The sequence below is a fragment of the Tachypleus tridentatus genome, chromosome 13, assembly GCF_004210375.1.
Source record: "Tachypleus tridentatus isolate NWPU-2018 chromosome 13, ASM421037v1, whole genome shotgun sequence".
NCBI classification, from domain to species: domain Eukaryota; kingdom Metazoa; phylum Arthropoda; class Merostomata; order Xiphosura; family Limulidae; genus Tachypleus; species Tachypleus tridentatus.
Genome location: NC_134837.1, coordinates 202,349,760 through 202,493,938, shown reverse-complemented (window position 1 = coordinate 202,493,938; position 144,179 = coordinate 202,349,760). Strand labels below are relative to the sequence as shown.

Here is a 144,179-nt window from a genome sequence, read left to right as displayed (position 1 = left end):
TGTTAGTATTTAAGTAAGGAACTTGTTTGATTGTTAGTATTTAAGTAAGGAACTTGTTTGATTGTTAGTATTTAAGTAAGGAACTTGTTTGATTGTTAGTATTTAAGTAAGGAACTTGTTTGATTGTTAGTATTTAAGTAAGGAACTTGTTTGATTGTTAGTATTTAAGTAAGGAATTTGTTTGATTGTTAGTATTTAAGTAAAGAACTTGTTTGATTGTTAGTATTTAAGTAAGGAACTTGTTTGATTGTTAGTATTTAAGTAAGGAACTTGTTTGATTTGATTGAACTTGTTTGATTGTTAGTATTTAAGTAAGGAACTTGTTTGATTGTTAGTATTTAAGTAAGGAACTTGTTTGATTGTTAGTATTTAAGTAAGGAACTTGTTTGATTGTTAGTATTTAAGTAAGGAACTTGTTTGATTGTTAGTATTTAAGTAAGGAACTTGTTTGATTGTTAGTATTTAAGTAAGGAACTTGTTTGATTGTTGTATTAAGTATTTAACTAAAGAACTTGTTTGATTGTTAGTATTTAAGTAAAGAACTTGTTTGATTGTTAGTATTTAAGTAAAGAACTTGTTTGATTGTTAGTATTTAAGTAAGGAACTTGTTTGATTGTTAGTATTTAAGTAAGGAACTTGTTTGATTGTTAGTATTTAAGTAAGGAACTTGTTTGATTGTTAGTATTTAAGTAAGGAACTTGTTTGATTGTTAGTATTTAAGTAAGGAACTTGTTTGATTGTTAGTATTTAAGTAAGGAACTTGTTTGATTGTTAGTATTTAAGTAACTTGAACTTGTTTGATTGTTAGTATTTAAGTAAGGAACTTGTTTGATTGTTAGTATTTAAGTAAGGAACTTGTTTGATTGTTAGTATTTAAATAAAGAACTTGTTTGATTGTTAGTATTTAAGTAAGGAACTTGTTTGATTGTTAGTATTTAAGTAAGGAACTTGTTTGATTGTTAGTATTTAAGTAAGGAACTTGTTTGATTGTTAGTATTTAAGTAAGGAACTTGTTTGATTGTTAGTATTTAAGTAAGGAACTTGTTTGATTGTTAGTATTTAAGTAAGGAACTTGTTTGATTGTTAGTATTTAAGTAAGGAACTTGTTTGATTGTTAGTATTTAAGTAAGGAACTTGTTTGATTGTTAGTATTTAAGTAAGGAACTTGTTTGATTGTTAGTATTTAAGTAAAGAACTTGTTTGATTAAGTAAGGAACTTGTTTGATTGTTAGTATTTAAGTAAGTAAAGAACTTGTTTGATTGTTAGTATTTAAGTAAAGAACTTGTTTGATTGTTAGTATTTAAGTAAGGAACTTGTTTGATTGTTAGTATTTAAGTAAGGAACTTGTTTGATTGTTAGTATTTAAGTAAAGAACTTGTTTGATTGTTAGTATTTAAGTAAGGAACTTGTTTGATTGTTAGTATTTAAGTAAGGAACTTGTTTGATTGTTAGTATTTAAGTAAGGAACTTGTTTGATTGTTAGTATTTAAGTAAGGAACTTGTTTGATTGTTAGTATTTAAGTAAGGAACTTGTTTGATTGTTAGTATTTAAGTAAAGAACTTGTTTGATTGTTAGTATTTAAGTAAGGAACTTGTTTGATTGTTAGTATTTAAGTAAGGAACTTGTTTGATTGTTAGTATTTTAGAACTTATTTATTGTTAGTAAGGGAACTTGTTTGATTGTTAGTATTTAAGTAAGGAACTTGTTTGATTGTTAGTATTTAAGTAAGGAACTTGTTTGATTGTTAGTATTTAAGTAAGGAACTTGTTTGATTGTTAGTATTTAAGTAAGGAACTTGTTTGATTGTTAGTATTTAAGTAAGGAACTTGTTTGATTGTTAGTATTTAAGTAAGGAACTTGTTTGATTGTTAGTATTTAAGTAAGGAACTTGTTTGATTGTTAGTATTTAAGTAAGGAACTTGTTTGATTGTTAGTATTTAAGTAAGGAACTTGTTTGATTGTTAGTATTTAAGTAAGGAACTTGTTTGATTGTTAGTATTTAAGTAAGGAACTTGTTTGATTGTTAGTAAGGAACTTGTTTGATTGTTAGTATTTAAGGAACTTGTTTGATTGTTAGTATTTAAGTAAGGAACTTGTTTGATTGTTAGTATTTAAGTAAGGAACTTGTTTGATTGTTAGTATTTAAGTAAGGAACTTGTTTGATTGTTAGTATTTAAGTAAGGAACTTGTTTGATTGTTAGTATTTAAGTAAGGAACTTGTTTGATTGTTAGTATTTAAGTAAGGAACTTGTTTGATTGTTAGTATTTAAGTAAGGAACTTGTTTGATTGTTAGTATTTAAGTAAGGAAGAACTTGAAGTATTTTGTTTGATTGTTAGTATTTAAGTAAGGAACTTGTTTGATTGTTAGTATTTAAGTAAGGAACTTGTTTGATTGTTAGTATTTAAGTAAGGAACTTGTTTGATTGTTAGTATTTAAGTAAGGAACTTGTTTGATTGTTAGTATTTAAGTAAGGAACTTGTTTGATTGTTAGTATTTAAGTAAGGAACTTGTTTGATTGTTAGTATTTAAGTAAGGAACTTGTTTGATTGTTAGTATTTAAGTAAGGAACTTGTTTGATTGTTAGTATTTAAGTAAGGAACTTGTTTGATTGTTAGTATTTAAGTAAGGAACTTGTTTGATTGTTAGTATTTAAGTAAGGAACTTGTTTGATTGTTAGTATTTAAGTAAAGAACTTGTTTGATTGTTAGTATTTAAGTAAGGAACTTGTTTGATTGTTAGTATTTAAGTAAGGAACTTGTTTGATTGTTAGTATTTAAGTTTGTTTGATTGTTAGTATTTAAGTAAGGAACTTGTTTGATTGTTAGTATTTAAGTAAGGAACTTGTTTGATTGTTAGTATTTAAGTAAGGAACTTGTTTGATTGTTAGTATTTAAGTAAGGAACTTGTTTGATTGTTAGTATTTAAGTAAGGAACTTGTTTGATTGTTAGTATTTAAATAAAGAACTTGTTTGATTGTTAGTATTTAAGTAAGGAACTTGTTTGATTGTTAGTATTTAAGTAAGGAACTTGTTTGATTGTTAGTATTTAAGTAAGGAACTTGTTTGATTGTTAGTATTTAAGTAAGGAACTTGTTTGATTGTTAGTATTTAAGTAAGGAACTTGTTTGATTGTTAGTATTTAAGTAAGGAACTTGTTTGATTGTTAGTATTTAAGTAAGGAACTTGTTTGATTGTTAGTATTTAAGTAAGGAACTTGTTTGATTGTTAGTATTTTGTTTGTTTGATTGTTAGTATTTAAGTAAGGAACTTGTTTGATTGTTAGTATTTAAGTAACTTGTTTGAACTTGTTTGATTGTTAGTATTTAAGTAAAGAACTTGTTTGATTGTTAGTATTTAAGTAAGGAACTTGTTTGATTGTTAGTATTTAAGTAAGGAACTTGTTTGATTGTTAGTATTTAAGTAAGGAACTTGTTTGATTGTTAGTATTTAAGTAAGGAACTTGTTTGATTGTTAGTATTTAAGTAAGGAACTTGTTTGATTGTTAGTATTTAAGTAAGGAACTTGTTTGATTGTAAGGAACTTGTTTGATTGTTAGTATTTAAGTAAGGAACTTGTTTGATTGTTAGTATTTAAGTAAGGAACTTGTTTGATTGTTAGTATTTAAGTAAGGAACTTGTTTGATTGTTAGTATTTAAGTAAGGAACTTGTTTGATTGTTAGTATTTAAGTAAGGAACTTGTTTGATTGTTAGTATTTAAGTAAGGAACTTGTTTGATTGTTAGTATTTAAGTAAGGAACTTGTTTGATTGTTAGTATTTAAGTAAGGAACTTGTTTGATTGTTAGTATTTAAGTAAGGAATTTTGTTTGATTGTTAGTATTTAAGTAAGGAACTTGTTTGATTATTTTAAGAACTTGTTTGATTGTTAGTATTTAAGTAAGAACTTGAACTTGTTTGATTGTTAGTATTTTAAGGAACTTGTTTGATTGTTAGTATTTAAGGAACTTGTTTGATTGTTAGTATTTAAGTAAGGAACTTGTTTGATTGTTAGTATTTAAGTAAGGAACTTGTTTGATTGTTGTATTTTGAACTTGTTTGATTGTTATTATTTAAGTAAGGAACTTGTTTGATTGTTAGTATTTAAGTAAGGAACTTGTTTGATTGTTAGTATTTAAGTAAGGAACTTGTTTGATTGTTAGTATTTAAGTAAGGAACTTGTTTGATTGTTAGTATTTAAGTGAACTTGTTTGATTGTTAGTATTTAAGTAAAGAACTTGTTTGATTGTTAGTATTTAAGTAAGGAACTTGTTTGATTGTTAGTATTTAAGTAAGGAACTTGTTTGATTGTTAGTATTTAAGTAAGGAACTTGTTTGATTGTTAGTATTTAAGTAAGGAACTTGTTTGATTGTTAGTATTTAAGTAAGGAACTTGTTTGATTGTTAGTATTTAAGTAAGGAACTTGTTTGATTGTTAGTATTTAAGTTAGTATTTAAGTAAGAACTTGTTTGATTGTTAGTATTTAAGTAAAGAACTTGTTTGATTGTTAGTATTTAAGTAAAGAACTTGTTTGATTGTTAGTATTTAAGTAAGGAACTTGTTTGATTGTTAGTATTTAAGTAAGGAACTTGTTTGATTGTTAGTATTTAAGTAAGGAACTTGTTTGATTGTTAGTATTTAAGTAAGGAACTTGTTTGATTGTTAGTATTTAAGTAAGGAACTTGTTTGATTGTTAGTATTTAAGTAAGGAACTTGTTTGATTGTTAGTATTTAAGTAAGGAACTTGTTTGATTGTTAGTATTTAAGTAAGGAACTTGTTTGATTGTTAGTATTTAAGTAAGGAACTTGTTTGATTGTTAGTATTTAAGTAAGGAACTTGTTTGATTGTTAGTATTTAAGTAAGGAACTTGTTTGATTGTTAGTATTTAAGTAAGGAACTTGTTTGATTGTTAGTATTTAAGTAAGGAACTTGTTTGATTGTTAGTATTTAAGTAAGGAACTTGTTTGATTGTTAGTATTTTTAAGTAAAGAACTTGTTTGATTGTTAGTATTTAAGTAAGGAACTTGTTTGATTGTTAGTATTTAAGTAAGGAACTTGTTTGATTGTTAGTATTTAAGTAAAGGAACTTGTTTGATTGTTAGTATTTAAGTAAGGAACTTGTTTGATTGTTAGTATTTAAGTAAGGAACTTGTTTGATTGTTAGTATTTAAGTAAGGAACTTGTTTGATTGTTAGTATTTAAGTAAGGAACTTGTTTGATTGTTAGTATTTAAGTAAGGAACTTGTTTGATTGTTAGTATTTAAGTAAGGAACTTGTTTGATTGTTAGTATTTAAGTAAGGAACTTGTTTGATTGTTTGAACTTGTTTGATTGTTAGTATTTAAGTAAGGAACTTGTTTGATTGTTAGTATTTAAGTAAGGAACTTGTTTGATTGTTAGTATTTAAGTAAGGAACTTGTTTGATTGTTAGTATTTAAGTAAGAACTTGAACTTGTTTGATTGTTAGTATTTAAGTAAGGAACTTGTTTGATTGTTAGTATTTAAGTAAGGAACTTGTTTGATTGTTAGTATTTAAGTAAGGAACTTGTTTGATTGTTAGTATTTAAGTAAGGAACTTGTTTGATTGTTAGTATTTAAGTAAGGAACTTGTTTGATTGTTAGTATTTAAGTAAGGAACTTGTTTGATTGTTAGTATTTAAGTAAAGAACTTGTTTGATTGTTAGTATTTAAGTAAGGAACTTGTTTGATTGTTAGTATTTAAGTAAGGAACTTGTTTGATTGTTAGTAAGGAACTTGTTTGATTGTTAGTATTTAAGTAAGGAACTTGTTTGATTGTTAGTATTTAAGTAAGGAACTTGTTTGATTGTTAGTATTTAAGTAAGAACTTGTTTGATTGTTAGTATTTAAGTAAGGAACTTGTTTGATTGTTAGTATTTAAGTAAGGAACTTGTTTGATTGTTAGTATTTAAGTAAGGAACTTGTTTGATTGTTAGTATTTAAGTAAGGAACTTGTTTGATTGTTAGTATTTAAGTAAGGAACTTGTTTGATTGTTAGTATTTAAGTAAGGAACTTGTTTGATTGTTAGTATTTAAGTATTTGATTGTTAGTAAGGAACTTGTTTGATTGTTAGTATTTAAGTAAGGAACTTGTTTGATTGTTAGTATTTAAGTAAGGAACTTGTTTGATTGTTAGTATTTAAGTAAGGAACTTGTTTGATTGTTAGTATTTAAGTAAGGAACTTGTTTGATTGTTAGTATTTAAGTAAGGAACTTGTTTGATTGTTAGTATTTAAGTAAGGAACTTGTTTGATTGTTAGTATTTAAGTAAGGAACTTGTTTGATTGTTAGTATTTAAGTAAGGAACTTGTTTGATTGTTAGTATTTAAGTAAGGAACTTGTTTGATTGTTAGTATTTAAGTAAGGAACTTGTTTGATTGTTAGTATTTAAGTAAGGAACTTGTTTGATTGTTAGTATTTAAGTAAGGAACTTGTTTGATTGTTAGTATTTAAGTAAGGAACTTGTTTGATTGTTAGTATTTAAGTAAGGAACTTGTTTGATTGTTAGTATTTAAGTAAGGAACTTGTTTGATTGTTAGTATTTAAGTAAGGAACTTGTTTGATTGTTAGTATTTAAGTAAGGAACTTGTTTGATTGTTAGTATTTAAGTAAGGAACTTGTTTGATTGTTAGTATTTAAGTAAGGAACTTGTTTGATTGTTAGTATTTAAGTAAGGAACTTGTTTGATTGTTAGTATTTAAGTAAGGAACTTGTTTGATTGTTAGTATTTAAGTAAGGAACTTGTTTGATTGTTAGTATTTAAGTAAGGAACTTGTTTGATTGTTAGTATTTAAGTAAGGAACTTGTTTGATTGTTAGTATTTAAGTAAGGAACTTGTTTGATTGTTAGTATTTAAGTAAGGAACTTGTTTGATTGTTAGTATTTAAGTAAGGAACTTGTTTGATTGTTAGTATTTAAGTAAGGAACTTGTTTGATTGTTAGTATTTAAGTAAGGAACTTGTTTGATTGTTAGTATTTAAGTAAGGAACTTGTTTGATTGTTAGTATTTAAGTAAGGAACTTGTTTGATTGTTATTATTTAAGTAAAGAACTTGTTTGATTGTTAGTATTTAAGTAAGGAACTTGTTTGATTGTTAGTATTTAAGTAAGGAACTTGTTTGATTGTTAGTATTTAAGTAAGGAACTTGTTTGATTGTTAGTATTTAAGTAAAGAACTTGTTTGATTGTTAGTATTTAAGTAAGTATTTAAGTAAGGAACTTGTTTGATTGTTAGTATTTAAGTAAGGAACTTGTTTGATTGTTAGTATTTAAGTAAGGAACTTGTTTGATTGTTTATTTAAGTAAAGAACTTGTTTGATTGTTAGTATTTAAGTAAGGAACTTGTTTGATTGTTAGTATTTAAGTAAGGAACTTGTTTGATTGTTAGTATTTAAGTAAGGAACTTGTTTGATTGTTAGTATTTAAGTAAGGAACTTGTTTGATTGTTAGTATTTAAGTAAGGAACTTGTTTGATTGTTAGTATTTAAGTAAGGAACTTGTTTGATTGTTAGTATTTAAGTAAGGAACTTGTTTGATTGTTAGTATTTAAGTAAGGAACTTGTTTGATTGTTAGTATTTAAGTAAGGAACTTGTTTGATTGTTAGTATTTAAGTAAGGAACTTGTTTGATTGTTAGTATTTAAGTAAGGAACTTGTTTGATTGTTAGTATTTTAAGGAACTTGTTTGATTGTTAGGAACTTGTTTGATTGTTAGTATTTAAGTAAGGAACTTGTTTGATTGTTAGTATTTAAGTAAGGAACTTGTTTGATTGTTAGTATTTAAGTAAGGAACTTGTTTGATTGTTAGTATTTAAGTAAAGAACTTGTTTGATTGTTAGTATTTAAGTAAAGAACTTGTTTGATTGTTAGTATTTAAGTAAATTGAACTTGTTTGATTGTTAGTATTTAAGTAAAGAACTTGTTTGATTGTTAGTATTTAAGTAAGGAACTTGTTTGATTGTTAGTATTTAAGTAAGGAACTTGTTTGATTGTTAGTATTTAAGTAAGGAACTTGTTTGATTGTTAGTATTTAAGTAAGGAACTTGTTTGATTGTTAGTATTTAAGTAAGGAACTTGTTTGATTGTTAGTATTTAAGTAAGGAACTTGTTTGATTGTTAGTATTTAAGTAAGGAACTTGTTTGATTGTTAGTATTTAAGTAAGGAACTTGTTTGATTGTTAGTATTTAAGTAAGGAACTTCTTTGATTGTTAGTATTTAAGTAAGGAACTTGTTTGATTGTTAGTATTTAAGTAAAGAACTTGTTTGATTGTTAGTATTTAAGTAAAGAACTTGTTTGATTGTTAGTATTTAAGTAAAGAACTTGTTTGATTGTTAGTATTTAAGTAAGGAACTTGTTTGATTGTTAGTATTTAAGTAAGGAACTTGTTTGATTGTTAGTATTTAAGTAAGGAACTTGTTTGATTGTTAGTATTTAAGTAAGGAACTTGTTTGATTGTTAGTATTTAAGTAAGGAACTTGTTTGATTGTTAGTATTTAAGTAAGGAACTTGTTTGATTGTTAGTATTTAAGTAAGGAACTTGTTTGATTGTTAGTATTTAAGTAAGGAACTTGTTTGATTGTTAGTATTTAAGTAAGGAACTTGTTTGATTGTTAGTATTTAAGTAAGGAACTTGTTTGATTGTTAGTATTTAAGTAAGGAACTTGTTTGATTGTTAGTATTTAAGTAAGGAACTTGTTTGATTGTTAGTATTTAAGTAAGGAACTTGTTTGATTGTTAGTATTTAAGTAAGGAACTTGTTTGATTGTTAGTATTTAAGTAAGAATCTTGTTTGATTGTTAGTATTTAAGTAAGGAACTTGTTTGATTGTTAGTATTTAAGTAAGGAACTTGTTTGATTGTTAGTATTTAAGTAAGGAACTTGTTTGATTGTTAGTATTTAAGTAAGGAACTTGTTTGATTGTTAGTATTTAAGTAAGGAACTTGTTTGATTGTTAGTATTTAATTTAAGGAACTTGTTTGATTGTTAGTATTTAAGTAAGGAACTTGTTTGATTGTTAGTATTTAAGTAAGGAACTTGTTTGATTGTTAGTATTTAAGTAAGGAACTTGTTTGATTGTTAGTATTTAAGTAAAGGAATTGTTGTTTGATTGTTAGTATTTAAGTAAGGAACTTGTTTGATTGTTAGTATTTAAGTAAGGAACTTGTTTGATTGTTAGTATTTAAGTAAGGAACTTGTTTGATTGTTAGTATTTAAGTAAGGAACTTGTTTGATTGTTAGTATTTAAGTAAGGAACTTGTTTGATTGTTAGTATTTAAGTAAGGAACTTGTTTGATTGTTAGTATTTAAGTAAGGAACTTGTTTGATTGTTAGTATTTAAGTAAGGAACTTGTTTGATTGTTAGTATTTTAAGGAACTTGTTTGATTGTTAGTATTTAACTTGTTTAAGGAACTTGTTTGATTGTTAGTATTTAAGTAAGGAACTTGTTTGATTGTTAGTATTTAAGTAAGGAACTTGTTTGATTGTTAGTATTTAAGTAAGGAACTTGTTTGATTGTTAGTATTTAAGTAAGGAACTTGTTTGATTGTTAGTATTTAAGTAAGGAACTTGTTTGATTGTTAGTATTTAAGTAAGGAACTTGTTTGATTGTTAGTATTTAAGTAAGGAACTTGTTTGATTGTTAGTATTTAAGTAAGGAACTTGTTTGATTGTTAGTATTTAAGTAAGGAACTTGTTTGATTGTTAGTATTTAAGTAAGGAACTTGTTTGATTGTTAGTATTTAAGTAAGGAACTTGTTTGATTGTTAGTATTTAAGTAAGGAACTTGTTTGATTGTTAGTATTTAAGTAAGGAACTTGTTTGATTGTTAGTATTTAAGTAATTGGAACTTGTTTGATTGTTAGTATTTAAGTAAGGAACTTGTTTGATTGTTAGTATTTAAGTAAGGAACTTGTTTGATTGTTAGTATTTAAGTAAGGAACTTGTTTGATTGTTAGTATTTAAGTAAGGAACTTGTTTGATTGTTAGTATTTAAGTAAGGAACTTGTTTGATTGTTAGTATTTAAGTAAGGAACTTGTTTGATTGTTAGTATTTAAGTAAGGAACTTGTTTGATTGTTAGTATTTAAGTAAGGAACTTGTTTGATTGTTAGTATTTAAGTAAGGAACTTGTTTGATTGTTAGTATTTAAGTAAGGAACTTGTTTGATTGTTAGTATTTAAGTAAGGAACTTGTTTGATTGTTTGATTGTTAGTATTTAAGTAAGGAACTTGTTTGATTGTTAGTATTTAAGTAAGGAACTTGTTTGATTGTTAGTATTTAAGTAAGGAACTTGTTTGATTGTTAGTATTTAAGTAAGGAACTTGTTTGATTGTTAGTATTTAAGTAAGGAACTTGTTTGATTGTTAGTATTTAAGTAAGGAACTTGTTTGATTGTTAGTATTTAAGTAAGGAACTTGTTTGATTGTTAGTATTTAAGTAAGGAACTTGTTTGATTGTTAGTATTTAAGTAAGGAACTTGTTTGATTGTTAGTATTTAAGTAAGGAACTTGTTTGATTGTTAGTATTTAAGTAAGGAACTTGTTTGATTGTTAGTATTTAAGTAAGGAACTTGTTTGATTGTTAGTATTTAAGTAAGGAACTTGTTTGATTGTTAGTATTTAAGTAAGGAACTTGTTTGATTGTTAGTATTTAAGTAAGGAACTTGTTTGATTGTTAGTATTTAAGTAAGGAACTTGTTTGATTGTTAGTATTTAAGTAAGGAACTTGTTTGATTGTTAGTATTTAAGTAAGGAACTTGTTTGATTGTTAGTATTTAAGTAAGGAACTTGTTTGATTGTTAGTATTTAAGTAAGGAACTTGTTTGATTGTTAGTATTTAAGTAAGGAACTTGTTTGATTGTTAGTATTTAAGTAAGGAACTTGTTTGATTGTTAGTATTTAAGTAAGGAACTTGTTTGATTGTTATTATTTATTTAAGTAAGGAACTTGTTTGATTGTTAGTATTTAACTAAGGAACTTGTTTGATTGTTAGTATTTAAGTAAGGAACTTGTTTGATTGTTAGTATTTAAGTAAGGAACTTGTTTGATTGTTAGTATTTAAGTAAGGAACTTGTTTGATTGTTAGTATTTAAGTAAGGAACTTGTTTGATTGTTAGTATTTAAGTAAGGAACTTGTTTGATTGTTGTTTGATTGTTTAGTATTTAAGTAAGGAACTTGTTTGATTGTTAGTATTTAAGTAAGGAACTTGTTTGATTGTTAGTATTTAAGTAAGGAACTTGTTTGATTGTTAGTATTTAACTAAATAACTTGTTTGATTGTTAGTATTTAACTAAATAACTTGTTTGATTGTTAGTATTTAAGTAAGGAACTTGTTTGATTGTTAGTATTTAAGTAAGGAACTTGTTTGATTGTTAGTATTTAAGTAAGGAACTTGTTTGATTGTTAGTATTTAAGTAAGGAACTTGTTTGATTGTTATTATTTAAGTAAAGGAACTTGTTTGATTGTTAGTATTTAAGTAAGGAACTTGTTTGATTGTTAGTATTTAAGTAAGGAACTTGTTTGATTGTTAGTATTTAAGTAAGGAACTTGTTTGATTGTTTATTTAAGTAAGGAACTTGTTTGATTGTTAGTATTTAAGTAAGGAATTTGTTTGATTGTTAGTATTTAAGTAAAGAACTTGTTTGATTGTTAGTATTTAAGTAAGGAACTTGTTTGATTGTTAGTATTTAAGTAAGGAATTTAATTTAAGTAAGGAACTTGTTTGATTGTTAGTATTTAAGTAAGGAACTTGTTTGATTGTTAGTATTTAAGTAAAGAACTTGTTTGATTGTTAGTATTTAAATAAAGAACTTGTTTGATTGTTAGTATTTAAGTAAGGAACTTGTTTGATTGTTAGTATTTAAGTAAGGAACTTGTTTGATTGTTAGTATTTAAGTAAGGAACTTGTTTGATTGTTAGTATTTAAGTAAGGAACTTGTTTGATTGTTAGTATTTAAGTAAGGAACTTGTTTGATTGTTAGTATTTAAGTAAGGAACTTGTTTGATTGTTAGTATTTAAGTAAGGAACTTGTTTGATTGTTAGTATTTAAGTAAGGAACTTGTTTGATTGTTAGTATTTAAGTAAGGAACTTGTTTGATTGTTAGTATTTAAGTAAGGAACTTGTTTGATTGTTAGTATTTAAGTAAGGAACTTGTTTGATTGTTAGTATTTAAGTAAGGAACTTGTTTGATTGTTAGTATTTAAGTAAGGAACTTGTTTGATTGTTAGTATTTAAGTAAGGAACTTGTTTGATTGTTAGTATTTAAGTAAGGAACTTGTTTGATTGTTAGTATTTAAGTAAAGAACTTGTTTGATTGTTAGTATTTTAAAAAACTTGTTTGATTGTTAGTATTTAAGTAAAGAACTTGTTTGATTGTTAGTATTTAAGTAAAGAACTTGTTTGATTGTTAGTATTTAAGTAAGGAACTTGTTTGATTGTTAGTATTTAAGTAAAGAACTTGTTTGATTGTTAGTATTTAAGTAAGGAACTTTTTTGATTGTTAGTATTTAAGTAAGGAACTTGTTTGATTGTTAGTATTTTAAGTAAGGAACTTGTTTGATTGTTAGTATTTAAGTAAGGAACTTGTTTGATTGTTAGTATTTAAGTAAGGAACTTGTTTGATTGTTAGTATTTAAGTAAGGAACTTGTTTGATTGTTAGTATTTAAGTAAGGAACTTGTTTGATTGTTAGTATTTAAGTAAGGAACTTGTTTGATTGTTAGTATTTAAGTAAGGAAACTTGTTTGATTGTTAGTATTTAAGTAAGGAACTTGTTTGATTGTTAGTATTTAAGTAAGGAACTTGTTTGATTGTTAGTATTTAAATAAAGAACTTGTTTGATTGTTAGTATTTAAGTAAGGAACTTGTTTGATTGTTAGTATTTAAGTAAGGAACTTGTTTGATTGTTAGTATTTAAGTAAGGAACTTGTTTGATTGTTAGTATTTAAGTAAGGAACTTGTTTGATTGTTAGTATTTAAGTAAGGAACTTGTTTGATTGTTAGTATTTAAGTAAGGAACTTGTTTGATTGTTAGTATTTAAGTAAGGAACTTGTTTGATTGTTAGTATTTAAGTAAGGAACTTGTTTGATTGTTAGTATTTAAGTAAGGAACTTGTTTGATTGTTAGTATTTAAGTAAGGAACTTGTTTGATTGTTAGTATTTAAGTAAGGAACTTGTTTGATTGTTAGTATTTAAGTAAGGAACTTGTTTGATTGTTAGTATTTAAGTAAGGAACTTGTTTGATTGTTAGTATTTAAGTAAGGAACTTGTTTGATTGTTAGTATTTAAGTAAGGAACTTGTTTGATTGTTAGTATTTAAGTAAGGAACTTGTTTGATTGTTAGTATTTAAGTAAGGAACTTGTTTGATTGTTAGTATTTAAGTAAGGAACTTGTTTGATTGTTAGTATTTAAGTAAGGAACTTGTTTGATTGTTAGTATTTAAGTAAGGAACTTGTTTGATTGTTAGTATTTAAGTAAGGAACTTGTTTGATTGTTAGTATTTAAGTAAGGAACTTGTTTGATTGTTAGTATTTAAGTAAGGAACTTGTTTGATTGTTAGTATTTAAGTAAGGAACTTGTTTGTTTGATTGTTTGATTAGTATTTAAGTAAGGAACTTGTTTGATTGTTAGTATTTAAGTAAGGAACGTGTTTGATTGTTATTATTTAAGTAAGGAACGTGTTTGATTGTTATTATTTAAGTAAGGAACGTGTTTGATTGTTATTATTTAAGTAAGGAACTTGTTTGATTGTTAGTATTTAAGTAAGGAACTTGTTTGATTGTTATTATTTAAGTAAGGAACTTGTTTGATTGTTAATATTTAAGTAAGGAACTTGTTTGATTGTTAATATTTAAGTAAGGAACTTGTTTGATTGTTAATATTTAAGTAAGGAACTTGTTTGATTGTTAATATTTAAGTAAGGAACTTGTTTGATTGTTAATACTTAAGTAAGGAACTTGTTTGATTGTTAATATTTAAGTAAGGAACTTGTTTGATTGTTAGTATTTAAATAAGGAACTTGTTTGATTATTATTATTGAACTAAAGATCTTGTTTGATTGTTAGTATTTAAGTAAGGAACTTGTTTGATTGTTAGTATTTAAGTAAGGAACTTGTTTGATTGTTAGTATTTAAGTAAGGAACTTGTTTGATTGTTAGTATTTAAGTAAGGAACTTGTTTGATTGTTAGTATTTAAGTAAGGAACTTGTTTGATTGTTAGTATTTAAGTAAGGAACTTGTTTGATTGTTCGTATTTACGTAAGGAATTTGTTTGATTGTTGTTATTTAAGTAAGGAACTTGTTTGATTGTTGTTATTTAAGTAAGGAACTTGTTTGATTGTTAGTATTTAAGTAAGGAACTTGTTTGATTGTTAGTATTTAAGTAAAGAATTGTTTGATTGTTGTTATTTAAGTAAAAAACTTGTTTGATTGTTGTTATTTAAGTAAAAAACTTGTTTGATTGTTAGTATTTAAATAAAGAAGATGTTTGATTGTTAGTATTTAAATAAAGAAGATGTTTGATTGTTAGTATTTAAATAAAGAAGATGTTTGATTGTTAGTATTTAAATAAAGAAGATGTTTGATTGTTAGTATTTCAATAAAGATGTTTGATTGTTAGTATTTCAATAAAGAAGATGTTTGATTGTTAGTATTTCAATAAAGAAGATGTTTGATTGTTAGTATTTAAGTAAGGAAATTGTTTGATTGTTATTATTTAAGTAAGGAAATTGTTTGATTGTTATTATTTAAGTAAGGAAATTGTTTGATTGTTATTATTTAAGTAAGGAACTTGTTTGATTGTTAGTATTTAATTAAGGAATTTGTTTAATTGTTAGTATTTAAGTAAGGAATTTGTTTAATTGTTAGTATTTAAGTAAGGAATTTGTTTAATTGTTAGTATTTAAGTAGGGAAATTGTTTGATTGTTAGTATTTAAGAAAGGAACTTTTTTTATTGTTAGTATTTAAGTAAGGAATTTGTTTGATTGTTAGTATTTAAGTAAGGAATTTGTTTAATTGTTAGTATTTAAGTAAGGAATTTGTTTAATTGTTAGTATTTAAGTAAGGAATTTGTTTAATTGTTAGTATTTAAGTAGGGAAATTGTTTGATTGTTAGTATTTAAGTAAGGAATTTGTTTGATTGTCAGTATTTAAGTAAGGAATTTGTTTAATTGTTAGTATTTAAGTAAGGAATTTGTTTAATTGTTAGTATTTAAGTAAGGAATTTGTTTAATTGTTAGTATTTAAGTAGGGAAATTGTTTGATTGTTAGTATTTAAGTAAGGAATTTGTTTGATTGTCAGTATTTAGGTAAGGAACTTGTTTGATTGTTAATATTTAAAAAAAGAAGATGTTTGATTGTTAGTATTTAAAAAAAGAAGATGTTTGATTGTTAGAATTTAAGTAAAGAACTTGTTTCATTGTTAGAATTTAAGTAAAGAACGTGTTTCATTGTTAGAATTTAAGTAAAGAACTTGTTTGATTGTTATAATTTAAATAAGGAACTTGTTTGATTGTTAGTATTTAAAAAAAGAAGTTGTTTGATTGTTAGAATTTAAGTAAAGAACTTGTTTGATTGTTAGAATTTAAGTAAGGTAATTGTTTGATTGTTAGAATTTAAGTAAGGTAATTGTTTGATTGTTAGAATTTAAGTAAGGATATTGTTTGATTGTTATTATTTAAGTAAGGAACTTGTTTGATTGTTAGTATTTAAGTAAGGAACTTGTTTGATTGTTAGTATTTAAGTAAGGAACTTGTTTGATTGTTAGTATTTAAGTAAGGAACTTGTTTGATTGTTAGTATTTAAGTAAGGAACTTGTTTGATTGTTAGTATTTAAGTAAGGAACTTGTTTGATTGTTAGTATTTAAGTAAGGAACTTGTTTGATTGTTAGTATTTAAGTAAGGAACTTGTTTGATTGTTAGTATTTAAGTAAGGAACTTGTTTGATTGTTAGTATTTAAGTAAAGACCTTGTTTCATTGTTAGTATTTAAGTAAGAAACTTGTTTGATTGTTAGTATTTAATTAAAAAACTTGTTTGATTGTTAATACTTAAGTAAGGAAGTTGTTTGATTGTTAGTATTTAAATAAAGAACTTGTTTGATTGTTAGTATTTAAGTAAGGAATTTGTTTGATTGTTAGTATTTAATTAAAGAAGATGTTTGATTGTTAGTATTTAAGTAAAGATCTTGTTTGATTGTTAGTATTTAAGTAAAGATCTTGTTTCATTGTTATTATTTAAGTAAGGAACTTGTTTGATTGTTATTATTTAAGTAAGGAACTTGTTTGATTGTTAGTATTTAAGTAAGGAACTTGTTTGATTGTTAGTATTTAAGTAAGGAACTTGTTTGATTGTTAGTATTTATGTAAGGAACTTGTTTGATTGTTAATACTTCAGTAAGGAACTTGTTTGATTGTTAATACTTAATAAGGAACTTGTTTGATTGTTAATACTTAAGTAAGGAACTTGTTTGATTGTTAATACTTAAGTAAGGAACTTGTTTGATTGTTAATACTTAAGTAAGGAACTTGTTTGATTGTTATTATTTAAGTAAGGAACTTGTTTGATTGTTAGTATTTAAGTAAGGAACTTGTTTGATTGTTAGTATTCAAGTAAGGAACTTGTTTGATTGTTAGTAATTAAGTAAGGAACTTGTTTGATTGTTAGTAATTAAGTAAGGAACTTGTTTGATTGTTAGTAATTAAGTAAGGAACTTGTTTGATTTTTGTAAGCACAAGTCTACAATGTGATCTATTAGTTCCCTGCCCACTGCAGACATCGAAACCCGATTTTCACCATTATAACTTCTCAGGCCCTACTGTAGGACTTAGGGTAGAATGATTTTATTGGGTTACCATTTTTAATCAGTTCTGAATCAATGTGGTACACTTCTAAAACTTCGAAGTCTACTAATGTGTGTCCACTATGACTGTGTAGATAACATAAGTGTTTACACGTGATCAATTCTGTAGAGAATTTCCATGTGTTTATCAACTTGAACAATTGTTTATTTGCTCCAGAGTTATAAGCTTGGTATCCACCAATAGTATTATAAGTAAGTGTTACAAGTGGGGATGGTGCGTGGTTCATAAACTGGTCATTCGCTCACGTAACTTGGTTACATTAGTAAAACCAAATAACATTTAACGACGTGTTTATAAAACCCAGTGCTATTTCGTTCTCTGAATTATCCACAGAACTGGTAACTGTGTATCATCTTCCTGTACTTATGTTATCAACAAACACTAACAAACTATTACAGAACTGGTCACTGTGTATCATCTTCCTGTACTTGTGTTATCAACAAACACTAACAAACTACTACAGAACTGGTCACTGTGTATCATCTTCCTGTATTTGTGTTGTCAACAAACACTAACAAACTACTACAGAACTGGTCACTGTGTATCATCTCCCTGTACTTATGTTATCAACAAACACTAACAAACTACTACAGAACTGGTCACTCTGTATCATCTCCCTGTACTTATGTTATCAACAAACACTAACAAACTATTACAGAACTGGTCACTGTGTATCATCTCCCTGTACTTATGTTATCAACAAACACTAGCAAACTATTAAAGAACTGGTAACTATGTATCATCTCCCTGTACTTATGTTATCAACAAACACTAACAAACTACTACAGAACTGGTCACTGTGTATCATCTCCCTGTACTTATGTTATCAACAAACACTAACAAACTATTAAAGAACTGGTAACTGTGTATCATCTGCCTGTACTTATGTTATCAACAAACACTAACAAACTACTACAGAACTGGTAACTGTGTATCATCTGCCTGTACTTATGTTATCAACAAACACTAACAAACTACTACAGAACTGGTCACTGTGTATCATCTCCCTGTACTTATGTTATCAACAAACACTAACAAACTATTAAAGAACTGGTAACTGTGTATCATCTCCCTGTACTTATGTTATCAACAAACACTAACAAACTATTAAAGAACTGGTCACTGTGTATCATCTCCCTGTACTTATGTTATCAACAAACACTAACAAGCTATTAAAGAACTGGTAACTGTGTATCATCTCCCTGTACTTATGTTATCAACAAACACTAACAAACTACTATAGAACTGGTCACTGTGTATCATCTTTCTGTACTTATGTTATCAACAAACACTAACCAACTACTATAGAACTGGTCACTGTGTATCATCTTTCTGTACTTATGTTATCAACAAACACTAACAAACTATTAAAGAACTGGTCACTGTGTATCATCTCCCTGTGTTTGAGTTATCAACAAACACTAACAAACTACTACAGAGCTGGTCACTGTGTATCATCTCCCTGTACTTATGTTATCAACAAACACTAACAAACTACTACAGAACTGGTCACTGTGTATCATCTCCCTGTAATTGTGTTATCAACAAACACTAACAAACTACTACAGAACTGGTCACTGTGTATTTTCGAGGAGTTCGTGTTTTTCTTATAGCAAAGCCACAAGGGGCTATCTTCTGTTTCCACCGAGAGGAATCGAACCCCTGATTTTAACGTTATAGATCCGAAGACTTACCGCTGATCTTGCGGAAGACAGCTTTTTGAGGAGTAATTGACTTGCGACACCTATACAATATGTACTATAACTTAAAAGATCAGGAAAATCGACAGACATATAAGTAGCATAAATATTAGTAGTCAAACAGACAGACAGATAAAAGGACAATTAAACAGTTTTACACCACAGTTCATTATGTAAAACTGGTCTCAACACGAGAAGTTCGTATTAAATAAAAGAATCGAGACTTGCGACTACGTTTTGGTTCCTGTTAAGAACAGGCTTATCTTAAAGACAGAAACAGTAAATCAAAACCAATACCTAACAAGAGAAGCTGTATCTGAGATGTTAAACAAATAAAATGTTTCTTATTTTCATATTACTATCGACATTTCAACTGTTTTGGACGTTAAAGATTTGACAAACGCTCTTAAAATATTTTTCCGTGATTCTTCCATCAATATATATAAAACAGAAGGCGATACCTTGGGTGTATAATTACATTTAAGGGGAGGTTGGTAGAGACAGGGATAAGTATTGTTTTTGAATTTCGCGCAAAGCTACACAAGGGCAATCTGTGCTAGCCGTCCCTAATTTAGCAGTGTAAGACAAGAGGGAAGGCAGCTAGTCATCACCAACCACCGCCAGCTCTTGCGGTACTCTTTTACAAATGAATAGTGGGATTGACCGTCACATTATAACGCCGCCACGGCTGAAAGGGCAAGCATGTTTGATGCGACGGGGATTCGAACCCGCGACCCTCGGATTACGAGTCGAACGCCTTACCCCACCTGGCCATGCCGGGGTCGTGGTAAGTAATAATATTAAACCGTCGGATATACACGTCCTTCACTTGTGACATTGGTGGCTTACAAAAATTATAACTATTGGCCGAAATTCCCTATTACGTTTCTCTGTTGTCAAAAGAACACGTTGACGCAACGTCACCAAATTTTGTCCAATCGTGACTATAGGCTACAACAACTTTATAATAACCCGCATGTTTTACCCGCAGCATATTTCAATTTGTTTGAAAATGTCAAAATTACACTTCTTGAGCCAGGCGGACTACTAAAACCAAAACCGTAAACAGACTAGAAAGAGAAAAAATTCGAAACTCGTTATGAAATTAATTGCCTTTCCTAAAACAGGAAATAATTTGAAAAGTTTTCACGTGTTTCAATCTATAACAATTTAGAAACAAAATTAAAATATAATCAAACGCTACTTAAACAAGTTAACCAAATGTACATAAAATATATTCATGAAATTCTAGAAATAGGATAGCAGCACATTGTATTATCAGTAGATTATATTTTAATTTTAGAACACATGTTCATAAAACATGTATTTATTTATTTCTAAACTTAAAAGAAACAAATTAATGTTCAACTTCCGTCATATAACAGTTATTCAACTTTTAACCAATAAGAGAATGAGTTTTTAAATATTTAAAAGTAAAACTTAATCGGAGAGGAATGTCCATCTTTTTATAAATATTAATATTAATTTTATTAATATTACGAATATTAATCACTTCTTAATTATGAAAAAAACAAACCCTTTAAAAAAATAATAAATCGATTTTCGTTCACTATATATATATATTGTTCTGATCTATATTAGTAGCTTGCTAACAAGTTGAAACCAGAATAATAAATATTAAAGTCGCACATACGTCAACTAAATAAAAGCCAAACTTTCAATATTTTACATAACATTAGTTTTATTCGTGGTTACAGCTACATGATACAAACAAACCGTTCTTTCTTTGTTGTTCATTAAATTAAATCATCTATTGTTAAAACTTTAGCTACATGTGACTATCAAACAGTTCTCACTTTGCTGTCCACTGAGATCCCGCTATTATACCTCTCGGTTTACGCAGCAGATAGAGTTATTATTCTGTGATAATTTAAATCAGGAGGTTGAATGACGCATTTTCGCCCTGTAATCGAAAGTGTATTGGCATAATATTCCCTGTGGAAAAGCACGCGTTTCGTCGTGAATATTTTGATAGAAAACTCCTGGTTCCTTGTTTTTTGTGACATTTTTTCAAGTAAGTTAATCTTAAAGAACATTTTCAATCCGAGAAAAATACACATTCGTGTGATAAATAGAGAACAATCCGATCAACTGAAAACGATAAACACGTTCTTGTTCATTTGGTTGGAGACCGAGTCGATTTTACAATTAGTAATATATTAAGTGATACATTAAGTGATATATGCCTAAGAAATAGGATAATGTTTTTATTGCTGTTCTTATTATAAATAGAAAAAAGTTTTGATCTAAATTTAGAAATGTACCACCAAATGAGCAGTTACAGGGTGTGCAGTGTACACTGGAGGTGCAGGGTGTTACATAAACACCAAATAATGTTCTTGCCAATCATATATAATGATTTGTCTACCCTAATTCGATATATTTATAACTGATGTTAAGCTTTTTAATTAAAATTAGCCTGAGGGCGAATTACAGCTATCTTATACCTAACGTTAGAGAACAGTTTGTTTTAACAGGTAATTCAGGAGTTCAAGGTTATCAACATGCCAGTCACAAAGATGTTCACTGCACTGCGCATGGGATACCAATACAGGGTAATCAGGGTCTTCATTAATGTATTTAATACTCAACACGAATTTCCTTATTAATTATGAGAAACTGGCCATAATATGAGTGTACTTACACTAGATGAATCATCTGTACACACTAATATTGAACACGAAACTGGTGTAACAGCTACAATTTATCAAAATGTTCATAACACTTGTTTATATGTACACGAACTTCGTATCACAGCTGTACATTATTATTAACGTTATCCTAATATCATTTCATTCTAGTGTTATAAAAATTAATTGAAGCTGTTTAATTAAGACTAAAAAACAATTATTTTCTATGATGTCTACCATCACACAAGAACTGTCATGTACATAAAATTGGCACCTACTGCGCTCTGTACTGTTTATTGTTACTTCTCATTGGCCCAGACATGTTGATTTTCTTTTTAGTTTGGAATTTAAACTGGTAATACTCTAGTCAACTTTTAAGTTTATTGTTGATAAACAATACATTTGTGGGATGTTAATTATATGAAAAACACTTAAAAACGGATATTTTTATAAACTTATAAATTCCTACCCTTAACTCGGTTTTAGAAGTAACTACACCAGACACATTAAAGTAAATATCACTTAAACATTGTACAGATTGTATTATATCAAATGAATGAAGATCGTTTTTATTAAATAGAAATGCATTCAGGCCACTTTATGATTTTATATTTCGGGCCAAGTTTTTATCGGTGAAAATCTTCAAATCAGTTAAGTGTTAGGTTTTGTTAGTATCTATATCCCAGGTTAACATATGTTACGACTATGGTTGCCTCCTTCAGTTATTTGTAGAACTCTGGTGTGTTAATATTATCTGTGGGTTTTATGCCCAATATAGACCTTTTCTCACCTGTTTAACAGTTTACTTTTTAACTTGTTTCTTTTCAATCACTGACACTTTGATAATATCTCCTTACTCCGAAAGGAGGCTGAATGCTACCTGAACGACTCATCTGTTTAAATTACTCCCACCAGAATACAGTAGTGTCAGCTGTCAGTGAGCGAGTAGACACTAAATTGAAGATACATAAAGAACGCTTAACGTCGCAATTTCTACTGTCAGCAAAACGGGTGCATGCCATGAATCATATGAATGATTATGCACGCGGTAGACTACAGATATGAAGTTCAAAAGCAAGAATCAAAAATACGTTAACCTCGGTTTTATTTACTCCCCGAAACAAAACAGTACAGAAGTGTATTAGGAATTGTTGTTTAATAAACATGTTACAGATTTATCATTTTATAACGTTAAACAGTAGCTAACATTAGCTTCTAGTGAGTTGTTTATTTTTTACTCTTCTTGTTGTGTTTAAACTTCACCTTCTTCTTAACATGAGCGGTTATTTTGGTTTTAGATAACGTTAGCCTCTGTAAATTTAACCTGTTGCTTTTATTGAAAACCTAAAGACCGCATAGTGAACCTATTTCTGTCATTACAAGAATTTACCAGAGGTGAAGTTGTTTGGTTTGTTTTTAATTTCGCGCAAAGCTACTCAAGGGCTATCTGCGCTAGCCGTCCCTAATTTAGCAGTGTAAGACTAGAGGGAAGGCTGATAGTCATCAACACCCACTGCCAACTTTTGAGCTACTCTTATTAACGAATAGTGGGATTGTCCGATACATTATAACGCCCCCACGGCTGAAAGGGAAAGCATGTTGGGTGAGGCGGGGATTCGAACCTGCGACCCTCGGACTACGAGTCGAGTGCCTTAACCACTTGAAGGAAAACCTTGATCACAATTTTGTTTAATCTTACTATGTTTCTGAAATGTAAAAATCCCAGTTCTTTGTTCACTTTTCAACGTCGAGGAGTGATTTCATGTATTTCTCTTGACGTCAATCAAAATGCTCGCGTGGAAATTAATCGTCATTTGTAGTTGTCACCGTGCGACGTGCTCTTCAAGATGAATTTAACGTCACTGACTTCACTTAACACTGCTTTCTTCTTCTGTTATTGTATAATTTTTTTGAAATATACCTCGTGTCCCGATTTCCAGGTAGAAGATAATGCACACAATTTTGTCATTTAGAAACAAATATTGGATTCGTCTATCGTGTAGCGAAATTCAACAGCAAAATAAAGATATGGCAGCACTTCGATTTTTGTTTACATTGAATATGCTCTAGAAACCCACACCTATGTACACCATTCCACCTTTAAATACTAGCAGTAACATTGTAACAGATGTTCTATACTAGGATCTGTCATCTAGTATTTAAAGCAGTGGTTTGTAACAGATGTGCAAAATATTTTTTATAATTCAGTTTTCTAAATTGTAGGTAAAAGACGGTTTACTGTTCTTAAGGTGGTGCACTTTATAATAGATTAATAAAGAGAGAAATTCATTGTAAAAGTTACTTTGAACAAATGTTTTAACGTGAAATAGAGTCCTATAATTTCCACCTCAATATATTAAAGGCTGTAATAATATGTGAACTGTATACCACGTTTTTGTGGTACTGTATGTTTAATTTCCTGAGAATTTTGTGTGTGTGTGTGTGTGTGTGTGTGTGTTTCGTATAGTAAAGCCACAAAGGGCTATCTGCTCAGCCCACCGCGGGGAATTGAACACCTGATTTTAGCGTTGTAAATCCGGAGACATACCGCTGTACTAGCGGGGGGCGGATTTTATTGAATAACCAATCAAACAACAGTTGTATACTATGTATATTTATTTCATAAAAGTTGGTAACAGAATATTGGATATTTGGACATTGCAGTTATCACATAATTTCAGTAAATATCTTTTATGTAGCGCTACTTTTACATAAATATATCCTGAGGTGTAACAAAACATACATTTACTCTCGAACATAACACAAATGAGGTAAAACTTATCTTCCTTCTCTCAAACACTGGAAACTTCAACCAAAGCGTTACGTTCAATGTATCCATTTTAAAGTTGGTTAAAACCGTTAAAAATACATTCTAATGAAGGATTTATTTCAACCAATTACTAGTATCATAACCATACTATCACTGTACTCTCTTTACAGATAATTACACAATTTATACAACAAGGTTCCTTTCGAACTTCCTACCAAACGGATTTCACGAGTTATCACAATATAAATACAAAGTGTAAACCTTAGTGTTTCAGCTTTTTTTCGTGTCTTTAAGGTTTGAAAACTAACAAAAGGAAAACCTTAGATACGGTCACGATAGAATGTCCTACTTAGTACATTTGTTATAGTTTGAAACAGCAAGAAGACTATGTTAAACCTTGTCTTGAGGCATTTAAATCGGTGATCGTGGCTTCACAATACTGGTCTAAAATTTGGCGATACAGAAATAAGACGCGTCACCATAACATAATGACTAAACCTCACAAAATAATTTTCAGTAAAGTCATTAGAACTCATCCGAAAGAACTGAATGCGGTATATGGAAATTTGCAAATATTTACAGTTGTACTAATTAACCAAAACGTTGAGAAAAGAAAAGACGCAAATTTCATGTAAACACTTATATAAATATTAAAGCCAGTAACTTCCGGGCTCTTCTGAAGAAATATAAAACGAACTTCAATTTGACTGTCTGGCAAAACACCGTCGTTGGTACAAACGATCCATAAAAAGCATAAAAAAACAAAACTAAACATACTTAAAACACAGTTTACATCACTAAACAATTATGACTTAACATATCAGTGCTCAAATTATGAAATTAATGTTTTACCGTTAGATGTCTCTAATGCTACAAATGAAACTGGTATTAACCAATTTCTCATTTTTACAAAGATACGTATTTAAAACATTAAATACAAATTCAGCAAACGTAAGTTTCGACTTCATACATTTGTTCGTCATTTCAAAAATAACTTTACTAATAATCAATCACCATCGTACGAAGTTCTATTCAATCAAAAGATAACGGGTTAGATAGCACACCGTACCTTTAACGAAAAATTATGGTTTTAGGGTCTAAGTTTCATATTTCTAAACATCAACGTTAAATAAAAACTAGTTAACCTTTCTTGACAACCTTCCATACAATTGCAATCCGTGCACCACAAGGATTATATTTACCTCACGTACTAATCGTATATAAAAAAAATCTAATTTCTTCTCTAATTCATACAAACCTATGTATGACAGCCGTACGTCAGTTAACACTAACGTACAAAACAATAATAAACCTATGCAACTATGCAGACTAGCGACATCTCAACAATACATTTGGGACAAAAAAAAGTAATTGAACTGTTTTACCAAAATATTTAAAAAATAAGCCTACAGAATTCAACAATGAAATTTCCAAGGCACAACTAACTATACGTATCACCTGTTTAAGAGGGTTCTAACGAGTCATTTATACAAAACCAATTCCAGCTTCTTACTGGAAGAGCAACCTCATCACACTTTAAAAACTAGATACGTCAACCTTTCAGTAAAACTAAATCGTTAAAGTGCTCTTCTGTAGTCGTTGTAACCTCCTCTGTAGTTTGCTTCTTCTACGAATTAAGGCTTGTACAGTCCTCTCGAGTTGTTCACCAGAACTAGTGAGTTTATTCGTATAGGCAGTTGCTCGTTTTAATATAACAACTTTCGGGGCTTTAGGGTTATCGCGGAGGTCGGGAACTTGTTCACGTAGGGACTGAAATGCTGACCTGAGCTCGTCTCTTCGCTTTCTCTCCATGCTATTGTGTTCCTTTCGTCTTACAGGGTCCTCGAAGTCTGTAACATGTAAATTTGTCCTCGATATCGAATCACAACACCGAACTTCGGCACCATTAGCACTTTTCTTCTTCGATTTCACAGGAACCACTGAATTACTCGAAAATCCGGTATTCTTGCTACTGGAGTCCGGAACTAGACGTTTTACCGGCTGGGTGGTTAGCACTAGCCGCCCCTTCCTGATTCCACAGGCCAATCTCCTTGGAAGTTGGTTAGATGTGGTCAACTGTGGAACCTTGTCTACCGAGACCACGTCTATTTCTTCATCTAAAATAAACAATAAACTAAATATTTCCTAAACCCGTTCTACCTCAAAAAAAAAGTTATTGATTATATTTAGCACGTCTTAAGTGTATATAAATCCAACAAAACTTTAACACAAATGTTATAACAGATAACCTTACACACGTTGTATAAAGCTCATTTTATTCTCAATTCGACAACACACTACCACCTACCTACACCTGTTTCTTGTACTATCAGAAAAAAGGAGATAGATATTTAATTAATGTTACTCTGTAACAGCTATGTCAAGGTGAGATCTCAACCCAGGGTGACAAACTGGTGAACAGGTCGCGATCCCTAGCCTACATTATAACAGTCAATACTTCCAACATTAGAACTAACCCTTTGCCTATTATCAAATTAATAACAAGTTCAACGAGACTTTAGTATGCTAACATTAACGGTACCGGTAATGTATTTTTGACACCACAGGTCCCTGTCCTTGTAATGTGTGGTAAGGACTTTAGATCTTTCTCGATCAATCTTCACAGTCAGGGCCGGATTATTAATTAGGCACAGTGCCTACGAAAACTACGGGCCCATGAAAACTGTCCCTTAAGTTAATCTTAAAGGGCCAAAAAAATCAAACACAAAATGATGAAACATTTTACTGTAAAAACTATAACATTAAGTTATATGATATATTTGTGTATATATACACACACTGATTTCTGTTATCACATTCACATAAATATACAGCCGATATTTAACTACACTATATTAACACACAAACAGCAAGTATACATCATACGCATATAAATATTTAAAATTCAAACAGGAATTTATATATCTAGAATTTACTTAAATTTTGGTTTAACTTATACGTCTGACAGGGCCTACGAGCAGAAGGTACCTAGGCCCTATGATCGTCTTGATCCGGCACTGCTTACGGTACCGACCCGTCTGAGTATTTATTTGATAAATGATTATTGTACTTAGGACAAAGTAGCTATTATTTCACAAATATTTACTTACATAATAGTTAATATTAAGCCTGCCAGTACCAGTTTTTTACATATGGTTAATTAACAAATCTCTTAAATTCCAGACTTAAGTTCAAACAAGATCCGAGTGGTGTGAACTACAGGCTGAAAACCTGTTTTTGAAGCCCATGGTGGGCACAGCACGGAGTCCATTGTGTCTAACTACACACAACTGTGTCACAATACTTCCGTAATTACTTCACTTTCACTCTTTAGAACCAGGCGTATGTTTGCCAAAAATATTAAGTGATTAGATTTACGTTTTAACCTATTACCACTGTTTTGCCAAAATATTTTTTTTCTTAATTACATGTGTCATATATACGGGTTCGCCTGTGTTTGCTTTAGTTTAGAACAACACAGGCGCCAATGATCTTTAATAGTGTCCTCGATTGCCAATAGATGGCAAGGTAAAAATGTGAAGCCTCACTTTTGTGTGTGTGTGTGTGTGTGTGTGTGTGTGTGTGTGTGTGTGTGTGTGTTTGGAAAGCAAAGCCACATTGGGCTGTCTGCTGAGTCCACCAAGGGGAATCGAAGTTATTTTTAAGACTAATCTCATAAAATATGCTTGTATTCTGATCACACAGCTATCAAATGGTACTTGAACATGCTTACAACCAACCAGGAATCCATACATAAATGTTAAATAAATTACATTCAACAACAACAGATTTAAGTTAATTTACGTTTTTATAATTTTTGCTACGAGAGAAAACCAGATATACCTAAATACAATGTCATATCAATTTACTGCGAATTTTATATTTTTCACAACTACATTAAAGTTTGCTGAATTTATTTTTCGATTTACAGCAGTAAAATAGAAAAACATCCAGAAAAAAATAACTATCCCATATTAGTTTATGGTGCTAATTTCTAAACGTTCTGTTGTCCCTTCCCGTATAACTTATGCTGATATTCAAAACATGGGAAAAATTGAAATTGTGTAACATTTGAAGTCACCGTACTACAGTAACACACGAATATTAATTTTTCGTTTAAATCAATGCCAACATCATGGGCACCCAATACTGCGTCATCTTTCAACATCTGGTTACAGACAGAGCAACAATGAGAATTTTTAACAGTATCACATACTCTCAAATTATGTTGTTTTGAACTAAGCACAAAGCTACATAATGAGCTATCTGTCCTCTGCCCACTACAACATTCTTCGCTCCATTATTTGCTACCTATCAATCTTTTAAAACAGAGCAGAAATTGTAAATAATATAAGGCCTGAACATTTACATTTTTTACATTAGATGCGAGAATTATTGTTCTATATTGTATAAACAGTTCAACTCTTAGATGTGATTTTATTACCTGAATCAGATAAGGCGTCGAAATTTTCCTTGCAATTATTCTCACTTCTGGATGAAGCTGGCGTGCCTTTTACAGGCTGAAAATAACTGTGGTCACTTAAAAAAGGGCCTGCATTACAAGGTAACACGGAAGAGGGATTAATACAGTTTCTCGGAAGTTCTTCCAATGGGGTCAAAGGTCGATACGTTTGTTTATTTCTTGATACTTGCGCGCGGTCCACGGTGGTTGCACGTGAAATATCCACAACATTAAGATTGCTTTTTCTACAGCAGATTTCTGAACAGCGACCAGACCACATGCAATCATGCCGTAGTTCAGTTTTTAAACCTTCTCTTATTAACGCAACATCACTACAATGTGGTCCAGTCCATGAAATATCATCTAACTCTTCTTCAATACATAACGACTGCTCGCATTTCGTTGGAAGTGCAAGTTCGTAGTTAACTTCATTGTCTGGGGACAAGGGAGGTGTTAAAAAGTCGAATTTTTTCCAGATATCTTCACTGGGCGTCGATGTTTTATAAAATTCTTCAGTTTCCGCTGAAAAACAAGAAAGGTCGTCTTCGAGGGAGGTAGAAATACCCTTCACTGTATCCAAAATAGATGGCATGTTTATTCACAATCTCATGTTCCGAGTCAAAACAACCTGTAGGAGACGAACAAGACATTAACATGTTTCTTTTACAAGTCACGTTATACATAAAAATTCGGAATATTTTTAGCAAAAATTGAAATGGAGTTAATCCTAAGGACACACATGACTAAAGACCTTAATTCACTTCCCAAAATTATCTCTTTGAAACTGCGTGATTGCATCCCTTGTAATCAAAAATTTAAATGTTTGCCGCAAGGCCTACGGAATTATACAATTGCGTGTGCGTTATTTTCGCGTACTCTTAACACTATTTTCCTGTAATCATGCGCAGTTAATAGTTTGATATGCATATATGAAACCAAGAAGTTTCCGGCGGTTATCACCCGACAACCGCATATTTCCTGAAGAGTGTTGAATAGACTCTGGGACTTCTCTAACTTTTATATCTATGGCTGGGTATAAGTTTGAGGAAAACGATCAGCTGTTGTTTCTCTTGTACACGTTTCCTTTGTTATCATCCCCTAGTTTTATCAAAATTTAAAGTTTTGAATATTGAATGTCTGTAAACTGCGCTCTCCACGTAGGTATACTAAGTTGAATACTTTATATGGCTGAAAGCCTAAAAAAATGTCACGATTTTTATGTTGAATATTGACGCCACAAAAATTATTGTACTTAAGTTATGAAATAACAAAAATTAAAGGCATTTGAATTTGTTTTGAATGCTAAAACATAACATATCCGCTCTCTTATCTTTCCATAAAAAGTTCACATATTGAACAGACTTGTTACAGTGAAAGGGTTACTATGAAACGTGACAATCTGAAGTACACTTCAGAATAGAATGGACGCGTGTGGTTGGCGATATAATACGGTAAGAATGACAGTATAAAAACTAATTACCAAAAGAATAAACTATTAAGTAACAACTTAAAAACTTTCCAAATCATTTCCTTTTATTGTTAAAAAAGGAAATATTGGGAGCCTCTACTCATCAACCAGTAACGAATAAGAATCATCAAAATCCTGTAAAATCAAGTTATAGATTATTACTCCGAAAAGTGTGCATTTCTAATGGATAAGGCAAATTTCTCGAGTGTTTACAATTATGATTATCATGGGAAAGTTTTACATTAGTTTATAGTCTTGCAGAACTTAACCGTTAAAAATCACAAACGAAGACTGGATATTTAAATCGCGCCTTATCCCTAAGGTTGAACACCGAGACAAATCCCACACCAGGTGGAAGTATTTCAGTTTCAACATATTCGTTTTACCATTAAAGTTGTACAATATTAAAACTGTACACAATTATTTACAAATACCATCATTATTTAACGTAGATTATGTAAGCCTAGGGTAGTTACTAATATAAGTGATGCTTCCTACGTCTACTTCAAATATCGTCGACCTTACGTGTCGATCATGCATCATCCAGAACACATTCACCGGCCGGCAAAATGTTGGCACGTGTCGTAGTTGACAGCATTTTAAATAAAAGATTGCAATAAAGGGAAGAAAAATACTTAATAAAGGATATATAATGAAATACTCACTTGTTACTACAGTAAAACGAAGTCAATTTACGTTGATTTTCTGGAAAAATACCAAACAGTTATGAACGCTTCAACAAACAAATTCTACCAGCAACCTTCCCCTGCCACACTACACCTCTAACTGCATTGCCTCACCAGGTTACAACGTACTAAAAGATTTCTCTGCGGAAAATGTATCCTTACACTCGCGCTCAAACAAACAGATATACGGTATATTTGGACTTAGAACGTACTTTTTAGTTCTATTATTTTTGTGTTTTATAGTATAAGAGCAGTTGTTTGGCGTGTATATCAATATTTACCATATTACTCAACAGTACGTAGGAACTATTTATTACCATCGTATATATATAAAACTGCATTGCAAATATTCGGTCGCGTACGCGCGAAACCAACTGTCGATTCTCTCTCGAAACACGTGCTCTTTTACTAGAATGGTTGAGTAAGTGTAGTTTCCAAAAATGTATAGTGTAGGTAGCGCGGTTGGTTACTTGAGATGAAAACAGGTTCTCGTATTTCATAGAAACTTGTGTCTTTGGTGCCCTTTTGTTACAGGAGGATAAAAAATAAACTAAGTTGTGACGAACCCCTTGTAATTGACAGATTATTAACGATTACTTTGGCTCAGTTTTAAACAGATAGAGACGTATTATTGTTATAATAAAAATATATAATTTATGTATGTTTTGTTATAGTTGTTTTAGTGCTATTATTTTAAATTAAAATAATTTTTCCCCACATATACAGTACACACATTATATGGTTGTAGAACTTACCGTACGATAACTAATTTTCCAGACTTTTCTCATGTTTGAATCTTTGTCCTTATCTATCTCTATTTGTATATTAGGGAGTTTTGATTGAATAAATACATTATATTTTTAGAACGACCAAGAAATTCAGTTTTACTTGTGTTTAGTTCACATATCTGACAATGTAAGATGAACTGTTATATGATAAAAATATAAGTTAAAAATATTTGATTTATTTTCAATATAACTGATATTTTCCGTTAGTTTGAACGTTGCTGCATTTTTTGATGAGACATACATTATGAGTTTCTTCTATTTAATAATAAAACTGTTCTATCACAACCTCTATCCTACTTATGTATTATGCATAACCGATGAATAAGGATTTAACAATAGATATTTTGCAAGCTTGTTAAACCTAACTATTTGAATATTATTAAGAGATGTTTTTGGTTTTGTAATATGTAAATATTCTTGCTGTAACACATTCGTAATATAGAATTGAATCTTTATCTAAGTTTCTTTTACAGTTCAGTAGTCCAGTCCAGGTTTACTGCACGTTCTTCCTGTAAAGGGTACACTCAGCTTTCAGTGACGTTAATCCTGACCTTGGGCAGTTACATGTACATGGTCAAGGCTCATGCAAGTGTTAAGTGGCCAGTACAATTGGCAATTTGTCACTTTGACATTGTATCTGGAGAAACAGACAGACATGAGAAAGTCTACTACTTTTGTTATGAATAATCGAGCTAGTGTCCTGGCGTGGATGTCTTGACCTTTAACAATACATTGGCAGACCTTTAACTTCAATATGTTTTCAAGCACAGCTAATATTAACGTTAGCATTATGTGTAGGGTATTTTGGTCTGGGTACATATACACTATATGTGTAAACATACATTATTTATAATGTCCCTCCATTTTTTGCTTGAAACCTTTCCACCTACTGTTTGTTTTTATTTGTGTTTGAATGTACGAGAAGTTTTCTTTTGAAACCTGAGTATGAAAAGTTTTATTTCTACACAAGTTAAAAATTCCGAAAGTATCAATAAGATACATTTTTAACTTCCGGTTTTAACGAATACTTCCTGTTGTTTATCAGAAATAGCCGGATATGAAAAACAACGATCGAGAGGGAGCCAATAACTCGCTAAACGAGTGGCACGTGCTGCCTAACAATTACGTGATGCTCTTCAGAACTGGAGTATTGAACAGTTATTAAATCAATTTAGGAACTTAACCGAAAAATGTTAAAGTAGTTGATAAGACATTGGTTTTAAATGTGAACGTTGCAGCAAGGTGTGGATGTATGGTCAAAGTAATTGATAAGACACTGGTTTTGAATGTGAACGTTGCAGCAAGGTGTGGATGTATGGTCAAAGTAATTGATAAGACACTGGTTTTGAATGTGAACGTTGCAGCAAGGTGTTGATGTATGGTCGAAGTAGTTGATAAGACACATATTATACATATATATATATATATAACGACATTTCCAGCTATTCGTTACCTCCCAGTCTAGCATGGCGCTCAATTCGCAATCTGAAGGTCGCGGGTTCGAATCCCTGTAACACTGAACATGTTGGCCCTCTTAGCCATTGGACAGCAATAATGTGACAGTCAAGCCAACTATTCATTGGTTAAAGAGTAGTCCTGTAGTTTATCACTGCTAAAGTATGGATGGTTATCGCAGATAACCTTCATTTAGCTATGCGCGAAATTCAAAACAACGAAAATTTCACGCATCCACAAATGTCCCCCTCAAGATGAAATATCCTGGAAGCGTTAGTATATGACACGAACGTATCTGGGTGCAGGGAAAGAGCTGGATGCTGTAACTACGACGATGATGTAGTAAGAAACAAGAACGTAACCAACAGATACGTCAGACTTACATTGTATATCTAACTTAGGTTTATGCTGTCCTAAACAGTTATGTATGTGGATCATTGGTCAAAACAACAAGTTCAAATTAGATCTTTCGTCATTAAATGTAGAACAGTTTTATTTCTATAATAGAAATGTAATATTTTACAATACCCTGGTTTCAGGTTTACTAGGTACTTTTATCTTTTTCAAATTATGAATCAAAAACTGATTTTTCATTCTAATTTTGTTAATTTAAATTTAGTATTAGTTGTTCTGACTACTCGACAGTTAAGGCCTAAGATTCTTGTGCTCTATAATATTTCTTCCCGGCATGGGAGGTGGTTAAAGCACTCAACTCGTAATCCAACGGTCGCGGGTTCGAATCCCCGCCACACCAAACATGCTTACTCTTTCAGCCGTGGGGCGTTACAATGTGCGGTCAATCCCACTATTCGTTGGTAAAAGAGTAGCCTAAGAGTTCGCGGTGGGTGGTGATGACTAGCTGCCTTCCTTCTAGTCTTACACTGCTAAATTAGGGACGGCTAGCGCAGATAGCTCTCGTGTAGCTTTGTGCGAAATTCAAACCAAAACAATACCAGGAGTGAATAGTAGTATGTTTGATGGTTTTCGGATACTTTTAGTACGGTTAACGATTAAAATATAGTTACGAAATCGGTTGTGGTAATTACTTATTATTTTCATTAAAAAATATATTAAACTACTTAATTTTGCATTATTTCACTATTAACTTAACCCCAATTGCTTACGTCATCCAATAAATCATTGGAGGAGCGCGAACCATTGGTCTAAGTGAATGAAAACTGTACAATCATTCTAAATGTTTCTTTAGTTTCCGATATTGTGTAACATATTAAATTGAAATTCGGCAATGACTGAAGGAAAACTTCTAAAATAGTTCGGCCATTTCGACTCTACGAAATTCTCTCTTTTCATATAGTGTGTGTAACAATAATAATCCACAATCTTATGAGACGAAATTCACTGCCACTTTTATATAAGTGTTTCCATGGATTCAAAAATTGGGAGAGCGATTTTTTTTTTTTTTTGTTAACGAAACGTGAACCATGAATCCTTGGGTCCAATATCGAGTATGCTAACTACTTTTGAGTTGTGTATAGAGACTAATATAACGTGTCGAAATTCTACAAAACATATATTGTTGTGTAGGCGGCTTCAGTGGATAGCGTAGTACAACTAATAGTTTCATTCACTTGCCATTCAAGCCGTCACCAGATTTTGTTTTCTATAACCGTTGGTTCCGTGTCATCGGATATAGAGTTGTGACATTTAATACATTCTTACCAAACCAAATCGAATATTTGGTTACTAATATAAGCTCTTTCTAACAGTTTTTTAACAACTAAAAACCACCAATGCTTACACCCAAGTACTTCTCTAATTTCAAAGGTTCTAATTTATCATCGATGTGTTTTAACTTGTTAATAATAGAACAACTTTATGACACTCGTTCATCAGAAGTTCTACTTATTATTATAAATTATAATAAAAGAAATACAGCATTATTTTATATTATGCCCACGTATTGGTATATTTCATACAAAATTGTCATAAATAAATATTTTGTTATGATAATATAAAAGTTAATGTTCTGATCCGAAGTACTAAAATAAATCTTGTGGAAAAAACAACTTATGTAAGTACTATATTTTATTTTGTACGTAAGTAAAACAAACACAGTTTAGGCGTCTTATAACGAATTGTTCTAATTCTTGGAAAACCCTGAGGGTGTAGTTGACCTTTGATACAGCTGACACTTCCAAGTGGTCAGATTCCTTTAACTCTGTCCTGTCAAGGTTATGTGGCAGGTTAATTTGCGAACGGTTTTTTCTCCCTTCCTACTGCCTATTTCTTAATCCCACACGCGCTCGGCACGAGGTTAGATTAGCCAATAAGGTAAGAGTTCAGGTTGTTGCCAGAAGAAAAGAAAGCAGGGTTGTTAGATAAATTTGTGTCGTTGCTGTGAAATATATTTATCGCTGTTAAGTAATATTGTTACCTTGGGAACGGCCATGTTAACTTTTCAACACTTTCCTTAACATAATTGTATAATTCTAGCTAAAGAAGAACAAATCAAAATGGCAGTTCTCCACCCCGTATTCCATTAATGACGACACAACGGATCCACAAACGATGAAGACAGAAGGCTTTCTAAACGTTGTCCTCTACGATTGTGTTTCTACAACAAGCAGGTGCTGTCCATTCAAACAAATGTTATCACGAACACCCTGACTAAACAGTCTATTTATCAGTTCAGATTTTGCTGTTGCTACCCCTCGTCTCAAACTTCCTAGTGCGACGTACCAAAAGGAAACTAATTACAATATAATTTGAATAACACCAGCTAAGGTACTTTCAATAAATAACTACAAAACATGTTGCTACCCCCAAGAACTACCGCTACTACATAGCCCCATGTTGACTTTTAAGCCCTCAAAAAAACCATAACCCAAACTATCATTGAAACCTCTCACCCGTGATTACAATCAAACGTCGCATTGAACCGTGTACCATATCTGCAGTATTCAAAACTACACAAACTAATTAAACCGTGTACAATATCTGCAGTATTCAAAACTACACAAACTAATTAAACCGTGTACCATATCTGCAGTATTCAAAACTACACAAACTAATTAAACCGTGTACCTTATCTGCAGTATTCAAAACTACACAAACTAATTAGAGAACAACAAAAAGGAATGAACTCTTTACCAACTTCTTAAAAGAAAACTCCATTTAAAAAACAACATATCCTACAATAGCATAGCGATAATTACACTCAGATTTCTGTCACGACATTTTCAATACCATAAACACTTAAGAGGATAACCCCATCAAATTCCAACCCATCGAGTAGCTCCCCCTACGAACATAGTTAAACCTAACGCAGCATCAGGAGAATAGCTGCTTAACAATAATTTAATTATTATAAATACCACTAACATACTTAAATTCGTTATGTCTAATGTCATGATACTATCCTGACCACTGGAAAATTGCACTCGTCACTATCAGACCCAAAAAAGGCCCCAGATCTCTTAATCTAGGTGATTTTCGACCCGTAAAGCCGCCCAACCATTTGGAACATCTATTAGAGAAAATCCTTTAAACACGGCTACTGTGGTTCTTAGAATTAAAAAACCTCATAAATGATATTCAAAATGCAAACCAGAAAATTAACCGAATCTGATTATAGATGTTTTTTTCTAACCGTGATTACGTAATTATAGGCCTATTAATAAACTTTAAAAAGGTTTACGATACAGTATGGTACGGGGGATAAGATAAAACTAGCTAAATCGTATTTTCCTGACCCCTTTATTAGATTTATTTCCTGTTTTTATTCAACCGATGAGCCAAAGTATCAACAACTTCTCAGCTAACTTATTTACATCTGCCGCAAAGCATTGTGCTCTCTACTCAACAGAACATCTGGAAGACGGTAGCACTGGCATGTATGGAAGGCTGTGATTGAAATGTTTTTTTTTAATATCTATTCAGTGGGTAATTAGACCTTTTCAATACTGTACAGTTTTCCTTTTATAACAATATCTATATAATGACAAACTATAGGAATGTCTGTCATAACAAAATGTTTGAATTTCTTGTTCTTATTTCTTCTGTTTCTTTATTATTATATAACTCAATAACTAAAACACTCAAGTAACATAGTTCCAAACTTGGTATCTGATCTTATAAGTAGTTTTAGTAACAAGTAGTAATTTAAATAATATATAATTCTTGTGCAGAAGATGTTATCGTTACCCCTTAAAGTTAGCTTTCTCACAGTAGTTAAGTATTACTTTACAAGCTTACGTACAGGGTGAAACATGAATTTATAAAAGATAAACAATAAATATTACAATTGAAATCCCATTCTATTTAGAACTTGGTTACAAATACAACCTTCTTATGACTATTAAAACACTGAAAACATTTCATTGAAACAATAATGCCATCCATCTAAGACAAAAAAAGCTAGTACCTACTGCCATCCCTCTTGGAATTGACCGTCAAACAATGTAAACAAGATATTAAGTTGGTGACTTAACTTTCTGACCATGGTGGGCCAAGTAAAGGTATGGATGGCTGAAATTAATCCTTCAAAAACATTATAAACAAATGCCATCCATTTGTATACTAATCAACCTTAGATAATAACACAGTAAAGAATTAACATACAGCAATATACATAACTATTCAGTGACAATTGGGTTTAATTTATCCTGTTTTTATTTGTTAACATATTACAACACTATGTGTCTGTACTACTTTAACCCTCTATCATACACGTCCGGGGAGACTTGTCACACTCAACACATAAACATTTCTAAATTAAATAATTAAGTGGTATAATAAATCAAGAATATACATCAGTCTATTAGAACGAAGGCAATAAAGAGTACCGTCTACATATCAACTAAAACTACCTAGCTTACCTATCTAATAAAACTACTTAACACACACACACACCTATCTACTAAACACTAGGTAACACACTTATCCACTAAACCCTAGCTAACATACCCATCCAGTAAACGCTAGCTATCACACCTATCCACTAAACCATAGCTAACACACCTATCCACTAAACCGTAGCTAACATACTTATCCAATAAACAGTAGATAACACACCTATCCATTAAACACTAGGTAACACATGTACATATGTATACATATGCATGTTTTGTATGTTTTTGCCGTTGATTTCTTCCTTTGGACCCAGAGATCTCATCTCGCTCTGATCACACAATAATGTTACCCTTTCCATGGTTACATACACGTATGTATACTCATGCATATGTTTTGTGTGTTTTTGCCGATGACGTATATCATTATCGCGAGTAAGGCAAAGAAGCGTTGCTTAATCATCGAATTAACTGGGCTGCTAATTAATTAGTTTACTCTGCTGGTTATTCAAATATAAATGAAATAAGTCACTTCATTAAAATATGAAGTAAAGAATGATACTGTTGAAACGTAAGATAAATAACATATAATATACTGTTGAAACGTAAGATAAATAACTTATAATATATTGTTGAAACGTAAGACAAACAGTGTATAATACATTGTTGAAATGTAAGATGTGTGTGTGTGTTTTTCGTATAGCAAAGCCACAAAGGGCTATCTGCTCAGCCCACCGAGGGGAATCGAACCCATGATTTTAGCGTTGTAAATCCGGAGACATACCGCTGTACTAGCGGGGGCCAATGTAAGATGAATAACGTAAAATACATTATTGAAAAGTAAGACAAATAACGTTTTTTTTTTTTTTTTTGAGTTTTGCACAAAGATACTCATGGGCTATATGCGCTAGCCGTCCCTAATTTAGCAATGTAAGACTAGAGGGAAAGCAGCTAGTCACCACCACCAACCGCCAACTTTTACCAACGAATAGTGGCATTGACCGTCACATTATAACGCCCCCACGGCGGAAAGGGTGACCAGGGTTCGAACCCGCGATCCTCAGATTAGGAGTCGCACGCCTTAACACGCTTGGCTATGCGGGCCGATAAATAACGGAAAACACATTGTTGAAAAGTAAGATTAACGTATAATACATTGTTGAAGAGTAAGATAAATAACTTATAATACATCGTTGAAACGTAATACAAATAACGAATAACACATTCTTGAAATGTAAGACAAATAACGTATAATACATTGTTGAAATGTAAGACAAATAACGTATAATACATTGTTGAAATGTAAGACAAATAACGTATAATACATTGTTGAAAAGTAAGACAAATAACGTATAATACATTGTTGAAAAGTAAGACAAATAACGTATCATATATTGTTGAAACATAAGACAAATAACGTTTAATACATTGTTGAAAAGTAAGATTAACGTATAATATATTGTTGAAGGGTAAGACAAATAACGTATAGTATAGTAACAAAACGTAAGATAAATAACATATAATAAATACATTAGTGAAATGTAAGGCAGGTCTGCATATCTAAGCATGAATGTTAATGTGCAGATCTCTTTCTTATGGGCCAAACATGGCCAGGTGGTTAGGACGCTCGGCTTATAATCTAAGGGACGTGGATTCAAATCCCCATTACATCAAACATGCTCACCCTTTCAGTCGTGGGTATTATAAAGCGACAGTCAATTCCGCTATTCCCCGGTAAAAGAGTAGCTCAAGAGTTGGCGGTGGGTAGTGATAACTAGCTGCCTTCTCTCTAGTCTTACACTGTGAAATTAGGAACGAGTAGTGCAGATAGCCCTCGTGTAGCTTTGTGCAAAATTGAAAACAAACAAATAAAGGGAAAGGAAAATTCTGTGACAGGTATTTAGTTTCAAAGGAAGATGAACTTCCCGACTGGGGTGTTCAGGAATATTTATATCCCGTTTCCTCCCGCTCGTGACAGAATTTTAATGCTATGATAGTTTGTATTTAATTTCTCTTAGTATTGTAGCATATCGAATGTTTATGAAATTGACATAGTAAAGATAGTTTAGTTTCAGAGAAAGGCAACCCAAAGGTCCGGTCGATTCAAGGCAGCAGAGCGAAAGCAATCCAGACTTGACTTGAAGAAGAACGAACAGAATCAGCAAATCAACGATACATTCAAGGCCACAAGGTGGCTGGGATATATAAATCCAAATGCCTCAGAATTTGCTGTGGGGGTACAAATAAAGTGTTCCGTATGCACGACTATAAAGTTACTTTGTTTTGAATTTCGCGCAAAGCTACTCGACGGCTATTTGCGCTAGCCGTCCCCTAATTTAGCAGTGTAAGACTAGAGGGAGGGTAGCTAGTCATCACCACCCACCGCCAACTCTTGGGCTACTCTTTTACCAACGAATAGTGGGATTGACCATCACATTATAACGCCCCACGGCTGGGAGGGCGAGCATATTCGGTGCGACCGGGATTCGAACCCACGACCCTCAGATTACGAGTCGCACGACTTAACACGCTTGGCCATGCCGAGCCCTGTTCAAACGTCATGTAAATAACATATAAATAGCGCCCCCGCTAGAAAAACGCTAAAATCAGGGGTTTGATTCCCCTCGGTGGGCTCAGCAGATAGCCCGATGTGGCGCTGCTATAAGGAAAACACACAAAAAGGTATAACATACTGTTGTAACGTAAGGAAAATAACACATAACACTGTTGAAACGTAATGTATATAACGTATAAGATACTGTTGAAGCGTAAAGTAAATAACGTATAACATACAGTTGAAACGTAAAGTAAATAGCGTATAACATACTGTTAAAACGTAAAGTAAATAATGTATAACATACATTTGAAACGCGAGGAAAATAACATATAACATACTTTTGAAATGTAAGGAAAATAACGTATAACATACTGTTGAAATGTAAGGAAAATAACGTATAACATACTGTTGAAATGTAAGGAAAATAACGTATAACATACTGTTGAAACATTATGTAAGTAACATATAATACATTGTTGGAACATGAGGTAATTAGTATAAAGCCATATTAAAATTAAAAGCACGTGTTAAACACTTTTAAAATATGAATAGGATATTAAACACAATGTTGAAATGTAAAGTAAATAACAAAAAACGCAATGTTATTATAGAACACAAGTTTAAAATAATAATTAAATAAAACGCCATTTTAACTTCCTAGATCATTGAATTTCTCGTTTCTCGAATCTAGAGATAGTGAAATGGTTCAAGGTTACAAGTGTGTATCTAACGTTTACTGTTTTTCCGGATTTTCCCACGTCAGTTCTGGGAGAAAAAGCTCTCCCTTTTCCACCCAGACATTGTCGCCATCTTTGTTGGGCAGACAGGGGATGTTTTCTCAGCGCCCCTCTTTAATCTCAAATCGCAGAACCGCCCAGCCGGAAGAACAGTAATAAAACCGGTGTGTTAGTCCTTTAAGTGTGTCTTCTGTGGATACTGAGAACTGACGCGGACAAACATACGTTAAGTAGTTACAGAACACCTTCCTGGACAAATACACGTTAAGTAGTTACAGAACACCTTCCTGGACAAATACACGTTAAGTAGCTAAAGAACACCTTCCTGGACAAACACACGTTAAGTAGCTAAAGAACACCTTGTTGGACAAATAAACGTTAAGTAGTTACAAAACCCCTTCCTAGACAAACATACGTTAGGTAGTTACAGAACCTCTTCCTGGACAAACACACGTTAAGTAGATAAAGAACACCTTGTTGGACAAATACACGTTAATTGGTTACAGAACTCCTTCCTAGACAAATACACGTTAAGTAGTTACAGAACACTTTCCTGGACAAACAGACGCCAAAGGGTAACAAAATGGTTTCTGGTTTTGACCATTCTCAGTTTATCCCTACAGAAGAAAGGTGTACCTTTCCTTTATTTCTAAAATGTCTTCCAGTTTATTCATATGCATTAATTCATTTATAATATTTTTCCAGTGACAAAGCGATATGTCTGCGGACTCACATCCACTAAAAACGGGGTTTCGATACCAGTGGTGGGGAGAGCATAAATAGATCATTGTATATACAGCTTTGTGCTTAGTTTCAAAACAAACAAGTACTTCTAATTTGCAACTTGGGTTTCCGACCTGACAAGATTATTTTTCGAAAACCAGGAAATGGCGCTTCACTACCTCATGATCTGTTAACTTTTACTCGTTATTTTTCCAATTTAGTTCGCAAATTAAAATTCAAGTCAGAGACTTTACAGATCCATTGAAAGTTTCAATTGTGATTCATTTCAACCCAGATACCACTGTGTTAATTTGTGTACCATTCACAGTTTCGCATGTGGTAATTTATGTTTCTGGTATTTAGAACTAGCAAAATAGGGTAAAATATTGAGAGAGAGAGAGAGATCCAAAAATCGTTTTTTTGTTATGAGCCTTTGAAACCAGTTAGGGGAAGGGTAATTCCCCTTGAAAACGATGTTAGTTTTTAGTGTATGTACATAAAAGATGTTCCACGACAGAAGATGAGACATCACTGGTTTGAGGATCAGGTTAATAAGAAAGTTAAACTTCTTCAGTGGTGTATTCCAAACCTTAATTTGTATTTCAATAATTCTACATAGCAGCACAAACATCAAACATTGAACGTGTATTGATTTATTTAATTAAGATATTATCTACGTTTGAGTAACATGGATGTGAAAAAAACATGAAATTCAACTGCTCAACTAGATCCCCACTGTCGAGTTTTCGTGACTTTCACTTTCACATATAGAGTAGACTCGTCGGGAAACGGGGGGTGAGACTAATCGATCACTCTTCCCATAACCTGCCTCGTGGGTTCATAAAGTAGTTAAGCTTCTAACTTTGATGACTCGCATGCTCGAGGTCACATGACTGAAGGCTCCTGGTTGGAATGTTGCTCTCTCTTTCAGACGTACATGAGAGCACTAAATAAATGTTACACTTTAGAAGCCCTTATAACATCCTTTGTCACAAACATGATGATAACAAGATGGTAGATTCACCACTATTGATGTAATTAAAGTTTTAATGTTAAGTTTTGAAGAACGATACCTAACCTAAACCTAAATAAATAAATGTTACACTTTAGAAGCACTTATAACATCCTTTGTCACAAACATGATGATAACAAGATGGTAGATTCACCACTATTGATGTAATTAAAGTTTTAATGTTAAGTTTTGAAGAACGTACTAAAAGTCAATAAATGAAAAACGGAGAATAATATTCACCCACATTCTCTGTTTTTATATTCAAGGTGCCTGGAGTTACTGTTCTTGAAATAAGTTGGTAACACTTGAATATTTTAACGTACTTTAAAGTAGTTTGTCACTTCATTCAGACCTCTTCCTTTCACTTAAAACGTCCTAAGTAGTTTGTCACTCCAATCAGACCTCTTCCTTTCACTTATAACGTCCTAAGTAGTTTGTTACTCGAATCAGACCTCTTCCTTTCACTTATAACGTCCTAAGTAGTTTGTTACTCGAATCAGACCTCTTCCTTTCATTTATAACGTCCTAAGTAGTTTGTTACTCGAATCAGACCTCTTCCTTTCACTTATAACGTCCTAAGTAGTTTGTTACTCCAATCAGACCTCTTCCTTTCACTTATAACGTCCTAAGTAGTTTGTTACTCGAATCAGACCTCTTCCTTTCACTTATAACGTCCTAAGTAGTTTGTTACTCGAATCAGACCTCTTCCTTTCACTTATAACGTCCTAAGTAGTTTGTTACTCGAATCAGACCTCTTCCTTTCACTTATAACGTCATAAGTAGTTTGTTACTCGAATCAGACCTCTTCCTTTCACTTATAACGTCATAAGTAGTTTGTTACTCGAATCAGACCTCTTCCTTTCACTTATAACGTCCTAAGTAGTTTGTTACTCGAATCAGACCTCTTCCTTTCACTTATAACGTCATAAGTAGTTTGTTACTCGAATCAGACCTCTTCCTTTCACTTATAACGTCATAAGTAGTTTGTTACTCGAATCAGACCTCTTCCTTTCACTTATAACGTCCTAAGTAGTTTGTTACTCGAATCAGACCTCTTCCTTTCACTTATAACGTCATAAGTAGTTTGTTACTCGAATCAGACCTCTTCCTTTCACTTATAACGTCCTAAGTAGTTTGTTACTCGAATCAGACCTCTTCCTTTCACTTATAACGTCATAAGTAGTTTGTTACTCGAATCAGACCTCTTCCTTTCACTTATAACGTCCTAAGTAGTTTGTTACTCGAATCAGACCTCTTCCTTTCACTTATAACGTCCTAAGTAGTTTGTTACTCGAATCAGACCTCTTCCTTTCACTTATAACGTCATAAGTAGTTTGTTACTCGAATCAGACCTCTTCCTTTCACTTATAACGTCCTAAGTAGTTTGTTACTCGAATCAGACCTCTTCCTTTCACTTATAACGTCATAAGTAGTTTGTTACTCGAATCAGACCTCTTCCTTTCACTTATAACGTCCTAAGTAGTTTGTTACTCGAATCAGACCTCTTCCTTTCACTTATAACGTCATACGTAGTTTGTTACTCGAATCAGACCTCTTCCTTTCACTTATAACGTCCTAAGTAGTTTGTTACTCCAAACAGACCTCTTCCTTTCACTTATAACGTCCTAAGTAGTTTATCACTCCAATCAGACCTCTTCCTTTCACTTATAACGTCCTAAGTAGTTTGTCACTCCAATCAGACCTCTTCCTTTCACTTATAACGTCCTAAGTAGTTTATCACTTCAATCAGACCTCTTCCTTTCATTTATAACGTCCTAAGTAATTTATCACTTTTTACTAGAGTCATAAGAAATGTTACGTTAGACACAAGAAGTTACAATGTTTTATGCTTATGACTGTAGTCATCACCGTAGGTTTCTCATATACCGCAAGTCAACAACAACTATAAATATCTTTAGTTGCTCTAGTTTATTTACGAGATCTTCGGTCTCGGTTAAAAAGTCTTTTAAATTTTTTATCCTCTTTAAAGACAGACTAGATGTGATAACTAAATGAAATACACTCATATAAGATTGACAGTGATTTATATTCCTAGAGTTACAGAATTATAGATTATGGAATGTTTCAAGTAACTCTTATTTTACAGACTTCTTATGGTTCGTCTAAAAGAACACAAAATACCACCTGTCCTCTTCTCTAACGAGAAACCTGGATTACTGGTAATGGATTACACATTACATGAAAGAGATGAACGGAAGATATGAAGATATCAGTACCACCATATGTTATAAACACATCTTGACACTGTTGTAGAAGACATTAGTACCACCATATGCTATAAACATATCTTGACACTGCTGTAGAAGACATCAGCACCACCATATGTTATAAACATATCTTGACACTGCTGTAGAAGACATCAGCACCACCATATGTTATAAACACATCTTGACACTGCTGTAAAGACATCAGCACCACCATATGTTATAAACACATCTTGACACTGCTGTAGAAGACATTAGTACCACCATATGTTATAAACACATTTTGATGCTAATGTAGAAGACATCAGCACCACCATGTGTTATAAACATATCTTGACACTGCTGTAGAAGACATCAGTACCACCATATGTTATAAACACATCTTGACACTGCTGTAGAAGACATTAGTACCACCATATGTTATAAACACATCTTGATACTGCTGTAGAAGACATCAGCACCACCATATGTTATAAATACATTTTGATACTAATGTAGAAGACATCAGTAACACCTTGATGTCAGAAAAAGACGTAAGTTTAATAATACTTGATAAAAAATGATAAAAACCTTTAACCGGAAAACTTTCGAAAAGTGAGCCTTTCTTCTTCAGGGGAAACTAGCAATGATGGTGTCTCATCATACATGAAAGTAATCACGCATGTTGAGTATTAGATGTTTACAGAAACATTTGTGTGTCTCAACTAGCTACCTGTTGACAAACATGGAAGTAACCACGTATGTTGAGTATTAGATGTTTACAGAAACATTTGTGTGTTTCAACTAGCTACCTGTTAACAAACATGAAAGTAACCATGCATGTTGAGTATTAGATGTTTACAGAAACATTTGTGTGTTTCAACCAGCTACCTGTTAACAAACATGAAAGTAACCATGCATGTTGAATATTAGATGTTTACAGAAACATTTGTGTGTTTCAACCAGCTACCTGTTAACAAACATGAAAGTAACCACGCATGTTGAGTATTAGATGTTTACAGAAACATTTGTGTGTTTCAACTAGCTACCTGTTAACAAACATGAAAGTAACCACGCATGTTGAGTATTAGATGTTTACAGAAACATTTGCGTGTTTCAACTAGCTACCTGATGACAGACATGGAAGTAACCACGCATGTTGAGTATTAGATGTTTACAGAAACATTTGTGTGTTTCAACTAGCTACCTGTTAACAAACATGAAAGTAACCATGCATGTTGAGTATTAGATGTTTACAGAAACATTTGTGTGCCTCAACTAGCTACCTGTTGACAAACATGAAAGTAACCACGCATGTTGAGTATTAGATGTTTACAGAAACATTTGCGTGTTTCAACTAGCTACCTGATGACAAACATGGAAGTAACCACGCATGTTGAGTATTAGATGTTTACAGAAACATTTGTGTGTTTCAACCAGCTACCTGTTAACAAACATGAAAGTAACCACGCATGTTGAGCATTAGATGTTTACAGAAACATTTGTGTTTCAACTAGCTACCTGTTAACAAACATGAAAGTAACCACGCATGTTGAGTATTAGATGTTTACAGAAACATTTGTGTGTTTCAACTAGCTACCTGTTAACAAACATGAAAGTAACCACGCATGTTGAGTATTAGATGTTTACAGAAACATTTGTGTGTTTCAACTAGCTACCTGTTAACAAACATGAAAGTAACTATGCATGTTGAGTATTAGATGTTTACAGAAACATTTGTGTGTTTCAACTAGCTACCTGTTAACAAACATGAAAGTAACCACGCATGTTGAGTATTAGATGTTTACAGAAACATTTGTGTGTTTCAACCAGCTACCTGTTAACAAACATGAAAGTAACTATGCATGTTGAGTATTAGATGTTTACAGAAACATTTGTGTGCCTCAACTAGCTACCTGTTAACAAACATGAAAGTAACCACGCATGTTGAGTATTAGATGTTTACAGAAACATTTGTGTGTTTCAACTAGCTACCTGTTAACAAACATGAAAGTAACTATGCATGTTGAGTATTAGATGTTTACAGAAACATTTGTGTGTTTCAACTAGCTACCTGTTAACAAACATGAAAGTAACCATGCATGTTGAGTATTAGATGTTTACAGAAACATTTGTGTGTTTCAACCAGCTACCTGTTAACAAACATGAAAGTAACCATGCATGTTGAATATTAGATGTTTACAGAAACATTTGTGTGTTTCAACCAGCTACCTGTTAACAAACATGAAAGTAACCACGCATGTTGAGTATTAGATGTTTACAGAAACATTTGTGTGTTTCAACTAGCTACCTGTTAACAAACATGAAAGTAACCACGCATGTTGAGTATTAGATGTTTACAGAAACATTTGCGTGTTTCAACTAGCTACCTGATGACAGACATGGAAGTAACCACGCATGTTGAGTATTAGATGTTTACAGAAACATTTGTGTGTTTCAACTAGCTACCTGTTAACAAACATGAAAGTAACCATGCATGTTGAGTATTAGATGTTTACAGAAACATTTGTGTGTTTCAACTAGCTACCTGTTAACAAACATGAAAGTAACCACGCATGTTGAGTATTAGATGTTTACAGAAACATTTGCGTGTTTCAACTAGCTACCTGATGACAAACATGGAAGTAACCACGCATGTTGAGTATTAGATGTTTACAGAAACATTTGTGTGTTTCAACCAGCTACCTGTTAACAAACATGAAAGTAACCACGCATGTTGAGCATTAGATGTTTACAGAAACATTTGTGTTTCAACTAGCTACCTGTTAACAAACATGAAAGTAACCACGCATGTTGAGTATTAGATGTTTACAGAAACATTTGTGTGTTTCAACTAGCTACCTGTTAACAAACATGAAAGTAACCACGCATGTTGAGTATTAGATGTTTACAGAAACATTTGTGTGTTTCAACTAGCTACCTGTTAACAAACATGAAAGTAACTATGCATGTTGAGTATTAGATGTTTACAGAAACATTTGTGTGTTTCAACTAGCTACCTGTTAACAAACATGAAAGTAACCACGCATGTTGAGTATTAGATGTTTACAGAAACATTTGTGTGTTTCAACTAGCTACCTGTTAACAAACATGAAAGTAACCATGCATGTTGAGTATTAGATGTTTACAGAAACATTTGTGTGTTTCAACTAGCTACCTGTTAACAAACGTGAAAGTAACTATGCATGTTGAGTATTAGATGTTTACAGAAACATTTGTGTGTTTCAACCAGCTACCTGTTAACAAACATGAAAGTAACCACGCATGTTGAGTATTAGATGTTTACAGAAACATTTGTGTGTTTCAACCAGCTACCTGTTAACAAACATGAAAGTAACTATGCATGTTGAGTATTAGATGTTTACAGAAACATTTGTGTGCCTCAACTAGCTACCTGTTAACAAACATGAAAGTAACCACGCATGTTGAGTATTAGATGTTTACAGAAACATTTGTGTGTTTCAACTAGCTACCTGTTAACAAACATGAAAGTAACTATGCATGTTGAGTATTAGATGTTTACAGAAACATTTGTGTGTTTCAACTAGCTACCTGTTAACAAACATGAAAGTAACCACGCATGTTGAGTATTAGATGTTTACAGAAACATTTGTGTGTTTCAACTAGCTACCTGTTAACAAACATGAAAGTAACCATGCATGTTGAGTATTAGATGTTTACAGAAACATTTGTGTGTTTCAACTAGCTACCTGTTAACAAACATGAAAGTAACTATGCATGTTGAGTATTAGATGTTTACAGAAACATTTGTGTGTTTCAACCAGCTACCTGTTAACAAACATGAAAGTAACCACGCATGTTGAGTATTAGATGTTTACAGAAACATTTGTGTGTTTCAACTAGCTACCTGTTAACAAACATGAAAGTAACCACGCATGTTGAGTATTAGATGTTTACAGAAACATTTGTGTGTTTCAACCAGCTACCTGTTAACAAACATGAAAGTAACTATGCATGTTGAGTATTAGATGTTTACAGAAACATTTGTGTGCCTCAACTAGCTACCTGTTGACAAACATGAAAGTAACTATGCATGTTGAGTATTAGATGTTTACAGAAACATTTGTGTGCCTCAACTAGCTACCTGTTAACAAACATCTCTAATTCTTATTTTAGGTACTTGAAGTGTTATTTTCGTGAATCGCCATCAGAGATATATGGTTAGTTTACATTTTGTTTCTTTCTTTTTTCGCATGATATTCAAAAGAACTTCTCATCCACAATTAATAATAATTATTCTTGAATAAATTCAGTAAAACGACCTGAATACACTAAGTATAGTGCTATTTATTTCTTTTTTAATTGTTTCTAAATCAACATATTCCTAACACCTTTTTACATAACACTTTGGTCGCCAGCCAAACTGTACCAGAAGTGAGAACATGCTTACAAAAGTAGATGTAAAAATATATTAAACATTTCCTGGAAGACCAGTTGAAATTCACGAGATCACTCAACTCCCTTTATATATAACTCATTAGATTACACAACCATTTCTCATTTTACCCAACTCGGTTAGAAATCATTAATAAACAAATATTTTGAGTTTATTTCGAGTTTTTTCAGATATTAAACCATAACATCTACCAAGTTAGTTAGTTATCACCGTTCCCAGTTTGACCCCAAAAATAAAGGTTTACCTTTCGAAAGCGCTCGGATTACGGGTTTTTTATAATTTTGTGTCTTAGTTACTTTCATGTATTGTGCCATGATTTTACAGTTACGGGTAACAATCCGTTCTTTTGATTTCTTATATTTATATTTCGCTCTTATTTTACCATTAGTTATACTTATATATATATATATATATGTGTGTGTATGTGTGTGTGTGTGATTTTATGTGCACTTTTCTTTACAATTAATCATTAGTATAGATATAGTTAGTTGATGTAACGCGCCATCTGTTGCACGTGTTTCTGATTAATATATTTTGTTTTTTCGCGTTATGTTCTACATCGTTATGTTGAAGTCACGTTAACATTCAGAGAGTTTCTCAATTGGTGAATATCTTCCGGAAATTTACGTCCAGTAAATCGTAGTGAGGTTACAATTCACTGTTGTCCATTGCTTTAATGTCTTCACTGTTGTGCAATAAATATGCATTAGTTTCACAAAATCAATAGATATTACAGTCTATGGACATGAATTGTTTATGTTATTTCAGTTTCATGCCAGAATGTGTTTTGATATGAATCACGAATAAAAAAGTAACTAAATTTAAAACAGGCTCCGACTAAGCAAAATGCATAAATCTAACTATATTTTCTTATCCACCAAAAAACCATATTAAAGACAAAGTAAATTGTAAGAACAATAGCAAATAAACACAGACTACGTTTGTTTGTTTTTGGAATTTCGCACAAAACCACTCGAGGGCTATCTGTGCTAGCCCTCCCTAATTTAGCAGTGCAAGACTAGAGGGAAGGCAGCTAGTCATCACCACCCACCGCCAACTCTGGGGCTACTCTTTTACCAACGAATAGTGGGATTGACCGTCACATTATAACGCCCCTCGGCTGAAAGGGCGGGCATGTTTGTGCGACCGGGATTCGATCCCGCGACCCTCGGATTACGAGTCGAACGCCTTAACACGCTTGGCCATGCCGGGCCAAACACAGAGTATCAGAAATAAAATAAGATAGACACATATATAATATATAGATAGAAGTTTCTTAGACATTATCTAATATGCAAAGAACGATGAAATAGGAACTGGTGAATACAGCTACTTAAGTTTAAATACTCATCGAGTTTATGTTGCAAACTAGTGACAAAACAAAGGTACTAACTAAAAACATTTTCCTTCCTGTATTTCGTAATAATTAGTTGAGAATATACAATTAATAATATGTCCAGGAGACATAAAACTCATTTCTTAACTTTACCTACTCGAAATTATAATATTTATGTATTTTGAAACTTCAGTGACTGATTTGAAACATTTATTCGTTTGTCCCTCAAGGAGAAAGATCAACCTTTCGAAAGCGCTCGGATTACAGGGTTTTTATTTCTCTTCTATTTTAATTTCAGATGTTTAGTTTGTTGTCAACCGAATCTTTAACTTTGTATATTTTTTAGTTTCTTTTTGTGGCTTTTTATTTAAACCTGAAAAAATTAGCTCTGTTGTATGCGTGTTTTAGTTAAGCTAATAATTAATAACATTCCTTGGATAGTCAGAGGCAAGTTTACAGATTAATAACGCTAAACTTCGTCGTTCGATTTTCTGCGGTGAAGAAAACTCATATAGTATTAAGCTAAAAACAGATAAATAAAGAATTACATTCCGTATGTTTTAGCAAAGTCTGTTCTGATAGTATTATATGGCTATTTTATTTATGCTTGTAAACGATAGTATTTTCTGGGTGGTTTAGTTAAGCTTCAAAAGCTGACTGTATGTTTCATGGAATTTTTTCTAACATGATACGAATGATATCCTCTGCAGAATGAATCTTATTTTACTATTTGCTGTGGACTATGGTTAGGCTTAACTTGACTTAGTCGAAGCCTAACACTGGTTGCATTGGCGTTAATTTTTAACTAAGCCTAACACTGTTTGGACATTACTAATGTTAATCATATCCTTCAAAAGCTTTTTGATAACTAATATTAATTGTTTTATATTGGAAGGTTAATGTGCGTTTTGGACATTGTGACGTAAGTCTATCAACATTAGACGTACGTATTACTAAAGAGTACTGTATTTTCTTTAGATGAAAGATTGTGATGTCAAAAGAGTTGGCCATGTTATTGAGCGAGAACGGTCCATAAATATTTGCATTACAGTTGGAGGCTGTTAGTTTGAAAATGAATTTTAATTCACCGTGTGAATTATTTAATTTATATCTGTGAGTAAGAATTTCAGTCATGTAAAATAACCAACAATTCCAAGTATGTAAAAAATGTAAGTTTTTTGAGTATTTGAACAGAAATATTGTTTTATATCAAGCAAACTTCCATAGGTACAGTTGCAGGAAATTTTCAAATTTCCAATTCGTAACCGATGCCAACATTGTACAGCACGACAATGGAATTTTTGATATATTTTAAATGTAAAACGCTGAAGTAAATTAGGCTTAACGTATATCTATTTATATTGATATTAGAACAGGTGCTAATAAGTTTAAGGTAATTAAAATGTTAAAATAATTATATACAACTCTTAAAACACACAATGTATGCTATGTATAGTTCTTATTGTTTGTTATCTTTGGTTTATTTGTTTTTACATTCTGAAGAAGAGTGATCATTTGGACAGATTACTCACTACTAAAATAAAGTCGTTCATCAATGAGTCTAGTTAATCCTTAATAAAATATTCCTTTATCAAGTACCCCGGTTAACCCTAAACAAAATGATTCATTTATCACTTAGCTTGTCGGCTCGGCATGCTATGTGGTTAGAGCACTCGACATATAATCTGATGGTCGCGGATTCGAATCCCTGTCATACCAAACATGTCTTTTTAGCCGTGAAGGCTTTATAATGTGACTCTCAATCCTACCATTCATTGGTAAAAAGTAGCCCAAGAGTTGGCGGTGGGTGGTAATGACTAGCTACCTTCTCTTTAGTCTTATAGTTCGAAATTAGGGTTAACCGGCGCTAGCCGTCGCTAATTTAGTAGTGTAAGACTAAGAGGGAAGGCAGCTACTCATCACCACCCACCGTCAACTTTTGGACTACTCTTTTACCAACGAATAGTGGGATTAACCCTCACATTATAACGCCCCCACAGCTGAAAGGGCGAGCATGTTCGGTGTGACGGAGATTCGAACCCGCGACCCTCGGATTAAGTTGCGTTTCGAGTTAATTATTATCATTTATTTATGAGAAACCCAGGTACAAGTTTGTCTGACAGATATTTACTGAAATTCAGGACTTCAGTTGAAAGCCAACGATCGGGCTGTATAACTTCAGTGATATATTTCAGGTTAAGTGAAGTGATTTGTTTAAATATAAAATAAACTGCAAAATTTAAACTACTGTTGGTTGTTACCTACATACCTTATCGAATGTTTTATCTTTTGACTACTGGAATGTAAAAACAAACATTTCTGTTATGTTCGATATCGTTCATTAATGTACGCCGGTGAAACCACGTTGCTTACAGACTTACAACGCTAAAATCCTGTGTTCAGTTCCACACCATGGACTCAGCAGGTGACTTTAGTCACCTAAAATAAAATAAAATAAACGTTCAATAGTGACGTATTTTATTGAACTAACACGCATGCGCAAATATATCAGAAGCATAATAGTTATTCTGTAGCAGCGTTTCTCAAAGTGTGGTGGCCGGCATGGACAAAAAATAAAGGGGGTCGCCCACTTTAAAACGTTTTGCCCCTGACCCTGAAATAGTCTTATTGATATGGAACCGTAACATAATTTCAAGCTCGACAACATACAGCCGAATATCCCTGTTCGGTCACAATCAATTCACCCTCTAGTATTGAACAATCATCTACTTGTGTATTTTCAGATATGCAAGGAAATTTGAATGAAATGATTCTTGCTTTACATTTAATGGACAGTATTAATAAAGATCGTAAAGTGCTGTGAATCGTTTGTTTTTTTTTGTACATTATTACGTGACAATCTTCCTCAGGTTACAGTTGGACACCGTTGACTTCCGCCCCTCTCTCAGGTGGTACATCGATATTTTGAACGACAGATGTCCTGTAAAAATTCATATTTTTTTATTCTAATACTTAACTTTATAAAATCAACCAAATAAAAAAGTAAACTACAATGTGACTGCACAGTTAGACAAGATGATTAATCCATCATATTTTTACAAAAGTAGTTTAACTATTCGATTTTAAATCTGACTATAGATCGCAACTCTTTATTCATCAAAGAGAACTACACATGCAGATTTAACGTTTTCTTGTCGAATGCTATTAGTGAATTCACGGAGAACGTGAGAAATCTGGCGCGTCGAGGAATCACCCAATGTCTCGTGCATTACAGACATGCGCAGTAAAAAGAAGGTGAGACAGATCAATATTGGTTAGGGTATATCATATAGCGAGGACAAGTTAGACTGTAAACTACTTGAAAAAGTTTGATCTCAGGTGGGGACATATACCACATATTAATTACTACGTTGTTGTCTTACCTGTTGAATATTTTAGTACGATGAAAATGTTGTATATTAATTGTCAAAGTTTTTAAAGCCTATTTCATTTCTCAAATTCTGACAGTAGAAACTGCGTTAGTTTTCCCAAGCTGTGCATCGAATTAATTAGATTTTAATGAAATAAAAGTATATAAATAAATGTCAGAGGGGTTGAACTTGTCTATATATAAATTTGGCCCGGCATGGTCAAGCATGTTAAGGCGTGCGACTCGTAATCTGAGGGTCGCGGGTTCGCATCCCCGTCGCTCCAAACATGCTCACCCTTTCAGCCGTGGGGGCGTTATAATGTGACAGTCAATCCCACTATTCGTTGGTAAAAGAGTAGCCCAAGAGTTGGCGGTGGGTGGTGATGACTAGCTGCCTTCCCTCTAGTCTTACACTGCTAAATTAGGGACAGATAGCACAGATAGCCCTCTAGGAGTTTTGTGCGAAATTCAAAACCAATATATAAATTGGATTCTTTTAAGGAAAAATCAGCATGATGTAAGGTCTGAATTCCTCATTCTCTGTAAAACAAAAAAATTTTTTAAGACATTATTTCGATTTTTTGGCATATATATTTGTGAAATTCCCCTCTATTTGAAAAGGTTTGCCGGAGACACGACACAATTTCTGCATAATAGAAGAAACTAGATAAACAAATGTGTAATGATACTATACAAAAGAACTCTCCTAGTGGTTCAGCTTTAAGCAGTTATAACTCTAAAATTCAGATTTCGATACCTGTGGTTGGCACAGCACACATAGGTCATAGTATAGCTTTCCGTTCTACTGGAAACTATACAAAACTATGGAAACGAGCTTACTGCTATCTAGTGATCACAACATTCAATTTTAGGAGCTTCTATAACAGTGACGCATTACCAAAAGTATAATTTCAGCTAATACTGTAGAAAGGTAAATATGATAAATGACATTTTACTGTACTATGGCGCAGTCGTTAGATAGATTTATTTTTACTCTAAAATTGTCCTAGCAACACCTTAATATCATCTGCAAATCTAAATAACGTATTATATATGTAAAAACGGCTCGTTTTTACATATATATTTTTCTCTACAAATGGGTTTTCTCGCCACCACTGATTAAGTAACTTATTAACCATTCTTTTATCTATGTTATTAGAAACCAAAAAGACCAAATGTCTTGAGATTGTCTCTGAGATACAGTAGTGGCCACTAAGTACAATTTATATTACCAAATTACTTAAACAGCAGTTATTATGTTAATGAAGTGTACTTTTTATCATTTTTACGTAAGTTATTTAAATATCATAAATCAGGTAAACGTTTAATAACTTATTTTTCTTTTGATACCATTTATTTATTTATTATTATTATAGCTATTTTTACTTGAATTAATTTTACTCAACATTCAGAACTTAAGAGAACTGGCGAATCAGGGAGCTAGTCTTACAATTCATATAACGGATCAAATTACATCATCGTCAACGATAGAGGAAATGATTAGTACGTCAGGTATTCGAACGGTTTATATTTCGCCAGCTTTTTCTCCCTTGATTAGCTTGAATACAACGCTTGGCGGGAACAATGATACTCACGTGACACATTATTACTCAAGTCAACGGGTGGTCGAAGTGAGCTCGTAGAACGTTTCCTGGCTTTATTTACCTCCTGTACGAGATCACATATTTATTCTAAATCAGAATAAAAGAAACCATGTTACTGTGGATATGTTCAGGTGAGCACTAAGTTATGCTAACTAGCACGTAGCACTATAAACCGCGGTAATTGTGATAGAAATAAAACAGGCGGTTTTATTTACTGACTAGCATCTCGGCCACTACTATATCTGTCGCACACTCCTTAGCCTGAGTCCTGGTATCGATGGTACTGAATATGGTAGATGTAGAATATTATTATATATATTCGTTTCTACTTTAATTCATAAGCTCTTACAATTAGTAAAATAAACAAGATAACGAAATAAGAAAGAATATCACCATTCACCAGAATATTCCCGACCTTATACTACACCATGTATGAAATATAGTTAACTGTTTTACTGAATAAACAAACTGCTCAAATTGTCAGTAAATACTAGCACGCCGCTGTTAGTGGCACCTAGCGGAAATCAAAGAACAAAACGATCTTTCCATTCTTGTATAAACAAAATACCTTTTACAACACCATGCTGAGAAAGATTTGGGATTTTTCCCCAAATAAGCCAGTGAAATTAAATGATAAATTTATAGGATTCATGTTAAAGAACTTAGTTTAGCATATGTTTCACTCCTATACCGTCAGGATCCATTATTCCTTCAAATATACCGAACAGTTCATATCCGGTGAGTTAGAAAAGCCACTGGGTAGAGACTAACACACTCGGGGTTTTGTGTTCGGAGAAGAATAAATTCGAATATTTAACCAAAAATGAAATTGTAATATTTTCCAGGAAGGAATTACCTACCTACCACTATTCCGAAATACCAGTTACTATCAAATTCACTTTATTTAAAAATGTATTTTATTTTAATAATGGTTAGGTGGAAGGATTGCATGAAGCCTTTGTGTTTATTGAAGGTTGCAGTTTTATTTTACTAATGGTCAAGTGGAAGGACTGCATGAAGCCTTTGTGTTTATTGAAGGTTGCAGTTTTATTTTACTAATGGTCAAGTGGAAGGATTGCATGAAGCCTTTGTGTTTACTGAAAGTTGCAGTTTTATTTTACTAATGGTCAAGTGGAAGGACTGCATGAAGCCTTTGTGTTTACTGAAAGTTGCAGTTTTATTTTACTAATGGTCAAGTGGAAGGATTGCATGAAGCCTTTGTGTTTACTGAAAGTTGCAGTTTTATTTTACTAATGGTCAAGTGGAAGGATTGCATGAAGCCTTTGTGTTTACTGAAAGTTGCAGTTTTATTTTACTAATGGTCAAGTGGAAGGACTGCATGAAGCCTTTGTGTTTACTGAAAGTTGCAGTTTTATTTTACTAATGGTCAAGTGGAAGGACTGCATGAAGCCTTTGTGTTTACTGAAAGTTGCAGTTTTATTTTACTAATGGTCAAGTGGAAGGACTGCATGAAGCCTTTGTGTTTACTGAAAGTTGCAGTTTTATTTTACTAATGGTCAAGTGGAAGGACTGCATGAAGCCTTTGTGTTTACTGAAAGTTGCAGTTTTATTTTACTAATGGTTAAGTGGAAGGACTGCATGAAGCCTTTGTGTTTACTGAAAGTTGCAGTTTTATTTTACTAATGGTCAAGTGGAAGGATCGCATGAAGCCTTTGTGTTTACTGAAAGTTGCAGTTTTATTTTACTAATGGTTAAGTGGAAGGACTGCATGAAGCCTTTGTGTTTATTGAGTGTTGCAGTTTTATTTTACTAATGGTTAAGTGGAAGGACTGCATGAAGCCTTTGTGTTTACTGAAAGTTGCAGTTTTATTTTACTAATGGTCAAGTGGAAGGATTGCATGAAGCCTTTGTGTTTACTGAAAGTTGCAGTTTTATTTTACTAATGGTTAAGTGGAAGGACTGCATGAAGCCTTTGTGTTTACTGAAAGTTGCAGTTTTATTTTACTAATGGTTAAGTGGAAGGACTGCATGAAGCCTTTGTGTTTACTGAAAGTTATAACTTTATATTTTCGAAAGGATCGTACGTATGAAACCCCTTTTTTCAACCATTACATAATGCAGTGTAGACATACTGTTATTTTAGTACTTTTTTACGGCAGTTCATCAAACTGGTTATGAGTATGTAGGTGTGAACAATTAACCCGAGTGTTATGGTACTTACGTTGTCGCTTTATGATAACTATGAAGGATCGATTGTAGTCAGTGCAGTATGGTACAACCTGTTCACATTGTACTTGAAATCGAAACCGCTGGTTGTGAAGAGCTTTTGAGTATGTTTTTATTTTGTCAGGGAAACTAATGTTTATTTGTTATCTACCCATACCTTTTCCTTCAACACCTGTTGCAATGTCTCTAGCTAAGTGGAATTATTAGAAGGAACATAAGTAGTTATCTGTTTTAATTTTTCTTGAAATTAATAATGGATAGTTTTGAACTTTTATTAAAATTACCACAGCTATAAAGACCGATAAGTGAAGCATCTGTCAGTAAATACGGCATGTATTTAAATAATACGTCTCGTCCTCATTCACACGTAATTAAAGCACGTGAAGCTGCCGTGACCCGAAAATGACAAATTTTTGTCCTGTTGCCCTAACCTTCCTCTCCTTACACTGTGGCTCAGATTTGAACTTGAAAACTTATAACCGTAAAAATTAAGGTTCTGTTGTCAAAGTGGGCGCAACATCGTCAGCTCATTGTGCAGCTTTGTGTTTAACGAGAAACATAATGAAGGTTAGTTAGTCTTCTAACTTTTAACTGTTAGTTAGTACATAACTTAACAACAATGTTAGTTAACACATATAGAAACATAATGAAGGTTAGTCTTCTAACTTTTAACTGTTAGTTAGTACATAACTTAACAACAATGTTAGTTAACACATATAGAAACATAATGAAGGTTAGTCTTCTAACTTTTAACTGTTAGTTAGTACATAACTTAACAACAATGTTAGTTAACACATATAGAAACATAATGAAGGTTAGTCTTCTAACTTTTAACTGTTAGTTAGTACATAACTTAACAACAATGTTAGTTAACACATATAGAAACATAATGAAGGTTAGTCTTCTAACTTTTAACTGTTAGTTAGTACATAACTTAACAACAATGTTAGTTAACACATATAGTACCTAAGCAACAAAATGCCCTTTTTGTTGTTTTTTTGCGTCAACACTAAACTCAGCTATATAATAACATTAAATTGAAATGCAAATAAATTGTGTTATGTGATCTAATTGGTTTATTTTCAATCAGAAATTCAAACAGTCGATCTCGATTTTGTTAATTATGTATATATCTTTTACTTATTATAGTTATTTTAATTTTCAATTATTGTTGAGCGTTGTTTCATTGATACCTGAACAATTATTTTAAAATAGTGGTGATCACATGTTTTTAGAGTAACCTAAGAGTTGACAGTGGATGTAGGCCCGGCATGGCCAGGTGGGTTAAGGCGTTCGACTCTAATCTGAGGGTCGCGGGTTCGAACCCTGGTCGCACCAAACATGCTCGCCCTTTCATCCGTGGGGGCGTTATAATGTTACGGTCAATCCCACTATTCGTTGGTAAAAAGAGTAGTCTAAGAGTTGGCGGTGGGTAGTCTTACACTGTTAAATTAGGGACTCGTGTAGCTTTGCGCGAAATTAAAAAACAAACAAACAGATAGTGGATGTTTTGAACCAGCTGCCTTCATTCTATCACTTAACATTGCGAACGGTTAGTACAGATAACCTATTGTTCAGAACGACTGAAACTATGCTACTGATACAGTAGCAATAACTACATAAGTTTCACTTTTGTTAAAGTACAATAAAAAAGTTTACTAACTGTTAATTATACTAATAGGAACAACGAAACAGCATTACTATCCTGCTGTAAGTCACTCAAGCATTTGATGTTTCATTGATGAAATCCATCACTTTAAGACTGCTAGAGGACACAGTCTTGAAAAATTGAGATAGGCTGATAATTTAGAGTTATACAAGTACCGTATAAATATAGTTAAGTACAGTGTATACAGCCCAAAGTTACATCAAAACTTACTCAAGTTAGCCCAGTATAATAGTAACACTGCAGTACACAGCCCAGTGTTGTCGTATTTACAGAGTTTATGGACCAGTATAATAACAACAAAACGAAAGGCTTCTGGTAACGGTAAGGGGCATTCCCGAATGACTGGATGGTATTAGTACGTTTACTCTACTGATTACTCACTGCTGTTGACCATATCTAGACCGAGAAAGTCCTGTACAGTATTGTACTATTCGCAGTTTTCTATAGGCTTAAAAATAATAGTCGAGAAAACATCAGGAAGTAGCGAAGATACTATAGTGTAGAACAGGGGCCTCCAAACTATGGCTCTCGAGGTCATTTTGTCCGGCCCGCCAGCAGCAAGCCGCTTGGAAATAAAAAAGTGACATTTCATCAAATGTCCGACTGTCATAACAAAATAAATCACACCGATGTTCGCTTTAAGCTGGCAAACACAAGACGTTATGATAAAAAGAAACAAGGCTGTCACGTGCATTTTTAACCAATAGGAAAATTCTTCTTTTGTCCTTGCTGCCTATTTATTCATATCGAGGCACGTATCTATGAAAGCATTAGGATTTCGAAAACAAGTACAGACTTAACCCTCGTCCTATCGACTCTTCTTGTAAATTCAGCGGCCTAGGGTTACCGCTTCAGCAAGCTCATTTCTCTTAGTAGTCGGGTTATGCGCTTTTCGTAACTCGTTCTTAGGTAAGTGTCGTGGCAAACGTAAGTTTCAGTATATTTTGTTTGTGCGTTCTTGGACCAGTACAATACTTTTCTCACAGCGTTCTGTGTTTTCCATATTCAGATCCTGTTTTGTTTTTTTTCACCCATCGTTATGGCTGCTTTTAAAAGAAGAAAAGTGGACTCTGAGTGTCGTGCTTTCAATGATGAATGGGGAGAAAAGTACTTCTTTGTGGAAATAAAAAAACAGAAAGCTACTTGTGTGATATGCACCGAAAGTGTTGCCGTTTTGAAAGAGTACAATCTTCAGCGTCACTATGAAACAAAACATCTATCAACATATTTGAAATTTTCAGGAAAGTTCCGTTCTGAGAAATTTGAATCCATGAAACGTGTTTTTGAATCTCAAAAGAATTTCTTCACGAGAAAGTTTGCTGAAAATTAATCTGTTACTCGTACAAGTTACAAAATAGTGCATAGGATGGCAGAGCGAGGAAAACCTTTTACTAACGGCAACTTTATCAAAGAGTGTATGATGGAAGCAGCAAATGAAATGTGTCCTGAAAAAGCCAATTTATTTGAATATATCAGCCTTTCAGCAACTTCAGTTGTACGGAGAGCAGAAGAACTTGGAGAGAACATCGCATTACAGATACGCCAAAAAAGCTAGAAACTCCCTATGGTATTCTCTGGCACTGGATGAGTACTGATCTCTTGAGTACGTCACAACTTCTCGTGTTCATTCGTGGAGTTAATTTGGACTTTTAGATCACAGAAGAGTTGGCATCAGTTTGTAGCATGCACGGAAGAACAACTGGAGAAGACATTTTCATGGAAGTGCATAAAACTTTGCAAGACTATAACCTTCAGCGGAATCAGCTTAGAGGTGTAACAGTTGATGGAGGAATAAACATGGCTGGAGTAAAGAAGGGTCTGGTGGGGCTGATCAGGAAACAGTTGGAAGATCTTCAACTCCCAAGTTCTCTGTTCATACACTGCATCATACATCAGCAAGCACTCTGTGGAAAAAGACTTAGATATTTCTTGCGTACTGAAACCAGTCATTTCTGCAGTGAACTTCAATCGGGGTCATGCACTTAATCATCGCCAGTTCAAGGCGTTTCTTGAAGAAATTGATTCGGATTTCTGTGACTTGTCTTATCACACGGCGGTGAGGTGGCTCAGCTGCGGTAAAGTCTTGTCTCGTTTTTATAAGCTGAGAAGAGAAATAGATATATTTCTTATCGGGAAATATAGAGCCGATCCACTTCTGTCGGATCCAACCTGGTTGTCAAAGTTGTCATTTTTGGTTGACATCACATCCCACATGAATGAATTGAACTTGAAACTTCAGGGGAAGAATAACCTTGTCTGTAATCTCCATAGAATCATTAAAGGATTTCGGAGAAAGCTGCCATTGTTTGAAGCACATTTGGAAGGAGGAAACCTCTCTTATTTTCAGTGTTTCAATGAGTTTCATGCTGGAATCACAGAAGATGTCAACCTGGAGTTTCAGAAAAAAATTATTGGTGATTTAAATAAACAAATAAACATTTTTAGAGAGATTTTCGGATCTCGACAGAATCGAAAGTGACATTCTCCTTTTTGAGAATCCTTTTGATTGTGTCATTGATGACGTGCCAGTAGAACTTCAGTTGGAGGTCATCGATTTGCAAGGAAATGACTTGTTGAAAGCAAAACACAGAGAGGGGCAACTTATTGAATTTTACAGCTGCATACCTGAAGATGATTTTCCAAAGCTGAAGCAGTTTGCATCTGGTATGGCATCAGTGTTCGGAACAACTTATGTCTGTGAACAAGCATTTTCAAAAATGAAGTATGTGAAGTCGGTATATCGATCAAGGTTGACTGATAAACATTTGAAAGCAATTCTAATGATTGGATGCAGCAATTCAAAACCGAACATTGAAGATATTTTGAAAGCCAAACGCTAATTTCATAAATCTCACTAACTTTTTACGGCTTAGTGAAATTCAGATATGTACTCACTATGTGTGATGTGACAATTGTTTTTGCTAATGTCATCTTCTTTGATAACCTTTTGGTAAATAAAAATGTTGGTTGTATTTCTGTTTGTTTTTATTATATGTGTGTATTGCATGTTACTCCCACATGGCTAATGTGGCATCTTAAACTTAGTGTTAAGTCTTTTACAGAGAGCTTTCATTCTAGCTTATGAGTATTGAACATAATGATCATGTGGCCTGCGCTTCTCATTCCCCAAGCAATCTGGCCCCTGTGAAAAAATGTTTAGTGACCCCTGGTGTAGAAGAACTAAACTCGGCTTTCTGTTGTAGAAGAAATCAGAAAATGTAGTCACTTAAAAATCATTCAACTTGGTTTGGCATGTTTAGATGGTTAGGGTGCTCAACTTCTGTTTTGAGGATCTCATGTTCGAATTCCTGTTCCATCAAATACTCCTACATGTATGGCAAAGACACGATTCAGCACCTTTCCCCAGAATAACCACCGAACTTTAGAATGGTACAGAAGTACCTCGAGTTCAGAGCCCATTTTTTAATACTTCTGCCAGTTTTGAAGGCAAGGTTTTTGTTGCCATCGCATGCCTGTGCAGAACACAGTGCATTACAATGATGTGTGATGCATCGGCTTTTACCAGCGTGCAAAAACCAGAGTTTCATCTCAGCATAACTGTAGCTCCATTCAAACAAACTGCAGAAACCATATCCCAAGAAAGATCATTGTCTCTGAAGAAGTCATCCACAAGTTTCTTCACGTCATCTGTCTTAGTTGTTGTTGTAAGAGGCTTACAAAATAAAACTTCTTTTATCTCGTTGTTCTTCACATGGTGTATGAATACAGAAAGCTGGCTTAAATTAGAAACGTCGGTGGTCTCATCAAGTTGAAGGCTGAATTTTGCTGGGCTTGAAATCAGATCTGCAACTACTTGAGCCAAGATGTCATTGCTCATGTCATCTATTCTGGTGCTAATGGTGTCATTTGAAAGAGGAATTTGGGATAACTTATTTTAAGCAGCTTTTCCCAGCATGATATTCGCCATCTTCAATGCAGCTGGTTTTACGAGTGCTTCATCAATGGTGTGTGGTTTTCCCTGCATTGCGATCAAGTACACAACTTCGTACGATGCTGTGAGGATCGGTTTTTCGATGGGTACAAAGCCGAGAATGAGCAAAATAGCCTTTTCATCAAACCTGGCTCTCTTTACCTTGAATTCAACAAGCGTTGTGTTCTTGTATTTCCCATCTCCATACAGCTTTAGGGAGTGTTATCTTAGTTTTGCCAGTGCTAGACTAGAATTGCTCAACTTGGCATTGCAAATCATGCATTGAGGACGCTGACTCCCATCATGTTCCGTTATACACGTGAATCCATATTGTACGTATTCGTCCAACCACTTTCTGTTTTTGCTCGACATAGTTAGTATGAAAGGATTGAAAGATTAGGAAAAAATCACAAATGACGCACGATTACTACAGTCACAAGTCGACTGCTAAGCACACGAAGTTCCCTGCAGCACAGATATTAAGGCCAAGTGATGTGACGTGTCCAGCCGCATCCAATGATGGCCAAGTGGAGCATGACGTCAGGAATCATACGAGAGGGGTGAACGGAACGGACAATGATACACGATGAACCGTATATAAAATTGAGTGTGAAGATTTAACGCCTACCAATAGTTACGGACACGAATAAAAATACATCAGTTCCTTTGATAGTTTAATATTAGGGATGGCGGAATATACCCTTTCTAATTTTAGCATGAATATAAATCAATTTATCTCAACAGGATAGATCTAATATTTATCTTATGTAAATATAGCAACGGTTCGAAATTGCCCAATCTAAGTGAATTGATTAAATTGACTGTTGTATTCTCAAGAGTATAATTGAAAATTTAAATAAAACATTAAATTTTGAAAGCGTTAACTTCAGTTGTTTTGATTTTTCAAGAATATGTTTTAGAAATTGTATTTTATTTTTAAATTTTCTGTAAAGGAGTATGGAACATAAGATCTACAGTCCTCGGTAGTATAGTGGTAAGTATCCCCGCCTGTCACGCGGGAGACCGGGGTTCGATTCCCCGCCGGGGAGTGTGTGATTTTATGCTTACTGTTTGACATAATTTTACAATATTTCTTTTATACATTAAAATTCTCAACGAAAGTATTTTGTTATAAAATGTTTTAAAATTAATTTATTGTTTAACTACATTTTAGGCTACTATTATATATATCACGTAACAACCTGAATGTGAATTTTTTTATTACTAGATTGTATTTCAATTATGTAACTTATTTATTCTATTTGGAATTTATAAATATGCTCTTTTTGCAGATTAATTTATCTAAAGCTCCTATTCAAATATTTATAACCAAGTAATGAGTTTTATGGTTACCACGGAACTGGTAAAATGAAATATTGTTGAACTTTCACTTCCGCCGTTAACCCTCATAACCATAGTGACAACACTAACAGAACTTCTGTTTGGATTTGGGGTCCTCAAGCAAATCGATTAAAATTATCTTGGGTATATCTTTAAACCACTTAACGCTTACGTATTATTACTCACAAAATGAACACTCACAAAAGATAGTAGTCAAACGGAAGAGGAAACTAACCACTAACTCTGCACAACTGGTTGTTTTACACAACTCCATCACGAATCAGAATGTGCCAGCTAGGTTTACAAAATATACCCTGTGACCTATTGACCGCATAGTTATTCATACAGAAGGCCTGTTCTCTGTGCGCTTCGACTGCTTCCTGAGCTATAAAGAAAGTATTTCAAACGACAGCAAAAAAAGTGGGAAAAAATCCATTGAAAAGCTCAGGTGTCATACAGCTGTCCGCATTTCCGTCACTTCAATGTGAATTCTTCGTGGTGCAGTCCTGACAACCACTGTGACTATGGCGGGAAAAGGTTCGACCTGTCCTCAGAGACTTTTTTTCTAATCACAATGCTGACGGGTTTCAACAATGTCACACCCATATTTTTTACTTTCTCAGAAGTGGACCACTTTTCATTTGATTTAGGCAATAGCTACCAGACGGTGTATCTATCACTTGCTGTGCTTCTTCCTTGTTAAATGCAAAACTACACAATGGGCTATCTGTGCTTTGCTCATCACGAATATGGAAACCAAATTATTAGCATTATTTTTGTTATAACCTACGACTGATAAACAAGTACTCCAATAATATATTCATTTATTTTTCAAAAGCTATAAATCTTATACGAAGTAATAAAAGGATTATAATATAAAAGTGTTAGTTATTGATATATAAGTTAATAAATAAAAAAGAAGATTTGAGACAAAACTACACATGTAGTGAAAAATCAGGTATTGTAAAAACATGTACGAGAAACTTCAATAATGGACAAAAAATAGTTTCATTTGTAATAACACCAAGTATTGATGCTTTATTAGCGTAATTTAAAAAAATATATGTAAGTTTACAGGTTCTAAGAACATAACAATGAAAGCAAAGAAAAATATGTAATAGTATTTTAATCAAACTATATCTGTTATATTCAGAACCGACGAAGTCTCTAGATCCGTTCAAGGGTTCAATGTTCGAAAAACAAATATAGCGGGAGTTGAGACGTTATTTATACAATCAGTTGCAAGAACAGCAACTATGTGGATTTCAATTAATTATATAATTTATTTTCTTTGCAAATCAGAATAACACACTAATTGTTTATTATTATTCTTAAATTAAATCTACTATCATTAAAATGAAATGGCGAATCAGAAAAATGTTCTTTGTCCCAGAGTAAACATGGCGTCAATGATGTGGACCCCCATCACATAACTATGGTCCCCTCGGTCACATCAGAGCGAAATCAAATAATATGTCAATATAACCACTGTATCTCAGAACAGCTGGTATGGGTATTAACACTTTTACTAATAAAGGAGAATCTAGGAAGGTCGCAAAGAGTTGGCGGTGGGTGGGTTTCCTCTAGTTTTACACTGCAAAATTCGGGACGCCTAGCTCTGATAGCCCTTGTGTAGCTTTACGCGAAATTCAAAACAAATTATTCATAAAATGTAATAACATGTATTGCCATCTAGTGGCAATATAGTGAAAACAATTATACAATTTAATCGGTAATAATGAAAACTTATTCAAGGCGTCTCCAAACTTTTAGTTACTGAAGAGTAAGTTTTCGTCATCAAATTTAATTTAATCATTATTTTATAGATATTTTATTTTTAATTACAAATAAACGTTTCTGTGAAGATGAATGGATGCCTACCATGTATTATTATTATTCAACTTGTATAAATTTAATAACTATCGTCTGGATAAAATACCAGCTACACTTGTTTTGTTTTTGTACAGGTATAAATAGTAACGGACGAACTTGCTGAAAACGGGAAACTCGGTTATTTTGATGTGTTTTACACTGAGGAGTTTTAAGGTCTTGAAAAGTTAGCTAGAAACCCATAAATACCTTTAAATTTGAAAACTTAAATTTAGGTTGTTGCTTCCTTACTTAACATTGGGTAATGATAAACGAAAACAATTAATGCGTCATCAAATGACGTAAGCACTTGATAAATGTTTTTAATGCATTTAATTCATAATCGCATCATGACGTTTAGGAAAGACAACCTTGAACGAAGTTTGCCCAGACCCTGGCTATGAAAGGGCCTTTTTCTTACGTGTTCGGACCTGTTTGTACTTCCGAAACAACGGAAGTGGTAAGTAACGTGTTTTTGTAAGACATCGGAAACAGTAGAGTGAAACTGGTTTATTACAATTTTATCTCTTGCGTCACTGACTTGTCGATTTGTTGAACTTTGTACTAAATTTCTATTTAGCAAAATCGCTAATGTTTAAGTACCAATAAACTCAACAACAGATTTCTATATGGGAGAAACAAAGATAAACTACTATTTTATTTTATTATTTGATACAAATTCAGGCGAAAAGAGATACAAAAAATAGTTACCAAATAATTAAAAATTGACTTATAATTCGTTATCTGGATGCCTTGATTTGCCTAATGGAGTCCGACCTGTTAACTTAATAATTTATCTTATCCCTAAATGCAAACATGGCCCGGCATGACCAAGCGTGTTAAGGCGTTCGACTCATAATTCGCGGGTTCGAACCCTGGTCGCACCAAACATGCTCGCCCTGCCAGCCATGGGGGCGTTATAATGTGACGGTTAATCGCACTATTCGTTGGTAAAAGAGTAGCCCAAGAGTTGGCGGTGGGTGGTGATGACAAGCTGCCTTCCCTCTAGTCTTACACTGCTAAATTAGGGAGGCTAGGAGAGATAGCCCTCGAGTAGCTTCGTGCGAAATTTAAAACAAACAAAAAAACAAACAAACTAAACTTCAGATATAAACACCAAAGTTTTGACTTCAGGACATTAACGGAAATATATGTATTTTTGAAAAGCCTAAACCACGTATTTACTTCCCACTGAATTAAAACAGAATGAAATACAGTCAATATTTGGATAGACAAATACTGAACTTAAAGGTTTGGTTAAAATTACCATTTTTGAAAATCTCTAAAAGTTTTATTTTCTATGCAAAACTGAAGATGGCGAATATCGTAAACATCGAGAGTTTTGATGTAAACAATTTTTCGAAAATCCAGAATTGGTGAATCTTTCTTGTAAAAGAATACTAAAGTCACGATATATAAAATTTTGAGAAATATGTGCAGTCTCTTAAGCCTTGAGATATACAAATTTTTTTATAACACGCACGTGTTGATTAGGGCGTATATTTAATAGAAACCGGTTTGTTTTGAATTTTGCGCAAAGCTACACGAGGGCTATTTGCGCTAGTCAACTCTAATTTAGCAGTGACATAGTAGTGAAATGACAGCTAGACAACACCACTCACCGCCAACTCTTGGGCTTCTCTCTTACCAACGAATAGGGGGATTGATCATGATATTATAACGTTAGGAACTCGAAAGCCGCTATCTGACATATCAGATGGTTTAAAATTCAAACATTAACAAGACTTTTATTCAAGAAGAACACAGTTCAGCCTCCCTTCAAACTCCGTATATTTGTGGTTGAATATTATTGAGAGGTGAAGTCTTTTAGAGTGTTTGAAGCCAACAGATCAGGTCCTTTATTCGAATATTTTCTGTATTAGACAGCGGAAACCACGACACTTCTCTTAGCCCATCCAATCCCTTGAATTCAGTCCAATCGACTTGTATACTAAATGAAGCAAAGACTCGCATAAAGGAGTGAGAAAAATTTGTTTAGCTAAGTCGTAACTTTGTTTCGTGCAGAAAATCTTTAACCCTAAATCTTATAAGCAATAACGTTGGAAATGCAAACCCACGTGTATCTAGGTTACGCCAGCTTTTATTTACTTCACTTTGAAACATCATAAATTTTTTAATCCATTTGACCAAACGTCCTAGTCTACCACTGTTAACGACCAGAGTAGTATAGTATTCGAATTCTCATTTGTGGCCTGTCGTTAGGACACTCGCAATCAGAGGGTTATGAGTCCTGATTTCATTCCTCCAAAATCTCGTCCTTTCAGCCTTTGAATCGTTGTAAGTTATGATAATTCCTACTATTCGTTGGTAAAGAGCATCCTAAGAGTTGACTGAGGGTGGTGTTGGCTAGCTGACCATTACTTCGAAGTTAGGTCAAGTAGATTTACACGAAATTTAAATACAGACTTAAACTGAGAGTTTGTTTTTTTGAATTTCGCACAAAGCTACTCGAGGGCTATCTGTGCTAGCCGTCCCTATTTTGCAGTGCAAGACTAGAGGGAAGGCAGCTAGTCATCACCACCCACCGCCAACTCTTGGGCTACTCTTTTACCAACGAATAGTGGGATTGACCGTCACATTATAACGCCCCCACGGCTGGGAGGGCGAGCATGTTTAACGCGACGCGGGCGCGACCCTCGGATTACGAGTCACACGCCTTACGCGCTAGGCCATGCCAGGCCCCTAAACTGAGAGAAACCAGTGAAGGTAAACACGTTATTTAAGACAGAGAAAACCCTGACGTTGTTGTTCAGTGATTGATGTCTGTTATTGTGATTTAACTTACATTTTCACTCTAATCATTTCTGAAAGCTTATTTTTCATTTATTTCATTAGAACATCGGAACCTCAACTGAATTACATGCCACACCATAATTATATAGCCTTTAACCAAATACATAGACACCTTTAAGAATAAGTTTCCTGTGTATATTACGTTGTGTTATATTTTATGTGAACTTTATCTTTTATTTGTTAATGCGCGAACTATTTTTAGATTCGCCCGTATTTAGTCCAGGAATAAGCTTAAAGGCTTGTAAGGCTAAACATCAGGTATGATCTCTCTGGTGGGCACATCTCAGGTAACCCATTCTGTTGTTTTGTGTTTAACAATACGATAAACAACTTTTAGAAGTTATTAAAATATATTTTTGTTTTATCAGTATCTATAAGAAGTTCAACAATAGGAGATGCTTTACTGTCTGAACGTAGGACTTCAAAAATGTAAGCTTCTCTCAAGTGTCGCCACCTATTATCTTATTAACTCATCACACGTTTTTATTTACTTTACCGTATGTGATGTTTGTTTGATGTTGAGCATAAAGCTACACAACAGGTATATCTCGTACCTGTGGCGGGTATCGAAACCTGATTTTTCGCGTTATAAACCTTCATAGTTGCCGCTGTTCCATGGGATGTTAGGACATCAGACATGGAAATATAGACCTACTATTTGTTTACGAACACGCTTGTTTGTTTATTTTTTGAATTTCGCGCAAAGCTACACGAGGGCTATCTGCGCTAGCCGTCCCTAATTTAGTAGTGTAAGACGAGGGGGAAGACAGCTAGTCATCACCACCCACCGCTAACTCTTGGGCTACTGTTTTACCAACGAATAGTGGGATTGTGTGGGATAATGTAAAGAGTAGTGCATTCATGGACGTTACTGGTTGCTTCCCCACTCCCAATTTAGTCTTTCTGGTTTTTCCACTTCATAACAGCACTTACTATATTCTCAAGTAGTGGCTTTTAAATTTTACCTTTTCAGTATCAAATTCCATTAAAATTTAAAGTTAATCCTTCTGTGAAGATCTCGAGGTAGCAAATCGTTTTAACACTTTATTGTTATATATATATATATATTTGAATACGCCATCTGAAATTTTAATTATCACCTACCAGTAACTCATGCATGCTCCGAAGACAGGCAGAGTTGACCGTCTATTTGACTTTCGCAGAAACTCTTAATATTCGAAATATCGTGAATATCAAATTGAGGAACATTCGTTGATGATGAAAAAAGTAGTTCCAAGGATATACAGCATACAGGATCCAAATCAGGGTTTGTTTTTTTTAAACACGAACAGCCCTGGGCGTTTCCATGACGACATGTGTAGCGTGTTAAAAATATTTAAACCATCACATATTTAGAATATCAGTTATTGAAACCCTCTGCGCAGATTTAGTTTTAATCTCTGTGAATTTTTCAATGGTTTTATTGCATTGTTTAGGTTGTAAGTTGCAACTTGAGTATTTTTACAGCGCGATACCACGTTTTTCTCTATCTGCAGATCCGAGACAGAAATTATAGAACTATCAGTGATATGTTAAGGTTTACCTTACACTTCGTTTTGACATGAAATGGTCTAATATTGTAAGATTTAAGTTTCACGTTCTTCACATTTGACCTGTAAAATGTTAAATTAAAGCATTAACGTTTAATAAAAGAAATCAAATTAGACGTAATAGACGTAATATCAAATTACGTCTGAAAAATGTTCAAGAAACAGTTTAAACGTGTTTTCATTTTTATATTTCTATAACTGAATTGTTTGTTTGTTATATTTCGAGAAAATATATTCGAGAGTCATCTGTATTAGCTATTCTTAATTTTGAGGCGATGAATATAAAACCCTGTAACTCGAACATTTTCTAAAGGTGAACCTCTCTTCTTCAGAGGCAAATTGGGAGGTGATACACCTAACGGTTAAGCAGCTACTTAGTGGCGCACACCATCACTGATTGGGCTATTCTTATCAGACCGATTAAAATGGGGTTTCGACTTCCTTCTTATAACTCTCCCACGGCCCTCAAAGTTCAGAGTGCGATTTATTTTTGATGGTTATGGGATGCCAACCTTGAAAACTCAGCTTTCTTCTTGTAATGTTATAGTATTTATTCTGAATCTATTATTTACATATACAGGTTTTAGCTAACATGCCGTCTAGAAACTATGAAGTTTATTTTGTTTTATCAACCTTTGTATTTTTGTTGCTGGCCTCGGTAAGGCACTCGATTTGCAACCTGCAAGTCACGAGTTCCAGCTTGTCACCGAACATTATCGCTCTTTCAACTGTAGAACCGTTATAATGTGATGGTCAATCCCAATTATTGTTGGTTAAAGAGCATTTCAATAATTGGTGAAGGGAGGTGTTGATTATTTGCATTTCTTTTAATCTATCGCTTACAAATTAAGGGCAACTAACGTATACACCCCGCCAGTAGCTTTACTAAAAATTAAATACAAACATTTGTTGCTTTCTAGTAGATGATTCTGTTTTGTTCAGGAACGAGAAATTGCAGCAATACCACAAACTGTGCAAGGACATCGACAGCAGTGATCGTTCAGGTGATATTTACCGGGCTGGATTTACCTATACTGTAAAGAGAATAGCCAATCACGTGTGTAACTTTGAGTAAATGCGACGTTTTTTTCGAAATGAATAGTGTTGGATTTGAATAATGTGAAACACGAACTGGGGATGGGTTAAACAAGTTGAAATAGTCTGTTTTTCTTTTAGAGCAAAGTTACATTGAACATCTGCTGTGATTGAACCCCCGATTTTAGTGTTGTAAGTCCATAGACTTACTGCTGCCCTATTTGAAATAGAGAAACCAATAAAAGGGACGCTGCATCATTCCAAAAAACAGCTGTTTCTTAGAAATTTATATGGTTTCAACATTGACGCTATCGTTTGCAGCACTTCATGCCACTGTCACTGGTGTATGAGTGTATATGACTCATCCTTCCTCATCCATCGGTCGATCAAGGATGACTTGTGGTTTTAATGAAAATAAAGTTTTGATACTTCTTGCCTACGCACTGAAGCTATCCTATGACTGGCAGCTTATGTATTTTACTGCAGTTGACAGCGCCAGGAATTATTACATGCAGGCCGGGGTTTGATCACAATATGCGGCGTGAAAACCATACAAAAAAGATTGAAGTGGATTTGGTTTTTGATTTTTGATCACATTAACCGGCTGATTACATTAAGCAGTGGTAATATTAAGCGGCGGCCTCTGTAGAAACCCCAAAAAATTTGGGGCCTAAGACCCCATCGCGCCCAACTGATTATCGCGCTTTATCGATGCGTTTTATATCGATGTTTACCTGTACCTAATTACTCTGGCTTTTAAACATTTGAGAGAGAAGTAAATCGTAAAAGTCCTCCAAAATGTAAAATTATGTTACTTAGTTGTCATATCCACTGGGTAACGGGTACTATTATTTCAAAATTAATTTTAACAGATATTACTAATAACTTTAATCAATTGTTATCCCAAACTTAACGAAAACTGCAGAGCGTTGTTCACACCATATTAAAATGTATTTTATATGATAACACAGTTTTTTTTCTTGTGCCACGTTGAATATATGTACATATAGGTAGATACCTGAACTTGCCCCCCGCTAGTACAGCGGTATGTCTCCGGATTTACAACGCTAAAATCAGGGGTTCAATTCCCCTCGGTGGGCTGAGCAGATAGCCCTTTGTGGCTTTGCTATATGAAAAAACACACACCTGAACTTTTAAAAATATGTTATTCAGTAGATGCTTCCTGATATTAATTTTAAATATTTTGTAATACTTAACCAATTCGTTTGACAATCAGAAATGCTAAGAAAATAACTCTCCTCTTAAAATGAAATATATAATTTCAAAGAAATACACAAAATATAAAAAGTATCGTATTAAAAAGTATTTTGATTTCACCGTATTCAGAGAAATTTAACTTTACAGATGCCCCCCCGCTAGTACAGTGGTAAGTCTACGGGTTTACAACGATGAAATCAGGGGTTCGATTCCCCTCGGTGTGCTCATCAGATAGCCCGATGTGGGTTTGCTATAAGAAAACAAACTCACTTTATAAAAAAAATACTGTTACATTATATGGTTATTTATGTTTATAAAATATTTTACTGAAAAAAAATCCTACTTTGTTTAGTGGCGTCACCTAATGGGAAAAAACATTTGTATAGCTTTAAATGAGATATTAGGTGAGTCTCAAGTTGTCAAATCGATGGAGTTTGTTGGAATGTGTGGGGTGAATGTTATTAATCACGATTTTTCGCTTGTACTTGAAAATTAGTGGGTGTGTAATGGTAAGATATGGTTATTTGTATCTTTTATTTGGACATAAAATTAAACGTTACAAAGATCACCAATAACATTTCGTTTTTGCTGGCCATACTTTCTACTTTTAATCTTAGAATAACAGTTTTAGTGACTTGCACAAATCACCTTATTAAAACAAAGATTAGATGTTTAGAATACAAGACGCGTATTCTCAACAAAGTTTTAAGGAAGATACTGATTGCATGGATCATCAAATACTTCAATAAGTCTTATACCGACCAATAGGAATATATATGCTAATATAATATATTAATACTAGTAGTAATGTAAGCTTTTATAATCGTATGATACTTTCAGGATAAAGACTTTATAATTAATATATACCACTATTATTACAATATATAATCTATAAACATGGAGTATAAAGAGTTTAGTGTTTAGGATTTCTTCACGTGTATTTTAAGAAGCTGAAATAGCAATCATACTTCAGACATTGGCAGACCAAAAATTAAATGTTTCTGATTTACGTGGCTTCTGTCTAGATATTTAATGTATTATAGTACATTGTTGCTATGACATTCCACTTGAGAAGTAACCCCCGCTAGTACAGCAGTAAGTGCACGGATTTACAACGCTAAAATCAGGGGCTTGATTCCCCTTAGTGGGCTCAGCAGATAGCCAGATGTAGCTTTGCTAAAAGAAACACACACACACTTAACCTTGAGAAGTGATTGTGCTACAAACTGTTATCCATTATTATAAAAATGTTTGTCCTTCCTGTGTATCCTTTCTAATTTAAACATTTGAAGGTTTCTGCCAATTTTCTTGTGTGTGATTTAATTTATTCTACAAACAACACTTATTTTTAATGTATGTACATACTATAGTGTTTTGAAAACGATTCATTAAAGGCCAGCAGAGATATCAGTACCAGTTACTTTTCACTTTATTATAATAAAAACAAATTGTGTAAAGCAATGTGAAAGAAAAGTTTATATCAAAATTACAGATATATATCAACTTCAACTAGACAAGTGACAAGACTTTTGGACTATCTCACTTCTTTTAATAGAAGTTTCCTTGGATAGTCTTGTAAAGATATCTGGGTTTGTCTTAGTTGTTGCAACAGCCAAACATTTAAAGGGAAAAGGTTTTAAGCAAACCACTGTCTTTCATCATTTGTGAGATACTACATAAGTAATGGTATCAAGTCATTGGACATGTTATAACCACATTTAATTTAAGTGGGTGTTTATTTTATTTGAGCAGTTTAAAACATTTATTTGAAATTCTGAAAATTTCTGACCTAGGTATCCAGTCAATTATTTTAAATATTCAAATAACCATTCATTATTAACACTCCATAAACACCAAAAAGACTTCTAACTGCAGTGTTAATGTTAGGCCTTGGAAGTTGAAGTTATTTCAAAGTGTAATACAGACTCGTTCCAAATTACTGTAAGATTCTAAATTTTAACCTCCAACTCCAATTATGTTTCCAAACAGAAGTACATGTAGATGAAACTTCATTGGCTCTCAGTTTTCAAATGTAGTGGGATTCTAACCATGAGACTTGTAGCTTTTCTCTCAATCCTGTCAAATATGTTCTCGTTTTCCTTCATTATTTTCTTGTATCTTGTTAGAGAATGGATAAAGTCCTATATGTTAAAGAACTTGATTTTATAATATTATGTGGCAAAGATTTATTACAGATCTGTACTGATCTTATATTCTACACATTAATACATGCAAGCTCCATCTGGTGTAATCAGATATGAATCAAATATAACAGTAGAAATCTTCAGTAGTATACAACATTAGACTATCCAACTAAACAAAGTACAACTGATTGCAACATTATCTTGCCGATATTAAACCAAACAAAGTACAGCACTATGAAACAGATTTTGTTTTTTGAATATTTCTAGAATGTCGTGAGGTACAATACCTCCAGCCTATATGTTAGTAGTAACACTATTGCTCCTTACCACTATCCTAATCAATGAGTTATGGACAAAGGGTGTCTCATAGTTTTCTTATGAAAAAATGACCAACTATAAAGGAAGATAAAATTTAACATGTATCAGTTTATTGTGTAATGATGTTTTGTTATCTATGCAGTATCAAAATAGTGCATGTGGAAGAGAAACACATTCTTTACTGGGTTTGAAGGTATTAAGAGAGTTGAAAGTGTAATGATGTTTTGTTATCTATGCAGTATCAAAATAGTGCATGTGGAAGAGAAACACATTCTTTACTGGGTTTGAAGGTATTAAGAGAGTTGAAAGATTTTTTTGTTTGCTATAAAAGTTTAAAATGCACAAATGTCTGCATATTTTCCTAACCAGTTGAAATTAACATATGCTGTTTCTGTGGGAGTCAGTTTAATACAGAATTCCATGTACTTTTAACTATATTTACAGGTGCCAGTTTTATGATTTACATTGTAATTCTCTGTCCATCTGGTGTGTATTTTCCCATGGCAGGTTTCTAAGGAGAACAACAAAAGGCCTTGAGAACAGCAAAAGGCCAGCTACCAAATCAATACAATTTCTCTTGTGACAATGTTTTCTCCACTTTTGGGACCATAGATGTAGTTCATAACTTGAAAAAGTGTGGTTGAGGAATTATCTCTGGTAAGTTTAAACGTTTATTGGTAATTAGATTTCTGACATTCTTAAGTAAAAATAACTAATAGAGAAATACTTCAAACGCTGGTTTAAAGAAGTACAGTAAATTTCTTACTCTCTGTATAGCAAGCAGATAACTTTATTGTGATTACATATGTACTTCAGTGTGAGCATGCAAACATGGCAACAGTGGTTATTTCTGGAGTGAAATTCTCAGCTTTTTAAATAGTTTTGATAAGCAGTATATACACCAAATTACTTGACACTGTGAATGTTTTGGGTACTGAGATTGTAATAACAGGTTTTAATTTTTTGTGAACATTTTCAGTATTCCAGTAGATCTCAGTAAATTACTATTGAAGTTTGATGTGTATCTTTAAAAAATGAGAGATTTGATCCAGTGTCATTGTTCAGCTCTTTAAACATAGTTATAATAGACAGGAAGATGGAACAACTCAATGTCTGTAGATCCCACTGATAATGAAAATTATAAAAAACAACAACAGTAGTTTCAAGATAAATATATCACAAATTATTATATAGTTTCTAGTCTTTTTAATTACAGTGTGAATGTATATTGTTCTGTACACAGTATAATACGTTGTGGATGTAAGCATGTCTACATGTAAGTGTAGATCAGTTTTCACCTGATAATATAAACAATTTCGAAGGACTAAACAAACCTTACTGTTATTAGCTGATAATGTAAGAACATTAGAAATGTTAAACAAACCCCAATGTTAAAGATAGTAAAACTCTGCAATTCTTAAGTGATGTTTGGACTTTCTACACACTAACCAAACTGTAAACATTTCAACTAATAATGTAGGAACCATAGAAACAGTAAAGATGTTCTGTAGCTTTCAGCAGATAATGTAGGAACCATAGAAACAGTAAAGATGTTCTGTAGCTTTCAGCAGATAATGTAGGAACCATAGAAACAGTAAAGATGTTTTGTAGCTTTCAACTAATAATGTAGGAACCATAGAAACAGTAAAGATGATTTGTAGCTTTCAACTAATAATGTAGGAATCATAGTCTAAAGTTATTTAGTTTTAGTAAATCATTTGATTCAACAGTAGTTATTGTCTATATTGAGTGACTCAGTTGATTAGCAGTAGAACTATAAAAGTAATTAATTTATTTTTACATTATCTGTGGTATTTAAATATGTGAGAAGTTACTTGTGTCTACTTGTTACAGCAGGGTGTAGAGTTATTAAGGGAGAAATAAACTAATTTGTTTGCTCTAAAATTATGTCATTCTTTGTTTCTCAAAACATAAGGAGCTGTAAAAGCCAAAATGTATGTGTCAAGATAGAATAATTGGATTGGATTACTGTTTATTGAGGGTGCAAGGGAGCTGTGAGTGTGTATGTGAAACCTTGTAAGTGTAGTGAATGTTGGTATAGTAATCCTGAAGACATGGAATGTGATCATGTTGTGTATATGAGGGCTGTTCAAAAAATACGTGGACTGACGTCATAAAACAAAATGTACTTTATTTAGAAGTTACAGGTCTGGGACCCCTTCAAAATACTCTCCTCCCCAACGCACACACTTATCCCAACGGTGTTTCCACTTGTTGAAACAGTCCTGGTACACTTCTTATGTAATGTCCTCCAGCTCCTTCGTCGCATTTGCCTTAATCTCGGGAATCATCTCAAATCTTCTTCCTTTCAAGGGTCTTTTGACTTTGGGGAACAAGAAAAAATTGCAAGGAGCAAGGTCAGGTGAGTAAGGGGGGGGTGGGGAAGAACAGTGATCGAGTGTTTGGCCAAAAACGCACGAGTTCTGAGGCACAAATTTCACAGCAACGCAGTGCATCTTCAATTTTTTGGTCAAAATCTCGTAACAAGATCCAACTGATATCCCACACTCTTCAGCAAGCTCCCTGACAGTCAGACGTCGATTTGCCCGCACCAGGGTGTTGATTTTGTTGACGTGGAAGGATGTCCAGGACGCTCATCATCTTCAATGGACTGTCAACCATTTTTAAAATGTTCATGCCACTTGAAACATGCTGTACGCTTCATAGCAACATCACCGTAAGCCGTGTTAAGCATAGCAAAAGTTTCAGTTGCAGATTTTCCATGTTTAACACAAAATTTCACAGCAAGTCGTTGCTCCTTCAGGTCATTCATTCTGAAATTTGCCAAACGAAAAAAATGCACTTCACTTAAAACCACGTAGCTAATACACAAATGAAGATATCTGCAATCAGGAAATGGCGTCGTACTCAGCTGATCTGTGCGAACCTAGCGACACCAAGCTGATTCCCCTGGAACCAACTGGAGTCGCGCAATTCAAACAGTCCTCGTATTTTTTGAACAGACCTCGTATACTATTACTGCCTGTTGTATGTCAATGTTACTACTTCACAGAGTGTGGATTGATTTTCATCAATAGTAAAATAACTCATGGAATTGGTGGCTTATTTTCAACCAACAGTAAAACTATACAGATTTGAATAATTTGCGAAGTTAATATTTTTTGGTTATTTTAAATTACGTAATCTGAATATGATATCCCTGTAAATTAACTTTTGTACCATCTGGAAGTACTTGTTTAAGGTTTATACAGCTAACTACTATTTATAATCTATTGTTTGTTGTGTACTGCAATACTTCTAGTATATTGCTTGTAATGTATTGTGTACTACAATACTTCTAGCAGAGATCTATTGCTAGATCATATGAAAAATGCTCCAAAGACATCTGGTGAAATAGAACAGTGATCTTTAAAATATCGGTGTGTAGGTTATTTATAAATCAGGTTAACATCTGTTGTTTGTTGATCAACTGGAAGAGATAGAAACTCGGCATGAAACATTAAATATGAAATCTTATTTTATTCAAGATATTGGATGAGAATAGATAAGAAATAAAACAAAACAAAACAGCATTTGGTTTCAACACTTGTATTTTAAAAATGTTTCATTACATGGTTTTAATTTTTCTGTTTAATACTTTTTTAAGTATGCTATGTTAAAATTTCAGTAGTTGTTTCCAACATATTTTATATTGTACAATATTAAAGTGAACTCTGATGGATAAAGAAGATAATCTGGTAATATTCAAATTAATAAACATTTTCCTTGACTTGATGACTTTAATGTGTTCAGGTATCTAACAACAATAGTTTCTTACTGGTTAGTTTCTACATGCCTATTACTGAACTTCCACCAATCATATACTAAATTTTACCAAAACACAAAAATGTGTTTTCAAAAGTATGGCCTACAACTTGAGTTTGTTTGGTCACACGTTGATGTATGGCTGTTTGTTCACGAGGCTTTAACACTTCTTTTATACCGTGTGTTGTAAATTACCTAAAAAGTCTCCTTTTTTTAATGTCGTGTACAAGCAACGAGGAATTGTTTGATCCATTAAATCTGCTCCAGTATGTAACTCCTTGTAAGAAGTAGAAACTTGTAAAATCATTTATTTTTAACAATTATCTTTTCAAACCCCTCTTAAGTCTAATTCTGCACTTTTATTAACATGTGATCTTCAATTTATATCTTATTTCATATTAATGATGTCATTTTGGTGTGAGTAAACATGTTTTGTATTGCATATACTTAAAGCCAGCAGGAATAGATTGCATATCCACTTACTTTCTCAGAGCTAATGTATGATAGAAGTCTACAATATTCATGAAACACTGTTAGACAAGCATAATTTTCCAATATTTGTACAATATAGATAATGAAGTGTTTGTTGGCAGTGCAATAATCTTACCAATGGATTGACATCTTGCAAATCAGAATCTGTTCTATCATATTAATCTTGTGTATATTGTTAATTTCTGTACTTTGTTTCACTCTTGTGTTGTTTTTTTTTTTGTTTGAGGAAGTGGAGTTTTATAAATAAACGTGCATGTGTGAGAGTCATTTTTGTTTTATAAATAAATGCATGTGTGTGAACCATTTTTGTCAAAAATGTTAATCTACTAGTTCCAGTGATTTTTATTAACTAGTTTGCATTTCTATATTTTCACCAAAATATTTTTTTTATATAATAAGCAGTTCATGTGCTACTGAAAAAGTTGTAAGGTGTTACAGTGGGTGCAAAGCAAACAACTTTCTTACCTTTAACCTGTTGTTGTTCCTTCAGTACTTAATCCAATGACCAGAAGTAGTTATACTGATGCACTAGTATTTGTAAACTTGGAAAGATTGTAGTAATTGTGTTAAAGCAAGTTCACACATGATTTAGTAAAACCATGTCTCCCTGTTTACAATCTGTAATTAAACAGTATTATTTCAGATGCTGGATCAAAATGTTTGTTCTGTTTTTTAAAGAGCTGTAAAATTATGAAGTTGTGGTGAATCACATAATGTTTGGATGAAACTGTGTAGAAGTGTTTGTGTTTTTTCATAGCTGTGTTTTTTGTTTCACATAAAATGTGAAGTTCATTTTTCTGCTTGAAATTACAAAACCTTCATGTATGTGTATATACATATATATTGAAAAGAACTTATTCATTTCAAATTTTTATGAAAAGAATATGTAGTGTTTGTTGTCTAGCTTTTCCAAAAATTATATTTAACAATCCAGTAATCATGCATGTGTGTAATACTGAACTTCTAAAAGTATACATGGTAACCACCTGTTTAGTCACATAAAGAATGTGTTTTTGCTTTGACAACTGTTAAACATATGTGAGACAGGATTCGCTTGTTATGTATAGAGAAAATTGTTTGACAAAACATTTGCCTCTAAGTAACTCATTTAACAGGAGAAAGTCTCGTACTGCAACAAGAAGCAAAATATACCAATCTGAATATACAACATACCCAAGGGAACACTGATATTGGAGGCAAAGTAAGTGTTTACTGTGGGGTAAGAATTAAAATTAAAATTTACACATCTTTATGAATCTCTTGTACATTTTTCAAACTTTATTGTGAAAAGTGTCTAAATCTTTGTTCACTCAATGGTGTACAGTTTCTTTATATACTTTCATCATAAATATTTCAGTGTCTCTAAAAAATAAATATATCTAACTTTCATGCTATAATACATGTATGTAATTTAGAGCTTAGATAGTGTGTATTTCTTTATTTATTCTTTACAGAATTTCTAAAGCCATTGCAATTAATTTGAAGTTCACATCTAAATATGAAACTCTAAAAGGGATCTTTTTTAATCTTTCCTGAAACTGTATATTGAATTAATGTATTGTTGGTTGTCTTTTTAATTATACTAGTAAAGTACCTTAACAATATATCATGTAAAGGTGGATTACTGTATTAAAGTACCTTAACAATATATCATGTAAAGGTGGTCTATTGTAGTAACACACCTTAACAATATATCATGTAAAGGTGGTCTATTGTAGTAACACACCTTAACAATATATCATGTAAAGGTGGACTGTTGTATTAATGTACCTTAACAAAATATGTTGTACAGGTGGAGTTCTGTAGCAAAGTACTTTAACAATAGTTCATATACAGGTGGACTTCTGTAGTAAAGTACTTTTATGGTATGTCGTGTGAAGGTGGACTATTGTACTAATGTACCTTAACAATATATCAAGTAAAGGTGGACTACTGTATTAAAGTACGTTTATGGTATATCATGTAAAGGTGGACTATTGTACTAATGTACCTTAACAAAATATCATGTAAAGGTGGACTACTGTGCTAAGTACCTTTATGGTATATCATGTAAATGTGGACTACTATAGCAAAGTACCTTTATGGTATATCATGTAAATGTGGAATTCTGTAGCAAAGTACCTTTATGGTATATCATGTAAATGTGGAATTCTGTAGCAAAGTACCTTTATGGTATATCATGTAAATGTGGAATTCTGTAGCAAAGTACCTTTATGGTATATCATGTAAATGTGGAATTCTGTAGCAAAGTACCTTTATGGTATATCATGTAAAATGGACTATTGTAGTAACACACCTTAACAATATATCATGTAAAGGTAGACTACTGTTCTAAAGTACCTTAATGGTATATCATGTAAGGTGGACTGCTGTATTGAAGTACCTTGAGACTTGCAGAATGTGTGGCAACAGAAAATATGATAATCTAAGAATCCACAATGTCACAATACTTGATCTGAGTAGAAATAGTGGATGGTTCAATGAAATAAAGGTGGAAATCAACACATTGTGTCCAAACTGTGCAAAATATGATCATTTAAATTGTTATTACAAAAACACTAATTTTTGTGGAATGATGGGTCATATATTAGCTGCATGCAAGTCTAATGTTAACTTGAATAAGCCTGGGGCTGTAAAGTATGTGTTTCAAGATGATTCTAATACTGAGGATCTATATGATTATTTGTTTGGTGTCCATCAGGTTAGTTTGTGAAAATCAGGATCTGAAACCAGTAATTATGGTAGTTGCAGTCAAAAATTGTTTGATTCAGTTTTAAATGGTGATTATTCCTGAATATATTTACTGTTGATAATTGAGAAATGTCACACTTCATTCATGCCACACAGTTCTTCATACGTATGTACAGAAGAGATACATTTGTTATAGTGAACGATGTATCATGACACCCGTCATGATTAGGGTGTGATTTATTACAATTCATGAAACTGAAGTGGCACACATAGCTCAAGGTGACAGGTTGTTTTTGTGAAGGCTGGATGAACTGATCTCAGTGTTTATTCTCTGGGCATCTAGGGATAATTAAAGGGTACACATCTTCATGAAATCTGATGTAATGCTAAAGTTTCACAAGCTTTACCCATTATCATACCTATTAAAGTCATGTCTGGAAGATGACTTATTTCATCTGCAGAAATTGGAGGTCATAAGTAAAGTGATGGATTCAGAATGGGCCACTCCAGTGATTGTTATGCTGAAATTGGACAGAACTATTAGTCTTTATGGTAACTACAAAGTGTCGATCAACCAATGCTTATACATGGATAAAGACTCGCTAACATAATCCAGTAGACTTGTTTGCTACCTTGGCTGGTGGAATATTTTACTGCAACCTGTATATGAACCAAACTTAACAATTGATTACTGGTGAAGGTTTTCACAAATATGTAACTGTCAACTTACACAAGGGACTTTATCAGTGTAATCTATTATCCAGAATAAGATCAAGCAGATGCTCCAGGATCTTGAAGATGTTATATGTTACCTTGATGATAATCTGGTTATGGAATCAGTACATGATCAGCTTCTTAACTGTCTTGAATCAAATATTTGATGGTTAAACAATATAGTATTTGCCTCAGTCCTGAAGAATGTCAGATTATGGAATCCATCATTGAATATCTAGGACAGGTGGTCGATTTTGTTTTTAAGGTCTTCATCCAACTAGTGAAAGCTTTTATCAATGCTCAACAACCAATATGTATAACAGTACTTAGATCTTTTCTCATAATGCTCCAACGTTATTTCAGAGTTTTGCCAAATTAACCCATTTACATTGTTTGAATGAACATCTTAAAGTATTGGATACAGACAGCAGAATGTAATAATGCATCTAACATTGTCAAGAAACACCTGGTATTAGCCCAAGTGTTGACACAATGACATCAAATTGTCCAGACATTTAGCATCTGAGACTAGCACCTATGGAAAAGCAGTTTTTTTATATGTAATTGCTGAGGGAAGCAAACAATCCATCATGTTCTAAGTTCTAGTGAAAATAAATTATACATAACTAGAGAAATGGGTTCTCTTATTAATTAGTATATCTGTGTATTGTATAAAACCATAGCCAGGTGTTACTATGGTTGGCTTGATGTGGATAAAGATATTGAATACACTATCTGTGTATGTTGTAATTGTGTGTATGTACAAAAGATGGCAACCACAATTCCTGTGCACCATTGGTCGTGGTTTAGGGTTTGGCAATGTCTTACATCGACAACACAGAATTTGAGAAAAGTAATTTCCTTGTATTTGTGGATTCACACTCCAAATGGCAAGAGTTTTTAACCTGTGTCTTCTATGACATCTGAAGTCACAATTACAAACCCATGTAGTTTATTTTCATCTTATGGATTAACCAAGAAAATTGTTTGTGATAGTGGTCCACAGTTAACTTCTCTAGAGTTTGCCACACTTCTACAGAGTAATGAATTCCAACATAAATGTACTGACCCATATCATTTAACCTCAAATGATGCAGTGGAAATAATGGTGTAAGAGTTGAAGCAAGGATTGAAATCCTATTTCAATTTAAATGATCTGTCATTAGATCACAAGTTGGTCGTGTTTTATAACAAGAATAATAACAACAACAACAAAAAAAGCCAGAAAATACGGGTATGATTTTCTCTTTACATCTAGTTTCTTCTTTGTATTAAATTGTAGTAACCCACAACTGTTTTTTGGTGGAGACTCACTTCCAGGTTGTTGCTCCTGACAACAACAGTGGTTCATGTACATTCTTCAGTGTTCTCCTAGAGAATCACAGGAAATCCCACACTTCCCTTATCCTAAACTGCTGGGGATGTCAATATGGAGAATTTCTTTTATGAGTGGTGTCTTTCTTAGAGGTTGGGCTCACTTCTTGTTTGAGATATAGGGCTGGGATGTTTTTTGGAAGTGTAGTATAGGACATTCCCCATTACAGTATGCCCAGCTGGATAGTACTTGAATGTTTCATGGGATACATCTGAGGAAACATCATTCATAATTTGTACCTCGTATATTTTCCAAGAGGGGGCAGCCTAAAGCCAAAGCCTTGATAAATTTTAAACATCCTTCTGAAATGTTACCATTAGCACTGAATTCTTTCAAACATCCTTTATTCTTTATATGTAGTGGAAATCATGAATTTCTCGGTCAAGATAGATGATGAGTATTCTCTGAGAAGGTTGTGGTCTCGTACTAAACAACTTCTGGATTCGTGGGTCTTCTCTTTCTGTTAGTATTTTACTAGTCAACTCTTTGACTCATGGGCCTTCTCTTTCTGTTAGTATTTCACAAAGAAGCTCATCTTTGCACTGGCTTCTTTACTGTTTAGGATTCTAGCTCTTAGTGGTGCAAAGAGGTAAGTAGCATTTCTGAACTTATTATTTTCTTCACCTGGGGATCCAGTTCAGATCTACTTACCTCCTTACATCATGTCTTACACTTCCTTCCCACTTCTGGTGTCTTTCTTTAAGAAGGGCATATGATTATATAGTAATACTTGTGAATATTATTGTGCATGGAGGTTGTGTTGCCCTTCTATTGGTGGAGGGCCACAGTATTACAATGCTTCCATTGCATGGTACTACAGTACATATAGATGTGTAGAGGTGGGTGTTTGATCAAGGCTTGTGAGTCAGGTGCAGTGTAATAAATGTTAGTGGTGCAGAGAGATGGGTATCTCTCTGAAATACATTTTTAGGTAAAGAAAATATTAACTTTCAGTTGCAGAATTACAAAGGAAAGTATTGATTGCATTGATACTTTAAACATTCTATGTAAACCAGATAAGGACAATAATAAATTAATAACCTCTCCTGATTTTTCTGTTTTATGACAAATTTAAGTGAGAAAACTTAAAAATATAAAAAAAATTGTTATAGTTTCTTGTGGCTTTTTTAAATTCTGAGTTAAATATCTTTTAATTTGTACTGAATAAACCTTTTTTTTCAGGCTGGAAATGTGATTTTCAAGATGGAAAAAGAAATTCAGTTTAATTGTGATAGATGCAGCTATCTTAAACTTAATAATTTCACTTGAACATCACTAGAAATGGCTCAAGGTTTTCCTATCCATGATGAAAAGAAATTCTCTTATGTCAGTCAAGACTCCTGTCAAGAAGGCTCTACGAAATTGGAAGCCTTGAAGACTCTTCTTTCTAATTGGCTGCATCTTATTGGAATTAACCTGCTTAGCTTAGGACTTGACTTGTGTGCTAGTGGAGGGTTCACCTACATCCCACCTCTTATGCTGAAGAACGGATTCTCTGAGAGATGGATGACATTTACATTAGGTGTTGGTCCATTTATATCATTGTTTCTAGTACCATTCTTAGGTAAACAGAGCGACTACTGTCAGAGTGGATGGGGCCGTCGACGGCCCTTTATTCTTGCCCTTAGTGTTCTGATGCTTCTTTCTTTGATATTTATTCCTTTCTGTCATGAACTGAGTTTGTATGCCTTTTCTGGAGCTAGCTGGGGAGCTGCAGCCTTTCTAGCTGTTGGAGTAGTTCTCTTGGACTTCACCAGCCAAGCTCTCATGAATCCATGTAGAGTGTTAGTATTAGATATTTTAACTTTAACTGGAGACCAAAATCTTGGCTGTACCATTTATTCTTGTATGCTAAATATTGGGGGTTGCTTAGGCTATTTCATCACCACATTGAACTGGGGCTCAACACAACTGGGACTGGTGATGGGAAGTCAAGAAAAAGCTGTTTTTAGTTTAATGATAGTCTTGTTTTCTGTGTTTCTAATCATAAACTTAACTTTGGCAAAGGAAGTACCATATTGTCCAACCAATAGGGATCTAAGCACTTCTGAAAAACAAAAATCTTTCCCCATAATTCTTGAAACTTGCATAATAAAAAAAACTTCTGCTGTACAAACCAGGGAAAAGAGTGTTAAACTTCACCAATGTGATCAACATTCAAATTCTTCAGACAAAACGTGCTTGACAAATGGTAAAGTTCATCAATGTAGGTCAACATGCTTAGAGACAGCCACATTCTTCAGTAGTATTTCTTTACACAGAATAAGTCGAGTCACACTTCTCTGTTGTATAAAGTTAACTCAGGTGTTTTCTTTGTGTTTAGTAGCGTTGTATCATATTGGTTGGGTGATAAGCCTACTGTTGCAGCTGTTTTTTTCCCCCTTTTTCCAACTGAAGGGATATCTCAGGATGCCGAGTTCTCTACTTCGCCTTTTTCTTGTTAGTTTGATTGGCTGGATGGGGATCATGTGTCACGATATGTTCTACACTGACTTTGTTGGCCAGGTGAGGCTTTCTGGTTTTGAATATTTTTACTTTTACATTGATATATAATGAATATCCGTTCAGGGATAAAAGTTATTGCTCTTAATTTTATTCAAATATATATTAAAACCTATTTCATTTATAAAAGAAGTTGAATGTGTTATTATTGATTCAAGTCAGACTGGTTTGAAGTTTCTCCATTTGTTACACAAATCTATTTTCTAGGTTATATATCATGGGACACCTACTGAAGATGATGGAGGCACACGAAGATTACTGTATGATGAAGGAGTGAGAATGGGTTCATGGGGGCTTCTTTTCCATTGCATCACAGGTATGCATGATATAAAAATAATGGTAAATGTTACTTGGATGTCATTTCTATCTAGCAAATAGTCCTAGAAACAAGACTGTATGTAAACTAAGTTTGAGTAACTGAAACTACTGGATCTTGTACACACATGAAGCTCACATGGAGTGACTGTTTTCTTTTTACTGTTTTTGGAAAAAGTTATTTGATGAAGTATTTTAGTGCTGTATAAAAACATCAGGTTTGAAACACTGCGGTAAATAAATATGGTGGACAACATTACTAGAGACATGATTTACTGATCAAATGTCCTGTCCTGAAAAGATTCTACGTGGCAGCTTTCACGTTATACAACTAGACATCCTACTGTTTTATGTTATACAACCACACAGCTTAAAGGTTCACGCCATACATTATACAGTATTTCATGTTATACAACCGCAGAACTGAATGTTTCATGTTATGCTGCACAAAATGATTGATGCTAAACACCATGGGATGTATTGTTTCATGGTATACAACCGTACATCATAATGTTTCATGTTATGTGTGTATCAATCTTGTTGGCAAATTGGATGCATATTAACTTCTAAATTAAAATTTCTGGTTGTTTGAAATTTTAATACATAGTGTACGTAACATAATCATTGAAGACTTATCCAGTATAAATTATAATATGTAACAACAAGTATTGTTTAAACCAAGAAAACTATATTAGCAGTTTCTAGCTGAAGTTTTCAAAAGAATCATATAAGTGAATGGTTATCATTTGTTATTCATTGTCAACTTTGTTAAATTTTATGAAATTCTCTTAAAGAGCATTTAGCATCATGCGATTTTTAGCTCAAATAATTAGCATAAATAATGAAGCTGTGTTGAGTTAATATGGGTGATGACAAGAAACTGTTAATCTGGATTCTGTAGTGTTATCATAAAAGAAGTTATTAACACTGTCTTAGAGAGGAAAACTACCACCATATAATTTAAAGAATCTGGTTAGATTTGTAAAGTGTATGTCTGTTCTGAATAATAATGTTGCTGTCTTTAAGCTAATGTTGGTTACTGTCAAGTGTCACTTTTTAACTTGCTTTGGTTTACTGGTGTGTATTGACAAAAAATCTTTATCTAATCAAAAACACCCCAGGTGTGAATAATTGATGTGTTAAAAAAAACAAAGATTTTGCTTACAACTTATAGGAATGAAACCAAAACTGGCAATCATATTAATAGCTACACTTATAACATTGATAATAATTTTACAGCAAGTATCATTTATTGTTAAACTTTGGTGGTTAAAACAAGATACTTTGCCTAGTTAACTAGTGAATGAATGTTTGCTGGAGAATTCTTATCAATGTTATAAGTGTAATTGTCAATTTGGCTGTCATTGTTTATTTTATTTCTTAAAGCCACTCTGTTTTCTTTTCCTTTGGCCTCACCCTTTTTCACACCTAGGGTGTATTTGACTAGATCATTATAACACCACTGAAAACATTAAGGTTGTTCTTCCTCATGCACACTTTACCCTTTTACTATCATAATTACAACTTAAATGGAGCAGGTGTACTTAAAGAAACTTGTATTTATTTTAACAATATTTTTATACATGACTTTATTTATTTCTTTGCCAGTAAGTTATAAAAATGATTGATTTTGATCCTATTTATTTGAATATATTTTCATGTTAAAGAACTAGCATTTCTTAAATTATAATGTCAGGAAATGTTTATGGATATTTCAATTACATTTAAGCACTCTGAATACGTCACTGCATTAATCCCTTATTCAGCAAGCATTTTGAAGAGTACAGTGTTTTATTGGTAGACATACAAGGTATCATGATTTGTTGCTCAAAGTGAATTAACCATATCAATTTGCCATTGTTTTGGGTCAGAAAATACTTGAATTTGGAAATTGACATTATTTGAAAGCAAAACTTGTATCTAAAATTGACAAATATCAACCAAAAATGATTTAACAGATTAGGCAAATGAAAAGAACAAATTAAATAGTTGTTTTAAAACATTCAAGAAATCTAATTCTGCACAGATATGTTTCCTTAGTCTTACATCTCTTTGAAATCTTTTTATTGCTGATAAGATTCTCAATAAAACAAGTGTATTGTGTAATATCTGTAGCATGACAGAATACAAAACAAAACACTTGCTAATGGAGAAAACTCAAGTGATATAGAAAAACTTAATGTTACAGATTTAAAAATGTTGTGAGAATTTGTCCATTGTCTCCAGATTTTGAGTTATCACAGTATCTCAATATTTTGCCAACACCATGCAATCATCTCAGTATAAAAAGTTTATATTTTAAAATTAAATTTATGTGTACAATTTTATGGGTAAAAGGCATACATTTTTCAAAACTTCAAACATTCACTGTATTCTGTTAATGTGAAGTTTCAAATATATTGTTCATACACTCTTATTTGTTTTTAATATAATTGTAGAGAATTTCACCTCTTTTAATTCATTCGTATACTCACTTGCTCAGGACCTTGTGTGCCCAATTCAAGAAGTTCTTCCACTGGTCATTAAAGGGTTAGAATCAAATGCCTCTCTCAGTTGGTCGCTGTGCCTCACTCTGCACACAATCAAACCAAAGTCTAATTTTCTTCTTCACAGAATACCTAAATACAGTTAAATTCTGTAAAAGTTTATTTCGTAAACATAAATTCTTTTATATTTTTTTATAAACTCATTTGAAACACTGGCTGTCTCCATTTCAATTAAAATACAAAATTGCAAGAATTACTCAGTTTATCCTAAATTCATGGGAAATATGCTTTCACAAAGGAAAACATCACACACAACATACCATCAACATCACGCACTAAATAAAGGTAACTTACCACAACATCATGCACAAAATGAAGGTAACTTACCACAACATCATGCACAAAATGAAGGTAACTTACCACAACCTCACGCACAAAATGAAGGTAACTTACCACAACCTCACGCACAAAATGAAGGTAACTTACCACAACCTCACGCACAAAATGAAGGTAACTTACCACAACCTCACGCACAAAATGAAGGTAACTTACCACAACCTCACGCACAAAATGAAGGTAACTTACCACAACCTCACGCACAAAATGAAGGTAACTTACCACAACCTCACGCACAAAATGAAGGTAACTTACCACAACCTCACGCACAAAATGAAGGTAACTTACCACAACATCACGCACAAAATGAAGGTAACTTACCACAACATCAGCGACAAAATGAAGGTAACTTACCACAACATCACGCACAAAATGAAGGTAACTTACCACAACATCACGCACAAAATGAAGGTAACTTACCACAACATCACGCACAAAATGAAGGTAACTTACCACAACATCACGCACAAAATGAAGGTAACTTACCACAACATCACGCACAAAATGAAGGTAACTTACCACAACATCACGCACAAAATGAAGGTAACTTACCACAACATCACGCACAAAATGAAGGTAACTTACCACAACATCACGCACAAAATAAAGGTAACTTATTACCAACATCACACATAAGGTACTGCAAACATCACACACAGCTTACATCCAACATGACACACAAGATAAAGGTACCTTATTACCACTATTTTGGGAGGAACATATTAGGCTCCACATGTGTTTTGTACAATTTGTGCACATGTTTGATCTGATAAATGAATAAAAAGAGAGCAAGTATGTAATTTGCAGTTCCAATGATAACATGTGAACTCAAAGATAATCTAACTAGTTCAAATGATGCAGTGTAAATCCAAAGATAATCTAACTAATTCCAATGATGCAATGTGAACCCGAGGATAATTTAACTGACTGTTATTTTTGCATGACTAATGTTTCGGGATATCATGCAAACTCAACAAGACATTAAATATTAAGATATTGCATCTGCAATGATACCAGTACTTCCTGGGTTGGTCTTAAGTGACTCATCCACCAGCAGTTTGGGAAACAGAAGAAGAAGAAAAGGAATCATCTTCATCTCTTCTTGTGGCACCTCAACATAAGCTGCCACCCCTGATCATTCAAGAACAACTAAGAGATCTGATTCATGACTTATTGAAGCAGCATGAGGAACCTCTTGGCTTTTATTTGCAGCAGTTTATTAACCTCAGGGACAAGAGTTTCAATGTACCAGTGTTGTCATGTAATGCTACTCACAACAGCATCCAAAGTACTTTGTGTTTCTGGACAACTCTTGATGCCATAATGGAAGAATTAGGTAATGAAGAAATGCACCAGTGTTGTCATCAAAGACCCCTCGGTATGGATTCCTGTACGTGGTGAGGGGACCTCCCAGGGAAGGTTCTGTTCTTTCAGTTTACCTCCTCTGGGATGTAAACATCCACCCACGTGTTTGCTGTGCGTGGCGACCCCTGAAGGGGAGGAGAGGATCCTGGTGGTTGAGGGGTCCAACTTTAACACACCACTTTGGCCTTGAATTCCTCTAGACAGGCAGCCTTTGGGTGGCCTTCCTTGGGTCAATCGGCTGGTCCACTTGGGCTAGAGTCAACAAAGTACTAGTGTTGGAAGTTCTCAATGGGTGTTGTGGACATTGTGTCTGATGCTGGTGTTTGGGTACAGTGCTCACGAAACCCTGGCATTGCTGCAGTGTCCTTGCATGACATTGTACCAAAATTTTCCTTTTTTCCTATGGATCCTCCAACAAAAAATTTAAATAAAATAGTGAAAAAACAGTCAATAGGTAAACAACCACGTCTTAAAGACTCTAAGCAGCAATCTTCAACATCTGTAACACCTGTAACCCATTTTCTTATATTACATTCTCTTTTAGAAAAACCTTTAGGGCAAATGTTCCCCTTTTTTATTCAGAAGGGACTAGAGGGACTTGCTGGCTCTCCAAAGTCAGTAAAGAAGCTTTGATCTGGAGACATATTGGTTGAAACATCCACATCCCAACACAGTGAACTCCTCTTGAATTCAAAAGCAATTGGGGATGTGCCTATTGAGGTTACCCCTTATGCTACCTTGAATTCATCATGAGGAGTTATTGTTGAGAGGGATTTAAAGAACGTCCCTGAGTCAGAGATTCTCGCTGGTCTCTCCACTCAAGTAGTTTCTGCAGTGAGGCACATCTCCACTCGCAAAGATGGAGTTACACTGCCGACAAATATCCTCGTTTTGACATTTACATCACCACGTGCACCTGCCACCTGATTTGCAGGGTACGGCCGTATATTCCAAATCTCTTCGATGTTTCCAGTGTCAGAGGTTCAGCCACTCAAAGACGTCCTGTCGTGGTTTCCTGACATGTGCTCATTGTGGTGGCAATGATCACGATGCCTATGAGTGTCACACGGATCCACATTGTGTCAACTGTAATTGTTCCCACCCTTCCTACTTTCGTTATTGCCCAAAATGGTTGGAGGAAAAAGAGGTGCAGCATTTGAAAATGACTCATAACATTAGTTATCCTGAGGCTCAGAAATTGCTGTCTGCCACTCCATCTCAAACATATGCTGCTGAACTTCATTCCACAACTACAGTGGGAGTGTAGACAGATCTGTCTGTGCCTCCAAGAGAATTGTTTTCAAAACAAATGAAAAGCCTTTTGACCTCCATGGTTAAAAAGGTTGATGAATCGATTTCTACATCCATCTCTGTTCCTCCAATATATTCCAACAAATCTCAAGATCCACATTCTTCAGTTTCAGATACAGGCATTTCTTCTGATACGTCTTTTTCTCCCACCCCACGATGCGAAACAATCATTCGTTCGCGTCCTCAGTCACTGGAATCCCCTTCCAACAACAAAGACCTGCCCAATTGACCCAGGGCAGGATCCATGGATGTCGATAGACTTCCTCCAAATAAGGACAGTAAGGAAAAAAGACGTGGTCATAAAAAGAAGGGTTCTCCAGCCACTGGCTACTTGTTATTAAAAATGGCCACCTTGATACAATGGAACTGTCGAGGTTTACGTTCTAATCTGGATGATATCAAAACACTGATTGCTTCCTACCATCCTGTGTGTCTTTCCTTACAAGAAACATTTCTAAAACCTGCTGATACAGTTTTATCTGTACAGAAATGACAGGCTGTGTGATGGATGAGTACATGGAGGGGTGGCACTATTGGTTAATCAGCATGTGCCCACCCTGTCTCACTCAACACACCCTTGGAGGCCGTAGCCATCCGTGTTTCCTTGGGTCATACCATAACTGTTTGTTCTCTCTACCTGTCCCCTGGAGAGACATATGATCAATTAGACCTTGATGCTCTCATTGAACAGTTGCCATCTTCATTTCTAATCCTGGGGGACTTTAATGGACATCATCCCCTCTGGGGAAGTGCTGTTATTGATAGGAGGTGTCGCTCTGTAGAGCGTATGCTCTCTGATCACAATCTTTCTCTTTTCAATACTGGTTCTTCCATTTGTTTTCATGCACCTAGTCAGTCCTTTACTGCTATTGATCTCTTGGTTTGCTCCCCTTCATTATTTTCCCATTTTTCATGGAGGGTTGACACTAATCCACTAGGTAGTGATCATTTTCCTATACTTTTGAGAGAGACTGGCCGTAGTTAATGCCACCCTACCTGTGTGCCCCGGTGGAAGCTGGATCAGGCAGACTGGTCCACTTTCATTGCTCTCACATAACTTGATCCTGCCATCGTGAATCAGCCATTAATAGATGACTATGTGGCAGCGGTAACTGACTGTATTATACAAGCAGCTGCTCAGTGTATTCCTAAAACCTCAACACGTTTTCCACGATATCCTTGTCTGTGGTGGAATCCTGCTTGCCACTTGGTGCGGAAGGCTCAAAAACGGGCCTGGGATACTTTCCATAGATATCCCACACTTTCGAACCGTATCACTTTTCAACGGGCCAGTGAGCATGCTAGGTGGGTAAGACGTCAAAGCCAGAAGAAATCTTGGATTAAGTTCACAACTGGCATATCTTCTACCACCAGTTCCAAGGTCATATAGGACAGGATTCAAAAGGTCAGTGGGCACTACAATTCTGTCCTCCTCTCCATCTTACTCTCTGATGGCCAAGAGGTAGCTGATGTCTGGAGCATCACTGAACTCTGGGTGAAAGCTTTTGCCGGGTATCTAGCACTTCTATTTGTTCCTCCACCTTCTTGGCCATCAAGACTCGGGCAGAACGTTCACCTCTTTCCTTTCGAACTGACTGTCTCTTTGACTATAATTGTTCCTTTACACTGGTGGAACTGAAAATGGCCCATCATTGGTCTGGCAGTACATCTGTTGGACCTGATGATGTACAGTATGACATGCTGCACTATCTCTCTCCTGTTTCTCTTGATATTTTTCTAATTGTTTTTAACCGCATCTGGCAGAAGAATGTTTTTCCTGATGCCTGGCACCAGGCTATTATCTTACCTTTCTCTAAACGTGGGAAAGATCCCAAGATTCCTTTAAACTACTGTCCAATTGCTTTGACAAGCTGTCTCTGTAAGACCTTAGAGAGGATGGTTAATGCTCATCTTGTTTGGTTCCTTGAATCAAACAACCTCCTCTCGTTCACCCAGTGTGGGTTCCGACGACAGCATTCTACCACGGACCACCTAAGTCGACTTGAAACATCAATCAGAGAAGCCTTTTTCAAATACCAACATCTTGTTTCAATATTCTTTGACATTGAGCAGGATTATGACACAACATGGAGGTATGGCATTTTGCGAGACCTCCATATATGTGGTTTATGTGGCCATTTACCCATGTTTATTAAAAAAATTTTTAATGGACAGGAGATTCCAAGTTCGTGTGGGTTCAACACTTTCCCGTTCTTTTGTACAGGAACTTGGGGTCCCTCAGGGCTGTGTTTTGAGTGTCACACTTTCCAGTATAAAGATAAATGCCATCGCTGAACAACTCCCTCTCACTGTTGCAAACGGTCTCTATATCAACAACTTTCACATCTCGTGTCAGTCGTCGAACATGAGATATATTGAGAGGCAACTACAAACTGCTCTCAATCGTGTACTGAAGTGGACTACGGCGAACGGCTTTAATTTTTCTCTCTCTAAAACCATTTGCATGCACTTTTGCTGCCAACGGGGTATCCACCCTGATCCTGAACTCCGTAACGGTGAAGTTTTACTGCCAGTGGTCCCTGAGACCAAGTTCTTGGGTCTTTGACCGTAAGCTGACCTTTATACCACACTTAAAGCAGCTACGGGTCAAATGCACAAGAGCACTGAACATCCTCCGTGTCCTCTCTACTGCCAGTTGGGAAGCGGATTGATGTTCTATGTTATAGATATATCGTGCTCTTATTCATTCAAAACTCGACTATGGATCAATGGTCTATGGCTCTGCCAGACCCTCGGCCTTAAAGATTCTGGACCCCATTCATCATCAAGGACTTCGACTCTGCACTGGGGCTTTCCACACCTCCCCAGTTCAGAGCTTATACGTGGAATCTCACGAACCTTCTCTGCATCTTCGCCGTTTGCAACTGTCTTTACTGTATTCTTCGAAACTTCGCTCCTTATCAAAGCATCTCACTTCGGGATGTGTTTTCCTTCCTCAGTGGGCTTTACTTTTTCAAAACAGACAATCTGTCATTGCTCCTTTTGGCCTTTGCATCCAGGCGCAATTGGATGAATTGGGTCTGTCTTTGGATGACATTGCAGAATCCACTGGTCAGCCCATTCCCCCATGGCTTATTACAGCCCCCAAATGTGACCTTTCTTTAAGTCATCTGAAAAAGGCAGATAATCCTGATTGGAAGTACCGTCTTTTATTTACTGAACATCTTTCGAACAATCATTCCATTCCAATTTATACCGATGGTTCCAAATCAGGTAATTCTGTGGGCTCTGCCATGGTTTGTTGCGGTTCGGTGGTTGCTCGTAGAATCTCCTCTACAGCTTCTGTGTTCACTGCTGAACTGTACACCATATCTCTTGCCCTGGATCATATTGAAGCTGAGCAGTACTTCAACTGCACTATTTATACTGACTCCCTTAGTTCTCTGCTGGCCTTGGAATCACTTCACATTGGCTCACACCCTGTTCTCACTGATATTCAAAACTGACTGGCCCATTTCTCATTAACATCTACTTCTATGCAGTTTTTTCTGGATACCAGGCCACGTTGGTATTCGCGGGAATGCGCTTGCAGACATGGCAGTTAAATCTATCTGCTCTGGCACTATTACCACTGTGCCTATTCCGTACATGGACTATGGTCCTGTATTCAAGGCTTGGCTCCATGCCAGCTGGCAGTCCACTTGGAGTGAACAAAGTGACAACAAGCTTTTTCAAATAAAACCCTATAGTGGGCTTTGGCTGTCTAGTTTCCTAAAGGTTCAGAAGGAGGAAGTTGTTCTAACTAAACTACGCACTGGTCACAGTTTTTTAACTCATCGTTTTCTTTTATCTGTAACATTTGCACCAGTGTGTAGTTTGTGTAACACTCAAATCACTGTAAGCCACATTTTACTTTCTTGCCATCGTTATGACTCTCAACGACGACACTATTTTAAACATGTTCTGTCCCAGGGCTTGTCTGTAACATTGGACAGTGTTATTGGTGATAGTGACACTGTCCACCTTGATAAAGTTTACAGTTTTTTAATGGCCATTAATCTTTTTAACCTCATTTAAGTATTTGATATTTATTCATTACACCTTTTTAATTGTGGTTCCTTTTAAGAGTCTCAATCTCTCTAGTTCAATTTGAAATTGGAAAATGACCATGACATTAAATAACTTGACACCAGGACTGGAAAGGCCAACTTCAGGTGACTAATGCTGCTGTTTGAACTACCCGTTAGTTGTCCTGGCGAGTTGTTATTACAGTTTTGCTGCATGTCTTTTAACACTTTTATTACTTTACCTTTTGGTACTGGTCATAATGACACATAACTCGGAACCAGAACTGGAAAGATCAACTTCAGGTGACTGATGGTGGTTCTTGTACTTACCTGTTAGTCTTCCTGGTGAGTTATGATCATTACCATTTTGTTTGAGAAAGTCCTTTACAACTTCTCTTACTCTGCTTTCTCTCTTAACATTGTAGACTAGGTGTCAACATTGGTTTTATGCTTTTTCTGTTTTTCAATGATGTTTTGTTTTACCTTCATTTCCTTTTATGTATTTTACTACATTTAATTTATTTTTACCTTTTTACTGGACGTTTGGCGCAGATAGCCTATCTGCTTTGTGCCATAAAACACTAAATCAATCAATCAACGTCATCAAAGTAATGCTACTCACTACAGCATTCCAAAGTACTTTGTGTTTCTGGACAACTCTTGATGCACTAATGGAATAATTAGGTTATAAACATCATGTCAACATTGGAGAACTTTTATTATTTCCCTCACGTTAGTGTGAAGGTTGTACTTTTACACCATGGGAACACCGAGCCATTGATTACTGTTTCTAATGTTGTGAAGGTGAAATAAAATGATCAGAGCATGCAGATGATGTTGGATGTCATCAGATGTGATCACCATAGATGGAACATGTGTGGCAATCTAAAGGTTATTCCATTCCTGCTAGACCTGCAGAATGGATGTATTAAACTTGTTGCTTTTTATGTCTCTTGGACAGATGAGATGATCAAAATTATTTCAAAAAGAATGAATGGCCAGTGAGATAGAATTACATACCAGGGAAACAGAACATCAACCATTAGCAAATCCTCAAAATGTGTTTCTGCCTCACATAGCACTAAACTGGGACTTGTGAAGACTTTTATAAGAGGAATAAACAAAGATAACTGTCTCATAACTATCCAACAAATTAGTGAAATAGAAATGTGAAGTGGTATCTTTGTTGGACCACAGTTTTAGGAAGTACCAATGGATGATTTTGAAACAGTTAGAAAGACCTTGGTGCCTGGAAATCATTCAGAAAATTGTGAAAAATATTTTAGGAAATGACAATGATGAAAACTATACTGTGATAATTAATGATAGAATCAAAAACTGCATGAAAGTGGTGTTTAGGATATTACTAAAGATACACTAGTTATATTCCCTTCTTTCCAAATGAGCTAGGTGCAGTGAGTGATGGCCATGGTATCTCCACCCAGATATTTCTACTATAGAATAGTGATACCATGGACAATGGGAGATTAATGTTGGTTCTTATAGCGTGAAATGTACCTAGAAGACATAGCAAGTCGAGCAGAATTTTGCAACAAAAATAAACATCTTTCATAACTGAATAGAAGGGATCAGTAAATTTTAAAATTAGCATAATGAAATAACTAAAAACAGTTGAATTTTTAGTTGCTATTATCTCTTGTTGTTAAGATCTATTATGTCAACTTATCCTACATAGTTTCAGCCCATCAGATTCTGTCATATTTTGTCACTGGATTTCTTATTATTAATTACTTCTTTTGTTGTATAATACAGTTTGAACTCTGCCTATTTGATAATAACAGTGAAGCAATTCCACAGCTGACATTTAACATTTATGTACAAGTTTAGCTGTCGGCTCAATAGATTCAGTGAAAATGCTATTTATGCTATGAGCATCAGTAAATGTACTTTGGGCTTAAAAAAAAAAGACAGGATCAGTGAATGTACCTGGGGCTTAAAAAAAATCATTGAATGTACCTGGGGCTCCCCTGTACATGGTGACGAGACCTCCCAAGGAAGGTTCTGTTCTTTCAGTTTACCTCCTCTGGGATCTAAACATCCACCTATGTGTTTGCTATGTGTTGTGACTCATGAAGGGGAGGAGAGGATCTTGATGATAGAGAGGTCCAACCCTAACACCCCATTTTGGCCTTGAATTCCTGTAGATGGGCAGCCTTGAGGTGGTGGCCCCCCCCTTGGGTCAATTGGCTGATCCACTTGAGCTAGGGTCAACCAGGTACCAGTGTTGGATATTCTTAACAGGTGTTGTGGACTCTATTTTATGCTAGTGTTTGAGTATAGTGCTCATGAAACCCTGGCGTTGCTGCAATGTTCTTGTTTGGCATTGTAGTGTGTCCCCTCGTAGGGCACCATGGTGGGATGGGGTCAGTGGGCACTGAAATATTCCTTTTTTTATTATGGATCCTCTGAATAAAAACTTAAATAAAATAGTGAAAAAAACAGTCCCTAGGTAAATGATCATGTCTTGAAGATTCTAAGCAGCAATCTTCAACATCTGCAACACCTGTGGTACCTCATTTTCTTATATTACATTCTCTTTCAGACAAACCTATATGGCAGATGTCTCCCTTTTTCTTTCAGAAAGGACAAGAGGGACTTGCTGCCTCTCCAGAGTCAGTAAAAAAAGCTTCAATCTGGTGACATATTGGTGGAAACATCCACATCTCAACACAGTGAACATCCTCTTGCATTCAAAGGTGATTGGGGATAAACCTATTGAGGTTACACCTCATGCTACTTTAAATTTGTCATGAGGCATTATTGTTGAGAAGGATTTGAAGAATATACCCAAGTTGAAGATTCTCACTGGTTTCTTCACCCAAGGAGTTTCTGCAGTGAGGCGTATCTCCACTCGCAAAGATGGAATTATGATGCCAATCAATGTCCCCATTTTGACATTTACATCACCATGTTCATTTGCCACCATCGAAGCAGGCTATCTTAATTGCAGGGTACGACCATACATTTCAACCCTCTCAAATGTTTTCAGTGTCAGCGGTTCTGTCACTCGAAAACGTCTATTGTGGTTCCTTGATGTGTGCTCGTTGCAGTGGCAAGGACCACAATGCCTATGAGTGTGAAATGGACCATCATTGCATGAATTGCAATGGCTCTCACCCATCCTACTTTCATTCTTGCCCTAAATGCATATGTATCTCTCTGTGCTTCCAAAAGAATCATTCTCAAACCAAATGAAAAGTCTTTTGACCTCCATGGTTAAAAAGTTGATGAATCAACTTTAACATCCATCTCTGTCCCTAACATACATTCCAGCAAATCTCAAGATCCACTTCCTTTGGTTCCAGTTAAGAGCATTTCCTCAGATACATCTTCTTCTCCCACCCCAAGATGCAAAATGATCATTTGTTCACATCCTTATTCACTGAAATCCTCTTCCAACAGCAAAGACCTGACCAATCAACTCAGGGCAGGATCCATGAGGTCAGTAGACCTCCCTCAAATAAAGACAGTAAAGAAAAAAGACATGGTCATAAACAGAAGGGTTCTCCAGCCAATTTGTTTACACATAAATAAAAATGGCCACCTTGATACAATGGAACTGTCAAGGTTTACGTTCTAATTTGGATGACATCAAAACACTGATTGCTTCCTTCCATCCTGTGTGTTTTTCCTTACAGGAAACCTTGTTGAAACCTGCCGATACAACCACCTTTCGGCAGTTTTCTTTGTACAGAAATGACAGGCTGTGTAATGTACAAGTGCATGGAGGGGTGACACTGTTGGTTGATCAGCATGTGCCCACCCTGTCTCACTCAACACACCCTTGGAGGCCATAGCCATCCGTGTTTCCTTGGGTCATACCATCACTGTTTGTTCTCTCTACCTGTCCCCTGGAGAGACATATGATCAATCAGACCTTGATGCTCTCATTGAACAGTTGTTGTCTCCCTTTTTAATCCTGGGGGACTTTAATGGACATCATCCCCTCTGGGGAAGTGCTGATATTGATGGGAGGGGTTTCCCTGTAGAGTGTATGCTCTCTGATTGCAATCTTTTGCTTTTCATTAGCAGTTCTTATACTTATTTTCATGCATCTGGTCAGTCCTTTACTGCTATTGATTTCTTAATTTGCTCTCCTTCACTATTCTCTCACTTTTCATGAAGGGATAACAATAATCCATGAGGCAGTCATCATTTTCCTGTACTTTTGAGAGAGACTGGCCGTGGTCGATGCCACCTAATCCACGTGCCCTGGTGGAAGCTGGATCATGCAAGCTGGCTCTTTTTCACTGCTCTTGCAGAACTTGATCCTGCCATTATCTGTAAGCCATCAATAGACTGTGGCAGCAGTAACTGACTGTATTATACAGGCACTCAGTCAATGTATTCCTAAAACCTTGACATGTTTTCTATGATATCCTCGTCCGTGGTGGAATCCTGCCTGCCACATGGCATGGAAGGCTCAAAAATGGGCTTGGGATACGTTTCGTAGGTATCCCACACACTTGCACTGCATCTCTTTCCAGCAGGCCTGTGCACGTGCTTGGTGGGTAAGGTGACAAAGCCAGAAGAAATCTTGGATAAAGTTCACAACCAGTATATCTTCTACTACCAGTTCCAAAGTTATATGGGACAAGATTCAAAAGGTCATTGGGCACTATAATTCTGTCCCTCTCTTGATCCTGCTCTCTGATGGCAAGGAAGTAGCTTATACCTGGAGTATCACTGATACTCTAGGCAAAAGCTTTTGCCAGGTATCTAGCACTTCTGCTTCTTCCTCCACCTTCTTAGCTCTCAAGACTTGGGCAGAGCGATCACATCTTTCCTTTCGAGCTGATCATCTTGATGATTATAATTGTCCCTTTACACTAATGGAACACAAGCTGGGCCTTCACCAGTCAGACCTGATGATGTGTACTATGAAATGCTGTGCCATCTATCTCATGCTTCTCTTGCTGTTCTTCAGATTGTTTTAACAGGATCTGGCTGGAGAATATTTTCCTTGATGCCTGGCACCAGGCTGTTGTCCTACTTTTCTCTAAACCATTAATTCAAGCTCTTATTCAATCAAAACTCAACTATGAATCACTGGTCTATGGCTCTGCAAGGACCTCAGCCTCAAAGATGCTGGACCCCATTCATCATCAATGTCTTCAGTGCTGAAGTTGGGCTTTCTACACTTCCTCAGTTCAGAACTCATATTTTGAGTCTCATGAACCTTCTTTACACCTCTGCCATTTGCAACTGTCTTTACTATATGCTTCAAAACTTCGTTCCTTGCCAAAGCATCCCACCTGGGGTTGTATTTTCCTTCCTTGGTGGACCATACTTTTTCAGAACAGATGCTCTGCCATTGCTCCTTTTGGCCTTTGCATCCAGGTGCAGTTGGATAAATTTGGTCTGTCCTTGGATAACATTGCTGTATCCACTGGCCAGCCCATCCCACCATGGCTTCTTTCAGTTCCCCAAATGTGACCTATCAATAAGTCATCTGAGAAAAGCAGTCACTCCTGATTGGAAATATTATTTACTGTTATTTACTGAACGTCTTTTGAACCATTCTTTAATTCGTATTTATACAGATGGTTTAAAATCAGGTGACTGTGTGGGCTCTGCCGTGGTTTGTTGTGGTTTGGTGGTTGTATGCGGAATCCCCTCTACAGCTTCTGTGTTCACTGCTGAACTGTATGCAATTTCTCTTGCCCCTGAATCACATAGAAGCTAGGCAGTATACAAATTACACTGTTTATACTGGCTTGCTTAGTTCTCTACTGGCCCTGGAATCTCTTCACGTTATTTCACACCCTGTTTCTTGCTGATATTCAAAACCGACTGGCCCATTTCTCTTTAACATTTACTTCTATCCAGTTTTTCTGTTTTCCAGGCTATGTTGGCATTTGAAGGAGGAAGCTTGCTGACACAGCAGCTAAATCTATCTGCTCTGGTACTATCACTGTTGTGCCTGTACCGTACATGGACAGTCTTGTATTCAAGGCTCAGCTCCATGCCAGTTGGCAGTAGACTTGGAGTGAAGAACGTGAAAACAAGCTTTTCCAAATAAAACCCTATATTGGACTTTGGCTTTCTTCCATAAGCATCAGAAAGAGGAAGTTGTTCTAACTAGACTACTCATTGGTCAGTTTTTTAACTCATCATTTTCTTTCATCTGGGACTGATGCACCAATGTGTTGTCTGTGTAACACTCAGGTTACCATAAGCCACATTTTACTGTCTTGCCGTCATTATGACTCTCAGTGACAGCACCATTTTAAACACGTTCTATCCCAAGTTTATCCATAACGTTAGACAGTGTTATTGGTGATGGTGACACTTGTCCACCTTGAAAATGTTATTAGTTTATTAAAGGCCATTAATCTTTTCAATGCTGTTTAAGTTTTTTTACATTTATGCATTAGACCTTTTTAATGTGATTCCCTTTTAAGAATCAAAGTACATCTAGTTTGATTTGAAATTAGAAAATGTCCATAACATCAAATAACTCAAAACCAGGACTGGACAAGCTAACTTCAGGTGACTAATGCTGCCATTTGAACTATCCATAAGTCATCCTGGCAAGTTATAATTAAAATTTTGCAACAAGTCTTTTAAAACTTGTGTTACTTTACTTTGTGAAAATGTCCATAACAACAAATAACTTGGAACCAGGACTGGAATGGTCAACTTTAGGTGACTAATGGTGTTTGTTAAACTTACCTGTTAATCTTCCTTGGGAGTTATGATAATTACAATTATGCTAAAGAAAGTCCTTTACAACTTGTATTACTGTAGTTTTTCTCTTATCACTGTAGATTAGATGTAAAAATTGGTTTTAATGCCATTTATGTTGTTTTTTTTTTACAAATTTTGTTTTGTTTTACCTTAACTTTCTTTTATGAATTTTACTTTAATTTTAACTTTTTACCTGATGTTTTATGGCACAAAGCAATTAGAATCACTGAATGTACCTGGGGCTTAAACAAAACTAAAATGGTATCAGTGGATGTACCTGGGGCTTAAACAAAACTAAAATGGTATCAGTGGATGTACCTGGGGCTTAAACAAAACTAAAATGGTATCAGTGGATGTACCTGGGGCTTAAACAAAACTAAAATGGCATCAGTGGATGTACCTGGGGCTTAAACAAAACTAAAATGGCATCAGTGGATGTACCTGGGGCTTAAACAAAACTAAAATGGCATCAGTGGATGTACCTGGGGCTTAAACAAAACTAAAATGGCATCAGTGGATGTACCTGGGGCTTAGACAAAACTAAAATGGTATCAGTGGATGTACCTGGGGCTTAAACAAAACTAAAATAGAATTAGTGAATCTTCCTGGGCTTTTCATTGTAAAATACATAGGATGCTCCAAATGTTTTTAGTGTTTGTAATTTTTTGGTTGTAATACATTAATTGGGAACCCATAACCAACCATGTTGTGTTTAGGAAACTGATAAGGAACTACATTTGAAGTGACACAATAATGTAGTTGTTTTTACCCTGCCCTTTACATTCAGCTAATATTATACATCCTTAAGGTTTTTCACTATCTTGTTCATGGAGATAATTTCACTAACTTTATCATATTTCCCCCCCCAAATTGTAAGCTTTAGTTATTAATACTACATTTAAATATGGAATGAGCTTTGTTTGTTTTTATTATTTTACATCAGATAAATATGTATTTATATTTAACAACATTAAACAGACCATTTATGCATTTTGTTTTTCAGCTGTTTTGTATGCTGCATTACTACAGGACAAATTGATTGGCCGATTTGGACCAAGAACAGTGTTTATACTTGGAATGATGTGTTTCACAATAAGTATGATTGTAACAGTTCTCACGGAGAGTATTGTCCTGGTCAACATTTGTTCCGGAATCTCTGGTGTAGGACTGGCTGCCTTGACAACTATTCCTTATTCTTTATTAGACATGTACCACAGCAAAAAAGAGGTGTCTATATACATATATGTGTGTGTGTGTAAAATAAACATTAAAATGATTTTAGTTAAGATTCTATTCTCAATCCCAGTCATTGCCTTAGTCATAACAGATAATATCTGTTGTAATAACTCTGAAGTTTGTTGTGGATATCCCATCTACCAGACAAATCCAACTGGTGATGTTAAACTTTCCAGCAAACACAGAAAATCAACTAAGGGTATGGAGTTACATAATTACACCCCTAACATCTAAACTTCTAGTGTTTTTAACTGCCTGCAGCTAGTTGTGGAAAAAAATTTCATTCTGCTATCTGAAACTGTTGACTTCTGTCCTTACATCTGAAATATAATAAAATAAAAAATATGATAAATATTTTCAGTCCACATAAGGGATACTTTCAGTGTAATTACTTTAGCTATTCTTACTTTATTATTACTGGCTAATATTAATGTAATACACTTGAGCAATGTACCCTCTCCTAGCCATTCCATTGCTAATGAAGGAAAACTGAACCAATTAGCTTCCAATTCTTTTGTTCAAGAAATTGTAGTAATGGTAGATGGAAAGTTGTTCTCCATTATTATCTGTTATGCTTGTGTGCTTAATATTTTCTTTGGCCAGCTAACAAATTTCTGAGCAGTACCAGCTTTAGAATGTACAGGGTTTTGAGTGTGAAGGATCCAAATGTAAAAATCTTATTGGCCTAATCTGTGGTTTTCAAATTGAAAGAAGAGACATTTGGTAAAACTGAATACACTGTATTACAGTAACTGTTAGGAAAGAGTCAGTAAAACTAAAAGTTCTGAAATTGTAACCTTGATATCATCATAAAACAGCTCAATTGCCTGAGAAATTGTCTTTTGTAGAAATTGCTTGTTGTATAATATCTCCAAGGTAATGTGTAACTGGCTTTCATGCAAGAAGAGACCCTTGTCTTTGTTCACAGCAGACATTTGAACTTTAGTGGGAAATGTGGACAATTCATGAAGTGTTATTTAACTTAATAGGTTTAAGTTTTCTTGTAACATCAACTTGATGATTGTTTCTAGTCTGTAGTTTTAAGACAAGACAAACTGTGATAGAAATATAAAAGAAAGTTGTAATTATATCAGAATATTAAAATGTATGTAGTACATTACAAAGTAGAATATACATGTAGACTGAAAGTATTTATTCTAACAATTCCTTTTTATAAATTTTTGGAGTAATATGCAATGGACATTTTCAAGAAGACTGGTCATGTACACCTGTTTTTACAAAGGGCAGATGTGTATGTTTCGTTGATGTAGAATACACTAAGCAAAACTTTACACTCAACACATGGTTTATCATGACTGGTACTTTGGATTTATTATGAAACATTTTTTAGTTGGTATTCATCAAAAGTTGTTGACAGTCACACACACCTAACTGTGGGTTGTTTTCATATTATCAGATGAGAAATATTGGAAAGGTAGATTTTTTGATTTTCTTCTATGAAACAGATGAGGATTCAAATCTACAAATGTTTATATTATAAAAACATTCACTAAGTCTTTCATATCAAAAACCAGGTGGTTAATGAAGTTATTTCTAGATCTTTAGATACAGAACAATACTATTAAGTACAAGATTGTAAGTATGTCCACTAGAATGTTTAAATTATAATCCTAATTATCCTTATATTTACAGAGGATCAACTGAAACACTTTCCTGTGCATATGTTAATTATTCTAAACAAAATGTATACATGGATCATAAGAACATTTTTCGTCTGTAGATAGTGAAACAAATTATTGTGGTTTATTAGTTTGTTGTTCTTAGTGCACTTGGGGCTGTTTCTTTCTCTACAATTCCATTAGTGTCTTACTAAGTCCATCAATAGGCACAGCTGCCATATAAAAGAAAAACCTCTAGGTATTTCACAAACATTCATAGTTCAGTATGAAGAACTTTATACAAGCTGTAAGTGACCTTAGACACCGGAATTATCAGTTCATAATTGCTTGTGCATTAGGTTTCTTTGCATTTCCATTTTTAAATGGATATGTACCATGTTAATGACCAATAAGAAACAGGTTTGTCTTTGATGTAACAGTGAGGCTGGTACTTTACTTATGTTTTAAGGGAACTGTGTAGTTAAAGTGGTTTTTATTCCATGTCAATAAAGAAAAGTCTGGCTTGTTGAGTTGGTTGAATTTTTTTTATCTTTTATCCATATCCAGTAAAAGTACTCAAAACTTTAAATACAAGATTTGTTGTCACAAAGGTAGGTCATTAATAAGAAAAATAAATATTTTTATATGTATATCATACTTCATTCAGTAAATCTTTATATGACTAAAATCTTATGACATTGTTTGATTTATCATTTAATATTATATGTAAAGTTTTTTTGTTTTTTTAAATATTATTTAGTACCACGAAGAATCTTCCAGTAATGGAGTTCGTGGCCTTGGTGAAGATGTGGCTTATTTAGATGCAGCTTACTATCTGTCCCAGATTGTCCTCTCTGTCGTCATGGGCTACACTGTTTATCTAACAGGTTCAGCAGCAGCCTATATGGTGGTAGCAGCTCTTTGTGGCATTCTTTCTTGTTACACTGCAACACTGGTGGTATGTCCATCTTCTAACTTAGACTCATGGAACTTAAATGATTGTTCACTGACCAAAGTATAAAGTGCCTCACCCTACAAAACTTATTTCACAAGAACTGTCAGACCTCTGTTTGTTAGAATTTGTGTACTTTTATGAGGATTATATATGTTATATTGTAAAGCAGTTTTCTGCATTAGGCCATATTTATATAAGCTGTTGATTGTGTATTGTTTTAAAATGTTAAAACATTAAGAAATTTGAGGTTTTGTAGTTTCTAATATATTGTAGCTTGCATTTTATTTATTTTTGTTTTCAAAATTTAATTTGATTATTGTTATTTTATGAATTTTTGTCATCTTAAACAGTTTTCAAAATTTTTACACAATTTTGTAAAATGCACATATTTAAGGTTTCACAGGTTTTTGTCTTTACATGTTGAAACAGGAAACCTTTTTAAGCTTCAAGCTAGAACATATTTAAATTAATCTGTACTTGGTTTTACACACTGCTTGGGATTTTTGTGAATAAATTATTATTTACTTAATGACTGCTATTTATTTTCATTATATTCAAGCGTAGTAAGTGAAGCATGCTGTGTTTGACACTTAGGTTAAGAGAGTGTCATAGTAAAGTCACATGTTTGTAATACCCCTAACCAGATGCACATTAAGGGTGTATTATGGCAAAGTCACATGTGTGACATTACTTATAAGGTGTAGGTTAAGATAGTGCCATAGTAATCTCACATGTGTTTGTTATACCACACATCAGGTGCACATTAAGGGTGTGTTATGGTAAAGTCACGTGTTAGTTTCATTACTTGGAAGTTAAAATATTTTTTGAGATAGCTTTAAAATATATTATTTCAGAAAAATGGTCAAATTTAGTTTGAGTGTTCATTCAGTTTCTTTCATTGTTAACTTTATAAATTAAAGATGAAATCCATATGACTACTGGTTTTTTAAAAATATTTTTCTAAAATCTACTTGTACCTCAGGTTGCTTGTGGGCTTGTGAATTTGTTTGTTACAAGGTTCCCAGTAATGTAAATGTTGCATAACAATTGAAATAGAAGAAAGCATTAGTTTTCTTTTTTAAGATTGAAAAATGAACTTCTTAAAAAAAATCAGAAGGAAATTATGAACTTTATTGTTTTTGGCATATTTAAAGTATAGTCATTTCTGTTGCTTATTTCACTCTGACAGTGTTTCTGATATGGGAGGAAGAATGTACTTATTCCAGGTTATATGGTAACCAAATTTGTAGTTGTTAGAAAACAAGTTACTTGTTGAAGGTCAAAACTTGGATGTAAGTTATAAAGTTGAAAAGTGTAATAAAGGAATGTAAATGTTTTGACTTCTCAGCAACAAATTTAACATCATCTGTACTCTTAATTCATACTGTAGATGTGATCTATCAGTTTTTCAGGTCACAGTGCATGTGTAGTTTCACAAATATTGTTTATTGTATGTTATAAGCTTAATTTGCTTTAAAATACTGAAAGATTGATTTGGTGAAAATATTAATGGTGGTATGAATTTTGCTGGAAACTAAGTGCCCTCAGTGACAAAGACTAGTTGTGTCATAATACAGTGATAAGATACTCACATCTTACTGTGCAGCCATGTTACAATACAATTATGTATCATCACAAAATTTAGCAAGCTTTCAGCAAACATTATAAGTTGTTTGTACAGAAAAATCAGGATTTCTTATAAAGTATTTTTGCTAAAAATTAATTATATGGAGTCAAAGTAGTCACTGCTCCGAGCATAAAGCAATTTTCATGTTACAATTAAAAATGCTTTTCTACATCTAAAAATTAACAAATTCTTGTGTGTATAATCTATAAAACCTCTGAAATGAATTTCCAATCTTTTCTTGATACATTTTCATATCCTATCTGCTGTATTCACTACCGTAATTTTATCTGAAGTTGGTCAGTTTGACCAGCCTTGTAACCTTTCTAAACTTACTTCAAATTGTAGAAAGAAACCACATTTGCCTATGCTAAATAACTTAAAACTGTGTTTTTTAAAATTCCTGCCATAAAATGTTTCAAGTTACCTAATGTTCATGCTTCACTTGAGTTGTTAGTCCTAGCATTGGTAAAAGTTCTGTATCTAGATACTTGTTGTATTGCAGCATCAGTATCAAGATGCGTATCATATCCACTACATCCCTAGTAAAGACTATAAATATACTTCATTACTAATAATACTAAAACCTTGTGGTGTTTAAGCCTAATTTTGAGAACAGGCATAACAACTTAGTTTAAGGTTCATTTCTCTGTTCATTCTCAAGTTATAAGAAAATTTGGTCACAGAAGATTCAAAGGTTAATTACTGCAAATGAATCATTAAGGTTTAACTATCACTACTAGCAACCCGACAATTGTAAAATTAGAATAGAAATAAAAATGCATTAAATGTTAAAAAAACAAAATTATTTATTTCAACTTTCAAGAAATAGGTCCCATAACCAGTCTTAAAGAATAGCCTACTTTAACCTGCCATACTTTGCTATCCCAGTGTTTTAAATAATAAACAAATATTGTGATCACCAACCAATAAATTTCTGAGATACAAGTTTCTGTACAAGTTAGTTAGTACTGCAGTAATTTTGGTTATTGCATAATTTGGCTGATCATTATTTGGCATGATAGTAGTCATTATTTCAGTTTTTGAAAACCTTTAACTTATTTGGTTGAAGAAAAATTCAAAGTCTAGAGAGCTGTAAACTTCTTTTAGCCTGAATTGAGAAATTATTTTAATTCTGTCACAAAATTGTTATTGCAATGAAGTTTCAAACATAATTCTGAGAAGACTAAAAGAACTCAGCAAGGTGTGAAAGAGAAGTTTACTTAAATAACATGTAATGTTACCAGTATATGTTACTACTCAAGATTAGATCACCTAGAACAGGCACGTTAAATACAGAAATATTTTCCATAATAAATAAATTAATAAATATATATAATATATTATCATCATTATTATTTTAGGAATAGAATGTTGTAGTGCACGTGCATTTTTAAAAGTGTAAGAAATTTACTGAGTTTTTTTTCATTTGTCTGTAATGGAATCATGAACTGTGATTTTCCTCTTGTTTAATCAAAACTTTTAACAATCAGGTACCTCATAGAACTTCTTTTAATTTTTTTATCTTTTGGTAGTTTTATAAAGGAACTGAGTAAAACCAAGTAGTTTGTTTTGTGTAAGGAACTGAACATTAGTAACTCGTTTTTGAATTTTTATAATTGTAGTTTTGTCTGGTTTAAAGTTCTGTAATGGTTGTTGGCTTCTGTGTCAGACACTCTTATCAATTGAATCTCTCCTCATTTTTACCCTTTCATTTAATGTTTGAATGTATTTAAACAAGCATCAAACGAACACTGTTATAAGGGAATTGTTAAAACTTGGTAACAGTATTGGTTTTAGTCTCCTTATTGCCAGTAACTCATGATTGCAAGATGAAGTGAGTTCATTTTGAATGATTGTTGGTGGAGAGTTTTTTCTTTGCAGTCTGCTGTTGTATGTGAATGAACACATTTTAGAGTTTGATATTCTTTTAAAGGGTCTTATTTCTCTAATTTTTGGAATAAGTTATTTTCAGTTGTGTTTAAACTGAATATTTCTCTGTTTAAATTAAAAAATGAATAAAATGTATTAGGAACAACAACAAAATTTTTATCTAATAGGTTGTGTAAAATTTGTGTGAGAAGAAGGATCACTTCCAATAGGTACTTACCTTCCCTCACACAGAGCTCTCTCAATTCTTTTCTGTCTTATAAACATTGCTAAATGTTTCTACTAAAAGCACACCAGTCTTTTATACTTCCAGGCCATGCCTTTTTCTTTTTTTTAAAATCTACAGATCATGTGATCATTTTCTTCCAGATGTGTTGTGCCATCTGTACCAGCACAGCTAGCTCCTTCAGTATTCTAGAAACAAAAACTCACTTTCTTTATTGGCATTCATGTGTCCAGATCTGTGTTGTCACTGACTGTTTTTGGGCTTTTCACTCATGGTCCTTTAGTCCTAATCACTTGTAACCATTTTGTGTTTCTTAGGTACCTTATTATCAATAATATTTAGTGCTATGTATTGTTATTCATATGTTCACAGTGACAGGGTTTACACAATTTATAGTTATCATCCTTGTATCTATGGCCATTTTTTCTCATCATGTTACATATCCAAGGTGTTTCCCTGGATGTTGCTTGGGAGAACTACACTTGTTTGTCATACAATTTCTTCCCCATTTTGGTTCCATTGGATATTTCCTGCGAGAACAGACCACACTTGATATGCCAATATCCAAGGTGCTTTCCACTGGTTTTGAAATGGAGGACCATGCTTGTTGATCTATTTATCTTGTACAAAGCATTTTCCTTAGGAGATTTTGCCTAATTGGATCACAGTTGTTTTACTCTATTACCCAAGTAATTGCTCTTGATACATACTTGTGTGAGCCAGTTATGCACTGGTGTCTTCTAGTTCAGTTCCAACTGTAGTGGTGTTCAGCTTTTAACTACTGGGCAAAGAGCATACCTGTTTCAGAGGTAGTTCTTTACCCCTCAGTGAGCTTTCCATTCACAATTTTGCACACCCATGTTTTTAGGGTGGTTATTTATGCACCTTCATCAGCCCATTCTCTTACCCACTTCTAATCTTCTTCCATACTGATTATGTTGGTGTATCTGATGTGTAACTGTCAATTCTTGAAAATCCTTTTGTTCTAGAATAGTAGATGGAGCTAGCTGTGTGAATTAGATGGTGCAATATGACTGGTGGCAAATGATCATGTGATGTGTACATGCTCAAAAGATAAATGGTATAAATTGAGGGTTATTTGTGGGTGTTTAGTAGAAACTTTTAGCAATGCTTTCGAAGAAGACAAGATTGATATAGCTCTGGGTAACTACGTATTGGAAATACGTTTTCAGTGTAATAAAATATTAAAATTTCAACATTAGTTTTCTGAATGGAATTTTATCTTGTTATTATTCAGTTCCATATTTACTAATGACTAATTTTTGAATTTCATGAAAAACAAACTAATTCATAGGAAAATAGTTATATAAGTCCAAGCTGTGTCTCAGGTTAACATTTGTATGGACTAAAAAGTTAGAGTTCCAAAAGAAAAATGAATACTGCCATAAAATAGATACTAGCAGCTGCTTCATTATGTTTTTATGTTTAGTTATATTAACAACAGCTGCCATGTTGATGTGCACTAGTTTTGTGCAAGTTTACAACAACAAACTTTATATCAGTTTTATGGCTTGAAGCTTATATCTGGAAATATATAACAACTGGAGGTTTAACTCTTAAATGACAGCTATTGTCAATCGATGCTACTACCTACAACCTTCCCACTGTTTAAGGGTTAATATCTCGTGGTTTATTCTAGTTCATTCGATGGATTTGGGAGCAAATTGCCCCAGCAGCTGTGTTGGTTTAATTAGTGTGATAATTGTATATTAGTTTTCAGTTACATTAATGGGGTTTAGTACTTAGATGAATCTATTTATGGTCATATTAAACTTAATTATTAATTACCATCATTAATAAATTATGTGAGGACAGAAAGGCATATCAACAATAAATTACATTGATTGTGAACATACAATATCTGCTTAATAAAAATGTAATTTTTTCTTTTATATTAGAGTATCCAAAACTGGTAACACAGAGAGTATATATATGAAATGGTATTATGCTGAATGAACAAACATGGAATTTTACCTCACTAATCAGAATATATCAAAATAACACAATAAATAATGGTTGTTCAAATGTTTCAACATAATATAGCTCTCTCTCTATACACACATGTAACCATCAATAATAAATATGTATTTTTAATAATGAATTAGTTTGCTTTTCATGTAAATTGTAGGAAAGTGAAAATATTTTAATATTGGCTGAAATGTAAAAACCTAATATAGAAATCAAACAATACATACACTAGTTCAATGGTAATATGCTGTTTTGTTTCAGTGTATAGATATATGACAAATTACAGTACTTTTTGTGTGTCTCTTCTTGGTTGGAAATTCACACAACAAACTACTAGAAGTGGGAGTGTGTTTCTTTCATTTTGTCAGTTTATGTTTTCAGATTTTCTTTCCAAGATCTTATGAAAACGACTTAAAAAAAGTTCAGAAATTTTATTTACTTTAAAATTAAACCTAATAATGGCATGATGAAATTAACAAGTGAAAATTTAACTGGACCACGATGAAGTAGAAATCTTGGCCCTACTTGTGTCTGGTATAAGAACCTCTTCCAGTATATCTGCAATGTATAATTTGTTTTATTTGTAAGTTAAACCAGTTATGTAGGTTGATGTTTTTCCACACTGTATCATTCCAACAATGCTCTGCCTGATTTGTGCTTAAAAACTGAACAGAGTATCATTGGACAGTGTCCTCCACCACTACACTAACTCTAGTCAATAGCTTTTATAGTATTGTCTTCTATATTTATTTGACACGTAGCCACTACCTCAGTAGTATAGATATATAATATCTATACCCAACCATGGCTTTAACTTCTCTTCCTCAGGAGTTTACAAAAGAAGATAGTTACAGTTATTTTTTTGTGTCTCTTGATCCGGTATCTTTAAATGATGTTCTTACGATCTAGTGTTTATAAAGTTAAAGGAGAAATGTGTGAACTGTCTTCACATTTTTCATTTTTCAATTATAATGTTTATTTTGCTCGTCATGTATTTGAAGTTTCTCAAACTGTTTTCACTTACTTTAATCTTCACACCATGAAAAATCATACAACTGGACCAATGGGACAGGTTCATGTTTACTTCTTTCCCAGATATCTATGAATTATCATTTTGTTTTCAGATATTACCAGTGTAACATATATCTGTTAAGACCACTGTTTACACAGTTTCCATAATAATAAATCTCTTTTTATTAGTGCTGTATTTTTTAATAACTTTGGAAGTTTATATAAAAACAGTCTCAGTTTAGCACATATCTTGCAAATGGTAAGGCACAGGACAATTAAGAGGCACCACAGAATTATTAAGGTTGTAAGTTATGCAGTTTTCACATGTTACCACCAGGGATCCCACTATTACCTAATGCCTGGTCAATCAAAACAGTTATTTGAAATGTGCCCATCCAGCATGATAAAGGACATTACAATAACAATGGGTATTTGTACACATAATATATGTAAGGGGAGGCCTTATTTCTAACAGGTAGTTTTTTTTACTGTCTTTGTTAGTACTAAACAGTAATTTCTATTTTTGTTTAAAGTACTTTTGATATTCTGAGACTTGGAACAATCTTAACAATAATTAATGAAAATGAAATGTCATTTATACTTCAATAAACTTAAAACTGTGTTTTGACCTATAGTAAACCAGCACTGTTAAACTGTATTTGGACAATGATCCTCTAGTGGTGTTGTCATGCAGTCACCCATTCAATTAGTACAGCTTAAAATAAACTAGTTAGACTACAACTTCTATATTCATGTTTAATCAGACCAGAGACACAAAAATTCCATTAGAGCGATATTAGGAAACTTGACAGATATGTAGTAAAAAAAGATTGCTGTGGTTCCAATTTCTAGATTCATCTTTCTGGTAAGAACATCAGTATTATGTTTCCTGTTGTTAACACTGTTTGGTTTGTGATGAAGATTTGAAGTTCAAAATGTTGGTAAGTGAGATCTTAATCCTTACCCAAATATAAATGACATAAAAGTGACTGTCCCTTGTGCTTTCCCTGCACCAAGAAAATACAGACTTGTACAGGGTGGCCTGTAAGTCCCTACCCATCCATATATCTTATGTATCCAGTGTATCTGTGTGCCATCCCTCATTCTTGCTGCATAATATTATGCTACACCATGTTCTGTGAGACATTTTCCTCAACATAGCAAGGGTTATTGTTCCAAAAGCTGCAGTAACAGCTGCCTTCAACTCATCATTAGTATTATAACGTTGTTTAGACACAATGTCCTTTATGTATGGATGGGTAGGGACTTATGGGCCAGCCTGTACAAGCCAGTGGTTCTTACAACCAGTAGGCAGTTTGTAATGCTAAAACCTGGGGCTCAAATTCCTACAGATAGCCTATCTTTTAGCTTTGTGCTTTAAACGAAAAACATTTAGGTGACTGTGGACAATCACATCATTAACTAGCTAGAGTTTTCATGATTATTTTAAAGAAGGAGAAACAATGTAACCATAACTACACTTTTGTTAAGTTCATTTTGTCACTCTGAATAGTTGTTTTGATCTTAAAACAATTTTTGGTTTTGGCACAATCAAGTAGTTATCATATTTTGAATGTCAGTCCAAGAGTTCATAGCAGTAAGCACTTTTAGACAGTCAGTTCAAATGGTCTGAATTACTGTCTTGTTACTGCAACAAAAAGCACTTGTACTTTAGGACTGCAGGTAACGCTGTAATACTAAGAGTCAAGTCATAGTCTATCTTGTGGTAAAGAAGCCCAACAAGTGACAGTGCACGTTATTGAAGAACTGCCTACTTTCTATTCTATCATATCAAAATTGAGAACAGCTAAACCAGATGCAGGAGACTAGGACTGTGTTCATAGTGTTGCTAAACTAGATGTAGGAGACTGGAGCTGTGCTTGCAGTGCTGCTAAACTAGATGTAGGAGACAGGCTGTGCTTGCAGTGCTGCTAAACTAGATGGAGACGGGCCATGTTTATAGTGCTGCTACACTAGAGGTAGGAGACTGGGGCTGCATTTGTAATGCTGCTACACTAGAGGTAGGAGACGGGCTGCATTTGTAATGCTGCTACACTAGAGGTAGGAGACGGGCTGCATTTGTAATGCTGCTACACTAGAGGTTGGAGACGGGCTGCATTTGTAATGCTGCTACACTAGAGGTAGGAGACGGGCTGCATTTGTAATGCTGCTACACTACAGGTGGGAGACGGGTTGCATTTGTAATGTTGCTACACTAGAGGTGGGAGACAGGCTGCATTTGTAATGCTGCTACACTAGAGGTAGGAGACGGGCTGCATTTGTAATGCTGCTACACTAGAGGTAGGAGACAGGCTGCATTTGTAATGCTGCTACACTAGAGGTAGGAAACTGGGGCTGCATTTGTAATGCTGCTACACTAGAGGTAGGAGACTGGGGCTGCATTTGTAATGCTGCTACACTAGAGGTAGGAGACTGGGGCTGCATTTGTAATGCTGCTACACTAGAGGTAGGAGACTGGGGCTGCATTTGTAATGCTGCTACACTAGAGGTGGGAGACGGGCTGCATTTGTAATGCTGCTACACTAGAGGTAGGAGACTGGGGCTGCATTTGTAATGCTGCTACACTAGAGGTAGGAGACTGGGGCTGCATTTGTAATGCTGCTACACTAGAGGTAGGAGACTGGGGCTGCACTTGTAATGCTCTACACTAGAGGTAGGAGACTGGGGCTGCATTTGTAATGCTGCTACACTAGAGGTAGGAGACTGGGGCTGCATTTGTAATGCTGCTACACTAGAGGTAGGAGACTGGGGCTGCATTTGTAGTGGTACTACACTGAAAGTAGAAGACTGGGATTATGTTATTAACAGTTACCCATAACTGTAATATCTCCTGTATAATTTTCACATTTGGACACTCCATGTTATCTTATTGTTGCAATGATATATGTGGAAAAGTTACTAGGATAATTTAGAAATTAGTGCTGGTAAACCATTTACTGTAGAAAAGTTATTGGTGAAACTTGTGGCCATGATTCACTAAATAGGTGATTGATTGATGGTATATCTTGAGTGTAATCTGTTTACTAAGTGGCCACATTGTTTCCTCTCTGGTTAGTGTTGTTCTTCCTTTTTTAAACAAAGTAAATAAAATATTTACACATCGATGCACACTGTTGGAAGAGATATTCAGTAATTAATTTCATGTGAACACAAGATGCAGCTATACGAAGATATGTTGTTATCCAAGTGTTTAGTAGTTAATTTTACAAATCAAATGTAAATGATTCTTAGCTTCCACAAAATATTTTAATGTAGAATATTTTATTTTAGAGTTCATCTATAAAAAAAAAAAAATGTATAATTTTGGCAAAGTAATTCAGACCAGTTCTTGTCCAACCAATATCATTCATTCCTGAAAGTTGTTCACTCATTCACTCCAGTTAAAAAAAAGTATGAAATTCAAATGGAAAATACATTATTATGACATAAATATTCATCAAACTACAATCATAGTAAATACAACACAAACAAAAAATATCCAACAACAACAACTGTAATAAACAAAACTTTTTAATCTTCAGTTTGTTATATAATTGGTAATGCTGATCCAAATCTTGTAAATCCTTGGGTGATCTATAAAACATTGATTACTTGGACAAGGTATTTTAAACTATATAATATTTGATTCCCTAAATGAAATATAAAACATTATTTGGACAAGATATTTTAAATTATATAATATTTGATTTCCTAAATGAAATATAAAACATTAATTATTTGGACAAGGTATTTTAAAATGTATAATATTTTATTTTCATGGTGAGCTGTAAAAGACAGCTTTATCACTATATTTTAGTTTGCATAATGTGATAGAAATACTAAATCAGTGAAAACAGTAAATAAAAAATATTGGAAATTCTGAACAATTATTTTTACCAAGCAATGCCATCAATTGTGTGATACCTGTGTTTTTTGTATGATTTTCTATTGATATATTATATTTTACAACATGCAAGACTGAAATTTGATGTGTATTACTGCTAAGACATACATGTTACATGAATAAAGTGTGTATATAAACCAGGCTACTTGGCCAATCTCTGTCTTTACTGATGAATTAAAGTACTCAGTCCTCCTAACCACATCAGCAACAATTCAACTAAAGTATACAGTTTGATAAAAGCATTAAATTAAGATATATTTACAAAAATAAAGTTTGTATCTTTGAATGAAAACAATTAGTAAAAACAAAACCTGGGTACAAAAACATTCTGAGAAAATACATGAGTGAAAACAAAAGATAGTGTCATGTTAACCACACTACACCTACATCCATAATGATAAGGCAGTCTTTGGAGTTGTCTCAGCTTGGACAGTGTATTGTATACCTAATATTTTATTTCCTAAATGAATTAGAAAGGCTAGCAACTTTGATAATGTATTTCAAATATGTAATATTTTAATATTTGATTTTATAGAGGAATAATATAATATTTTGAATGACTGACGACGTGGGTGTACTTACTCGATGAATCATATACATCACGAAGTTTCATAAATGAATGAGGGTACGGATCACATTAGAAATATGAATTGCAAATATTGTAAATTTTATTTAAGTAATTTACAAATAAGATTTATAGGTAGGAATTAACAACACTATTTTTTAGTTTGATTAATATTTGTTTCTTCCATAAGAACTGGTGAACCAAGAAGCTTTGTGATTAGGAAACTTGAATATATATATACTTTTGTCAAATTACTTACATGGAAGGCAACAATTATTTTAGTAATAAAAAAACAATACCTTATGTACATGTTACCAATAGTGAGGTAACTTGTTTACACGAGTAATCATTTGATTGAGATTTATTAAAACAATAACTACTTTAGCTATGCATAAACAATAGAATGTTGAATCAACCACATGCAAACAAATTATTTTAGTAAGATACAATGAAACATTAATTATCTTAGGTACATGTAATGAACAATAAGTAAGGTAAATCCAAACAGTAGAATCAATCACACACACACTATTGTTCCTGTAAAATACAATAAAACAGTAGTTATCTTAGTTGCAGGCAATGAACAATAATTAAAGTGCATCTAAACACTTGAATGTTGAATCAATTCTATACACACTATTATTTCTGTAAAAAAACCAGTAACTGTAGCTGTGTTTATCCTTTGATTATTATGGGTTCTAGAATTTCCAGTTATTGTATAGAGCCAGTAATTGTACCTATGTTTGTCCTTTGATTACTATAGGTCCTAGAATCTCCCGTTATTGAAAAGAGCCAACAACTGTGTCTGTGTTTATCTTTTCATTATTATATTTCCTTGAATCTCCAGTTATTGTAAAAACCCAGTAGCTGTATTTATCTTCCCTTTACAATAAGAACACTATGTTTTTATAAAATACATTTTTCGCTTGTGTTTTCATCTGTACATCGCGTGAAACTGTGTTCGTGTTAAGTTTTACAAAGCGCATTGATGATGTCTTTACTCAGTGCTTTAAGTGTCATTTTGATTGAAGCGTGTATCTATTCGTAGTTACAAAACTAGTATATAGGAGAAAAGTGCGATTAAAACTGATAAGAAACGTATTTACAAAATAACCGAATGAAGATTATATAAACTGTAGAACCAGGGTTAGCGTATTATTTGCAGACAATTTGTTTTGTAATAGAACTAAATGTAAATGATTTTACTAAATAACAACAACAAAAAGAGCAGAAAATTTGACATTGTGGCCACATTACCAAATTACCACCCATAATCACGTATATACCATTAGTTAGGTAGACAAAATTTAAGATGAATTTGCCATGTATTCAAAAACAACAAAATCCTTTGTAAACCAAAAGTACTAAAAGGAGCGGTAGCACACTTGAAGTATTAAAGCACGTGGAACTGTTACAAAAGTCTGTATTGCAAAGGCAGACTTCCTTTTTTATCCGTCCAGCCATTTCCTGTTCGTAACATCCGCTTTTGTAGGTAGACCTTGCACATAGACGAGTGATGTTTAGCGTAGAACCTAAGTATTTGAATACGTAAATAACTAACCAAATTCTGTAAGAAGGTTGCTATTACATTATAACAATATGTAGATAGTTTTAATCACATACCCCTTGGTAGGTGTGAGGAGGAATTTCTGTTAGAAGAGTGTGTTATAATTGTCTTTCTGAATTTTTTGTCCATAGTTAGTCGAGGGATATCTATACACATCCACCCCTAATTTTTGACAGTACCCAAAATGCAAAGCGCGTTTTCGTGTCAACGATCACGAACCTTGAATCACCTTATTCACAATTTCAGGTCGCTAACGTCTAAGCCAGGTTCAGCCAAGGAATATGTAATACATATCCTTTTAATTATACTTTATCAGGTGTAAGCCGTTGTCAACGAGTTTATTGTTCAATAGCAGAATTCGTTATGTCGGTTCAGTTAGTTTAAAAGTAATTTACCTCGACTGAAAATAAAACACATGACAGTTAATACTAGGTATTATGTCATCGTGGACTTGATCCTGGACTGGTTTTTAACAGGTAAATTGTATTACATGGAAAGGCCTCACACCAAACTATATACCAGTAGTTGTAATTTTATCGTTCTTTTTTGTAAACATGTCCATTGTTTTGTGTTGTTGTTTTTTCAACTACTGCCAGCAATATTTGAATTTTGGGGCCGGATTATCGTGAATCAGGGAATTTAAGTTTGTAAACATTTATTGCAAAAAAATTCAAGGTTGCGATTTCAAGACTACGGCCAAATGTCATTATTCTCTCAGAATAGTTGGCGGTGAATTCTGTTGGTTATCTTTCTTCCCTCTGGTCAGTCTGTCAGCTGAAACTTAAGGACGGACGGCTATGTACTTATAAATATCGTGTTGCTTTTCTGAAGCTACTAACGTTGTTTGGATTTTTATGCTTTCCCTTGAACAGACAAAATTTACGTTTGTAACAGACTTATAAGTTATAACTTCTTTATGAAATACATTTTTTGTAAAACTAATTGCATCTCCTAGCGGCATTTGCTTATAGTTGTAGGTGTTGCGGAACATTTCACTATTTTATTTTTGAAAACAACGTGAATGCATATTACCATAGAGGTGTGCACTTGGATCAGTAGCCTCCGTATTTTATATTGCACTTTAAAGCTGACTTGCCACAGTAAGTAATTACTGTTTTAAAATTTACTGATGCTGTTTGGTTTTTATAACTGGTAAACTTACCGGAAACAGAAAAACTCCATTTCACACATACTCCACCCGTCGTACTGCAGTTGAAACATTCCCTGTAGAGGTCATTCTTAGTGGGTTCCTGTGGGAAAAAGTTTTTACCTAAAAATGGGATGGTGAAAGGATCGTCAATAGCGACAGAATCTCCTCCCAGTTCCTTTAAAATCTCTTTTAATGACATTATGTCGTTTTCCCAGATTTCGTGTTCATTGTCCCAAGTGCACTGGTGACATATTAGAGCCGCTTCAGTTAAGCCTGACAGATAGAAGATAACACACTTCACATATTAATGCATTGACCAAGAAAGTTTAGTTGTTAAATGAATAGTTTTACCATGATAACTTAGTTTTTAACAATTTAAAAGTTATTATTTGGCACTGTGGTACTCCAGTTTGTGCGACTACTGTAAGTAGGATTCAAATATTGCTTTTCTCAGCTACTAGGCTTGTGCTCTACTAATTGAAGCCCAAAATTAACATATATGAAACTCCAATAAAGCATTCTGTAATAACTAAAATGTATACAATATTTCATAGCATCAGATTCTTAAAGTTGTAATTTATATGTTTCATGTAATTATTTATGAATCTCGGATTTAAGTGTTGATAACGAGAACAGTATATTGTGAGTGAGGTCTTTAACAGATGCTAGTTAATACGTAAATCTTCAGTGTTTCCTTGCAAGTAATTTGACAAAACTTGACACATGACGGTAAAAATTACGACCTAGTGACGATCATTTTCCAATTCATAAAGTTCGCAAGAAAATAGAAATCACGTATTCCGAAAAAAAGAAAAAAGAGTAAATTAATATTCTAAAAAGAAACGTACACCAGGTTTTATAACTGAAAATGTCCTTCATATGACATTTAGTGTAATAGATACTTGTTATCAATTGGTATTTTTTTAACATAGAGTAAATTTTATTTAAAAAATATTACATTCATAGAATTTACATTTTCTGAATAAGTTTTAATTTGAAAACATATTTGATTAATATTCTAAAGACTGCTGGTATGAGTAATAAAAGTATTAATTATCATAAAGTATAGAACAGTGTTTTGACCTTTTTAGGTCAACCTAGATTAACAAAGAATATTTGATTAGCATGTTTATTCTGCATCCCTGTCTACCATTCTTCTTTTATATAATCGTATAGGTTCCTAAGAGGTTTAGTACTACCCCTACCTGAAATTAGCCTGAGCGAAAACTAAATAATTATGTGAAAGGTAAAAGAAAATCACGTGGAAGGAGATAATAAAGGAACATCGATGTAGGTTAATAGTAATCCTTTTTTTTTTTTTTTTATGGAGGTCGATGAAAAGGAAACTTTGACAAGATTCTGTAATAAACTCTCTGTGATAGTCATAGGTTAACTACGTACAGAATGAAACAACAAGTAAATCGTGGTAAATAAATAACAACCAGGAGACTCAATGCTCTTAAGTGTACACAGCGAAAAATGTGTGGCCAGAAATTTTGTCACGATGCATTCACTGGGAAAGGGATGAACGAGTGAAGTGGTGGTGCAGCCAGTGTTGGAATAACAGATGAGAACAATTTATTGTGAAAAGAGTTTATAATATATATATAATTCTATGTAGCTTTAATAACAAGTAAAGTGTTACATGTCAACACAGTATTTGCAGACTTATGATCGCATAAAAACACGTAGAGAGTAATTCGGAAAGCTCTCTTCAAAGGCAAAATATTTAATGTTTAATTGAAAACGTTCTGTTTAATTATTTGAGTGAATGAAAACGCCATATGTGACTATGCTTGTTTATTTAATATCTTGGTTGGTGAACAGTGAATCATTTGGTGTGAATTTAAAAATATCCAGCTTTTATTGTTTTCTGTGAAACGTACTTCCTATCATTTTTAGTACAACTCAGGTTCAAGAAACCTGTTCAGAATTCCTGTATATACTCATGTATAAGCCAAGAACCAAGTCTAAGTAAGAACTAGAAGTATTTTACAGATAACCCGTGTATAGCCGAGTGGGGTGTTTAAAAGTAAAAAAGTAACTTTTGAATAAATTTCCTTCATTGGATAGATACAACGTTTTGAAACTTTTATTAAAGTTTTTTTATTTTAAGTAAATAAATCCTAATCAACAATCTAAAATACTAAATGTGTTAATTTTTACGGTGTAAACGCATAAACATAGTAACTTTACTGTGCAGGAGAGTGTTTAGGTATGTTTTGTGGAAAACAAATGAATGTAAAAAGATATAGGGGCGTCACTGGTACCTGGAGCCCGAGATATTTCCGTCCCGAATATTTCAAGTTTCTAGCGTGACCTCTGAAAAGGTGATTTTATTTAAATTAACGTTTGGAACATTACATACCATACGTGGTGTTGTATTAAATATTTGGAAAATTCGTAAAACGACCACAGAGAAGTTTATTTTTCTGAAACTGATGGAATGCATAACAATAGCTGACTAAGAAAATATCTAATTAATGTAGTTGCTTAAACAAGATGGCGGCAAACGATTTAAACAGCAGATTATTGGCCGATACAGTATTTTGTCAGTGATTTCATTGTTGCTTTGGCAGAATGGATTTACTGTTTTAGAATAATTTTCAAATAAGATATGTTGACTAAAAGAGAACTAGCAACGACCGACAAGGTAATCAACTTTTTTTTTTCCAAATATTTGTTTGTTGGATTTCAGCAAACCAAAAATTACTTAAGGCCCACAGGGTACTTAACCTTGACACAAAATGAAGGAAAAATAATAAAAATATTATATATTTTGTATCTGTGAGAGTCCAGAATGGAATGTATTGAATAAAATCCATGGTCTAAAAGTTCGACGTACACCTGGGAATGACAGAACACCAGTCTAACCTCCACTGATTATCTGTTGCTGCAGCTGTTGGTCGTTTTATTTTATCTTCAACAAATATTAGTCCGTGCTCCTAGGTTTTGTAACGATCCAATTTTTATTTGACTTTCGAATTATCTTTCCAACTTGTAAGTTTCAGTGAGCAGTGGTTATAGAAATATATTTTCAAACATCTAACAGTGAGATGAAGAGATATATTTAACCTTCATCACAGCCCCTTGTGTCTATATGGAACCTGACGATAAATATATTTTACTCAAAAATAGTAAAACTTTTGATGTTTTGCAGTTGAATAATTTTGTGAATAAAATGTTGCAAGGGGTCTGTGCAGAGTTGGTGCTCTGTGCCTTTATCAGGCATATATGAACTCACAGAAGGTATTCATTGTGATAAACAGTGATTACATATTTAGATCTCTCCTGAAGTGAAGTTATGCGCACAACCTACTTCAGAGACGTCTCCAGAATCCCCACGAAATGCAGAAAAGCGTAAAATCCGCCTTTGTAGATCTGGGATTGCTTGACACAAGACAGCATGCTGGTAAAGGTGTTCCAACAACAAAAATACGATGTTATCTTTGCCCAAGAATCACGGATAGGAAAGTCCATCAAACCTGTACAGCATGTGAAAACCGTGTCTCTGCTGATCACTCCCCACCCAGTGTATGTGTGATGAATGTTTGTAAAATGAGTGGTAAAAGATATGAGGAACACTTTATGTTCACTCAGAATACGTTTTACTTCCATGTTGTCCAAAATGTAACACCAGTATAGCTCTGAAACAAAGTTTGATGTAGTTCAACCCTCTTGGTTCCATTTGGACCCCAAGCACTTTTTTGTACAATTTGGTGTTTTTTGTTACATTTATTTGAGAAGTCTGTTTATTCATTCAGTATTTTATTAGCTTTAATTGTGAGATATTAATTAGAGAAGAAGTGGCCCTATATTATTGGAATATATGTTAATGTTGACAATATTTTGTCTAAATATGAGAAAATGGATATAAGTAAATTTCATATTTTGTAATAATAAATAACATATTATATACTTATGGTGCACAGTCTTTCTTACAGTCTATCTACACAATGATATGAGAAGCCAGTATGTTAACTTTTCAACATCTAAATCATAGCTTCAACATTATGATCATTAAATATATGTGGTGTCCATATGGACCCCAGGTGGACTGAAAGGTGGATATTTTAACATGTACTGATGAAGGTATTAACTTCCATAGCAATTCTAAATTATATTATGGTATTAATTTTCTGAGAGAACGTGCCCTGAGAGCCTACCTCAAATAGAACTGCTCCTGGTCTCAGGGAGCTGGTTTTATGCAAAGCACTTCCACCTTAAAACTCCTTCATGCACCCCTGAGTACCAACTTATGTAAAACGTTAACCCTGCTAATATAGACACTTTCCATCTCACAAACAATGTTCGTTCTCTGACTGTATATCAGTTATCATAATTATATTAAATAAATTTAGTATTTTGAAAATTGTTTAATTTCGAAGCCATAGTTCAAGGAAGGTTCAGCGCAAAACGTGTTCACACATCTGACCTTTGACACTCCACTCTTTAACACTTCACTCTTTAACACTCCACTCTTTCAGTATTCCTCGATGATGAGTGGAAGTTGTTACCAGGCGAGTGCTGTGTCATCTAAGGTTAACTATTTCTAGTTTTGTTATCAAACCAGATTAACTTATAACTTCCCTGAAACTATTTCTTCACATTGCTTTAAGAAACTCGGACTAATTTGAACGTCTAACCAAAGTCCACTGAACGGAGCAGTGTCCGTTTTACCCAATCTTTTCGAACTCACTTTCCACTTAAGTAATCAGACCCCAAGCTTAACTGGGAAGGGTGGAATTTGTCTTCTAATGTATTTATGGAAGTTTAATAGTGCTCTGACATTTTGTGTTTGATGTAATTGTTTCAACAATAGTTAGTATCACTATTTTATAATTTTAAAAAGAATGTTTCATTGTGTCTTGTTCTATGCCTAACCCACCCTTCCCACGTCTTACAGCCCACCGTTCGGAACCCATTCACGGAAACTACTGTTTTATAAATATGTAAAGAACTAAATACAGAACATTATTTGCACGGGTGGTGTTAGGAGTTGCAAAGGATATAATTACATGTTCAACTGGGAACCCATCATAAAAAATGAAATAAATTTCAAGCCCAAACCTGGGCTCCAGGGAAAGACTTTACTGGGTCCATACATGGCTATTTAGAATCAGCGAAATCAAATTTTAGTTTTCAGTTCTACTCGAGAAAAGTAATATTAGTTAAATAGTGTATATGTAAATATTATTAAGTACAATAAGTGGTTGGACACGCATATAATATTGATATTTTGATGTTAGGTAAATTAACGCTTAAAGTACGCTTGTTGTTTTGCAGAAACAGTTTATAAAACATTTAATAGTTTTAATTTGTAACTATAAATATTTATCGAACACTCAAAATACAGATCACATTCGCTAGTTTGTCTCGAGCTTAAACAAAACGTGAAACAGAGACGAGATGTGATGATTTCATTGTAAATAGTTAACTTTAAGGTAAGATAAAACTGTGAGGAAGAGTAGAAGTGTGGGTGTGGTAAATATTGTATAATAGTTTCGTTTAGTGTGCATGACACGATCAGGTGGCTCTCAGCTCGCAATCTGAGGGTCGCGAGTCTCACTATTCGTTGGCATGAGAGTAGCTAGAGAGTTGGTGGTGGGTGATGATGACTAGCTGCCTTCCCTCTAGTTTTACACTGCTAAATTAGGAACGGCTAGCGCAGATAGCCCTTGTGTAATTTTGCGCGAAATTCATAACAATAATAACCGCTTGTATATAGTAAAACCTATTTAAGCTGGAAACTGCATAGGGCGGAAACCTGTACAAGCTTGAAATTATCAACATTTTTCAGCATTATCTTAAGATTTCTCTTATAAAAGGCAGAATCTGCGTAATCCGAACGGAAAACGAACTTTCACTTACCTCATCCATCAACAAGTAGGATTAGAACCTGAGTAAGGTTGAAAAAATGTTTTTGACTAAATGTTAATTTCTCATTTAATTAATAATTTGTTTAAATATTAATAAATTCTCGGACATTTTGTAACAATAAGTATTGATTAAATATATTCTGTTCTTTTTTCTGCCGTCATAATTTTTGCAGTTAAATTAGATTCATGATTTGTAGAAATATATTTGAATTTTAAGTGCAAAATTCTACTCTTTAAATAATTCTCACAAAAAAAAATTCATATCTTCCCTAATTTTAAAATTTAGGGAAAATTTACCATGGGTAATAAGTAAAAGTAAAGATATGTGCTGTTTCAAAAATTTCAGGAAAAATCAACTTCCTGTGAATAGAAAGGGAATAATAAAGTGTGAATGACAAATGTTATATTCAAGGAATTTTTGAACAAGTTAAACAAAAGAATGGAAAAAGAAAATAGGAATATTCTACTTTTCCTTGATAATGCAACTTGTCACTCAAAAGTTCAACTTTCAAATGTTTGTTTAGTCCTTCTACCTCCATGTACAACATCAATTCTACAGCCACTAGATAATGGAATTATACAGTGTATAAAATTGGAATACAGAAAATTGATGCTTCAGCATACTGTTGAAAACATGGACGACTGTAAGAGAGCATCTGAAATTAACATAAAAACTGACATGTTAGATGCAATTGGATTTTTAAGTCATTCAACCAAATGCGTAAAAAATGAATGTGTAATAAAGTGCTTTTGAAACTGTAGATTTATTCTTGATAATGGCAGAGATTGTGGAGAAGTTGTTTGTTGTGATAATTCTAGTGAAATCCAAAATATGATTGAAGAGATTGATGCGGATGATTCTATAAATGTGGAAAGTTTTGTGAATGTTGACAAGAATGTTTTAACAGAAACTGATTTAAAATCTATAATAGAATCATAAGTTGGTAACAGTGTGAGAGATTCAGAAGATGAACAAAATGGAAAAGATTGTGAGGAAATAAAAATTCCTACTTCATCGCAAGTGTTAAGTTATATTAATGCTATCAAATTGTGTGCAGAAATGAAGGGGGGAAAATGAACTTCATGAAAAGGCTGTAGTGTTCTCTTTTAACCACATGAGAAAGCCCATTAAAAAAAAAAAAAAAACGAAACTTGATATTCTGAATGTCTATCTTTGTTCTTATTCTAATAAATATAGCAAAAACAGTATAATAACTTTATTCACAAATGTCTTACTTCCCTTAAGTCAAGCAAGTATAGCGTTCCGCTCAAAAATTATATATAATGTAGGAAATGTGTGTTAACTCTCTAAGCTGGAAAACCTGCTTAACCCCGGAAATTCTACTCGGTCCAGGTTTTACTGTATAATTATTCAGTGATTTTTATGTTATCAGGTGAGGTAGATCCAAGAGTAATAAGTTCCGTAACTATCGTGGTCCACTATGACAAAAGGATTGGGGTACCATATTTGAAGTATGTTCATATTGTATTCTAAAGACGGTTGGTATGGTTATAAAGCTTTATTTTACAGTTTTTAATACCCATACCAGCCCTTTTTAGAACACGTGTTTATTTCAAGTGGGTTTCTCATCATTACATGTAATTAGATTGGTTCCACCTGTCCTGCACAAACCCACAAATATAGCCCCAAAGTTCTGAGACGTTAACAAGTTTTTATAAACCCAAACTGACAGAAGTACAAAACTGACTTACTCATTAATGTTGATACTCCTAGCAGAAATGATAGATATTTTGAATATTTCGATGTTTCTGGATTATTCCAGGGATAAAGCTTCGTTAAAGACATGATTACTTTAAAACTGTGACGCCCTTTGTCATTTAAAGGTTCCTGATAAAGTGTAAAACTAACAGTTTAATCCTACAGGACTTTGCTCGTTTTTATCGATCGAAATGTAAACGTTGGACGTGCTACTGCTATCTAAAGTATGTACGTGTATGTGTTGTTTAATACAAGCTTTTATTACTGAAGCATATTCCAATAGTTTTATAATATATATAATTAAATGTTAGTTTAACATTTAAACATGAACAAAAACCCCAGCCACAATACAAACATCCAACGTTGGGCTTAAACCATAAAATAAGTCATCATGTAATGAACCTTTGGTTTTAGAGGTACTAACAGAAGTAGGACCCAAACTGAGTTAGGGTACACCGTCTAACATCAACTTCGTCGACTTCACATACTAAAAGAAAAGAAAAATGGAATAGATGTGGGTGGTCTGACCACATATTTACCACCCTTTGATTTCTGCGGCCAGACGTAGTAATAATGTGAAGAAAAAATAACAACACGAGACATGAATGGGGAAGAAAACCCTCAGTGTGATGCTTGGAGATAAATACCAAGATGTTAAGATACTACCGCAATAAGTACAACCAGCATTATAAGTTTATGGTACTAATATACTAATCCAACCAACATTATTAGTATGGATCTCACCCTTCTATCTGTATCTCCAGCCATTCTGAAGAGAACCACACAATGTGTGTGTTTTTCTTGTAGCAAAACCATATTGAGCCGTCTGTAGTGTATGGAAGGTAATACACACACACACAAATTACTTGAGTTAAATTCCATTATGTTGTAAATCGTTACATTCGATATGAAGTATATGATATTTATTAAAATATAATAAAGAACTTGTAGTAGTTAATAATAAAGAACTTGTAGTAGTTAATAGTTTGTTAACTCTTGTGTTTTGAATCGTTTACTCAAATACGCGTTTACATATACGTTAGTGTGTATTAATAATTTAGCATTATTTATAATGGAACTAATATTGTTATTAACTGTTTCTAGATAGTAAATATATTTAAAACTCTTTCACGCCCCTTAGCGGCATGTCTGCGAACTCATACTGCTAGAAACTGGATTTCAATACCCGTGGTGGGCAGAGTACAGATAGCCCTTTATCTTTGTGCATAAGAAACAAACATTCTTTTATAATAAATATAAGAACATATTAAAAAATAAATTTTCAGTTAATAAATTTACTATATTGGCTGAAGACTGTGAAAGGGCATTAAAAGTTGAGACGTTGTGGGCTTAAACAATTAACCCTTAATTGACTATTCATGGCTACAAAGTAGTTCAACATCTGTGTTTGGATCATGTCATATAAATGGAGTATCTCCAATGCTGTTGGGAGATATGACTTCAAGTATTTTCCATTATGACGTAATGGTAATGAAAAGACTGGTCAGGAAGAGTATTTTTTAGTTTACTTTTTTAAGTGTCGTTGTAAATGTTTTAATTTTAACTTCATTATTGATCACCTTTTTACAGTCAGTTTTAGTACTAGAACAATTGATTGTATCGAAACAAATATTATAACAAAGTAGTGGAATATCAAACTATTCTAATTGTTCTCTCCTTTATTAATTGTTTCAACTACTTTGATAACTTCAAAGGTTACTTTTCAGGATATAATCTTACTGAGGATCTATAACAAGAACATACAAATATTGTTTCAAAACTAAACATAAATATGTATTACAAATATATAAAGGTATAATACACTCTTTTTTTTATTAATTATATTAAGAATGCTCAAAAATACATAAAAATAAAGTTTATCCTTTTTAAAAATTAAAATATTATTTTGTTTATATTTTTTCCTTGTTATATAAATACAATTTATTTATTTACTTAATTTGTAAACCTTATTAATAGTTTTAGGGTCTCACAATTTTATTTATTTTACACAAACAATTATTTCATCCGTTTTTACTTCTGTCTATTTAAAGTTGCGCCAAAAATTATCAAATGTTTTTCGAAAAATAATATTTTATGTTTTATATTACATGCCTTTTTAAAGGCTTTTTTGAAATCACGAAATCGGATGAGGAAATTAATATTGAAGAGAAAAACTCGAATATTACGACATTTCAGATCCGTATCCGTAGGTGAATCTTATTTATGTTATATCTGTAATGTCTGTTTGATTATTCCAAATAATTTTTGAAAGATGGATCAGATTTGAAAACAGAGTTATTTGAAAGGATGCAAAAGGTAAAGAAGAAATTAACTTTAAGGATTCAGTTACAGAAGTAAAAAAAAAAGTTTGAAGATTTTTTTACAGAAATTAAGAAGAGCTTTTGATAAATGAATACACAGAGAATAATTAATGGAATGCATAACGAGAAGTTACAATTCACAATAACAATTATTAAAGACAATTATTTAAAGCTATAGATACGACTGTGATAATCAACAATATAATGAACATTTGTACATACGTTTGAATTCTTTTAATATATTATTTTAACGCAAGTGGATTGTGTACTGTCCGTTTATTGTTGAAAGTTATCGTTAGTAAGCCATACATACCTACTATAAAGAATTCTGCCCACATATGAAACTTGTGAAGTAGAATCTCATCTTGCTCATGTGAAACATACATGTATGTATATTAAACAAACAGTTAATATTTACATCAGAAGGAGAGACACTGTTATAAACCTATGGGGAAATAAAACCTTATAATTCGAAACAAGTCTTAATAACAACATAATAATTTAAATGATTATGATAAATGTTTTTCAAAATACATGGTCTACTTCCCCACTAACAGTAGTTTTCGGTGTTATTCTATCTTACGTATTAAAACTTCACAAGTACTTAGATTCTGTAGATCTTTTAACAAGTTATGACAGTTTATTGTTAATATAGAAATATTAATATGTAATGGATCTGCAAAATAAACATTAAATACATTTATCAAAATGTTTTGTAAGAAACGTAATAAACATAGTACACAAATATCAAGAAAATATTAAACATTGTGCTTGAAATTGTTGATGATCTTTAAACTTAAAAAAAATACATATAAACAAGAATCATCTAGGCACTATTTTCATACGTGTATTAATATTATTACATGCTTGAATAAATAGGGTGTTCGGAAAGTCACTGTTAATAAATATAATATAATATATAATATATAAATTATTTATTAACAGACAAAACTGCACAGTGACTTTCCTAACACCCAGTATAAACCCCTATAAAAGAAATCAATCCGTAAATTTGTAGTTACAGTTGATGTTACAAGAGGGGTTGGAATTGTACTTGGTTTAGATAACCCTGTATGGTTTTTTATTTGATTCTTATACGAGCTTGTATGTGTGCTGTTATACTAGTATTATATTATCAATATTGGCCAGGTATTTAGGGCTCTCGACTCGTAATATGAGGGTCGCGAGTTCGAATTCATGTCATATTAAACATACTTGCCCTTTTAGTCTTGGGGGCGTTATAATGTTACGATCAATTCTACTATTCGTTTGTAAAATAGTAACCCAAGAGTTGGCGGTGGGTGGTGATGACTAGCTGCCTTCCCTCTAGTCTACACTGCTAAATTAGGGACGACTAGCGCAGATAGCCCTCGTGTAACTTTGCGATAAATTTAAACACAATCAGTCTTATCAATACCATCCTTCTACAACCATAATGAAAGAAGGGGAGCTGAAAAGCCAACTTCAGGGATAGTTTTGTTATTTACAGTTGTTATTTCTTTTTAATTTATTTTCTTCTGACTTCTGAGAGCAGCCGACACAACTGTCTGCAGTCAGTGAAGAATGATATAGGTGTGGACCTCACCACTCACACCCATCTCGCTTATTTTATTTTATATATTTATTATTTACATATAAGGTTGGGCGAGAGGAATTTTAAACTGATTGACAGTATATTTTCAACTCCATGTCTACCCTATTTTCGTTCGCTGTCATCTCCAAAGACCAAGGCATGTTTTGTATGTCCTCCTGGTGACTTCATTTAATCTGGTTATGCAACGTTATATTTTTATAAAGACTTAAATTAGAATAAGAAAATAAGCTTGTTTTTAAGAGCTAATATAAGTAATGACGGTTGATAAAAACAATACGTATTATTTTTATGCTGTATAATCACCACTGGTATTTCCCCCTTATGGGTGATTAACAAGTTGGAAAAATGGCTTCAGGTGTCTTTATTATTAATAATAACACTTGGTGACTATTAGGTTATTATATCATGTAGCAGAATCAGATAAAATACATGTGTTTAAACAAGTTTTTCATAATGTTCGAATATTGGTGTCATTATTACTGCACTTCATCCGCGCATGAAATGTGAAAAATAATGGAAGAACATATTTTGTTGGAGATGATTTTAAACTGGCTAAAATAATTTGTCGAGAGGTGGACTAGTCCATTTGTTGGATACTGTCAGTTACTTCAGAAGACGAACAGACAGTTCCCACAACATTCCTTCACGTATTTACTAAAGGTTTTTATTTTCCTTAAAATGCGAGAGAAAACCAGAACAGGTGAAGGAACCAAATGTCCTAGTTTGTTTAAGCTCAATGGCGGACTTAAGGTTGTGTAAGCTAATAATTTTTGAGGACCCTACATCTCGTGTAATTTTACATATAATAAAATTATCAATGGGTCCTCATTAAGATAAAGGGGTCTAGGCTGAACACCCTCCAGCCCCTACCTAAATACATCATTGTTCAAGCTATACTTAGCCCTAGAGATTTAGAATATTAGGGCGCTTCATCTTTCTTTCTAATGAAACGAAACTTGAATGTAAATATGAATCTCTAACTGTGAATCTCAGGATTTAGTTTTTGCGTCTTCTAAGACTCGTTTCTCACCTCGAGGCAGTGAGTGCTGTTGACTTCCCAATAGTCCATGAGTCCACAATGGACAATTATTCTCAAACAGAACTTGTGTAGATTTATGCTAGATCCTGAAACAATCATACAATTTTTTTTAGTTTATTTAACTTGTTATAAACACATGTCAATGTAGTATGTTTACCTAAGATCTACACAGATGGCAGCAGCATAACTAAGGTGTATTTTTACCACCAACATCTGCTTTACGGTTTCACTCTATTGAAGAACAAAATAACTGATAATGATACAAGTTAGTCATTAAATGTTTCTTTGAATGTGGGGAGAACTACATTATGTTGCCAAAGGTGACTGTCTATAATGTCTAGTAGTATCAGTATTATGTTGTGGTGTTTAAACTGCTATTTAATTTTACGCCTCTGGTAAAGGATTTGGTTTGTTTTGAAATTCGCCCAAAGCTACACAAGGGTTATCTACGCTAGCCGTCCCTAATTTAGCAGTGTAAGACACTACCCACCGCCAACTCTTGGGCTACTCTTTTACCAACGAATAGTGGGATTGACCGTAACATTATAATGCCCCCACGGCTGGGAGGGCGAGCATGTTTGGCGCGACGCGGATGCGAACCCGCGACCCTCAGATTACGAGTCGCACGCACGCCTTAACGCGCTTGGCCATGGCGGGCCTTCCCAGTTATTATAACGTACGACTTGCATAATCTTCGTGCCTTAGGTTTGTTTGTTTGCTTTTGAATTTCACACAAAGCTACTCGAAGGCTATCTGTGTTAGCCGTCCCTAATTTAGTAGTGTAAGACTAGAGGGAAGGCAGCCAGTCATCAACACCCACCGCCAACTCTGGGGCTACTCTTTTTACCAACGAATAGTGGGATTGATCGTTACATTATCACGCTCCTACGGCTGAAAAGGCAAGCATATTTGGCACGACGGGGATGCGAACCCGCGACCCTCAGATTACGAGTCGCACGCCTTAACACGCTTGGCCATGCCGGGCCTCTTCGTGCCTTAAAGATGAGAAATTGCCATGCTTTATCATGGGTCAACATGTAGTGCTGCCATCTAACGGTACTTATAATTATCACTTAAGCCATAAATTTCTTTCTGGAAGAAATTGTTTATTACTGATTAAATTTTTAATGTATTGTTACAGTACACGCACCAATGATTGCTTTGCTCGTTACCAGCTTTATAACCCAGGTTTTACAGGTTAAGTTATCGTGTGAATAAGTATATGCATTCATTGGTTTGTAAATATTACCTACCGTGTGAACATCGTGAAGTTTTTATGCAAACCGTCCATCATGCACGATCTTGTAGCATACAATTATAGGTGCCCAAATCCTCCCCCAAGCTAGTTGGGATTCAATACGTACTTGCTCAGTGGGTGTGTCCTAATAGAGGACAGATTTGTCTTTCTTCAGCGATAGATTTAGACATAACTTCGATGATTCATCTCTTTTCTTAATTACAGCCTATTACAGCGGTGCGTGAAATTCATACCTACCACGATGTCTCTCGTAAATAACTGGAGCGCCACCTAGATTGTAGATTAACAGTTAAGGCGACAGCGTAGACACATTCTAAGTAAAACTAAATTCAGAAGTGAGATACACGATCTAACATCTTTCGTATATTTTCTACATTGTTAGTTTAGATTTATTGTATGCTTTGGTATTAGGGGTCAATGTATTTAGTAAGAACTATAGGCTGTACCTATCGAGAATCGTGCCGAGCATGTCTGTGTGTTATATTTAGTGTGGCTATTTGTTTCTGAGTTATTTTCATCATCACATAAAAAGAATAGGGTGGTCAATCCCCATTAGACTAACAACATCCTTATGCCTAGTACCTCGATTTTGACAGATGTCAAACGCGTAAAATATTAGATTGATACAGCTAAGCCTACTTGTAATAAATAGTGTTTAAAGAGTACATCAAAGTCATGAACCATATCGTCTAATAGATTGAGTTACATTACAAAGTCACAATGATAATAATAGCAAATTAACTAAGCAAAGGGTTATCCAACGAGATACCCTAGTGATTTCTTATAACACAAACGTACGTCACGTGGTGGCTTCTAACATGTCGGTTTTAACCCTCAGAATGTTCAAAAGCTTAAGTGTATCATATTCTCCCATGAGTGACCGCTCTGTTTATCCAACATACTAAACTGTAATGAAATATTACGTATGGACATTTTAAGGGTGGTAAAAGGGGTGAAATACCAGTTCACGACATTTTGGTTATTAGAGGTGTGATTTTATGTAACGTCTGTAATGCGAGATTAGGCTATAGTAGAATATTATGTTTGAAGTGTATTTTACACATGTAACGCATGTTCAAACACACAATACAAGATACTGCGATAGATATACATTTATCCAGTAATGTATGATCATGCAAATAACAGAAGCTGTTGTAATGTACATCAAGTGAGTGATATATAATAGGGCGTGATACATGTATAAAACATATGTAAACTTTGTTTTTAATAAAGATGTTTCTAGAAGTTGAATAGTTGCTTGGACGAAGTCTGTCGTAACTTAATAAACGTGGTCTTGAGGAAATAGTTTAGTTTGGTTTATTTGTTTTTTATTTTTATTTTCCGTTTTCTTATTTTCATCTTTTGAAGCTCTACTCAAATAAGTGGTTGAGTCTAACAACGTAAAATGCATATTTTTTCTTTATGTTCATTGGCCTTAAGATTTTGGCCAGCAGGGTATGTTTAATCTATTCAACTAGAAACATTCTAGATTATCTTCAGCTAGACGAGTGAACAGTGGTGCTCGGTTTATTACAGGACGTTTATCTTCAGCTAGACGAGTGAACAGTGGTGCTCGATTTATTACAGGACGTTTCTGATTGACTAGACTGTCAATAAATATCCGTAGTTTTTAGACCACAGTGAAATATTTATAGAAGTTGGCACATGTTAAATAGAATAAGAAAATTAGTTTGATTAAACTACTGTTTCTAGTGTAATATACATGATCAATACCATAGTATGTAGCTGGGCTTACGACGATAAAAATCGGATTTGGATAGACGTGTGGGCTGTGTTTAACTTAAAAATAAATACAGAAAGCAGTAACTCAGGTTACAAAATACCTTCGCGCAACTAAACAATTTTTGTTAACGGAAATTCCGAACACCCTGTACAGTATAAAATATGCCGTTCTATCATACGAGGACTTTGATGAACAATATAAATTATAGTGTTCTACTATATCAGCACTTACTGATGTACAATATAAATTATAGTGTTTTTTTTTATATCAGCACTTACTGATGTACAATATAAATTATAGTGTTTTTCTATATCAGCACTTACTGATGTACAATATAAATTATAGTGTTCTACTATATCAGCACTTACTGATGTACAATACAAAATATGTCGTTCTACCGTATGACAACTTACTGATTCACAATATAAAATATACTCTTCAAAACAAGAAACGCAAAAGGGATATTTTTGTTATTTTAAAGAGAAATCTATGTAATAACGTTACAAGCTCAGAGTATGTGATGTTACACGTGTTAAGGCACTGATTGTCAGACCAAAATGACAATAAAAGTTGTGCACTTTGAAAACGGAGGAAAACATCGGATTTTTCGCCAAAACGCATGCGTGTCCAATAAATTTGTTTGAGAGATCTGCATGTTCTGCAAGTGCAACATGTGCAAAATCCCTATAAAAGTGACGGGTTCTCGGCTTCCATAGCTCAGTGTTAAGCCACCGACACGCAATACAGTTACGCCAAGACTGACTGAAGCACAACGCAACAACGCCATTGGTCGCTTGGAAACAGGCGAATCTCGAGCAGATGTTGCCAGAGCTGTGAATATCCACCCAAGCACCATCACAAAGCTATGGAATCGTCACCAACAACATGGATCAACTCGTGACCGTCCACGATCTGGCAGACCTCGTGTGACCACGCCCGCACAAGATCGCAACATCCGGTTACGTCACCTTCGGGATAGGACCACCACTGCGACGTCTACTGTCTCAACCATACCAGGGCTGCGTAGGATTTCCGATCAGAACGTACGCAACCGTCTACGAGATTCTTAGGCCCCATGTGCAACCCATCATGGTGAACGTCAACGACGTTTTTCAACATGACAACGCCCGTCTTCACACAGCCCGACTCACAACTGTCTTCTTGAGACACCACAACATCAACGTTCTTCCCTGGCCCTCCAGATCACCAGGTTAAAACCCCATCGAACATCTTTGGGACGAGTTGGACCGACGTTTACGACGGCGACAACCTCAATCGCAGACTCTAACTCAGCTTGCAGCAGCTTTGCAGGCTGAGTGGACAGCCATTCCACAGGATGTATTTCGTCATCTCATCGCTTCCATTGGCAGGAGATGCCAAGCAGTTATTGATGCTTACGGGGGGCATACTCGTTATTGACATTGAGTGACGTTAAACTTCACCTAGTGAGCGTGGACTTCGCCTTTGCAGACTTTGGATGTTCAGCAGTGAATGTGCAAAGTTTCACACATGTCATACATAACTACCCGAGTTCGCTCCTGTCTTCAAAACCTCCAGTGGTCTTTTGGGAAGAGAATATCTTACATCGGGACTTATTTAGCGTTTTATTCGCCACAAGAGGACACGTCTTTTAGCGGTGGACTTATCTATACAGCGATTAGCGTGTGAATCCACTTGCTGTTGATTCAAATTCTAGAGTTAATTTCAAGTTAGGTCCATTGTTTTCTGTAAGATTAAACACAATATATTTGTTATATTCATTTCTATACACATTAAATGTACTTTCCTAACTTAGGTGCGCGTGACAAAGTGTAAAAATATGATTTATTTTGTTGATGAATTTTATTTACTAAGAGGACAACATGTTTGCACGAGCACCCAGTGAAATCCGTTAAAGTACCGTCGGTTATATTTCTTTGTTTTGTAATGAAGCACAAAACTACACAAAACTATCTGTGTAATGCCCATCACGGGTATTGAAACCCGGTTTCTAGCTGTATGAGTCCATAGACTGTGTTACGAGGGGGACCCGTTGGTAATGATTTGATATGATATTTCCACGTTGTTTAGGGCTTGCGACATTGTCTTGTGACTAATGTATTCCAATATTGTCTAGGTGCAGGCCAATTACATCCAAATGGTTACCGTGCCACACTGTGGATCCAAGGCTCGCGTCCTGTTTCTGCAAATTCGCGCCTCGTACGTTGGATCCGTGGATGTGCTATAAGAAGGACAGTCAAATTGACTATTAGAATAGTCCAAGAGTTGGTTAATTCCTTCCACTTAGGGTTAGTGTCATGTGTCTCTGTGAAATAACACTCAACCAACAAACTCTTGAGTATACATACATACAGTGATAATTATATGTAGTCGGTTTTATTGTTTCTACATAATACCTCAATTCTTTACTTCTTAATAAGTTGTGTTCTTACCAAAAACACAGAAAAACTGGAAGATTGTAGGCTTTCGTTCACATAACATTAGCGTTCGACTCGTAATCTGAGGGTCGCGGGTTCGAATCCCCGTCGCACCAAACATGCTCGCCCTTTCAGCCGTGGGGACGTTATAATGTGATGTTCAATCCCACTATTCGTTGGTAAAAGAGTAGCCAAAGAGTTGTTAGTGTGTGGTGATGACTAGCTGCTTTTCTTATTGTCTTACACTGCTATATTAGGGACGGCTAGCGCAGATAGCCCTCGAGTAGCTTTGCGCGAAATTCGAAAACAAAACAAACAATCACATTGCATTATATTAACAAAGGATACAGAGACTAGTTGTTTATAGCCGATGTACAGACTAGTTGTTTATTGTCAATCTAGAGACTAGTTGTAATATAAAGGTAAGTTTTATACAATTGGAAACTCTTCAGTCAATTTCAGTGTTTAGTTTCGATCAGTTCTGGGTTGTACTAATCCTTCTTGTGCATGCAGCCTTGGTAACCTGAGTCGAGTGAGTTGCTGTGACAAAAGTTATAAGTTGCTGAGAATCTGTAAGATACCTACTAGCAGTTCCAATATAAACCTTTAATATTGTTAATATTTTAGACACATGTGTGAGAAGCTGTGAAATATCTTAATAGCTTTACCAACTCACAGTCTCGTGCTGGTGTCTGGCTTCTTGTATACCTCTGTTTTCTTAATAGCTTTACCAACTCACAGTCTCGTGCTGGTGTCTGGCTTCTTGTGTACCTCTGTTTTTTAATAGCTTTACCAACTCACAGTCTCGTGATAGTGTCTGCCTTCTTGTGTACCTCTGTTTTTTTAATAGCTTTACCAACTCACAGTCTCGTGATGGTGTCTGCCTTTTTGTGTATCTCTGTTTTTTTAATAGCTCTACCAACTCACAGTCTCGTGCTGGTGTCTGCCTTTTTGTGTATCTCTGTTTTTTTAATAGCTCTACCAACTCACAGTCTCGTGCTGGTGTCTGGCTTCTTGTGTACCTCTGTTTTTTAATAGCTTTACCAACTCACAGTCTCGTGATGGTGTCTGGCTTCTTGTGTACCTCTGTTTTTTAATAGCTCTACCAACTCACAGTCTCGTGATGGTGTCTGCCTTTTTATGTATCTCTGTTTTTTTAATAGCTCTACCAACTCACAGTCTCGTGCTGGTGTCTGGCTTCTTGTGTACCTCTGTTTTTTAATAGCTCTACCAACTCACAGTCTCGTGCTGGTGTCTGGCTTCTTGTGCACGTTTTTTTTTTTTTTTTTCTGGGACGTGCACAAGAGAGCAAGCAGGACTCAACTGCCCTCCCCAAATGAGTGTATGTTTTCAGACTCGAGCATTTTGATTACGGCAATGTTGTATTTCTATAGATATGATTTGCGTGCCTGTCTTTATATGGTTATTTATATGTTTTATGTCTGTTTTAAGGCAGAAAATAACATCCCATTTACTGTCTGCATCTAAGAAAGCTTGTTTTGGGAAGCCACAGTTTCTAAACTCTTGTATATATCTTTATTCTGGATGTTCCACAGAGTAGTCAAAGAAATCAATAAAAGCGGTTTAAATTTAAACGCATCCTCCTAATCATTTGCTGTAGGTACAGTTAAAATCGGTTCCTTGTGTCTCGGAAGTGGAGCGAATCCCACTCTATGGTCCCAGACCTCCAGGGGACTGTCAAGTACACGTGCGGGCCTAACAGAATTTCATTTCCTCCTGATTTATGTTGCATATTCGCAGACGCTAGCGATCACGGATGTTTTCCCGCCAGTGTCATGCCTATAGAACCTTTCTAATTTCACTGAATTGTCAACTTTTTTATTTTCACGAGAAAATGGCGTCCTTTTTTGAAAGCTATATTCTTAAAACCTCCGCCTTACCTTCTTCCCACTCCCACTAAACAAAAGAATTAAAAAAAAAGACAGTCTCGGTTAACGATAAGTTAGTTACTCGAGCGATTGCCGTGCTATTGGTTTTCCCCGAAGGCCGCGTTGAACTAAAGAGTCTCCTTTTCAATTTGATATTCACGTGTGATGCAGATTTTAACTCATTGAGGCTTAACATGTCTGTAAACTAACTATCGACTGTGACAAACGTGTTAAAAAAATGGAGAAAAATGTAATATTTAGATTTTTTTATTTTAAAGTTTCGGCCGAAGCTGATTAAATGTATGTTACCCAAGAATTCCGAAATGTATATGATAATTGTTTTTTTGTTGTGTTTTTTATTTCTCTCTATAACTCTAAAACCTAATTAGTTATTTTTAATACTGGCTCATCTCTTTAACTTTTCGATCTGTATTTCATGATAGCTTTGATGTACAATGCTGGCCAAAATCTTAAGAGCAATGAACATAAAGAAAACATATGCATTTTGCGTTGTTAGACTCAACCACTTATTTGAGTGGGGCTTCGAAAGATGAAAATAAGAAAAGGGAAAATAAAAATAAAAAACTTTTTTAACATTTAACAGGGAAAATGTGAACGCTATGAAATTAGCCTAAATACTAGCTGGTCAAAAGTTTAAGACCATACTGAAACGAAGCGTTAATCGGTAAACACGTAACGAAATTTAGTCATTTGTGTTTAAGCATTAGCGTTGTCAACATCTCCCACTGACCTCTCCTGTGTTACATTGGGTAAAAACATGGTAAAGGTTTAGCTAAAAAGTTGACAGAGTTTGAACGTAGCAGAATTGTCGAGCTGCAAAAGCTCGAGATTGGGTGAGAAAAAGGTGAGATTGGGCGTAGTAAAACTGCTGTTTCAAATTTCTTAGAAGACCCTGAGGGATATGGAACGAGAATTTCAAGTGATAGGCCCAAGAAAATTTCGTCGGCGTTGAGCAGGAGGATTTGATGGGTTGTCTGGAAAGACACCAGCCGATCGTTGAACCAGAGTAAGGCCCTTATGGACGCAGAATGCAGCTCAAGAACAATAAGACGGCATTTACAAGATGCTAGCGCAGATAGCCCTAGTGTAGCCTTGCGCGAAATCCAAACAAACAAAACAAAATTATCACAAAGAGAATGCCATGAAATAATTCGTTAAACAACCATACATGTCTTAAAATTACTTATTAAACTTATTTTATGTAAATCTAACTGAAACAAACTATCGAAATGTTAGGTGCTAAATAAATATATATGATAGTATAGCTGTGAACGTGTTTGAAAGTGAAATAAGATGAGGAAATCATGTACAAAACAAAACCACAGTCCTACTACATATTGAAATCATTTCTCCATCGCTAACGCACTTTTTACAAACTTTTTAGGAATTAAAAGCTAGTAATGACTTTATTTTACTTTGTTCTCGGTTTTATATTCTATGTTTATAGACCTAAATGACACAGGAAAGTTGTAACTGTTGGCAGAGCTAGTCTGATACCATTATTTTATTTTATTTGATATTCTGCTAATTTGGTGTGTAATTTATACCCAAATAATTCTAAAAATGCTCCATCGTATGAAATAACAACAGTTACTGTTGCCTAAAACTTTGAAACATATTTCTTCTAATAATTTACTTTTATCTTACCTTTTCCTCGCTGTAACAGTAAAATTTATTCGCTAATTTTCATACTTTAGGCTTAACCAGAGATGATTAAATTAGGTTGGAACGGCATAGAATTTTACCAAGGAAAACGTCATTTAAATAACAACTATAGAGGCCTTACATGTGACCTTGTATGACTAGGTATAAATAACAACTATAGAGGCCTTACATGTGACCTTGCATGACTAGGAATAAATAACAACTATAGAGGCCTTACATGTGACGTTGTATGACTTAGTATTACATTCAACGCAGCCATCTTGTACGTAAAACGTCGTAATTATTTGTCATTTTTCACCTCGACGTTCAATATGATGGAACAAACTATCGGTCATCTGACTTCTATGACAAACCCGCCTACTCTTCAAAACTGTTAATAACAGTTTTATTTTTAGGTAAGACCCTTTCCCTGTTAATTCATCAGTAAGTCTGAAGGATTATTGTCCTAAAATCATGGTTTAAATACCAATTATGGGTAGAGAATGGATAGTCCACTGCGTAACCTTTGTGCTTAACAATTTGTTTGTCTATTTGTTTAGAATTTCTCGCACAGTTACACGAGAGCTATCTGCGCTATCCCTGCTTAATTTAGCAGCGTAAGACAGCTAGTCATCACTACCCACCGCCAACTCTTGGGCTTCTCTTTTACCAATGAATAGTAGGATTGATCTTCACATTATAACGCTCCCATGGCTGAAAAAATTTAATGAAATGGGGACTCAAACCCGCGATTCTCAGGTTACAAATCGAGTGTCCTAACCGTCTGGCCATGCTGGATCAATTAGAGAAAAACAAACGACAGACCAGTTAAAGTAACAGTGGTGCACGCACATACAAAAATTTTTCGTTATATAATAATATACACTGAACTGTAAGAATACTTAATACGACTGTCCAAGGCTAGCCAAATATCAATTTTCATGACCTGTCTTCCTCTAGTTGTTCCCTATACGCTACGCTGTTAAAACAAATTAGAGAAGTAGAAAAGGTTTCTTTTCTTTT

General features: G+C 33.9%; 3 protein-coding genes and 1 non-coding gene across 8 annotated transcripts; 2 read left to right on the top strand and 2 right to left on the bottom strand.

The window, feature by feature from the left end:
* Nucleotides 1–23,852: 23,852 nt before the first annotated feature.
* LOC143239310 (transcriptional regulator Myc-A-like) lies at nucleotides 23,853–30,737 on the bottom strand. Its single transcript, XM_076480242.1, has 3 exons — nucleotides 30,594–30,737; nucleotides 28,443–29,088; nucleotides 23,853–26,115 (listed from the first exon to the last, which is right to left on the bottom strand). The coding sequence occupies exons 2-3, from the start codon at nucleotides 29,050–29,052 to the stop codon at nucleotides 25,568–25,570; spliced, it is 1,158 nt and encodes a 385-aa protein (XP_076336357.1). The 5' UTR covers nucleotides 29,053–29,088; nucleotides 30,594–30,737; the 3' UTR covers nucleotides 23,853–25,567.
* A 33,673-nt stretch (nucleotides 30,738–64,410) lies between these two features.
* TRNAD-GUC (transfer RNA aspartic acid (anticodon GUC)) lies at nucleotides 64,411–64,482 on the top strand. The gene has a single exon. It is a non-coding gene; the product is annotated as a tRNA-Asp (tRNA).
* A 9,160-nt stretch (nucleotides 64,483–73,642) lies between these two features.
* LOC143240542 (solute carrier family 45 member 3-like) lies at nucleotides 73,643–108,233 on the top strand. Of its 4 annotated transcripts, none has more exons than XM_076483144.1 (7): nucleotides 73,643–73,769; nucleotides 76,230–76,379; nucleotides 81,116–81,201; nucleotides 85,963–87,285; nucleotides 87,490–87,598; nucleotides 104,898–105,121; nucleotides 107,510–108,233. In XM_076483144.1, exons 4-7 carry the CDS (start codon nucleotides 86,062–86,064, stop codon nucleotides 107,768–107,770), a joined length of 1,818 nt encoding a protein of 605 aa, XP_076339259.1. In that variant the 5' UTR covers nucleotides 73,643–73,769; nucleotides 76,230–76,379; nucleotides 81,116–81,201; nucleotides 85,963–86,061; the 3' UTR covers nucleotides 107,771–108,233. The 4 variants fall into 4 exon arrangements, with proteins under 4 accessions (XP_076339259.1, XP_076339258.1, XP_076339261.1 ...); XM_076483143.1 differs by having other exon boundaries at nucleotides 76,167–76,379; XM_076483146.1 differs by having other exon boundaries at nucleotides 76,167–76,379; nucleotides 81,101–81,201.
* A 174-nt stretch (nucleotides 108,234–108,407) lies between these two features.
* Nucleotides 108,408–129,378, bottom strand: LOC143240543 (uncharacterized). 2 transcript variants are annotated; one of them, XR_013021810.1, is made up of 4 exons: nucleotides 129,223–129,378; nucleotides 121,643–121,903; nucleotides 119,651–120,445; nucleotides 108,408–119,582 (listed from the first exon to the last, which is right to left on the bottom strand). XR_013021810.1 is itself a non-coding variant. In XM_076483147.1 (3 exons), exons 1-3 carry the CDS (start codon nucleotides 129,314–129,316, stop codon nucleotides 120,243–120,245), a joined length of 558 nt encoding a protein of 185 aa, XP_076339262.1. In that variant the 5' UTR covers nucleotides 129,317–129,378; the 3' UTR covers nucleotides 108,408–120,242. The 2 variants fall into 2 exon arrangements, 1 of the variants encoding a protein (XP_076339262.1); XM_076483147.1 differs by having other exon boundaries at nucleotides 108,408–120,445.
* Nucleotides 129,379–144,179: the final 14,801 nt, after the last annotated feature.

Coding starts and splice junctions, on each gene's coding strand:
- LOC143239310 (XM_076480242.1), bottom strand. CDS start 29,052: ATGCCATCTATTTTGGATACAGTGAAGGGTATTTCTACCTCCCTCGAA. Junction 26,116..28,442: donor CGACGCCTTATCTGATTCAG/GTAATAAAATCA, acceptor TGTTTATTTTAG/ATGAAGAAATAGACGTGGTC.
- LOC143240542 (XM_076483144.1), top strand. CDS start 86,062: ATGGCTCAAGGTTTTCCTATCCATGATGAAAAGAAATTCTCTTATGTC. Junction 87,286..87,489: donor ACACTGACTTTGTTGGCCAG/GTGAGGCTTTCT, acceptor TCTATTTTCTAG/GTTATATATCATGGGACACC. Junction 87,599..104,897: donor TCTTTTCCATTGCATCACAG/GTATGCATGATA, acceptor TTTGTTTTTCAG/CTGTTTTGTATGCTGCATTA.
- LOC143240543 (XM_076483147.1), bottom strand. CDS start 129,316: ATGTCTTTAACGAAGCTTTATCCCTGGAATAATCCAGAAACATCGAAA. Junction 121,904..129,222: donor AGGAGTATCAACATTAATGA/GTAAGTCAGTTT, acceptor TCTATCTGTCAG/GCTTAACTGAAGCGGCTCTA. Junction 120,446..121,642: donor ATGGAGTTTTTCTGTTTCCG/GTAAGTTTACCA, acceptor TCAAATACTTAG/GTTCTACGCTAAACATCACT.